Raw genomic sequence first — 144,179 nt, 5'->3', positions numbered from 1 at the left:
TCTGTGTAGACATTGTAGGGTCCCTTGGTCTATCCCTAAACCCAAGTGTTCCGATTAAGAGCGATTGATAGTGAAGTTAGAGTAGAATCCATATCTAGTTAAAGCTTGCATAATTGAGGGGATTGTAGGGGGGAGGTGATAGAAAATAGGACATCATCTGCATATAGTGATATTTTGTATTGCTCATTATCGATGGGGAAACCCTTAATTTGGGGATCATTCCAAATATGCGAGGCTAATACTTCTATTACCAAGGCAAATAGTAACAGGGAGAGGGGACACCCCTGTCTTGTGCCATTTTGGATTAAGAATTTTGGGGAAAGTGAGTTGTTAAATTTGATGGATACCGAGGGGTCTGAGTATAATCAAAAATACGAATTAATATATAATTGGCTAAAACCGAATGAGTGTAGTGTATTTCTCAGGAAATGCCAGTCTAACCTGTCAAAGGCCTTTTCTGCATCCGTGGCCATAATTATCGCTTGGCTATGGGTTTGTTTTGCGTATTCAATGAGTTGTATGACTTTGTTGGTGTTATCTCGGGCTTCCCTTCCTGGAATGAAGCCAGTTTGGTTTAAGTGTAGTATTTGCGGTACAAATTTGATTCTTGTGGCCAGGAGCTTAGCAATACATTTTTAAAAATCTAGGTTTAGAAGTGAGATTAGACAATAGCTAGCTGGTTCCTCAGGGTTCTTACCTGGTTTGGGAAGGACTAGCTTGCTACATTTTTATTAAACCTATAACTAATTGTGTTTAAAATAGAAAATAATTCCTAAACACTATATTGTTGTGATAAAGTTGAAAAATGTATTCATTCACAAACATGGTTCAAAGAACAAAAAGCAGTGAGAAAATCCTCTTCCCCACAGAAAAAAATGCAGTTGTGTTTATAGTGGTCCTAGATCATCACACCACAAGGAATCATGTATGTGAGTTTATGTATATAAAATAGTCCAAAGTGTAGAACCACAACTGTAGTTCTTTGAAATGTTTCCTTTCTTTAACTCCTTTGCGACCGAGGACGTGTCAGGCACGTCCTACAAAAAAAAATACCCTTAAGGACCAAGGACATGCCTGACACGTCCTCTGGGGTTTAAAGCGCTGGAAGTGATCATGATTGCTTCCAGCCTCTTCCAGGGTATTGTAGTGATGCCTCAATATTGAGACATCACTGAAATACCTTTTTTAAACCACCAATGCAGAAAGGGCCACTCTGTGGCCCCCCCTGCATCGGCCATTGATTGTGCCGATCATTGGTGGATGGGAGCAGGGAGGCGGGTGGGTGGCCCATCAAGTGCTGGTTCTGGTTGCTGTGCACACAAGTGTGTGTGTTCACTTGCGACGGGGTGGATGGGGGGTGTGCGCGTGCCCGCGCCACATTTACTCATGACAAATTCAAGAATGCACATGAGGGAGAGGAAGGGGATATTAAATATTGGCCAATGGATCTGGGTGGAGCGTTTTGAGGGGGGGCAGCTACACTACAGAAACAACTTTATTCTTAATATAAAATTTAAAAAAACAACACTTTTTTGGGCAAACTGGGTACTGGCAGACAGCTGCCAGTACCCAAGATCGTGGCAGGTAGGTAGAGGGGGGAGGGTTAGAAAGCTGTATGGGGGGAATCAGGGAGGTTGGGGGCTTAGGGGGGATCCAACACTGCATAATCAATAAAAAAAAAAAAAAAATGCTTTTTATATTAGTACTGGCAGACTTTCTGCCAGTACTTAAGATGTCGGGACAATTGTGGGGTTGGGGAGGGAAGAGAGCTGTTTGGGAGAGATCAGGGGGCGGGATGTGTCAGGTTTGGAGGTTGATCTCTACACTAAAGCTAAAATTAACCCTACAAGCTACCAAATTTACCCTGTCACTGCTGGGCATAATATAAGTGTGGTGCACAGCGGCATTTAGCGGCCTTCTAATTACTAAAAAGCAATGCCAAAGCCATATGTCTGCTATTTCTGAACAAAGGGGTTCCCAGAGAAGTATTTACAACCATTTGTGCCATGATTGCACTAACTGTTTGTAAATAATTTCAGTGAGAAACCTAAAATTGTGAAAAAGCGATTTTTTTTTTTGATTTTTTTTTTAAAATTGATCGCATTTGGCGGTGAAATGGTGGCATGAAATATACCAAAATGGGCCTAGATCAATACTTTGGGTTGTCTACTACACTAAAGCTAAAATTAACCCTACAAGCTCCCTAATTAACCCCTTCACTGCTGGGCATAATACACGTGTGGTGAGCAGCGGCATTTAGCGGCCTTCTAATTACCAAAAAGCAATGCCAAAGCCATATAAGTCTGCTATTTCTGAACAAATGGGATCCCAGAGAAGCATTTACAAACATTTGTGCCATAATTGCACAAGCGGTTTGTAAATAATTTCAGTGAGAAACCTAAAGGTTTTTTTTTTTTTTTTTATTTGATCGCATTTGACGAAATGGTGGCATGAAATATACCAAAATGGGGCCAATACTTTGGGTTGTCTAGTAAAAAAGAATATATATACATGTGAAGGGTTATTCAGGGATTCCTGACAGATATCAGTGTTCCAATGTAACTACTGCTAATTTTGAAAAAAAAAATGGTTTGGAAGTGCTACTTGTATTACAGAGAAAAAACATGTATTTTTATAACGGTTTGTTATGCAAAACTGGGGAATGGGTAATAAAGGGATTATCTATCTTTTTAAACTACATAAATTCTGGTGTTGACTGTCCCTTTAAAGAAACGGGAAAATCATATGGAAATCTCCCCCCCCCCCCCCCCATTTACTTTGTTCATCAAATGTACATGTTTCTCTTGCTATCATTTGTTAAACATTGACACCTTTCAATGAAAGCATACCTAGGTAGGCTCAGGAGTGTGCACATGTCTTAAAGGGGCAGTAAACACGAAGATTTTTATATAAAAATGTTTAGTTATGAAACATCTTCATTATTTACTTTTCCCCTTTTCCATGTTATTTAGCTGTTAAAATTGAACTGTTTGTAATAATTTTCAGCATTTGAAATGTACCTACTGACTTCTCAAGGCCAACTCTGCAACATATCTTTCCTTTAATTGGCTTTAGTTAACAACTGCAAAACAGCATTTTAATGCTAACTTTGTCTGTGAACTAAAGACCAGATATGCCTCTCCAAATAATGCAACTGGTAGGTGGAGTTTAGCTATTGAAAACTATTGTATTTAAAAAGGATGTTAATTGGTTTTAAAAGTGTTTTGGATTGGGTAAATAGGTTATTTTTATAGCAACACAGAAATGTTTTTTGTAACTGCAAAATCTTTACTGCCCCATTGAGATTGAGCTCAAGACAGGTACATGCTTCTGAGCCTACCTAGATATGCTGTCATGTAAGCATACAACTCCAAGAGAAAGAGGCATATTTGATAATAGTAATTGTATGCTCTGTCTGAATCATAAAAGTTTGACTTCCATGGCCCTTTTTTAATAAAATGTGTTTTCTTTTACATTTTATGTGCGTTATGTATAGATGTGTAAATGGCAGGTCATTACAGTATTTCAGTATATTCTTGTTTCATCAGTATGTCTCACAGACCTGTGGTAGGAGTTGCTCATTAAAATTGTCGCGCTAAACACATTAATTGCACAATGACACGGACAACGCTGAGCTGGCAATTTGGATTTTATTCTGTTCATCGGCTGTTCAAAATGCACCAGTCAAACTGGTTACAGCAGATAGAACCAAATGTATTTGTTTAAACTTGAGCAAACATTTGTTTTAGTCTAGTTTTACTTCAAACATTCATATGCACAAGTGTTAATAAAAAAAAATGTAGAAATGTAATTTTATGAAAGCAAATACCTGTATCTTAATGTATTTTGCACACATACCATTGTTTGTTAGATGTTTATTTACTTAAAGGGACAGTAAACACCTTGTAATTACAAGATATTTGTGTTGCTATAGAATAACATATCAGCCATGTTTTTAAAATGGCTGATATGTCATTACCTGTCAAGCATAGAGGCAAATGTTGCAGTCCCAGCTGTCAGCTTAGACAGTGGGAGACACAACCAAGGGGGAAGAAGGCATCTGCCTTCATATGCTAATGGAGCACTGATCGTGCACCCTTACCATATGTAGCCAGATCGCGTTTTTTTTACAGAATGTGGCACTGTCTGCAATGATCTTCCATTGGTGCTGGTGGGCGGCGGGAGTCACAGATTTCCCTACACTACTAAAAAGGCTTTGGAAGGGGGAGGGATGGGTCCCTACACTACGGAAAAACATTGGTTGGGGGGGAGGCAAGACCCTACAATACAGAAAAAAAGTAATCTATTGGAGGTGGAGAGTGTGAGGGGGATCTCTACACTACAGGAGAAAAACAAATATATATATATATATATATATATATATATATATATATATATATATATATATATATATATATATATATATATATATATATACACACACTTTGTTATTGGCAGACTGCATACCAGTAACAAACATGGGGGGAACCGTTGGAGGGGGAGGATAAGAGAGTTATGGGGGGGGGAGATCAGGGAGGGTGAGGAGGTATCCCTACGCTACAGAAACTAAGAAATGGATATGTTGCAAATAAAGGGACTTTCAGTATGAAGTTTTTTTTTTTTTTTATACTTCATGGCTGAAAGTCCCCTCTATTTGTAGCACTGGTAAAAACCTGGTGTTTCAAAAACTCTAGGAATTACCATCACTTTAAAGCCAATATGAGACAGATATGTAACAGAGTTATATCCTTGAAGTCAGCGGGTGCATTTCAAGTTCTGAGAGTCAGAAATTGCTCTATTTTCATCTAAATTACATGAAAATAGCATAAAATAATGAAAATATATTCTATAGTTGTTTCATGGCACATAACTAAACATATCTAAAAAAAATCTCAAGATGTTTACTATCCCTTTTTAAGACGGTTTTATGTAAGATTTGACATCTCAATTTTTCAGTCTCTATGGTAGTAATATTCATTGGAAATGTTTCTAATTCAGTTGGAATTCTAAATATAGTCTATTGGCAGTAAGTGGGATATGCATTAAAAATACCCCTTCTAATGCAGTGTTGTTAACTGTCTTTATATACACAAGAACAAGCTTATAAGTTTTATACAGGAAAACTATTCCTTTTTTTTGTTTTGTTTTTCCTTAAAGGGCCACTAAACCCAAAATCTTTCTTTCATGATTCAGATAGAGAATATAAATTTAAACAACATTACAATTTACTTCCATAATTTATTTTGCTTCATTTTTTAAATATCCTTATTTGAAGAAAAAGCAATGCACATGGTGAGCCAATCACATGATGCTTCTATGTGCAGCAACCAATCAGCAGCTAGTGAGCATATCTAGATATGCTTTTAATCAAAGAATATCAAGAGAATAAAACAAATTAGATAATATAAGTAAATTAGAAAGATGTTTAAAATTGCATTCTCTTTCGAAATCATAAAAGAAAAAATGTGGCTGGAATGTCCCTTTAAGATTTCTAACCACAATGGTTGTTTAGGGTGTGCTAACAGACGTAATATACAATTATTGAGATTACACACTGGCATCAAAAGCAAATACTAATGCATTTTTCAGTTGAAACTACCCAAATACTTCCTTTTTTTTATATAAGCATTCGGCTTTTGACTTCATGGAACTTTGGTTTATGTGATAGCATCATAGAGAATTTCAGACCAGCTTAATTATTTAAAATACCTGTTTAGTTAGTGCAAGACTTGACATGTCTCAAGAGCTAAGAAACCACCATTTCAAAAGTTTATCTCTCTTATTAAAGATTATATACATGAATATAAATACCATCCCCACTACATGAAAATGTTTAGCTGGCTTCTAAAAATGTTATTCCCTGTATTAATTTACTATCTTATCTAATATCTTTACTAATTTTATCTTCAATGTTTGTTTCCCCTGTAAAATAACTTAGGTGGGTGTATTACCATATTGTACGTTTAAAAAAGTTTGTATTAACAAATAAAGAAATGAAAATGTTCAGGTCATTTGTTTCAAAACTCTAGTATAATTGTTTTCCTAGAGAGCAAGGTATTTTTTTGTATGAAAAAAAAGGTGTTTTTTTTTATACTTCTGAACAAACAAATGCATATAAGGTTAGGCCGCTTCAGTGTATCCGTTTTTATTCATTCCTGCTTTACAGCATTGTGATCTGTGAGCCGTTGGATGATTACTAACCTGGGTTGCAAGGTGGGAGGGGAGGTTTTCAGTACAAAGGAAAATTATAAGGTTATTAACAATTTATTGCTACTGTAAATTAGCGGTGACCCTCGAATAAGCTATTCAAGTTGAATGTGGCAGTTACATCATCCCAGACAGTTGTGACCGCTATGATTGACAAGCCTTTTTCTCACATGATTGGTTGCACATGAGCTGGGGATGTGATTGCTTTTACTTATGCAATGATAAATGCCAGGTGGATATGTTCTTGGCCGTCTGCAGTGGGCATAGTAATCACCTAGTAACATTACACAGAAATGCTGCTCATATTCATGATTGTGATGAAACATTTTCTGTTTTAAGGCCATTTAAAAGCAGGCTTTTTAGATTAAAGATACTTAATAAAAATAGTTTCCGTGAAAGGGGATTTTTTTTTTTTGTTAACTATCCCCTCAAGTGCATGCACATGGGAATTATGCCTTTTAGCTCACGTGTCTTGTGTAGAGTGAATGGTAGTTGGGAAAACAGAGTGCTGTGTTATTGAATTGTTAACAACAAGCCAGGGCTTCACAAATCATGGAAGCCACGGATCCCAGGCTTCTAATATTATAAATGAGTTTTGCATATGCATACACAACATACAAAACACCTTGCTTTTAAAATAATGTGCATGTAGATTCTCCATTTCACTTGCTCCTGAACTTGATAGCAATTTGACTAATCCTGCGTTATTGCAAAGTGTTCTACTTTATTCTGGTGGATAAGAAGATTGTGTTGAACCAATTACACTAAATAAATGTGATAAAAAGGATATATGCTTGATTCACTCTAAACATCAATCGAATACCATGTGATCTGAAAAAGAAAAAAACAATAGTGTTATACAAATAGTGTATAGTGTATAATAAATAAAAACATCAAATGTGCTGTAATCACACAGACTTGAGCTATTCAGCTCAAGTAACGGGCAGTCCTTAAAACAAAGCTGTCAGACTCAGCTCCCACACAATGTCTGGAGTAACTTGTTCCTAACAATGCAGTTATAGCTAAAAAAAAGAGGACATGTATAGCGTAACACTGTATTATTTAGAGCAGCTCTAATAGAATATTTGGCAAATTGTTTATAGTATCAATGAGACAAAGAAGCAGCAGCTGATGAATAAGGAATGAGATTGTCAGATGCATTGATGATAGGGTGATGAGAGAAGCAGTTTATTGGTTGGACATCAAAAATTGTAGAGTTGTAGTTATGTGACTTGTAAGTAAATGGCAAAGTTTGTGTTATATTCAAGGCAAACAAGATTTAAATGATCAGTGAAATGATCACAGTGCAGAGTTAATCATAGGCATATGGCTATTGACATGATGATAGCATTGTCAGCCATAAGAGGAGTGAGTATAGTAGATATAAGCGAGTAAAGAAGACCTCGATTATGTTGAAACTTACAAGACTTAATTAGAGAATCTTTGGAAACGTGGATAAGTTGACCATGAAAGAGTTGCATAAACGCAAAATAAATAAAGCATTTGGAGCAGATAGTTTCATCTTTTATTGCTAGATAGGTTAATATTGGGTGTTCTTTTTTTGTTAGGCGTGGTTATACGTGTAGTACAAGAATAATTTTGTACCAGTGTCCTTAATTTAAAACAAAACCCATAGTATAGTTTTAAGTTGTAAGTAGGGCTGCACAATTAATTGCATGATGCGATTAATCTCGATTTGAAATCGCGGGAGTATGCGATTTATAACCCCATCGCCTATGACGTACAAGAGGGCTCTGCTGCCGAGTAAATCTGTTTAAAAGCCCCAAGGCAGAACATGTGCAGTGGTCAGTGTACTTACTTTGTTAAATGGAAGACTGCAGAAGACACAAGTTAGTGTCATTCTGATCCCACAGACCTAGCGGCTTGCAAGCATACCTAGCTGTGGGAGTGCTGCTCCGTGCCTCGCGCATGCGCAGTGCAACCATAACATGGTGTGCAGCGGTAACATGGGGCTAACATTCAAGCATGACGCTGTGTCCGGGCAGTGTAGGAGCTACGCATAGAGATTAGAGTACCCGGGGAGCAACATTGATACTGGGTGTTAACTGCAACATCTCGGCTTACAGGTAATATGGAGCGCAGCAGTAACATGGGACGCAGGACAATGCTAGGATGGGTATGAGGGGCTATGTTTTGTGGTTTGCTGGCATCTCTTGGATCTGCAATTTAGCTAATTTTTAGCAAGAGGGTTTCTACTCACAAATCAGTCACTGCTCCAATGAGTTAACCTGTATTGTGTCTGAGACCTTTCAGATAGCATTGCCCCCTGGTACTGTACCCCCCCCCCATTTTGCCCCTTTGCTCGGAGACACCATTTTTACTGCAGACTGAGGCACAGGTAAGTAAAATATTTTGGTCCTGATAATGTTGCTTCTACAGCAAATATGAGAATACTGGTTTCTAAACTGCTACAGATCTTTATCCAGTACTCGTCTAATCCATTTCTGGACTTCCCTAGTTTTGAAAAGTTTTAGAACAAATATATTCCTGAGTTAACCATCTCTCTGTATTAATCTTTTGTTGACTCTGCTATAAAATATTTTAAAGTTCTATATTTTCTCTCATACTGAAAATGTATATATATACACTCCATTTTTTCTGTTACATTTACCACATAGAAATACTGCACTAACCTACACCCTCTTTGAATATAAAGTACTTTTACTTAATCTGCCATGCGTACAGGTATTTGAGAGTGTTTTGGTAATGACATGTGACTAGAGTAGGTAAGACATAAAGTTTTCCATGCTTCTGTATGTACTTTGCTAGGGCCTCTGTGGGAGAGCAGACTGTCAGGGGGACAGCAAGTAACACGCAGTGTAAGAACAACGTTGGCTGATGTTGCACAACTCTAAGTAACCTCTGATCACAAATTAACTGTAACACAACTGTAAAGTTTCAGAGAGCTGTGTCATGTAACAGACAGATGAATAAAGTTATTTTAAAAAAAAAATCACGATTAAAATCGCAATCGCGATATTTTATGGCCAAAATAGCGATATTCATTTTTTGCCCATATTGCACAGCGCTAGTTGTAAGGAAGATGGGATGGGCAAGGTGCATTCAATATAAAGAGACGCCTATATTGGAGTCCCAAAAATAATTTATGTAAATCTAGAGATTCCAGGCTACTGGAGTAGCTTTTAGTTTATTAAATGTTCACACATATTTTTTTTCTGTTATTGACTTCACTACAATACGCTGCATGCAACCTATCTATATTACAGTCCCCCATTCAAGTTTATCTGCATTTAAATTGAAACAGATTTCAAGCGAAATATCTTCTAGTATTTTATCTACTGCTACTACTTGTTACACCATAGCATAACTCGTACTGCATTCACTAAAGGTATTGACAGTGGTTTCTTTATTAAGGTGGCATTAATAACCTTGTAATTTATTAGAAGGCTTGAGAAAAGTAACTAACGTATCAATTATGCATAAAAATGTTCTGAATATATTAACACATTGTTTGTGGCATTCATTTTCAATGGCCAAATTCTACCACCACTTGCCTTATTTGGAGGAGCCAATCAGTACTTGGTCCTGGTGTAGATACGGCTAGCCACTGTCATTTCATTAGCAAACTGCATTGCTTTACATTATATTATCACCTTTGCTAAGACCAATTAGGGATAGATATGGGTTAGGCTTTTGAAATCCGCAGTGTTCATTTCCAGTTCTCAGTTTTGGAATTTTAGAATTTAAATTACAGGAAAAGGGGTAAAAACAACAAAAAAAATATATTGCAAAACATTTTGCATTGCATTAAACATTTGATATTATGATCTGTTTTATATCTGCCTTTTAAAAACTACATTTATATTCTGTAATTAGTTATTGGTTCGGATGGTAAATTAATGAGATTACTGATATTTTATGAAGCATGGAATGGTCTGTAAAGTAAAAAAATAAAGTGTCAAGAAAGCTTGGCTTTGCATGTGAATATTCACACTTGTCTGATTTCTGCAGGTGATCACCGGAGGTCATTATGACGTGGATTGTAGACTAGAAGACCCTGATGGTATTGTGTTATACAAGGAGATGAAAAAGCAGTATGACAGCTTCACCTTTACTGCATCTCGCAATGGAACATACAAATTCTGCTTCAGCAATGAGTTCTCAACTTTCACACACAAAACCGTCTACTTTGATTTCCAAGTCGGAGAGGATCCTCCACTTTTTCCAAATGAGAATCGGGCTACCGCTCTTACTCAGGTACAAACCTCTATTAAAAAGGAAGCTACCACTGAATTTTGGAGTTGGGAGATTCCTCACTTTTATATATATAAATAAATAAATAATACTGTCAGAAAAGAGAGGAACTCCAAACAGTTACATTTGTTCGTATTGTTTGTAGATCTTCTTTGCTGAGGCTACTTCAGGATTAGTGTTAAAGGGACAGTAGTGCTTTTGTGCATTTAAAAGGGATATTTGAAACATATGACAGTTTGTTTGTTTGTATTTTTAAATATGTATGTTCCTGTGCTGAAAAGTGTTTTTATGGTCTTATACATGTGTAGTTGCCAATGTTCATTCAATAGAGCTGAAAGGGGATATGTGCATATGCTATCCCACCAATCAGTGTGCACTACTTTTTTAGATTCAAAATAAACGGCTTTAACTTTTCATGGAAAACATTTTTTTAATATGTGGGTTTTTTTTTTACCGGGGGGGGGGGGGGCGCTATGTCCGTTATAAAATTAGTTTTTTCTTAAGATTTTAAATTTAAGCTTGAAGTCGGTTTTACTGACTCCAACTCCACGGTCCTGATATTTTGAGTATATTCTGAGAAGAGATATGTTTGTAATAGCAGTTTGTGAGTGCCAAATTCAAATCGCAGAGGGAGGCGTACATTGTTCTATGAATAAAGATTTGTGTAAAATCTCTGGGGGGGAAAAGAGGCAAATAAAATATATGAAAGTGATGCTTTCATTGTTATGGTGTAAATTGGTTTCGAATGTAAACTAATTTCTTTTCCTTTTTTATGTTTTTATAGATGGAATCTTCATGTGTTTCTATACATGAGGCGTTAAAGTCTGTAATGGACCACCAAACACACTTCCGTTTAAGGGAGGCTCAGGGCCGCAGTCGTGCAGAAGATCTGAATACTAGAGTGGCCTATTGGTCCGTAGGGGAGGCCATAATCCTTCTCGTTGTAAGCGTTGGACAAGTGTTTCTTCTCAAAAGCTTTTTCTCAGATAAAAGAACCACTACAACCCGTGTTGGATCCTAACCAATATTTTATAGGAAGTAACATGTTCATTATTACACTGTTTGCCCACCTGCAATTTTTTTTTCTCCATTTACCTATTGGTAAATGACTGTATATATTTGGTAAAGCTAGATTTTGCCTTTTAAACCACACAATAGACCACCCCTTTAAGTGAAAAATGAGTTTGTGAAAGGGGGATACATTTTTATTTGAAAGTTTGGGATTTTTTTTTTTGTTTGAGACTTGATTTCCATGTTAAACATTTAACTTTGATGTTAATATATTTTTTTTCTCAAATATGCTGAAGTCAACTCTTAAATAGGTGTGTATATTATAACAGTAATGGGAGCTATTTCCCTTATAGGAGAGCATATGTTGGGGTATGCAAATTCCAGCCAAAGGGTTTTGTTTTTTAACTTTTTTTTCCCTTTTTTTTTTTTTTTGTAAAAAGGACGGTGTTAAGAAAATGTTTATGGGTTAATGACAAGTTAGCTGCTTGACTTCGTTGCGAAGCTGCCACTGCTGGATTATTATAGCTGGAAATCTATAAATGTAGCTCCTACTGAACACTAGGCAAATTGATTTGAATTGTAAAATAAAATAGTTACAGCACGCTTCTCTTCATTTCTACAATATTTTTTCCTATTCATTGATATTTGAAAAACCTTTATCTTTCTGGAGAGTTTGCCTAACGTCTTCTGTTTTTCTAGTAAAAATCTGAATTGAGAATGAAAACACTTGCAGCTATATCTTGAGTATTTATTATGGGAGCAAAACTTAAAGGGACATGAAACCCACAATTTTTCTTTCATAAATCAGACGGAGCATGCTATTTTAAGCATTTTTCTTGGTATCTTTTGTTGAAAAACAGGGATGTAGGCTCTGGAACAGTATAAGGCAGCAGACTTGTAAGAATGTTCTATGTTTGCAAGAACACTAGATCGCAGCCTTATTTCCTACCATGGAGTGCCCCAGACACCTACCTAGGTATCTCTTCAACAAAGAATATCATGGGAACAAAGAAAATGTGATAAAATAATTAAATTGGAAACTTTTTTTAAAATTTGTATGCTCTATCTGAACCACAATAGAAACGTTTTGAGTTTCATATCCCTGTAAAGGTACATTAAACACATTGGTTTTGTGTAAATATTGTGCTTGGTCCCTTATTCCAAAGATTGACCAAAAAGCAAATTCTGTAAAGTAGCTTTTTATAATGCTGTAAATACTGCCTTTCGTTTGCAGCATTTGCCTGGTACAGAATGTTTTGCCTGTTTTGGAAGTGTGGGACAAAGCATCCTTTTTTTTTTACCCAAAGGCAAAATGTGTTTAATAGCTTCTTAAGCCATTTAATTCAATATTTTTAATTTAAAAGTAAATAATAAATAACATATATACTAAATATGTATTCTCCTGGTTAAAAATAAATGGCCGTACAGCTTCAAATTCTACCTTTTGACTAGTTTTTTACAATGATGGAAAGTGAAAAGCATCTTTTTACATCATATTATAATGAAGCTCTTCTGAGACAACCTTATTGCAGGGTGTATGTACTCATGAGATAAGTAATAATTTTAAAGTGAATATATTGATATATGAAAAGTAAATGTTTGTTGTTTTTTTTGTTTTGTTTTTTTTTACACTTTATGACTGCACACATGAAAATATAAAACCTTACCTGTAGAGTGGTTCCAAAAGCAGACCAGGAAAATATCAATATCTAAAATATTACAACAACATGGAATAAAATAAATGGAAAGATTATACTATTTGTCTTGTTTTTTTATTATTTAAATATTTTAGTGTGTGTGTATATGTGTATATGTGTATGTGTGTGTATATCTATATAGTGCCTATATATAATCTATTATTGCGCGGCACTATATTTACATAAGTTTATGCATTATCCTTGAGGCATAAAACCCCTAATTTTTAATATTTGAACAGTCTCAGGATTTTAATAACTTTTTGGCACTTTTAATATATTTTGTTTTTACCATTTCAGGCTGCCCAGGTTAAAGCAAGTTTGTTTTTAATATTTATTATATAGTGTATACACAATTACCCCCTTTTTTCCTTTTTAAACTAATCCAGAAATAGTGAGCTAAGTAGCCGAAATCACTTGTGGATAAGTAGGATATACTGTATACAATAAATGTAATTTGCTCACTTATGTTGTCATTAACAAATATTTGTTAGCCGCGCAGAAACTAGTATCTGAATGCTAACTTACTCATAGATTCATCTCCCAATCACGCAGTTAAACATGCGCGGACAAGCCCCCACACACACCAATAGAACACGACCAGGCCCACAACTAACAGCCAATCATGTCACTTTTACGTACTGACGTGTAATGGGCTGAAGGGTTTATTAAGCGCAAGACAGTAGTCGCCGACAGAAATCCTCTGAAGAAGGAGCTTAAATCCGCATACACCTTCCCAACGCGTAAGGTTACAGTTGGAGTAATACTAAAAGCCCCCCTTTTTTCTGTCGGACTTCATACACTCTGATTTACTGTTTACCCGACATTGCTTGGATTTGTAACCGGCCGGTACATCTAATCCTTTGGGTCACACAGTTTGCTACTGGTTCATTTTTAACTAGTAGAAGCAGATACACCTATCCCTTTGTGGAAATTGCTTTGTTATATGTTTTAACGTTACCTCATTATCATTGAGGTCCTTTATTGTAAGTGTTTATTTGGCTAACACAGTTTATTTGCACTAATTAATAAACGGTATTACACTATGTTTTTCTATTTTCTCTTCCTTTTATGATACCGAGCAAATCATTGGGGCGAATAACAGCATAAAGGGTCCTTCAAGAAAGAGTCTTTGCCTTCTTTTGGGGACTCCAGCCTCCTTTTTGGGTATTCTAATCTTCCATCAAAAGGGGTGGACGGTTAGATGATCTAGAGGAGGAATCCATCACATGAAGCAGATTCATCAGATGCAGTGTTATTACCCTGGGATCATCTCCCTTTTGCGCCCTACACTTACCTCATATGATTGAGGGTGTGTCCTGTAAGTAGCTAATACAAACATTTCCTCTGGATACATACTTCTGTGATTACTACAAAGCAGTATACAGACTTGTTACAACGTATTTAAGAATTATACTGTTTTATTTATTCAGGACTCTCAGATTATACACCTCAGAAGTTATTTATATCATTGCAATTGTTACTTTTTGTCAATTATCTTTTGCCAAATCTCTTATTTCATTTGGTAAAAACCTCCTGTTATTGCGTTGCATACATTGTTATGAATTTTGATTTCTTCAATTATTTATTTATATGGTGTTTACTAACAAGCGCAGTATTCCTTCTAATACCTCTTCTCACAATAACTTTCATTTTCTAAGGGATTTCCAAGAAAGGGATCTCCCGCCCACTAGTAGATCATTTACAGCAGCCAGTTCTTTTGTGTCCTTTCATCGATACCTATTTGCAGTCATTTATATAAGTGTTCGTTTGTTTCCTCTTTTACTGAGGAGCAGTGAATTAATCCACTCCTGTATTGACATTTATATTGACACTTTGCAAGTGTATTTTATACTAAGAATATAATTTTCAAACTGAACATATCTGAAATAACAAACTTATTTTTGGAAGCACTTACTAATATATAATATATTTCTTTTGATATATTCAAAGCTATATTTGCTCCTCATACTATTATATAAGTGAGTGTGTATTCTTCACTTCAACATTCAACTCCTAATTGATTATACTTACAAACCAAATCCAATTTAACTGAGTTTGTGCTCACTCACATCCAGGGAGCTTGTACTAGTTGCATTTACATTCTAATTGTTACACCATATGTGTGTGTGTGTGTATATATATATATATATGTATGTGTGTGTATGTATATATGTATGTGTGTGTATGTATGTATGTATGTATATGTGTATATATATATATATATATATATACACACACTATATAAAAAGTCTACACACCCCTGTTTAAATGTCAGGTTTTTGTGATGTAAAAAAAATTAGACAAAGATAAATAATTAAAGAACTTTTTCCAACTTTAATATGACCTATAAACATCTGAAGTCTCCCAAAAGCATGTTGCAAAGGTGTTCTGGTCTGATGAAACCAAGATTAAACTTTTTGGTCATAATTCCAAAAGATATGTTTGGCGCAAAAACAACACTGCATATAACCAAAAGAACACCATACCCACAGTGAAGCATTTTTTGTGGCAGCATCATGCTTTGGGTCTGTTTTTGTTCAGCTGGAACTGGGCCCTTAGTCAAGGTAGAGGGAATTATGAACAGTTCTAAATACCAGACATTATTGGCACAAAACCTTCAGGCTTCTGCTAGAAAGCTGAACATGAAGAGGAACTTCATCTTTCAGCATGACAACGCCCCAAAGCATACATCCAAATCAACAAAGGAATGGCTTCACCAGAAGAAGATTAAAGTTTTGGAATGGCCCAGTCAGAGCCCAGACCTGAATCCAATCGAAAATCTGTGAGTGATCTTAAGTGGGCTGTGCACAAGAGATGCCCTCACAATCTGACAGATTTGGAGTGTTTTTGCAAAGAAGAGTGGGCAAATCTTGCCAAGTCAAGATGTGCCATGCTGAAAAACTCATACCCAAAAAGACTGAGTGCTGTAATAAAATCAAAGGGTGCTTCAACAAAGTATTAGTTTAAGGGTGTGCACACTTATGCAACCATATTATTTTAGTTTTTTTATTTCTACTTCCCTCCACCTAAAAGAGTTTAGTTTGTTTTGCAATTGAGTTGTACAGTTTATAGGTCACATTAAAGGTGGAAAAAGTTCTGAAATGATTTATCTTTGTCTCATTTTTTTTTACGTCACAAACATGACATTTTAACAGGAGTGTGTAGACGTTTTATATCCACTGTGTGTGTGTGTGTGTGTGTGTGTATATATATATATATATATATATTTTTTTTTATCATTAACAAAATGCAACGTGAGTGAACAGAAGAAAAATCAAAAAATATAATATAGGGGGCGCCCTTACTACAACGAAAGTTCTATAGTTTACAATCTTATATAATGTGTGAGAAAATGATATATAGGTATAGATCTGTACAACCTAGGTTTCACAATAGGCTGGTACAGTGCATATATAATAATATGTAAGCTAAATTCAGTTATGTACACTGAACTGGAGCTAATGTAGAATGGTAACAATGAGTGACCCAACAGTAACAGAATAAAGATACAACAAGTAGTACCTAAGATATTAAATATATAAATCTACAGTAAATATATGTATAAAAGTCTCTTGTGAAAACAATGGAGGCAGCAATCTGTAACGGATCAAGCCTGGATCTAAAAACGGCAGTCTAGAAAAACAAGAGAAGACAGATGCGCCACATCTGTCTTCTCTTGTTTTTCTAGAAGAAAATCAAATCAGTATTTGGCTTGACCACCCTTTGCTTTCAAAGCAGCATCAATACTTCACAGTTTAAGGAACTCGGCATGTAGGTTTTTCCAAACATCTTGGAGAACAGTTCTTCTGTGGATTTAAGCAGCCTCAGTTGCTTCTTTCTCTTCATATAATCCCAGACAGACTCAATGACATTGAGATCAGGGCTCTGTGGGAGCTACACCATTGCTTCTAGAATTCCTTGCTCCTTATTAATGCTTTTATACTAAAAAATAGTTCTTAATGACTTTGTATGTTTGGGGTAGTTGTCATTCTGCTAAATAAATTTGGGGCCAATCAGATGCCTCCCTGATGGCATTACATGATGGAAAAGTATCTGCCTGTACTTCTCAGCATTGAGGAGACAATTCTGACCAAATCTGCAAACTCCATTTGCAGAAATGCAGCCCCAATTTTGCAAGGAACCTCCACCATTTTTCACTGTTGCTTACAGACACTGATCCTTGTACTGCTTTCCAGCCCTTCGGCAAACAAACTGCCTTCTGCTACAGCAAAATATTTCAAAATATGACTCATCAGTCCAGAGCACCTGCTGCCATTTTCTGCACCTCAGTTCCTGCATTTTCGTGCAGAGCAAGCATGATGTGTCTTTCATCTCCTGCACTGTTACCTTGGCCGACTACTGCATCTACGGTCCTCAACGTTGCCCTTTTCTTTGTGCTTCTTCAGAAGACCTTGGACAGCATATCTGGAAACCTCTTGTCGGCCTTTAAATTTCTGCCTGCGAGAGACCTTGCTGATGCAGTATAACTACCTTGTCTTGTTGCTGCGCTAAGTCTTGCCATGGTGTATGACTTTTGACATTAAACTGTCTTCAGCAATATCACTTTGTTAGCAGAGTATGGCTTTTCCTCACCCAGTTTTATTCCTCCTACACAGCTGTTTCTGTTTCAGTTAATGATTTTGTTTCAACTTACATTTTACATTGCTGATCATTAGCACCTGACTAAATGCCTACAAAATCCCTAACTATGTGCTAAGATGTATACTAAGAAGAATTGATGCAGTTTTGAAAACGAGGGTGGTCACACCAAATATTAATTTGATTTAGATTTTTCTTTTGTGCACTCACTTTGCATGTTGGTAATTGATAAAAATAAACTATTCACGTTTCTTTTTTTTTTTTTTTATAAAGAATTCTTACTTTACAGCATTTTTTTTCTTCTTCAAACCTGCCTAAAACTTTTGTACAGTACTGTGTTTGTATATATATATACTGTACATACAGGATTTTTCTCCTTATTAAATACCACTATGTATCCCTCTTCTTTCTGTCAGCTACAGTTTACATAGGTTGGAGAATGATAATGGAAAATAAGGATATACAGTATCAGGGTGGCCCTTCTTATATCACACTTTTGAAGTCATTGTTTTATTAGTAAGCACAAATTCTCAAGGAAGAGAGCGAATCTGAAACTTATTAAAATGATACAAAATGAATATGTAGATGACCAGAGTTAAGTTATATTACACAGTCCTAACAAATTGTGATAGATGAACTACTAAAAGATTAGATAATCCCTGAAACCACCAAAAGGATATCCAAAGGCACTAATAACAAAGAATGCAAAGACAAGTGTGCCTAATCAATAGAAAGTAAAACTCATACACACAAGATACAAAACATAATAAATGTGTTACCCTCCTGACACATAGGAGAAAAATATAGTGGTAGTTAAAGTGATGGTACATTTTACCATTTTAGAACGCATATTTGATAACAGCTTGTTATTAGAAATAAAACCTTTTTTAAACGTTTTTTTTAATTTTTTTATTAACTTAGCTAGGCTTGTTAATTTCCCACCCCCATCATATCCTAGTTTAGAGACAGTGTGATGTAGAGAGCGGTCCCACCGGCTCTCTACATTGGGAGGAATGCGCACTCCCGTATCAGACTAACCAACGCATGCGCAATAGCTCTATCTGCTCCGATTTTAACAATTAATCATGAGATTCATTGTTTACTTGTAGGACTGGAGCGGATGATAGCTTGGAACACCTGAATATATATTTACATACAGAGAGCGTGATTACTCTAGACAAGCGCTGCACTAATTAGAGGACTAGCTGCTTAATATTTAATCTTGGCACTCAGTGGACTCCCATTTTGCAAATCGCATGCGCAAAAAATGCTTGAGCATATATTCCTTGATGTCCCAACAAATAATTATGCACAGTAAGTAAAAGGGGCGTATTGGAGTTAGGGATGGGCGCCCAATGGAGCAGCTTCTCATTAGATTTTCAATGACAATTTAAAAAAAAAAAAAAAAAGAGCATTGGCGGAGAAAGAGGGCAATAGATAGATGCTGCTAAGTGCTAAAACTATTATAAGGCAAGGCAAGTATTAAATAATCATGAATGAAAGTTATGCTAAATTTTGATCGTTATGATGCTTGATTGCAACTTACCAAAGTTTACCTTCACTTTAAGTTATTAATGTATTTAACTGGCCAGAAAATGGTATAACTCCCCAGCAGGTGTGACAGGTTGTCATGACTGCATAACGAATACCATAGTGCTGGGCTTGACAAATCCCAGGGGGGCACAATTTTCTAGAACTCTCCTTCCCTTTTGGATTATATTACATGTATATATGTAATTTTATTTCTCTGGCTCCTTAAATGTATGGTTGGTTCCTAAGTCTTGCTTACTCCTATGTTTAATATGATCTATCAAGCCCTGCTATAATGCATAGCCAAAACATGTTAGGGACTGACAGATTATACTCACCCATTTTAATGTAATGACAAGAATATTAACCCCTTCACGCCATTAGGACGCTCCATGTCGTCCTAACAGTGCAGGGCTTTAATGCCTAAGGACAGCATGAAACGTCCTACCTTATATTGTGTCCTGCAGCCTCCCCCTTTGACACAAGCAAGAATAGAACAGGGGGAGTGGGTGTGCCTAGCAGCGTAGGCAGTCTCCCATGATTCGATCCCATCCTTGAAATCACATGATTGCATGAACATGACATAAAACACTAGAACACCCATCCATGTCTGTTTGCTCTACATTGCTTGTCACTATACAGTCTAAATATATATTCTCTTACTATTAGTTAACGCTGTAATTACATATTATAATGAATTTATTTTTCATTCTCTTATTTTTTTATTCCACATACCTAGTTTCTCTAACAGATAAAAGGCTCTATTTAAGAAGCTGTGAATGCAACTTGGGAGCGCCTTTGGTTTATTAAACCACCATAAGTTTTGTTCTCCTTTGACATAAAACACTAGAACACCCACCAATGTCTCAAAGGAGAACAAAACTTATGGTGGTTTAATGAATTCTAAGTACAAACTTCAATTAAAGATAAAGGTGAGCAACCTGCTAATCTATATACACAGCTATCTAAACTGAAGAGAAGGGGTATTGATTAAAAGTTACATGGCTGCTACTTATCTGGATACCATTGCAGGAAATTCCTTCTTAAAAGATTTAGAATACGCAATGTGCCCACCTTTGGGATAAATAATGTTGCTTTTTGACCTAATGGTGTGGAATCCTGAATAAATGCTCCCTAGATTTAATGTTGCTGGTAATTGAAGAGGTGAGCCCTTTGTTGCAACAATGTGAAATAGAAATACAACATTTTGAACACAAACATCTGAGCAAGCTTGAAAATGACAAGGATGTGGATTGGTTGGGTAAATTACAAACACAATTGGCTGAATATGAGTATGAGCTTGTAAGTGTTAAAGAAAAAAAGTGGGAAGCAGTATTAGCTGATTATGGTGACAAAATAATGTACCGCTGGACATTGGGGCCCAATGAGAGAAGTTTTTTTTTACCAAGAACCAGGCGACAAAAAGTTACTAAACCAAGATCTTTGGTAGCTGTTTACAGCTCAGACAATAGTTCTGAGAATTAAGTTATACCTGGGGCTGAATCAGATGGTACCACTGGTATAATAACAAGGTCACAAAATGAAAGGAGGCACCCTAGATGAGGGGGGCACAAACACTAGAGTCAGAGGCAGACCTCCACGGCCAGGGAGGAGGTTTTAAAGCGCGACAATATTATTAATCTTAGTGAGTACCAACTAATCGAAATGGAAACTAAGGTACTACAGAGGGGGTTAACCTTTGTGCCTACAATTTTGTACGATGAGTTTGACTTTCAAGTTGATTTATGCAAGTTTCAGAGAAATTTGCGCTTAAAGGAATATTTTGTATGTATAGACAGCTGGGTGTTAGGAAAAATGTATCTGGTCCTCAATAGAAAGCTTTGGAGAGCCTTAAAAATAACCATGAATTTGTGATCAGAGAGGCCGATAAAGGCGGAGCATTGTTGAGTCAGGACTACACGGATTACAAGGATGAAATTCTTCAGCAATTGTCTGATGATACTGTTTATAAATTATTAATGGCTGATCCAGTTAACAGTTTCATAAAGCAGATAGATGACTATCTGGGTATTCTGGAACAACAACAGTGAATCACCAATCCTTTATACACTGCCTAAGATCTATAAACACCCCATGAAGCCATCGGGCCGCCCTATTTCCTCTAGAGGGTCCCGCTTACAAAATATTGCAACATATGTGGATTCATTGTTGCAACCATTGGCACAGAGATCTGCTTCCTTTTTATTGGAGAAATTAAAAAAAATGCCTTGTCCTTAAAGGGACACTGAACCCATTTTTTTTTTCTTTTGTGATTCAGATAGAGCAGGCAATTTTAAGAAAATTTCTAATTTACTCCTATTATCACATTTTCTTCATTCTCTTGGTGTCTTTATTTGAAAAGCAAGAATGTAATGCCCATTTTTGGTGAACTACCTAGGTTGTTCTTGCTGATGGGTGGATAAATTCCAATAAAGAAGTGCTGTCCACGGTTCTGAACCAAAAATTGTCTGACTCCTTCGCTTAGTTGCCTTCTTTTTCAAATAAAGATAGCAAGAGAACGAAGAAAAATTGATAATAGCAGTAAATTAGAAAGTTGCTTAAAATTGCACGCTCTATCTGAATCATGAAAGAAACAATTTGGGTTCAGTGTCCCTTTAAATCATTGAAAGCAATAGACATCTCTTGATGTTGACACTTGATGTTACCAGTCTATATACAGTTAATCCCCATGATGAAGGTATACGTACCGTACAACGACAAGTAGCCCTGTATCCTTGTGTAGGTCCTCCTATTGATGTAATCACAGAATTATTGGAATACTGTTTAAAGATTAACTACTTTCAATTTGAGAGACCGTTTTATCTGCAGGTAGCAGGCACAGCAATTGGGCCTAATATGGCCGCAGCCTATTCAAATCTCTATATGACAGGCATATCTCTATATGACAGAGAACACATTTGAAGCTTCTAGAATATGATTTATAAGAGGGTGGTCATTACGAGATATACTTATGAGGCCTGATGATAAATTGAGTTATACACCTAAAAATTGGTTACATTAACCTAGGAATGGTTGTTACTGTTGTAGTGGATGCACTACTTGTAATGTGCTAACGCAGGGCAAATACTATGTCCATCCCCACACTAACAAGAGATTCTATATCAGGAACACGGTCATAAGTACTACTAAATTTATAGTGTATTTATTGCACTATAATTATGGAAAATATTATGTTTGAAAAATGAATTATGACCTATGAGTCACAATGGAAAAATCATAGAGCTGCTATTAGGGCAGCTATAGCTAGTGGGAATTCTGAACAGCCTGTAGCTAGACACTTTGTACAGAATGGGCACACTGTGGCTGATGTACGGTATATGATTATAGATCATGTGCCAAAATTACAAAGGGGTGGTGATAGAGCTAGATTGCTCCTACAGCAAGAGTTCAAATGGATATACATGCTAAATACCATAATCCCTCATGGTCTAAATACTAATTATGATCTACAATGCTTCTTGTGAGACTGAGGAGTTAATAGTCAGAATAGCCATATGATGGGGGATCAATAACAAGTAGTTTTACATATATTACAAGTAGGCAGGTGATCCAGTATAAAGATTGAAGTAGGTATGGTATGGTTAATAGGAGGTATGTAAGGATTTGATAATTCAGTTGGATGCCTGTATATAGATATTAGGTATGAAGTGTAAACAAATGGTTAATTAGTAAATTGTAGTGTAACACTAGTACTGGTCAGCAGATGGCATCTTTAATATCCAAGGTAGGAAGACAGCACTCTAGATGTGGGGGCACGGCAAGAGACTTGCCAGGTCTCAACTGCAATTCAAAATACACCAGCCTCCAAACTTAAAAACTTCCTTTATTTTTCAAACTGGGTCCATGGGTTAAACAAACAAACATATCAAGCTTGCAATAGGCCCTTAGACATGACTTAAAAGTGTTGGCATTTATCATTGCATAAACATTTCTTGTGAAATGCTTGTGCAATGCTACCCCTGCACATTCAGCTGCTAGCAATGGGTGTCAATCATCCTGATCGTATCTGATCGGGATGATTGCAGTCCGCCACGTCAGAGGTGGCAGATGAGTTAAGGAGCAGCGGTTTTACGACCGATGCTTCTTAACTTCTGATTCCGACGAGCTAATAGTTATATTGTAGCTAGCTTATGTTTTATTTCACAGGTAAGTTTGTATTTATTTTAACTATGTATACTAGTTAGTAAATAGTTATTAACTATTTAATAACTACCTAGTTAAAATAAATACAAAATTACCTGTGAAATAAAACCTAAGCTACCTTACACTAAAACCTAAAATTACAAAAAATAAAAAAAAACTACCATTACAAAAAAAATTATTCCTATTCTAATACCCTTTAAAAAAAACACCCCAAAATAAAAAAGCCTAATCTAGAATAAACTACCAAGGGTCCTTAAAAGGGCCTATTGGGGGGCCCTTAAAAGGGCCTTTTGTAGGGCATTGCCCTAATTTAAACAGCTCTTTTAATACAAAAAAACAAACACCCCCTAAAAAAATACATTACACATAATAAAAAACAAATTATCAAAAATAATAAAAATTATTCCTATTCTAATACCCATTAAAAAAAAACACCCCAATATAATAAACCTAATCTAGAATAAACTACCAATGGCCCTTAAAAGGGCCTTTTGTAGGGCATTGCCCTAAAGATATCAGTTCTTTCTGTGAAAAAAAATACAAATACTCACTAACATTACAAACCCCCATCCCCCAAACCCACAAAATGAAAAAAACTATCTAAAAAACTAAGCTACCCATTGCTCTGAAAAGGGCATTCGTATGGACATTGCCCTTAAAAGGGCATTTAGCTATTTTGCTGCCCAAACCCTAATCTAAAAATAAAACCCACCCAAAAAACCCCACCGACGATCTGCTTACAGTTTTTGAAGTCTCGCTTGAATGATCTTCATCCTGGCGGAGAAGTCCACCTCTAGGCAGCGAGAAGTCTTCATCCAGGTGGCCTCTTCAATCTTCATCCCGGCAGCGAAGTCCTCATCCAAGCGACGAGAAGTCTTCATCCAGACAGCCTCTTCAATCTTCATCCAGGCAGCATCTTCTATCTTGATCCCAGCGGAGCGGGTCCATCCTGAAGACATCCGGCGCGGAGCATCCTCTTCATATGGTCGCCGCCGTACATGGAATCTTCAATTCAAGGTACGCAATTCAAGATGACGTCCCTTGCATTCCTATTGACTGAAAATTTTGAATCAGCCAATAGAATGAGAGCTGCTAAAATCATATTTGCTGTTCAAATCAGCCAATAGGATTTAAGCAGCTCTCATTCTATTGGCTGATTCAAAATTTGGAGGGTCTATGTATTTTTTTACAGGTAAAAGAGCTAATATCTTTGGGGCAATGCCCCACAAAAGGCCCTTTTAAGGGCCATTGGTAGTTTATTGTAGGCTATGTTTTTTTTTATTTTGGGTGGGCTTTTTTATTTTCATAGGGCTATTAGATTAGGTGTAATTCTTTTTTATTTTTGATAATTTAGTTTGTTATTTTTCGTAATTTAGTGTTTGTTATTTTTTGTAATTTAGTCTTTTTTTGTAATTAGATACTTTGTAATTTTTAGAGTAGTGTTAGGATTTTTTTAATGTGTAGTTTAGTTTTTTTTTAATTGGTAGTTTAATTTTAGTTTAATAGTTATATTAGTTTTATTGTTAGTTTAAACTTAGTTTTTAAATTTGACAGGTAAGTTTTAATTTAATTTAAGATAGGGAAATTGTAATTTTAATATAACGTTAGGGGGCGTTAAGTTTAGGTGTTACTAGTTTAAATTAGTTTATTGCGATGTGAGGGCTTTCGGTTTAGGGGTTAATAGTTTAATTTATTATATTTTGTTGTGGGGGGCTTTTCGGTTTAGGTGTTAATAGGTTTATTATAGTGGCGGTGGTGTAGGGCTTAATGACTTTAGTATAGTGGGGGCGATGTGGGCGGATGGCAGATTAGGGGTTAATAATATTTAAATAGTGTTTGTGATGCGGGATGGAGGCAGTTTAGGGGTTAAAAAGTTTATTTGACTCAACGCTCAATTTGTAATCTAGCTGTTTGTGAATTGTTTGCATTAATGGTTTTGAAATATGTTTTAGTATTGATTGTTTTATTTTCTATTTTAATTTCTATGTTTAAATAGTGTATGGTTTTGGTACTATATTCGTGTGTAAAACTCAAACCTAGTCTATTATTGTTCATGTCTTCCATGAACAATACAAGGAGTTCTACCTCCTCTTTCCAAATTATAAATATGTCGTCTATGTAGCGATGGTAGCGCACAAGGTTCGCACCCCAGTAACCATCTTCTATAAATATCTTTTCAAAATAACCCATAAAAAGGTTTGCGTAACTGGGTGCGAACCTTGTGCCCATCGCTGTACCTTTAAGTTGTAGGAAGACATCTCCATTGAAAAGAAAAGAGTTGTTTTTAAATATAAATTCAATACAGTTAAGCAAAAACTTTTTGTGTTTCAGGTAGGTTTAGAGCTTTATCTAGGAAATATTTGGTAGCTTCAAAGCCTAAAGTGTGGTCAATGTTTGTGTATAGCCAATTAACGTCACATGTTACTAGCAGGTAGTTCTCTTCCCAAGTTATATTTTTTAAAATGTTCAAAAGTTGTGTAGAGTCTTTTAAATATGTGGGTAATAGGGTGATGTAGCTTTGTAGAAAAAATCTACGTACTGTGAAAGTTTAGATGTTAAAGACCCTATTCCAGATATTATCAGACGGCCGAGGGGTTTTGTTAAGCTTTTATGGATTTTTGGGAGAAAATAACATTTTGGAGTGATGGGATTATTTATATTTAGAAAATCATATTCTGAGTCTGTTAAAGGGACACTGAACCCAAATTGTTTTCTTTTGCAATTCAGAAAGAGCATGCAATTTTAAGCAACTTTCTAATTTACTCCTATTATCAATTTTTCTTCGTTCTCTTGCTATCATTATTTGAAAAAGAAGGCATCTAAGCTTTTGTTGGTTTCAGTACTCTGGACAGCACTTTTTTTATTGGTGGATGAATTTATCCACCAATCAGCAAGGACAACCCAGGTTGTTCACCAAAAATGGGCCGGCATCTAAACTTACATTTTTGCATTTCAAATATAGATACCAAGAGAATGAAGAAAATTTGATAATAGGAGTAAATTAGAAAGTTGCTTAAAATTTCATGCTCAATCTGATTCACGAAAGAAAATTTTTGGGTACATTGTCCCTTTAACAGCCCTATGTTATTGGCTTCCTTAAGTAGTATTCCCAATTCAGTCTCTTGTTTCTTGATGGAATTGTTTTGGAGCTTTTTGTATGTTTTATCATTTAGTAATCTACCAGTTTATTCCAAATAATAGCTTGTGTCCATAAGGACGATCCCCCTCCCTTATCCGCTGGTTTTATTGTTATGTCTTTATTATTTTTGAGTTCCTTTAGAATTCCCAATTCTTTTTGTGTCATGCTCTAATTGAAGTTCTTGGACTGATCTATTTTTTCGAAAAAAATTTTTACCATTTCTTTGAATAGTCTTTTATGTTCACTTTTTTCGTGGGTGGGGAAAACGGAAGATTGGGGTTTGAATTCGGTATGATTGTAATTACATTCATTCCCTGTTGGTATTCTCTTTTCTATAGGATTTTTGATAAAATATCTTTTTAGGGTAAGTTTGCAAACAAACTGGTTGATATTAATAAGTGTCTCAAATTTGTTCAGTTTGCAGGATGGTGCAAATGATAGACCTTTATTAAGAACTCTTTCTTGGGACTTGTTTATGGTGTGTTTGCTCAGATTGAAATTCCTTGTATTTGTTATTTCTGTCTTTTTGGTGTTTTTGTATGATCCTCTACCTCTCCTACCTCTAGCCCTCCTTTGCTTGCTAGGTTTCTGTGTGACATTCCCTGGTGTATAAGGTTTTTTGATGTACACTCTCTTGGAGAGGAGTTTCCTAAAAAAACGTCTTGTGTGGTATTGTAAGAGACAATGTTAGAGTTTCCATGTTGTTCTGATTTTAATGGTTGAAATCTATTTTTAATTGGTACCCTCCAATTCTGTTCATATTTTCTTTTTTGTGCTTTTGGTTTAATGTAGTTTCTATTGTAATGGTTTGGCTCTGTCAATTGTTGATTGTGAGGATTATAATTATGATTATTTGTATTCTCTTCATAGTTATAATTTCTCTGTCCTTGAAAGAAATAATTTCTAGTGTGGGAATGATCCCCTCTAAAATTTGATCTAGGGTTAGAGTATTCTCTTCTGTGATATGTGTGTTCTCTGGACTTCCAGTTTCTATTAGCTGTGTACTGTTCAATGGAATATGTGTTCCATTGGAGATTTCTTGGGCTCTCAAAATATCCAATATTTTGGCCAAACAAGCTGAATGCTCAAAGACAGAATAAGAGAGCATTTACACCAAATAGAACATAAAGCCACTAATACAGTACTTTATAAACATTTTACAGAAACACATCATGGCAATACCAATCATATGACATTTTGGGGAGTTAAAAAAATCCACCTCGGCAAAAGAGGAGGAAACACAGAATATATTCTTTTAAAACAAGAGGCTGAATACATATACAATTTTAAAAACTTACATCCCTATAGGCTAAATATGGAGTTCTATCTGAACTTTCTAATATAAATAAGACCTCACATTTTTTATATTTTTATATTGTGTATTTCTTCTTATTATTATTTTTTTCAATTATTATTATTCTTTTCAATTATATTTTTTTTAATTTTTTTCATCCCTATGGGCTAAATATGAAGTTTGAGCTAAACTTTCTAATATAAATAAGACCTCACATTTTTTATATTTTTATATTATGTATTACTTATTATTAGTCTTATTATTATTCTTTTCAATTATATTTTTTTCAAAATTATTATATGTATACTTTTAACTAAAAATATATTTTAAACAAAAAAAAATCTATTATATATATATATATCCTTACCCTCTCTTTCTCAAAATAAAGTATATATTTTTAAAAAACAAAATATTTTATCTTTTAATATGAGAAAAGCATTTAAAAAATTATTTTTCCTAGTCTGTCATAATTAACAAAAAAGGCACCACAATCACTTATCCATCACATCTCAAAAACACATATATACATTCTTATGTTTCACCAATTTTATTTGTTTTTTGAAAAATCTTTTCACAAGTTACATCTAAATAGATCACCTTTCTTTTTAAAAAAAAATTAAAAAAAAACTCATAAAAAAATTTCTTGACCCAAATCCCCTAAAAATTATCCCACGTAATTCTCAAACTCTAGACTAAGGGGCCTGTTAGGGGTAATATGAACCTGACGGCAGCCATCTTGTTCCCCGCAGCCATCTTGTGATGATTAGCATCCATTTTGTAATGATTAGACTTTTATTATAGTGGTTTATTATGTAGTAAGAAATATGCTGATGTTAGGGAGACTTGCATAGATATAATAGCCCTGAGAATGACCCTGAAGATGTGCATTGTTATCTCTACAAAATGTCAAACGGCTGTGATTTGTGCTGGGCTAGGAGGCCCAGTTACTGTTTATCTGTAGTTAGATATTCCTGTAGAAATGACTCCCTAACACTCCTTTTATTCCAATTATATTTTCTATGAGTTTCTTTGTTCTTATAGAAATACCATGTGAAATGATGTAATTATGAATATGTCACTTGTTAAACCTATATGCTGTAACTCTTGTCTGCAAGGATATCTGACAAATGTGATGTACAACTTACAGGATGCCAGATGTTTTTCCTCATCTTAGAAATGAGCTAATGACTACAGATTTCAATGTATTCTGAAAGGTATATAAGCTCGCTATCCTGAACAATAAAATTAGAGCTGTTCGGCAAACATATCCTTGTGTGTTCTCTGAATGGCCCTCCAAGTACTTGAAAACACTTTGCAGGGTAGATACCAGAGTCCTGAAGCAGAGGAGAACAAGAGGGTCCTGGTCCTAGAGGAGTCTCCTTACAAATGGTGTCTAGAAGTGATAGCTTGTCAAGGGGTGAGTAAAACACTTGTTTTGCACTGTTTTTTGCTTACCCATTGTCAAACTAGAACCCTATAGGACCAGACACTCAGGTTATCTATAAAAAAAAATATAGTGGGGAATGTGTATGTATGTTATGCATATCTGTGTATGTTGTGTATATATGTATTTCTTTCATGTAATTAACAAGAGTCCATGAGCTAGTGACGTATGGGATATACATTCCTACCAGGAGGGGCAAAGTTTCCCAAACCTTAAAATGCCTATAAATACACCCCTCACCACACCCACAAATCAGTTTTTACAAACTTTGCCTCCAAGGGAGGTGGTGAAGTAAGTTTGTGCTAGATTCTACGTTGATATGCGCTCCGCAGCAAGTTGGAGCCCGGTTTTCCTCTCAGCGTGCAGTGAATGTCAGAGGGATGTGAGGAGAGTATTGCCTATTGAATGCAGTGATCTCCTTCTACGGGATCTATTTCATAAGGTTCTCTGTTATCGGTCGTAGAGATTCATCTCTTACCTCCCTTTTCAGATCGACGATATACTCTTATATTTACCATTTCCTCTACTGATTCTCGTTTCAGTACTGGTTTGGCTTTCTACAAACATGTAGATGAGTGTCCTGGGGTAAGTAAGTCTTATTTTCTGTGACACTCTAAGCTATGGTTGGGCACTTTATTTATAAAGTTCTAAATATATGTATTCAAACATTTATTTGCCTTGACTCAGAATGTTTAACTTTCCTTATTTCCAGACAGTCAGTTTCATATTTGGGATTATGCTTTAAATTATCATAAATTTGACTTTTTTCCCTGTGGGCTGTTAGGCTCGCGGGGGCTGAAAATGCTTCATTTTATTGCGTCATTTTTGGCGCGGATTTTTTTGGCGCAAAAATTCATTTCCGTTTCCGGCGTCATACGTGTCGCCGGAAGTTGCGTCATTTTTTGACGTTATTTTGCGCCAAAAATGTCGGCGTTCCGGATGTGGCGTCATTTTTGGCGCCAAAAGCATTTAGGCGCCAAATAATGTGGGCGTCTTATTTGGCGCCAAAAAATATGGGCGTCGCTTTTGTCTCCACATTATTTCAGTCTCATTTTCATTTGCTTCTGGTTGCTAGAAGTTTGATGTTTGGCATTTTTTTCCCATTCCTGAAACTGTCTTATAAGGAATTTGATTTATTTTGCTTTATATGTTGTTTTTTCTCTTACATATTGCAAGATGTCTCACGTTGCATCTGAGCCAGAAGATACTACAGGAAAACCACTGCCTGCTGGATCTACCAAAGCTAAGTGTATCTGCTGTAAACTTTTGGTAGCTATTTCTCCAGCTGTTGTTTGTAATAATTGTCATGACAAACTTGTTAAAGCAGATAATATTTCCTTTAGTGATGTACCTTTGCCTGTTGCAGTTCCCTCAACATCTAAGGTGCAGAATGTTCCTGATAACATAAGAGATTTTGTTTCTGAATCCATAAAGAAGGCTTTGTCTGTTATTTCTCCTTCTAGTAAACGTAAAAAGTCTTTTAAATCTTCTCTCTCTACAGATGAATTTTTAAATGAACACCATCATTCTGATTCTTTGGACTCTTCTAGTTCAGAGGATTCTGTCTCAGAGATTGATGCTGATAAATCTTCATATTTATTTAAGATGGAATTTATTCGCTCTTTACTTAAAGAAGTACTAATTGCTTTAGAAATAGAGGATTCTAGTCCTCTTGATACTAATTCTATACGTTTGGATAAGGTTTTTAAAGCTCCTGCGGTTATTCCAGAAGTCTTTCCTGTTCCTAATGCTATTTCTGCAGTAATTGCTAAAGAATGGGATAAATTGGGTAATTCATTTACTCCCTCTAAACGTTTTAAGCAATTATATCCTGTTCCGCCTGACAGGTTAGAATTTTGGGACAAAATCCCTAAAGTTGATGGGGCTATTTCTACCCTTGCTAAACGTACTACCATTCCTACGTCAGATGGTACCTCGTTTAAGGATCCTTTAGATAGAAAAATTGAATCTTTTCTAAGAAAAGCTTATCTATGTTCAGGTAATCTTCTTAGACCTGCTATATCATTGGCTGATGTTGCTGCAGCTTCAACTTTTTGGTTGGAAACTCTAGCGCAACAAGTAACAAATCGTGATTCTCATGATATTATTATTCTTCTCCAGCATGCTAATAATTTCATCTGTGATGCCATTTTTGATATTATTAGAGTTGATGTTAGATCTATGTCTCTGGCTATCTTAGCCAGAAGAGCTTTATGGCTTAAGACTTGGAATGCTGATATGGCTTCTAAATCAACTCTACTTTCCATTTCTTTCCAGGGAAACAAATTATTTGGTTCTCAGTTGGATTCTATTATTTCAACTGTTACTGGTGGGAAAGGAACTTTTTTACCACAGGATAAAAAGTCTAAAGGTAAAACAGGGCTAACAATCGTTTTCGTTCCTTTCGTTTCAACAAAGAACAAAAGCCTGATCCTTCGTCCTCAGGAGCAGTTTCAGTTTGGAAACCATCTCCAGTCTGGAATAAATCCAAGCCTGCTAGAAAGGCAAAGCCTGCTTCTAAGTTCACATGAAGGTACGGCCCTCATTCCAGTTCAGCTGGTAGGGGGCAGGTTACGTTTTTTCAAAGAAATTTGGATCAAATCTGTTCACAATCTTTGGATTCAGAACATTGTTTCAGAAGGGTACAGAATTGGTTTCAAGATGAGACCTCCTGCAAAGAGATTTTTTCTTTCCCATGTCCCAGTAAATCCAGTGAAAGCTCAAGCATTTCTGAATTGTGTTTCAGATCTAGAGTTGGCTGGAGTAATTATGTCAGTTCCAGTTCCGGAACAGGGGATGGGGTTTTATTCAAATCTCTTCATTGTACCAAAGAAGGAGAATTCCTTCAGACCAGTTCTGGATCTAAAATTATTGAATCGTTATGTAAGGATACCAACGTTCAAGATGGTAACTGTAAGGACTATATTGCCTTTTGTTCAGCAAGGGAATTATATGTCCACAATAGATTTACAGGATGCATATCTGCATATTCCGATTCATCCAGATTATTATCAGTTCCTGAGATTCTCTTTTCTAGACAAGCATTACCAATTTGTGGCTCTACCGTTTGGCCTTGCTACAGCTCCAAGAATTTTCACAAAGATTCTCGGTGCCCTTCTGTCTGTAATCAGAGAACAGGGTATTGTGGTATTTCCTTATTTGGACGATATCTTGGTACTTGCTCCGTCTTTACATTTAGCAGAGTCTCATACGAATCGACTTGTGTTGTTTCTTCAAGATCATGGTTGGAGGATCAATTTACCAAAAAGTTCTTTGATTCCTCAAACAAGGGTAACCTTTCTGGGTTTCCAGATAGATTCAGTGTCCATGACTCTGTCTTTAACAGACAAGAGACGTCTAAAATTGATTACAGCTTGTCGAAACCTTCTGTCACAATCATTCCCTTCGGTAGCCTTATGCATGGAAATTCTAGGTCTTATGACTGCTGCATCGGACGCGATCCCCTTTGCTCGTTTTCACATGCGACCTCTTCAGCTCTGTATGCTGAACCAATGGTGCAGGGATTACACGAAGATATCTCAATTAATATCTTTAAAACCGATTGTTCGACACTCTCTAACGTGGTGGACAAATCACCATCGTTTAATTCAGGGGGCTTCTTTTGTTCTTCCGACCTGGACTGTAATTTCAACAGATGCAAGTCTCACAGGTTGGGGAGCTGTGTGGGGATCTCTGACGGCACAAGGAGTTTGGGAATCTCAGGAGGTGAGATTACCGATCAATATTTTGGAACTCCGTGCAATTTTCAGAGCTCTTCAGTTTTGGCCTCTTCTGAAGAGAGAATCGTTCATTTGTTTTCAGACAGACAATGTCACAACTGTGGCATACATCAATCATCAAGGAGGGACTCACAGTCCTCTGGCTATGAAAGAAGTATCTCGAATTTTGGTTTGGGCGGAATCCAGCTCCTGTCTAATCTCTGCGGTTCATATCCCAGGTGTAGACAATTGGGAAGCGGATTATCTCAGTCGCCAAACGTTGCATCCGGGCGAATGGTCTCTTCACCCAGAGGTATTTCTTCAGATTGTTCAATTGTGGGGGCTCCCAGAGATAGATCTGATGGCCTCTCATCTAAACAAGAAACTTCCCAGGTATCTGTCCAGATCCCGGGATCCTCAGGCGGAGGCAGTGGATGCATTATCACTTCCTTGGAAGTATCATCCTGCCTATATCTTTCCGCCTCTAGTTCTTCTTCCAAGAGTAATCTCCAAGATTCTGAGGGAATGCTCGTTTGTTCTGCTAATAGCTCCGGCATGGCCTCACAGGTTTTGGTATGCGGATCTTGTCCGGATGGCATCTTGCCAGCCATGGACTCTTCCGTTAAGACCAGACCTTCTGTCACAAGGTCCTTTTTTCCATCCGGATCTGAAATCCTTAAATTTAAAGGTATGGAGATTGAACGCTTGATTCTTGGTCATAGAGGTTTCTCTGACTCCGTGATTAATACTATGTTACAGGCTCGTAAATCTGTATCTCGAGAGATATATTATAGAGTCTGGAAGACTTATATTTCATGGTGTCTTTCTCATCATTTTTCTTGGCATTCTTTTAGAATACCGAGAATTTTACAATTTCTTCAGGATGGTTTGGATAAGGGTTTGTCCGCAAGTTCTTTGAAAGGACAAATCTCTGCTCTTTCTGTTCTTTTTCACAGAAAGATTGCTATTCTTCCTGATATTCATTGTTTTGTACAAGCTTTGGTTCGTATAAAACCTGTCATTAAGTCAATTTCTCCTCCTTGGAGTTTGAATTTGGTTCTGGGAGCTCTTCAAGCTCCTCCGTTTGAACCTATGCATTCATTGGACATTAAATTACTTTCTTGGAAAGTTTTGTTCCTTTTGGCCATCTCTTCTGCTAGAAGAGTTTCTGAATTATCTGCTCTTTCATGTGAGTCTCCTTTTCTGATTTTTCATCAGGATAAGGCGGTGTTGCGAACTTCTTTTGAATTTTTACCTAAAGTTGTGAATTCCAACAACATTAGTAGAGAAATTGTGGTTCCTTCATTATGTCCTAATCCTAAGAATTCTAAGGAGAAATCATTGCATTCTTTGGATGTTGTTAGAGCTTTGAAATATTATGTTGAAGCTACGAAATCTTTCCGTAAGACTTCTAGTCTATTTGTTATCTTTTCCGGTTCTAGGAAAGGCCAGAAAGCTTCTGCCATTTCTTTGGCATCTTGGTTGAAATCTTTAATTCATCTTGCCTATGTTGAGTCGGGTAAAACTCCGCCTCAAAGAATTACAGCTCATTCTACTAGGTCAGTATCTACTTCCTGGGCGTTTAGGAATGAAGCTTCGGTTGACCAGATCTGCAAAGCAGCAACTTGGTCTTCTTTGCATACTTTTACTAAATTCTACCATTTTGATGTATTTTCTTCTTCTGAAGCAGTTTTTGGTAGAAAAGTTCTTCAGGCAGCGGTTTCAGTTTGAATCTTCTGCTTATGTTTTCATTTAAACTTTATTTTGGGTGTGGATTATTTTCAGCAGGAATTGGCTGTCTTTATTTTATCCCTCCCTCTCTAGTGACTCTTGTGTGGAAAGATCCACATCTTGGGTAGTCATTATCCCATACGTCACTAGCTCATGGACTCTTGTTAATTACATGAAAGAAAACATAATTTATGTAAGAACTTACCTGATAAATTCATTTCTTTCATATTAACAAGAGTCCATGAGGCCCACCCTTTTTTGTGGTGGTTATGATTTTTTTGTATAAAGCACAATTATTCCAATTCCTTATTTTGTATGCTTCGCACTTTTTTATCACCCCACTTCTTGGCTATTCGTTAAACTGATTTGTGGGTGTGGTGAGGGGTGTATTTATAGGCATTTTAAGGTTTGGGAAACTTTGCCCCTCCTGGTAGGAATGTATATCCCATACGTCACTAGCTCATGGACTCTTGTTAATATGAAAGAAATGAATTTATCAGGTAAGTTCTTACATAAATTATGTTATTTAAGGTGTTTTTTTTTATGGAAATTTTTTGGTAACAATTGTTTTTGGTTATAAAGTAGTATCTGAGGTTAGAGGCCTCCAAGAGATACATGATTACATGGTATCTGAGGTTAGAGTCCTCTGAATGATACATATTTATTGGTTTCGGAGGTTAGAGGCCTCCAGTGACATATGATGAGGTTAGAGGCCTCTGAATGATACATATTTATTGGTTTCGGAGGTTAGAGGCCTCCAGTGACATATGATGAGGTTAGAGGCCTCCAGTGACATATGATGAGGTTAGAGGCCTCCAGTGACATATGATGAGGTTAGAGGCCTCCAGTGACATATGATGAGGTTAGAGGCCTCCAGTGACATATGATGAGGTTAGAGTCCTCTAGAGACATATGTTTTTTATTGGTTGAAATATAGTATTTTTAAGGTTAAAACGGAGTTCGAGTCTCTGTTGGCATATAAGGATTTAATGTGGTATATAGTGTTGTATGCGGTATATATGTTGTAAAATAAAGGGGTATAATTCGTAAAATTTATTGCATATTATCCATAAACTCTGGTATCAGCCTGGAAATTGTTTTGCTATCTTTGTCTATGCGCAATCTGTTGCTGTATTGCATTTGTTTTTCTGCTTGCACACTTCAAATTGCTGTATTGCCTTTGCATTTTCTAATTGCTTTTAAAGTTTGCTTTTTTTATTGCTATATACTTACTGTGCTGTTTTGTGCTTAAACTATATATTAAGTGACTGTGCATTTTATTACTGCTGCTCTTTTTGTGTTGTTAAAGAAAAAGTTTATTTCAGGCAGAAAAGCACCCACTCTAGAGAGGGAGGGGGGATCATAAAAAGATCTGTCAGTGAGCAGCTGTGTAGAGTCAGTGAAGAGAAATTTAAAAAAACTGTTCCGTTGTATGTGTGTGCAGTAATGAAAGGGAGATTTAAGTGTAACAGATTTAATTATTTGAAATGTATTTATCTGAATTTGTGAGGAAATGGCCAATCTTTTCAGACTCAGATATATACAAATACATTTTAAATTTGGAGGAAAATTAATAAATATATGTTTTCCTGAAAAAAAAAAAAAAAAAAGAGGGGGAGTGAATCTCTGGTATGCGAGATGAAATGAGCTTGTCTGTATAGCTGTACAAGAAAATATGTTGTAATGTTATTTTATATACCTGTATTTTAAAGTCACCAGCATGTTTTAAGTATGTGGTATTCATGTGCAGTTTTAGTTTTAAATGATAATTGTGTGGCAAGTAACGGCTTTGAGAGTGGCTTTGAAAGTGCGATGGTGTGTGATTTTTTTGTCACGCTCTGGTAAAAATGAAACTGTTTCTGGAATGATTAATAGGTTGACGTATGTTGTATTTGTAAGGTCTGTGCACAGAGTTGGTGCACCCAATGACATATAGTTATAAGCTGTAATTGAAAGTTTATTTAAAAGTGCGTCCGTTTTTGTTGCAAGTAAATTAATCTGCAGGGCATGCTACAAATACAGAGGTGAAATTTGTGTGGTAAATCATACAAGCAGCCTAAATTATGGTTAGAATATACATATGTAATTTACGTAATGAATGGTTAGTCCTTAAAGGGACAGTGTACTGTAAAATTGTTTTATATTAATGTATTTGTAATGACTTGTGATACAAGCTGAATAGTTTCAAATGTAGGAGAAGTTGCATTTGCAAGTTTGTGTATATATAAAGTAAATTGTAATGGGTTGAATTGTTTGTCTGTAAAATCAGAACTCAGTGTGTAGGCAGAGCACTAGAAAATTGTCATTTTATTAGCAGCAATAACACTGTATTAGTAGTTTGCAAAATATATATTTTTTGGGACCTTTCTTTGTATTCTTTTTAAATCTGCCATTTAGTTAGTAGATATTTCTTTTGCAGTGTAACTGAATTCTCTCTGTAATGCAAACTAATTGATAAGTTGTCTACAATCTTAGTGTTACGATCTGTGAGACTAAAAAAAAAAAAAAAAAAAAAAAAAGACAGAGGAGTGAAAATATTTAAAGGGATATAAAATCTGAGATTTTAAGGAAATATTTACAGAGAAGACAATGAGGTTTACTGTAAGCCCAACACTAGTATATTTAACTGTGTCAGCAGTTTCAATTAAAGATAATTTTTAATTTGAGTAAAACGTCCCTTTAACTAGCCTGCATCCCACTGTGTGTTTTTATGCTGGTTATGCTTGCTTAGGCTATTTAATGAATGTCAGTATACATGTTTATTATAAGTAAGGCCAATGACTCATTGGAAATAATTTAAAGGGGAAATTTTTATTATTATTTTTTGTAGAAAGCTTATTTTATTTTTTTTGTTATATACATTTGTTACATTTGGCTAGAGAGCTGCAGAAAGGTGAATATCAAATTGTAAACAGAGTTAAATCAAGTAATTGTGTTGTTATTAAAATTTTGGTTATGTAAAAGTAGAGACTGGATTCTAGCAGCTTTTCACAAATTATTTGTGCCACATCTGATTTACTTAAAGGGACAGTCTACCATATAATTGTTATTGTTTTAAAGATAGATAATCCCTTTATTGCCCATTCCCCAGTGTTGCATGGCCAACACAGTTGTATTGGTATGCTTTTTGCCTCTGTAGTTGTCTTGTGTCTAGGGGCATTCTTCCAGCTCCCTGGTCACATGACTGTGACTGTTTATGGTCTGTTGTCTTAAATTTAGCATTGTTTTGTGCTGAATTTTAAATGACCCCCTGTGCCTGAATACAGTGTTATCTATATGACCCACGTGTATTTTGTCTCTCTGTGTTGGAAAGAGATTTAAAAAGCCTGTGATAAGAGGCAGCCCTCAAAGGCTTAGAAATTAGCATATGAGCCTACCTATGTTTAGTTTAAACTAAGAATACCAAGAAAAAATTTGATGATAAAAGTAAATTGGAAAGTTGATTAAAATTAAAAGTCATATCTGAATAATGAAAGTTTAATTTATACTAAAATGTCCCTTTAACAGTGGATTTGCATGGTGCATGCGAGCAGGAGCTATATAGAACAGTGGCTGTATCATTATTATCTAATTATTCCCAAAATTGGATACTTAGGTGTTTGTGTGTTCTTTTGTAAATTTATGGTTAGGGATTTTATTTGTAAATATGCAACTGGAGTTTATTGATCTTCTGAGGTGATTGCATTATTAGTATGATATCATAGAATTGTACATGGTAGAATTTGCAGAACCACGGTATAGATGGTTGTTTGGGAATGGCAGAATTGGTTTTGAATTTCAGGTTAATTTTGGTTGTTAAAAGTTTGTGTCGGCTGTTCATGTTTTGTTTTGTAAAATGGACAATTGGTTTAAATGTTTTCTAAGAGAATGTTGTGTTTTTATTTTGGTAAGGTGCTGTATGAATGGAATATTGCATGTGGAGGTGTATTTGATTTTGCTGGCTTGTATTCTGCATGCATGAGCGGAGTGGATAATTTGTCTTTTTGTTTTTTGTTGTGTTTGCATGCCACATGGGATGTTTCACGCAAACAAGGGGGAAGTATTGATGAGTATTGATGAGTATCTTTATGTGATAGGGGTGATTGTTTTTAGGTAAGAAGGTGAACCTAAAACGTTTTGAATCTTCTCTTACAATGTTATTGCCTAACCACCAGCTGTGCCCTATATTTTTCTATATTTGGTTCTTAACACTATATTTGTATTTGCAGGATGAGATCATGCAGCTGTATCCAGAAATTAAATAACACTAACGGAATTATTTTTGAGTTTTTTCCATATTTAGGTAAAATCTGTACAGATAAAATTCCATAAGTGCACTCTTCAAAAGATTAAAGATTGAAAGCAAGTAAACCTTTAAAGAAAGAAAAGAAGAAAATGAAAGATCTTTTGTCAAGCTTGTTTTAACCACCATACTGCAGTAAAAAAGTTACTGAACTATCTTTGGATCCATTCTTTGCTTTGCATGCTGGTACCAGCCCCAGAACTGGACTCTGGGTAATCCATGACTGTCTCCTCTGATGTGTGTCTTCAGGACATAAAGACTATCCTTCTCTGGACTGTGCCTTATCGCTCGATATGGAGGTCCTGTTATGCTGTTACAGGGTCAACCAATTAAATTAGGGGAGTATTGTTTTAACTTGATTCCTTATACTGTTTGTTTTTGTAGTTGTTTTATTTTTATTGAACATATTAGGTATAAGAGGTCATATGCTTCATTGGTATTAGTGCACATTGTAGTTTATGTGCTTAACATAGTAATTTTTAGATAAAGGTAACTGTGAACTGTGCAGTATTGTACCCTATTGAATGGCCCACTGAGTATAAAAATATGTTTCAGAAAAATGCTGCAATATATCATAATATCTTAGACCCTTCACCCTTTAGAACATAAGGAGGACACGTCTAAGCTAGAAGTTTATAGTAAATATACAGAGAAATGTTTGTTTCAGGGAATAGCCTAATTATAGTTTATGAAAGCAAATGTATTTTTCCCTTTATTAATTAGTATGGTATCTTTTCACTTGCATAGTATTCATGAAGTATCATTTAAAAGTGTATAGAGAAGTTGTAAATTATTCTCTGAGAAATGTCAATGTATTTAGTTTGTATTGTATATCAACAATGTTTTGTTTGATTTTTAATGACATAGGATGAAAGTGACGTTTTATTTGGACATAATTGTGATTGTATTGCGGTGTGTACTCATCCTGTACTGTTTCTGTTTGCTTCCTAGACTCCCTGTGACTCGAGTGTCTGCTTGCCATGGGTATCCACTGGTTGCCTTGTCTACCCCATGAACAAACCATCAGATTTCCAGTATCTCCCTGCGGAAGAACCGTGGATAAGCACCCCTACTGCAAACGAACTGTTGGAGAACTGTATTATAGCAAATTGTCAAGGTGCAGCGCTCTCAAATGGACAAAGACTGTTCTTAAAGTGATCAGAGGCCACCTAGAGACAGTTGTGCTGTTGCTATGTCATGCTTTAAAAGGAACTTTTGGACATATTGGGGGGTGCTAGCAATGCAGGTGGAGAGATAGACGATGCAGCGTTGTTTGGGGGTAGATGGGGCGCTGGTTGGGTCTCTGTGCCGGTGGACCGGTAGTTTTGGGAAGGCTGGAAGATAGATGGAAGGTATTGGAGGGACTGTACCGATATGCAGTGACAATTAGCCTATAAAAGTATATCATAATATAAGGTTTTACTACTTTTCTATGTCAGTCTATTTTTATGTTATTCTGTTAGAATAAAAGGATGGTATGTTAGGGGTAATATGAACCTGACGGCAGCCATCTTGTTCCCCGCAGCCATCTTGTGATGATTAGCATCCATTTTGTAATGATTAGACTTTTATTATAGTGGTTTATTATGTAGTAAGAAATATGCTGATGTTAGGGAGACTTGCATAGATATAATAGCCCTGAGAATGACCCTGAAGATGTGCATTGTTATCTCTACAAAATGTCAAACGGCTGTGATTTGTGCTGGGCTAGGAGGCCCAGTTACTGTTTATCTGTAGTTAGATATTCCTGTAGAAATGACTCCCTAACACTCCTTTTATTCCAATTATATTTTCTATGAGTTTCTTTGTTCTTATAGAAATACCATGTGAAATGATGTAATTATGAATATGTCACTTGTTAAACCTATATGCTGTAACTCTTGTCTGCAAGGATATCTGACAAATGTGATGTACAACTTACAGGATGCCAGATGTTTTTCCTCATCTTAGAAATGAGCTAATGACTACAGATTTCAATGTATTCTGAAAGGTATATAAGCTCGCTATCCTGAACAATAAAATTAGAGCTGTTCGGCAAACATATCCTTGTGTGTTCTCTGAATGGCCCTCCAAGTACTTGAAAACACTTTGCAGGGTAGATACCAGAGTCCTGAAGCAGAGGAGAACAAGAGGGTCCTGGTCCTAGAGGAGTCTCCTTACAGGGCCAATTTATCAAGCTCTATATGGAACTTGATGCCCCTGTTTCTGCACGAGTCTTCAGGCTCGCCGGAAACAGAAGTTATGAAGCAGCGGTCTAAAGACTGCTGCTCCATAACTTGTCCACCTGCTCTGAGGCCGCGGACAGAAATAAACCCAATCGAATATGATTGGGTTAATTGCAAGGGTGGCATTGCACAAGCAGTTCACAAGAACTGCTGGTGCAATGATAAATGCTGACAGCGTATGCTGTAGGCATTTATCGATGTGCGGCGGACATAATACGCTACATCGTATGTCCGCTCACACAATGATAAATCTACCCCTATATTTTTCATTACACACAATCATATTACGATACATTCAGACTAAAAACTACTATACCGATATCTGTACTGGATCACATAATTGTATATCTGTATATACTTGCATACATTATTTCACCCTATTTGTATAGTTTTGAAATGTTATTATCTGAACGATACCAGTATATTTATTGATTCTATATCTATAGTGTACAAACTATCATTTTTTTTTTGTTACCACCATTATATTTTTTACACTGTCACTTTACAAATGAGAACCTTGTTATTAGAATTACACATAAGTAATGATAACCCTTTTGCTATTCATTGGCTGCAAGAAAATTCAAATCGACCAATAGGAATCTCACCTGCCCTATATAAGGTTAACTTGAACAGATAGTGGACCTCTTGATAAAGGCTGGAGGCCGAAACTGGTAGATTAGTCCACTGCATGCTATCTGATAGCAACAACACCCAAAATCTCAGACCTGTGGGTGCTCGGTTATAAACCGTTCTTTTGGAGTTCAACTTTTTCCTGTGAAACAGGTGACTATACTACTAGTCTTTTAGAGAATACGGACCACCTTTTACCATGATTTGGAGATTTGCCTACTGCATGCTACTTGGTAGCTATAATGGAGTAAATATCTCTCAGAAAATCCTTAATTTGAGGGTGATCGTTTACGAACCGTTCCCTTAGAGACAATCCTTTTCCTGCCAAACAGGCAATTTCACTACAAGTCCGTTTAGGAACACGGATCACCTTCTGACAGTATTTGGTAATACTACTTCTTCATTGTAAAACGGATCTATAAGGGCTTGTCGCTCTTATCCAATCACACATCTCCATTCCACATAACCTGGAAGAAAATACTGCAGATTCTGCATAACCGGCTCCCAAACTTTTCTCTACAGAAACATTGTTTGGGCAGCTGAGTGTTTCTATAAACTGCCTTCCGCCGGCTGGTCGGCATAACTCAACATCTCCCAAAGGTTTGATTGTATTCTTTTTACAAAGTTGCCATTTGGCAGACATAGTACTTAAAAAAAAAACTACTGCCGCTTCGTCGACCATACAAGGTTTGAACACATACCACTGCAGTGCGTATCTTTTTTTAAGTTACATTTTAACATTGGTACCAGTCATTTCTTTTGAGCTCAATGTGTTTTTTACTTGTCGCAACAAATTAATTGTGTTTTTAAATGAATTGTGTATATGAATTTCTTAATTGTGTTTATTTTCAGTAAAAATGTATTCCCATTTTATTCACAATCGTTTTATTTTCAACTCCATCGTGTGTTATGCTATTAATATTCATAATTTTTAAATATTTTCATTCATAGTATCATAGCTTTTAGCTTGCCAATAAGTATTTAATCTCATCCAGCTATTGCTTTAGCGCTCCCCTTTTTTTTCTGATTTTCTTACTGGAAAAGATGAGAGCATAACTTTTAAGAAAACTATTTATGCAAATAATCTTCAGGGGTTTTTTTTAAACACAATTTTATTTTAATTAGGGTTAGGTGTACAATAACAGGCAATATAGTTTTGTAGACAGTTTAATAAAATGTTATGACTCTTTAATGAAACAATTTACACTAATAATATCAGTATACTTTTTATTAAATTTCTTAGCATTTAATTGGAAGCAATAAATATTTAACGAGTGTTACATATACCAAAGGCTGTTTTATATTTTACAGTATATATTTACTCTTTTTCTTCCAATGAAAGTGTTTCTGTTTCTCAGAAGCAAGCCACAAAATGTTTCATCAGAAATGGTTGAGTTCTGCATTATATAGAATCTTGTTTCCGTTTGAGACAACTGATAGCAGAAGACCAAAAATTGTAGTGGTGAAATAGTATGGTTTTGGATTTGCAAGTGCCAAGGTTTTTTAGGCAGATAATAATGTGGTGTCAAGTGGAGTGTTTAATGCACTCGGTAAGGTATGTAATCTTTATTGAAAGCTTGTATGTTCCTTCATGCTCAATATAGGGCACAAATTAATGATATTGTGCTAATGCACTGACTCTTGCACTGATAATACCTGAGCCTTGGGGGAATATTTATCAAATGTCAGGCGGACATGATCAGGGTGTGTCAATCATCCCGATCATCTTATGACTGCTGCTTCTTAATTTATGTTTCCGGCGAGCCAAGGCAACCTCACGAGCATCTAATTAATGAGAATGGTCTTGTCGCGTAGGTGTATATTTTTCACTATAAACAGTATAGCCGTCTATGGTCCCTTTGCAATCCCCTTAAGGTGAACTGTGACTGCTTATGACACCATAAAGGCAATTGCAAAAGAATATTATATTTTCTAGTTTTTTTTAGCCATATATGCCTCTATTTATCATAGTCTGGTGGTCCTGATCCGAAAGTGCGGATCAGGTCCGCCAGACCTCGCTGAATACGGCGAGCAATACGCTCGCCATATTCAGCATTGCACCAGCAGCTCACAAGAGCTGCTGGTGCAACGCCGCCCCCTGCAGACTCGCGGCCAATGGGCCGCCAGCAGGGGGGTGTCAATCAACCTGATCGTACTCGATCGGGTTGATTTCCGGCGATGTCTGTCCGCCTGCTCAGAGCAGGCAGACAGGTTATGGAGCAGCGGTCTTTGTGACCGCTGCTTCATAACTGCTGTTTCTGGCGAGTCTGAAGACTCGCCAGAAACAGGAGCCATCAAGCTCCTTACGGAGCTTGTTAAATAGAGGCCACAGTATATAGAGTGGCTCATGATTTCTTAGGGGAACTTTTTAGGATTTATCCTTCCTAATTATAGAAAATTAAATATACATATTTTGCTTGTTTAATTCAGAACTAACACATTTAGTTACATATATTTTTTGTTATTGTGAAATATTGTTTTTATTATTTTGATTAAACTTCAGAAGAGCAGAAATAACTTACATAAAGAGAAAACTCCAAGCTATCTAATACCACATAAGGATCCTTAGGGAAACAAATGTACCATTTATTTATTTTATCATTTTGAGAAAGCAAATTCATATGATATGATCCATGGCACTGTGTCCTCTGTAGTTAGGGGAAAAAAAGGCTAGTCAGAATTGAAATGTGCTGCATTTCAGTTTTGAATAGATTCATTTTTTGCAATATACTGTACTTATATTAGCCAAAAGACTAGTAAACGCTTTCACTGTTTTAGGGCATATGTACATATGCAATGTGTGTATTCAAACAGTGTGCCTGCTTAGTGACCTTTTAGCTTTGTAAGATGCAAACTTAGTCATCAATGATAATATACATGTCTTACAGTTTATAGCAACTAGACCATTGTAGAAGCACAATAATATACTATACTGACAATGCAAAGCAATGAGCTCACTCTCAGATCCCCCCAAGCTAGGGTTGCCAGGTGTCCGTTATTAGTATTTCAGGCTACTGCCCGGTAATTTTAGTTCCAAAAAACCGGACATAGCCTTAGGTAGTTTGTTTTTAAATTATTTATTTATTTACTTTTTTTTACTTTTTTAAATGTATTTAAAATGTTTAAGACTTAGTTTAGCCCCCCCTGGCAGCCAGTGACAGGCAGCCGCCCACAGCCCGTGTCCACTCCGCCCACAGCCCGTGTCCGGCTCCGCTCAGCTGATCAGATATCCTGGACCATGTGCAGTCCGGACCGGTGCCCCTGCGCTGTGCGTGCTGCTGCCTTTCACTGTAGTGACTGTCAGACTGTCGGACGTCACGTGATCACGCACGTGACGTCACAACAGCAAGAAGATCTGTGGGCTGCGCTGACACTGTCCAGTCAATCAGTCTATGCTGCAGTGGAGACTCAGTCTAACTCTAAATACAAAAAAAAAAAAAAGACCAAAGAAATTTGAGACAATATAGGGCAGATTGGCGTGTTAAAAGTCAATAATGCAACAAAGCTGAAATATAACAGTCCAATGTGTTAATGACTGCACAAAGAGAGTGATGTGTTTGTGCATCAATATGCAGAAAATGATAAAAGTTCACTCTGAAGATGTATAAACAAGATGGCACATAGTGAATAAAGAACGGGCTTGCACCAAATATATGTAAGTATGCAAGCAATACCTATTATATAGGCATGCACCAGTCTCATAATATGCAGTCAGTCAACGGGCTCCGTAACAGGAGATATGGGACATAAAGTGTGAACGATACCTGACAGGTAGTAGTTTCCGTGAGTTAGTTCTGCTCACTGTTGTGCGGCCCAAACATAACCAGCAAACTCCATCGGCAACACTGCTGCGGGATTAGGAAGCTGTCGTCCTCACCAGTCTGGCGCCCGTGTAGAAATCTCCCTTTGATTTGGTCGTCCCGGTGGAATCACGGTATCCGTGCGCTAGATCCGGCACTTCCGCTCCTCCGCACTCAGCGGGTACTCTTCCGGAAGCGTCTCTAGCAACCAACACAGCGACCAGGTAGGAAGGATGATCGGACCCAGATAGCCACAAATACACACTGAACGGATGCTCAGGACTGTTCCATATAACCCCCACAGAGGGGAACACGGGAAGGAGGGTAGTTTGCTTTCCAGTAGGCAAAATCCAGCACGAACCAAAAGTAGATGGAAGCAAACACCTTGGGTTAAAACTTCAAACTTTTATTGGGAAAAGTTAAAATCCAGGAGGGAAGGCACACAAGGAATTCAGCATACGCGTTTCGGCTACACGCCGTAATAACTACTGATAAAAACATTACACACATGTGCATTTAAAAAGGGTGTACTGAACACCCATTGGTAAAACAAAGAACACACCCACTGTGATGATCTTGTATTGAATTGTGTGCAGACCTTACAAGTCTAGAACAATTAACTCCTAAAGTACCGGCATAGCAATGAACAAATAACAGATGATAATTCAAACATATTAATTAAAACATCTAAACACAGTCATGCTGTCAGTGAGGATTCTTCATTGAACAAATTTACAGCCTGAAAGATTTAGGAGCCAGCCAGGTACATATTGTGAAGTGGCAAGTGACAGCAAATAATTGACTATATATATATATATATATATATATATATATATATATATATATAGCAGGGCTCAAAATTTCCACTCTTTACTAGCCATTGGCGAGTGGAAATTTAATGGTGGCGAGTGAAAGTTAGTGAGTGAATGTTGAGAGATAAGGGAGAGGGTAAAAAGAGATTGAAGAGAGGAGGGATGGGAGAAAGATAGTAAAGAGAGAGAAGGGAGAGACGATAATTATTAAAGGAAAATCTCCAGGACTACAAAGACCTTCCATGAATGCCAGTACTCTTTCCCAACTCTCTCACTTTAACAACTTCCTATTTCTATCCAGCTATTGTCTTACCCAGAACCACCAAGCTGATGTTGCTAACTGCTATGCACTTTTTGTTGTTGTTAATCTATTACTGTATGTAGCATTATTTAATTTCTTCAGGTATAAAATAAAGAATATTAAAAATGTCTGTACAATAATGTGTTTCACCTTGGCTAAACATATACAAAAGAGGGCGTGCAGTAGTGGGTGTGGTGTGAGCAGTAGTGGATTGGCTCAGAAGTGGCGAGTAACATTTTGGCCTGGCTAGAAGTTAATAACCTGAAATTTTGAGCCCTGTATATAGTATATATATATATTATATATATATATATATATACTGTGTATATATATATATATATATATATATATATATATACTGTATATATACATATATATATGTATATATACAGTATATATATATCTAATATATATTATTATATATACAGTATATATATATATATGTATCTAATCTAAATATTTGTGTATATATATATATATTAAAAAAAAGAATAAATCTCAAATAAATGTGTGCGCCTGCCCGCCCGCACCGCCCCCCCCCCCCCCCCGTTATCTGCTGGCTGTCCAGTATTTTTTTGAAGGACAGCTGGCAACCCTACCCCAAGCTACTAAAATGATGTGGTATCTGCACGAATCCTCTGGTTTCACTTTCTCCATGCTTTTGTGTACGCCTGAACTTCCTTTATTATTACTGGTGAAAGAACTGCTTGTACTTCCTGTTGAGGCTGCATTACACTAAAACTGTGTGCCCACTGCCAGCATTAGAAACGGCACTAAATGCACAGGACTGGTACAGCGGATCAGAAAGGTAAGCACAGGTCTCTTCCACTCACAAATTATCATACAGTAAACACTTATTCTTTTTACAAAAGGCTAAAGCGTTAGCATAATAATGTAACCAGGAAACAGTTACCACAGATTTAGTCAGTATTTTTTTACAATTAAATATTCAATCATAGAAAAACATTTAATTATGCATATTCTACATCACTAGTTCTTATTACAAACTGACAGCCATGCCTGTAAATAACTTCACTATAGCAAAAGCAGAGCGTTTGAGCTGCAAGTGATTTCTGCAGGCTAATTACACTTCCCTTTGCTAGTGAGAAGAACTGGTAACCACAGCAATACAGTCTTTGTCGTCTTAAAATATATATTTTTTTCATGGAATTAATATAGAAAGAAAAATTGTAAAGCCTGTGTATGAAGAGCAGATGGAATCTGCTCAGTGTGACATATGACATTGTGCTTTAAATTCTCTTATGTGGTAGAGGTATCACAGAATATTAAATACTTTGCTGCCATAGAGGGCTATAACCAAGTATTTCCAGGAGGTCAATGCATTTGCAAGGCTTTAGTGGTTACTCATATACAATATGATTTATATTATGGGAACCCAAACCTTTTTTACATGGATTCCCTGTTACTAATGGCAGAATATGCCTCCCGCAACATTAGATTATATTAAAACTTATGCTAGAGGTAATGCCTCTAAATAAAAGTAGATTATAACACAATTTTAGTTACTAATAATGAATTTAACTACATATACTCACATTCACAAAATTTGGTACAAATTTAATAACAAATTATTAATGTCTGCAGCAGATGGAAAGCAGCATTAAAAGTATAATGATACCAGCCACAAGACACAGGCCGTCTTGTGAATTATAGGCCAATATAACAGTGGGACACCATGGTTCAAAGGCCCAATTTTCAGGTCACCCGATGGCTATATAATAAAAACTGGTTAAAACCTGTAGCAATTGTCTTACCATTTGTGACATTGCAATAAAAAAGGTAATGATTACATATTTAATTTGAATGTTTTTAGTCAAAGCTACATATTTTAAAATTACTTAATTATTTTTTGCAAAATGTAAAGTTACAGACACAAACCCAATGTCTTGGGGTCACACTTAACTCAAATTTTTATTTTACTCCTCACATTCAGTCTTTAGTCAGTTCCTGCTGTTTCCACCTTAAACACATCTCCAAAATTTGCCACTTCCTCCCACAAGACACAACTAAGATTTGAATTCACTCTCTATCATTTTCAGCCTTGACTATTGCAACTCCACCCTCTCCGGTCTCCCTAGCTGTCGTTTATCTCCTTTACAATCCATAATAAATGCCTCTGCCAGACTGATCTTCCTTACGCATCGCTCCTCATCTGCTGCACCTCTCCCCTAGTCCCTTCAACTGCTTCATTTAGCCTCCAGAATAAAACACAAAGGGGCCGATTTATCAATGTCTGGTGGACATGATCTGCTGTAGCGGATCATGTCTGCGAGACATCACTTAATGCAGACAGCATTCACTGTTGGCATTTAACATTGCACAAGCAGTTCTGTTGAACCGCTTGTGCAATGCTGCCCTTGCAGATTCGCAGGCAATTGGCCGCTAGTAGGGGGTGTCAATCAACTCGATCGTACACGATCGGGCTTATTGCTGTCCTACACTTCAGAGGAGGCGTATGAGTTAAGGACCGCTGCTTCTTAACCCCTGTTTCCGGCGAGCATGAAGGCTTGCGCGGGAACAGGGGTATTTGGCCCCTTTCGGGCCATGAAAAATCGGCTCCATAGGGTCCGATTAAAAGTGGAGCGGTATTTAACACTCCGCTCGAGCGCTAACTCCGCTAGAAGTAAGTTTTTTGCACACATTGGGTAGCACTCATATTACAAGTTAATGCACCTAAAAAGTCGAACGTTGAACATCACACACGCAGTAACATATTCCACCATAGAAGTCAATGGACAAAAAAGTACCATGAAGACCCGGTTGTAATTATCTAAATACAGTTTTTACCTTGGAGAACAGTGTGTCATTCAAAGGGCTGTTTCATGATTTTGAGTATATGAAGGCGAAGCATACATTATAAAATGAAAAAATAAACACAAAAGGCTCCTCCTAGTGCAATATGGCTAATAGACTAAGCTTCCCAAATATATCAAATAAAGCTGTTGTACTCACAATCGTGGCAGCATTCCCAAGTGCTGATAGAAGCAGGCTAGGAGATCTGAGTGTCACAGCTCACTGACCACCGGCATAGAAGCATCAACACCCTGTTTTGCTGGACTGTAAGGTCTCACTCATGCACCATCAGGTGAAAAACATTCAGAGGGACTATAGTATAATCCTCAATCAGTGCAGCATAATCGCCACGCATTTCTCGGCTATTATAGCTGTTTTCTCAGGCGAATGCTGCTTATTACAATCATTAGTGTTATATTGTCTGTAATCAAAACGCTTAATACTAGACAAGCACATTTATTTTTTTTACGAATACAAATTCATTAAGGAAACCAGGATATTAATTTTGTTTTCACAAACAAATATCCGAATGACTGCACCATGAAATTTAAAGAAAATAATAAATACAGAAATAAATCACCAGTATTCATTTGTTTACTTTAAATTGCCTTAGGGGTTAAAATACCTACCTCTAGTGCGTTGGAGAGCCGTGCTAATCCCACTACTTCGTCACAGAGCCCTGGGCCATGTTAATAGGAGATTTGCGCTAAACCTAATTTTCGTACAACCCTGGACTCTGTTAAGAAGGATAGTGATTAGTGCAGCTCCACAGTATGCTATACTTAACTATAGCTTGATGAGTAGCCACCCTAATCCTTTCCCTTCACAGAGCCCAAGGCCACCCTAATAGAAGATGTAATGTGCACTAAGCCTCCTATTAGCGCGGCCCAGGGCTCTGTGAAGAAGTGTTGGGATTAGCACGGCCGTCCAGTGCACTATAGGTAAGTATATAATGCAATAGGTTAACTTTTCCACCTGTAGCATAGAAACATTTACATTAATTTAACAAAAACAAATTTAATTGTTCCGTGAATATTCAGTATTTGTTTAGTTTAAAACTAAACAAATATGAAATAACACGGCAGTCTATTTTTCCGAAAAATAAACTTTTTAGATTATTAAAATAGTAAGGGATAATGTAAGAGACAATGTGAGGACAGATACAAAGTATACAGAAATTGTAAGATGGTAAAAAACAATAATCTGATACAGAAATGAACTAAGAACTGATTCTCTCCTTAATTTAAAACTGCTGCCTTCTTTCAGTCTCTCCCCGGGGACTGTAATAGATACAAAATTTCAAAGATAGATGGCGCTGGTCTTGGTATTATGTTGTGGATATGTAGATATCTTCTAATATTCTGGTGGCAAAAGGAAACAGACTTGTTGTGTATATAAACACCAATTAATAAGGGTGCAATATACTCACTCCATAAGATGTATGATGTCTGCTCATCTATAGATGACCTCACAGTTAGCTTCAAACCAAGGATGGACTCCAATAATATCAATCCAGATTGCTAAAAGCAAGGAAGAGCTCCAATCAGGTGTGTATAAGATTACTTAAAATTACAAATAGCAACTTACTCCATCAAATCTGGAATTCCGGCGATGTCACAGCAAAGAAGCAATTCATTACTCCATAGGTGGTAAAAAGGTATTTTTAATTGCTCAACGCGTTTCGACGTATGCAAACGTCTTTTTCAAGAGCAAATTTAAAACAAGTGAAAACAGTTGAAAACGTTTGTATGCTATGACACAAATTGCCGGTTTAAATACAGATGGTACAGGTTCCAATTTCCTGCGGAAAAACAGGAAATTGGATTCACATGAAGATATTTAGAACAACTTAAAAAAACATAAAAACATCATGTCTGTGTTTGTCTATAATAGCTTCATAGTATAGAAGGTGAAATATAATAATTTTGACTATGTCGATTTTAATTTTCTAATTTAAATTTAATTCATTAGTGGATTGCCAAACACAAATATTTAGACCAATCACAGACATTCAAATTACATGGTATTGCATTATAACCAATGAGAGAATCTGAGGGATTTGAGTTCTCAAACGAGTAGTATTTTGTGTGAAGTTCCATTTCAGGTCAGCCGGAATCACATGCGGCTAGATTTAGAGTTTTGTCGGTAACGACCCGCGTAGCTAACGCTGGCTTTTTTCTGGCCGCACCTTTTAAATAACTCTGGTATTGAGAGTCCACAGAATGGCTGCGTTAGGCTCCAAAAAAGGAGCGTAGAGCATATTTAACGCAACTTCAACTCTCGATACCAGAGTTGCTTACGGACGCGGCCAGCTTCAAAAACGTGCTCGTGCACGATATCCCCATAGGAAACAATGAGGCTGTTTGAGCTGAAAAAAAACCTAACACCTGCAAAAAAGCTGCGTTCAGCTCCTAACGCAGCCCCATTGTTTGCTATGGGGAAACACTTCCTACATCTACACCTAACACTCTAACATGTACCCCGAGTCTAAACACCCCTAACCTTACACTTATTAACCCCTAATCTGCCGCCCCCGCTATCGCTGACCCCTGCATATTATTAACCCCTAATCTGCCGCTCCGTAAACCGCCGCTACTTACATTATCCCTATGTACCCCTAATCTGCTGCCCCTAACACCGCCGACCCCTATATTATATTTATTAACCCCTAATCTGCACCCCACAACGTCGCCTCCACCTCCCTACACTTATTAACCCCTAATCTGCCGACCGGACCGCACCGCTATTATAATAAAGTTATTAACCCCTAATCCGCCTCACTAACCCTATAATAAATAGTATTAACCCCTAATCTGCCCTCCCTAACATCGCCGACACCTAACTTCAAACATTAACCCCTAATCTGCCGACTGGAGCTCACCGCTATTCTAATAAATTTATTAACCCCTAAAGCTAAGTCTAACCCTAACACTAACACCCCCCCTAAGTTAAATATAATTTAAATCTAACGAAATTAATTAACTCTTATTAAATAAATTATTCCTATTTAAAGCTAAATACTTACCTGTAAAATAAATCCTAATATAGCTACAATATAAATTATATTTATATTATAGCTATTTTAGGATTTATATTTATTTTACAGGTAACTTTGTATTTATTTTAACCAGGTACAATAGCTAAAATAGTTAAAATAATTACAAAATTACCTGTAAAATAAATCCTAACCTAAGTTACAATTAAACCTAACACTACACTATCAATAAATTAATTAAATAAAATACCTACAATTACCTACAATTAAACCTAACACTACACTATCAATACATTAATTAAATACACTATCTACAAATAAATACAATGAAATAAACTAACTAAAGTACAAAAAATAAAAAAGAACTAAGTTACAAAAAATAAAAAAATATTTAGAAACATCAGAAAAATATTACAACAATTTTAAACTAATTACACCTACTCTAAGCCCCCTAATAAAATAACAAAGACACCCAAAATAAAAAAATGCCCTACCGTATTCTAAATTACTAAAGTTCAAAGCTCTTTTACCTTACCAGCCCTGAACAGGGCCCTTTGCGGGGCATGCCCCAAAGAATTCAGCTCTTTTGCCTGTAAAAAAACACATACAATACCCCCCCCAACATTACAACCCACCACCCACATACCCCTAATCTAACCCAAACCCCCCTTAAATAAACCTAACACTAAGCCCCTGAAGATCTTCCTACCTTATCTTCACCATACCAGGTTCACCGATCGATCCAGAAGAGCTCCTCCGATGTCCTGATCCAAGCCCAAGCAGGGGGCTGAAGATGTCCTTGATCTGGCTGAAGTCATCATCCAAGCGGGAGCTGAAGTGGTCCATGATCCGGCTGAAGTCATCATCCAAGCGGGAGTTGAAGAGATCCATGATCCGGCTGAAGTCATCATCCAAGCGGGAGCTGAAGAGGTCCATGATCCGGCTGAAGTCTTCTATCAACGGCATCTTCAATCTTCTTTCTTCCGGATCCATCTTGCAGACCTCCGACGCGGAACATCCTGCTGGCCCGACGGACTACCGACGAATGAAGGCTCCTTTAAGGGACGTCATCCAAGATGGCGTCCCTCGAATTCCGATTGGATGACGTCCCTTAAAGGAGCCTTCATTCGTCGGTAGTCCGTCGGGCCAGCAGGATGTTCCGCGTCGGAGGTCTGCAAGATGGATCCAGAAGAAAGAAGATTGAAGATGCCGTTAATAGAAGACTTCAGCCGGATCATGGACCTCTTCAGCTCCGGCTTGGATGATGACTTCAGCCGGATCATGGACCTCTTCAACTCCCGCTTGGATGATGACTTCAGCCGGATCATGGACCTCTTCAGCTCCCGCTTGGATGATGACTTCAGCCGGATCATGGACATATTCAGCCCCCTGCTTGGGCTTGGATCAGGACATCGGAGGAGCTCTTCTGGATCGATCGGTGAACCTGGTATGGTGAAGATAAGGTAGGAAGATCTTCAGGGGCTTAGTGTTAGGTTTATTTAAGGGGGGTTTGGGTTAGATTAGGGGTATGTGGGTGGTGGGTTGTAATGTTGGGGGGGGTATTGTATGTGTTTTTTTTACAGGCAAAAGAGCTGAATTCTTTGGGGCATGCCCCGCAAAGGGCCCTGTTCAGGGCTGGTAAGGTAAAAGAGCTTTGAACTTTAGTAACTTAGAATAGGGTAGGGCATTTTTTTATTTTGGGTGTCTTTGTTATTTTATTAGGGGGCTTAGAGTAGGTGTAATTAGTTTAAAATTGTTGTAATATTTTTCTGATGTTTGTAAATATTTTTTTATTTTTTGTAACTTAGTTCTTTTTTATTTTTTGTACTTTAGTTAGTTTATTTCATTGTATTTATTTGTAGATATTGTATTTAATTAATGTATTGATAGTGTAGTGTTAGGTTTAATTGTAGGTAATTGTAGGTATTTTATTTAATTAATTTATTGATAGTGTAGTGTTAGGTTTAATTGTAACTTAGGTTAGGATTTATTTTACAGGTAATTTTGTAATTATTTTAACTATTTTAGCTATTGTACCTGGTTAAAATAAATACAAAGTTACCTGTAAAATAAATATAAATCCTAAAATAGCTATAATATAAATATAATTTATATTGTAGCTATATTAGGATTTATTTTACAGGTAAGTATTTAGCTTTAAATAGGAATAATTTATTTAATAATAGTTAATTTATTTTGTTAGATTTAAATTATATTTAATTTAGGGGGGTGTTAGTGTTAGGGTTAGACTTAGCTTTAGGGGTTAATAAATGTATTAGAATAGCGGTGAGCTCCAGTCGGCAGATTAGGGGTTAATGTTTGAAGTTAGGTGTCGGCGATGTTAGGGAGGGCAGATTAGGGGTTAATACTATTTATTATAGGGTTAGTGAGGCAGATTAGGGGTTAATAACTTTATTATAGTAGCGGTGCGGTCCGCTCGGCAGATTAAGGGTTAATAAGTGTAGGCAGGTGGAGGCGATGTTGAGGGGGGCAGATTAGGGGTTAATAAATATAATATAGGGGTCGGCGGTGTTAGGGGCAGCAGATTAGGGGTACATAAGTATAACGTAGGTGGCGGTCGGCAGATAAGGGGTTAATTATTGTAGGTAGCTGGCCGGCGACGTTGTGGGGGGCAGGTTAGGGGTTAATAAATATAATATAGGGGTCGGCGGTGTTAGGGGCAGCAGACAAGGGGTACATAAGTATAACGTAGGTGGCGGTCGGCAGATAGGGGTTAAAAAAATGTAATCGAGTGGCGGCGATGTGGGGGGACCTCGGTTTAGGGGTACATAGGTAGTTTATGGGTGTTAGTGTACTTTAGAGCACAGTAGTTAAGAGCTTTATAAACCGGCGTTAGCCCAGAAAGCTCTTAACTACTGACTTTTTTCTGCGGCTGGAGTTTTGTCGTTAGATTTCTAACGCTCACTTCAGACACGACTCTAAATACCGGAGTTAGAAAGATCCCATTGAAAAGATATGATACGCAATTGACGTAAGGGGATCTGCGGTATGGAAAAGTTGCGGCTGAAAAGTGAGCGTTAGACCCTTTCCTGACTGACTCCAAATACTGGCGGTAGCCTAAAACCAGTGTTAGGAGCCTCTAACGCTGGTTTTCACGGCTACCGCCAAACTCCAAATCTAGGCCATGATGTTCAGTGTTCTATGGTTACAGAGTATCAGACGTGCCATATGTTGTATTGCTAGTAACTCCTTTTTTTCTTTAGACCAATAGCGTTAGTCTCATGTAAATAGTATACCGTTATTTATCTACAAAGTAAATAACAAGCGAACAGTAAATGTCCTTAAACAAGGTTTATTAGTGGATTACATCTATATGAGAAAAAACAATAAAAATTATATAGTAGATATTTAAAGGGACATGAAACCCAAAAAAATTATTTCATGATTCAGATGGAGAATGCAATTTTAAACAACTTTCCAATTTACTTCCATTATTTATTTTGCTTTCTTCTCTTGTTATCCTTTGCTGAAAGGGTTATCTAGGTAAGATCAGGAGCAGCAAAGAACCTAGATTCTAGCTGCTAATTGGTTGCTGCATATATATACCTATTTTCATTGGCTCACCCATGTGTTCAGTTAGAAACCAGTAGTACATTTATGCTCCTTCAACAAATGATACCAAGAGAATAAAACAAATTAGATAATAGAAGTAAATTAGAAAGTTGTTTAAAATTGTATTCTATATCTGAAACATTAAATAAAAATTTTGGGTTTCATGTCCCTTTAAGAACCTGACTAATCTTTGTTTACATAACTTTTTTGACATTAGTAATAACAAAGCATAGTGGCCTTGGAAACCTTTTTCATAACATTAAGTGTTGAAAACGTGATATTCAGACATCATTTGAATACATTTGTAAGATACGAAATGGTGAAATATATAAAACAAAAAAGTGAAAAAAAGACAATATTTTGATGTGCCGTAACATTTAAAGAGACAGTGTCTCAAATATTTATATGGAAAAATTTGAACGCTATTCCTATTTTGAAGTACTAATTTGTGATCTTATAGTTATAAGATATGAAATGTTGAAATATATGTAACAAAAAAGTGAAAAAAAAACAACATAAAAAACAAAAAAATTTTTTAATATACCGTAACATTTAAAGAGACAGTGTCTCAAATATGAAAAAATTAAAACTTAAATTAGTTCTTTTTAGTTCTTTATAATTATAAGATCACAAATTAGTACTTTAAAATATGATTTTTTTTTCATATTTGAGACACTGTCTCTTTAAATGTTACGGTATATTAAAATATTGGGTTTTTTTATTTTTTATTCTTTTTTCACTTTTTTGTTACATATATTTCAACATTTCATATCTTATAACTATAAGATCACAAATTAGTACTTCAAAATAGGAATAGCATTCAAATTTTTCCATATAAATATTTGAGACACTGGCCTCTAGATATCAACGTGTCTACTTTACCTGCCTTCACCGGCCCAATGCGCCCGCCTAAGCTCGCCTACCATCGCCGGCGCGGACCTGAAAAATCTTGCCAAAGTTATCAATAAATCTGTCAAAAAGCCGCGCACCAAGTACGGGGCGATGAGCAGCGGACTGTGATAGTTATCACTCATCCGATCTCGCTGCTCTTCGGCTTTTTGACAGCTTTATTGACAAGCTGTCACTAAGCACCTACACTAACTACACTATTCTACCCCCTATACTGGCACCCCCGGAGCCCCCCGCAATTAAATAAAGTTAGTAACGCTTAAACCACCGCTCCCGGACACCGCCGCAACTATAATAAATGTATTAACCCCTAAACCGCCGCTCCCGGAGCCCACCACCACCTACATTATACCTAGTAACCCCTATCCTGCCCCCCCATACCGCCGCCACCTATAATAAATTTATTAACCCCTATCCTGCCGATCCCGGACCCCATCGCAACTAAATAAATTATTTAACCCCAAACAGATTGAGCTTGCATTCTATTGGCTGTCCCGATCAGCCAATAGAATGCAAGCTCAATCTGATTGGCTGATTTGATCAGCCAATCAGATTTTTCCTACCTTAATTCCGATTGGCTGATTGAATCCTATCAGCCAATCGGAATTCGAGGGACACCATCTTGGATGACGTCACTTAAAGGAACCGTCATTCGTCGTTCAGTTGTCGGTGGAAGAAGATGGCTCTGTGTAGGCTCGTCTGAAGATGTCTCCGCTCCGCTCCGGATGGATGAAGATTTAAGACGCCGCCTGGATGATAACTTCAATCGGATGGAAGACTTCTTCAGCGCCCCTTGGATGATGACTTCTGCCGCTCCGGATCTCCTCTTCGGTTTCATTGGTGATCGGCTGGCTGAAGACGGCTAAAGGTAGGATGATCTTCAGGGGGGTATTGTTAGGTTTATTTAAGGGGGGTTTGGGTTAGAGTAGGGGTATGTGGGTGGTGGGTTTTAATGTTGGGGGGGTTGTATTTTTATTTTACAGGCAAAAGAGCTGTTTTCTTTGGGGCATGCCCCGCAAAAGGCCCTTTTAAGGGCTGGTAAGGTAATTGAGCTGTTAACTTTTTAATGTAGAATAGGGTAGGGCATTTTTTTTATTTTGGGGGGCTTTGTTATTTTATTAGGGGGCTTAGATTAGGTGTAAGTAGCTTAAAATTGTTGTAATATTTTTGAAATGTTTGTAACTTATTTTTTTTATTTTTGTAACAGTTTTTTTTTTGTACTTTAGATAGTTTATTTAATTGTATTTAATTGTAGTTATTTGTAGGTAATTCATTTAATTAATTTAATGATAGTGTAGTGTTAGGTTTAATTGTAACTTAGGTTAGGATTTATTTTACAGGTAATTTTGTATTTCTTTTAGCTAGGTAGTTATTAAATAGTTAATAACTATTTAATAACTATTGTAACTAGCTAAAATAAATACAAAGTTACCTGTAAAATAAATATAAATCCTAAAATAGCTACAATGTAATTATTAATTACATTGTAGCTATATTAGGGTTTATTTTACAGGTAAGTATTTAGTTTTAAATAGGAATAATTTATTTAAGTATAGTGTAGTGTTAGGTGTAATTGTAACTTAGGTTAGTTTTTATTTTACAGGTTAATTTCTCTTTATTTTAACTAGGTAGCTATTAAATAGTTAATAACTATTTAATAGCTATTGTACCTAGTTAAAATAAATTGAAATTTGCCTGTAAAATAAAAATAAATCCTAAAATAGATACAATATAATTATTATTTATATTGTAGCTATATTAGGGTTTATTTTAAAGGTAAGTATTTAGTTTTAAATAGGATTAATTTAGTTAATAAGAGTTATAATATTTAGATTTATTTAATTAATATTTAAGTTGGGGGGGTGTTAGGGTTAGACTTAGGTTTAGGGGTTAATAATTTTATTATAGTTGCGGCGGTGTATGGGGGGCAGGATAGGGGTTAATAAATTTATTATAGGTTGCAGCGGTGTAGGGGGGCAGGATAGGGGTTAATAAATGTATTATATGTGGCGACGGTGTAGGGGGGGCAGATTAGGGGTTAATAAGTTTAATATAGGTGGCGTCGGGGTCCGGGTGCGGCGGTTTAGGGGTTAATACATTTATTTTAGTTGCGGCGGTGTAGGGGGGGACAGATTAGGGGTTAATATGTATAATGTAGCTTGCGGTGGGCTCCGGGAGCGGCGGTTTAGGGGGTAATACATTTATTTAGTTGCGGCGGTGTAGGGGGGAGACAGATTAGGGGTGTTTAGACTCGGGGTACATGTTAGGGTGTTAGGTGCAGATGTTTCTTATAGGAATCAATGGGATGTTGGGCAGCAGCGAACATGAACTTTCGCTATGGTCAGACTCCCATTGATTCCTATGGGAACCGCCGCCTCCAGGGCGGCGGTTTGAAAACCAGGTACGCTGGGCCGGAAAAGTGCCGAGCGTACCTGCTAGTTTTTTGATAACTAGCAAAAGTAGTCAGATTGTGCCGAACTTGTGTGCGGAACATCTGGAGTGACGTAAGTGTTTGTCCACATTGATGTTCCTGTTAAAGTGACTTACAGAGCATGTCTGTCATTGGATATTATATTTGTGTCTGTTATTTTGTGGATTCCTGTCAGTATGGATTAAAGGGACACTGAACCCAAATTTTTTTCTTTCGTGATTCAGATAGAGCATGCACTTTTAAGCAACTTTCTAATTTACCCTATTATCAATTTTTCTTCATTCTCTTGCTATCTTTATTTGAAAAAGAAGAAATCTAAGCTAAGGAGCCAGCAATTTTTTGGTTCAGAACCATGGACAGCACTTGTTTATTGGTGCTGTCCAATCAGCAAGGACAACCTAGTTTGTTCAACAAAAATGGGACGGCATCTAAACTTACATTTTTGCTTTTCAAATAAACTTACCAAGAGAATGAAGAAAATTTGATAATAGGAGTAAATTAGAAAGTTGCTTAAAATTTCATGCTCTATCTGAATCACAAAAGAAAAAATTGGGTTCAGTGTCCCTTTAAGGACAAGGCATTTTTTTTTAATTTCTTACCTTTAAGGACCAGGGCTATTTTTACATTTCTGCAGTGTTTGTGTTTAGCTGTAATTTTCCTCTTACTCATTTAGTGTACCCACACATATTATATACCGTTTTTCTCGCCATTAAATTGACTCTTTTTAAATATACCATTATTTTCATCATATCTTATAATTTACTAAAAAAAAAAATCTAAAATATGATGAAAAAATGGGGAAAAAAACACTTTTTCTAACTTTGACCCCCAAAATCTGTTACACATCTACAACCACCAAAAAACAACCATGCTAAATAGTTTCTAAATTTTGTCCTGAGTTTAGAAATACCCAATGTTTACATGTTCTTTGCTTTTTTTTTTTTAAAGTTATAGGGCAATAAATACAAGTAGCACTTTGCTATTTCCAAACCATTTTTTTGTTCTTCAAAATTAGCGATAGTTACGTTGTAACACTGATATCTGTCAGGAATCCCTAAATTTCCCTTTACATGTATTTATTTTTTTATAGTAGACAACCCAAAGTATTCATCTAGGCCTATTTTGGTATATTTCATGACACTATTTCACAAACTTTAGGTTTCTCACTGAAATTATTTACAAACAGCTTGTGCAATTATGGCACACGTGGTTGTAAATGCTTCTCTGGGATCCCCTTTCTACAGAAATAGCAGACATATATGGCTTTGGCATTGCTTTTTGGTAATTAGAAGGCTGCTAAATTCCACTGCGCACCACACTTGTATTATGTCCAGCAGTCAAGGGGTTAATTAGGTAGTTTGTAGGGTTAATTTTAACTTTAGTGTAGTAGACAACCCAAAGTATTGATCTAGGTCCATTTTGGTATATTTCATGCCACCATTTCACCGCCAAATGTGATCAAATACAAAAAATCGTTCACTTTTTCACAAATTTTTTCACAAACTTTCAGTTTCTCACTTTTTCACTAACTTTAGGTTTTTCACTGAAATTATTTACAAACAGCTTGTGCAATTATGGCACAGATGGTTGTAAATGCTTCTTTGGCTTTGGCATTGCTTTTTGGTAATAAAAAAGGCAGCTAAATGCAGCTGCGCACCACACTTGTATTATGCCCAGCAGTGACGGTGTTAATTAGGTAGCTTGTAGGGAACTTGAAGGGTTAATTTTAGCTTTAGTGTAGAGATCAGCCTCCCACCTGACACATCCCACCCCTTGATCCCTCCTTGACCACACTCAAACAGCTCTCTTCCCTCCCCCACCTCACTATTGTCACTGCCATCTTTAGTACTGGCAGAAAATTTTATAAAAATTATATATTTTCTGCAGTGTAGGATCCCCCCTTACCACCCAACTGCCCTGAGCCCCCCCAAAGAGCTCTCCAACCCTCTTCCCACTAACGTTTTGCCACCATTTTGGGTACTGGCAGCTGTTTGCCAGTACCCACTTTGCAAACAAATTTGGGGTTTTTAAACATAGACCCCACTTTTTCTGTAGTGTAGCTGCCCCCCTCAATACCCACCCCCACCCCCTCCCCCTCCCAGATCCCTTTCCCAGACCCCCACCCACTAACGATCAGCACCATCGCTGGCCGATGCAGAGAGGGCCACAGAGTGGCTCTCTCTGCATCGGTGTACCAAAAAAGGTATTGCAGTGATGCCTCAATATCGAGGCATCACAGCAATACCTTGAAAGTGGCTGGAAACGCCGCTTCCAGCCGCTTTAAACCCCTTACGACGTACAGGGTACGTCGTTGGTCTTTAACGACCAGTTTGGGCATGACGTACCCTGCACGACGTGTGTCGTTAAGGGGTTAAATATTTAAGTTATGTGCTTCGTGCTAACAGTCACAATAGTAATTATATAATGCAAGACAAGAGCTATTTATTTATATATATATATATATATATATATATATATATATATATATATAGTATATATCTCAATAGCTCCTTTCTTGTTTTGGTGCATTATACAACATAAAACAGACTTCCTGTAGTTTTTATTATTTTTTTTTGTTAGTCTATCTATGCTGATCATGCAGATCAGTTGATTACAGCTCCTTATGATCAATTAAAGGGTCAGTCTAAACCAGGATTTTTAATGTTTATATATTATATATAGATAATCCCTTTATTACCCATTCCCCAGTTTTGCATAACCAACACAGTTATATTAATAAACTTTTTACCTCTGTTAACTTCTTTTGACAGACTTAGGTAACTCCACGGGTGTGAGCACAATGTTATCTATATGGTACACATGAACTAACGTCCTCTAGTTGTGAAAAAATGTCAAAATGCATTCAATGCATATGAGCCTACCCAGGTTTAGCTTTCAACTAAGAATACTAAGAGAATAAAGTAAAATTGATGATAAAAGTAAATTGGAAAGTTGTTTAAAATCCCATGCCCTATCTGAATCATGGAAGTTTATTTTAGACTAGACTGTCCCTTTAAGTTTTCCTGGGGGTAGTTAGAAGCATGCTCAGAATTGTCTAAAAAGCGCAGCACAAAAAGACAATGCAGTAGCTTTAAAAGAAGAATGTGTTTCTCCACCTACAATATTACTTTAGAAGCTCAATCCTCTGTCAGGCAGTCCTTCATCTCAGACCCCCCGTGGTGTGTTATACTTATGGCTCCATGTACAAAGCCCTTGCAGGGCAGGTTTGCATATGCGAGCCTGCTTCCCGCAATGTAAGAAGCAGCGTTCATTAGACCGCTGCTTCTTACACCCTACGTCACCTCTGAGGTGGTGAGGGAAAATCACAGAGAGCTCGCTTGCTCTCAGTGATTAACAGCCTCTTCAGTCGCGCGAATGAAGGGGCGGGCATTACACACTCCGATGAGTGTGTAATGATACATACAGGCAAGCAGATCAACAGATCCGCTGTTTGTGTGTAGCGAAGGCGGGCGGACAGCTTCGTGAGTTGAGAAGCTGTCCGCCCGATGCTTAGTACATGGAGCCCTTAGTCATGTGACCGATGCAGACCAAAGCCAGGGATAAGAGAGGGTTGATACGCAGTGCAATTTCCCACCTTCTAAATATAAAAAAATGTATATAGCACGTTGCTTATCTAGATTGTTCTATACTTCATCAAGCCAGGTTCAATTTCTGCTTCCATGTTACTGCCTTGCTTGTTCCAGATTATGATCTTGTCAAATCTTGTCCAGACAGGGATTTGAGAAGATCTCCTCTCTGATTTCAGATCCTGCTCTCCCACCTATTCTGTAGAGCGGCAGGTTTGCCATCCTGGGGATTCCTTTTAGTTTATCTATATACTTTTTGTACAATCACAGCTATTTGTAACTGTAAGCTCAATCACTAGCATCTGTGGTGAAAAGGGCAGAAGGTTTGCGTACATATTTCTTGCTCTCCCAGTTTATCTCAGCAGTTCCTCCATCTGTGAACTCTGTGTGACAGCTTGAGAGAAGGTGTTGCCAACTGCACTGGAGCTTCATAGGCAGACCTGAGCCTTTGTTGAGATCAGGGAGGCTGGGACATATTGAATTAACTTAATAGCAGTTCCTCCAGTCAGTGAATATGCTTCTTAGGGAACCCACATTAGTGAGACAAATGTATACCCCACATGCATGCAAACACAAATTAAAAAGGCAGTACTACATTCTTTCACTTTATTACCAACAAACAATATTAAAAGCACATTGCTTTAAATGCAAATAAAGCAATTAAAGGAATTATGTGCAGAGAGAAAAACCTTTTTTTTTTTTTTTTTTTTTAAATATTGGAGGAAATTGATTTCTTTGAATAGTTGTTTCCTGGTACTTTGACATTACGCAAGGGCAATGGAAACTGGACTGAGGAAGTTAAAAGGACAGTAAACTGTAAAATAGTTTTTCCCTTAATGTGTTTAAAATTGCTTTCTTTTACCAACTGCAGCGTAAAAAATGTTTGAAAATTTGCATTTTAAAGTTTATTTGTGTATATTAAAGCTCTTATTTTGTGTTTTGAAGCCACAACCTAATAAAATGGGTTGAGCTTGTAGGTATAATCAGATCTCATTACTGTATCACATTGTGTACATATACATGTTTCTTTATCTTATATCTGTCCATAAAACAATCACTAGTACTTGGAGAGAACCATGGAAAATCAACATTTTATTACTTTATCTCTGCTATATCCCACTGGGAGTGTAATTTATTCTGCTGGTTGTGTTTACAAAACTTATCTATAGCTTGGACCTGCGGCCACAAACTTTCAGAATAGGTGGGGATACCACATGCTAAATCAACTATTTCAAATGCCAATATAAGGGTAAAGGAGCTACCTGTAAACAATTTAATACACTCCAGCAGGTAAAGTGGATCATTGGGAACAAATTAAAGGGGAGAAATATTTTGAGTAAACTGTCCCTTTAAATACGAAGTGATGACATCATCATTCTGGGACTGCAACCTGTCTCTCTCTGATGATGTTCTCCAGTTTGACCATAAGAGTGAGCCTGGGAGTAGTGAGCAGAGTTACACACTCTGCTACAGACAAGGAGAAAACACAGGTGAGTCTGAAATGGCAGCCAAGTTAAAAAGCTACAAATAACTAGCAAAGTCAGGGTGAAACCCTGACAGCAGGTACTGGGTTCCGAGCATGCTAAGCCTCACCAGAGCATTTTAAGATAAGTATAATGACTTAAAGGGACACTGTACCCAAAAAAATTCTTTTGTGATTCAGATAGAGCATGACATTTAAAGCAACTTTCTAATTTATGCCTATTATCAAATGTTCTTTATTCTCTTGGTATCTTTATTTGAAATGCAAGAATGTAAGTTTAGATGCCGGCCCATTTTTGGTGAACAACCTAGGTTGTCCTTGCTGATTGGTGGATAAATTCATCCACCAATCAAAAACTGCTGTCCAGAGTTCTGAACCAAGAAAAAAGCTTAGATGCCTTCTTTTTCATATAAAGATAGCAAGAGAAAGAAGAAACATTGATAATAGGAGTAAATTAGAAAGTTGCTTAAAATTGCATGCTCTATCTGAATCACGAAATAAAAATTTTGGGTTCAGTGTCCCTTTAAAAATCACCTTAAAGGAAACAAATAAATACGCTGTTGCCATAGAGTCTGTGAAGCTGGAACAGCACTAACTGGTGTCGGTGCTCGTGAAGACTGGAGAACTGCCTATTCTCCCAAAGTAGATCCAATAGTACACAAATGGAACAAAGGCTCAAGTCGGCTTCACACCCTGGTGGCTTGACAAACCAGCTTCTAGCTCAAGGACAAGTCCAACTAAATCAACTATACCTAGGATTCCCAACTGTTCTGCCCCAAAATACTGGACAACCTGTAAGTAACTTGGCACAGGTGGTAGCTAGGCTAATAGTTAGCTAATTCCCAAAACTTTACCTTAGGCCCCACCTTAAACCCCCATACATCTTTTTCACAATTGAACACTACAGTAATTTTATCCCAATGGCTTCTATTAACATACACACATCAGTGATTTGACCTTTCCTTTACTACCAGTAGCAAAACTTTTACCCCAGTGACTACATGTAGCACTCCCACTGCCGGTAACACATAAAACAGTGTCTGCGTGCATGTATGTGTGTGTGTATATGTATTTGTGTGTGTATATATGTGTGTATATATGTATGTATTTATGTGTGGGTGTATATGTATGTGCATGTGTGTGTATATGTGTGTGTATATATATATATATATATATGTGTGTGTGTGTGTGTGTGTATGTATGTATGTATATATATGTGTATATGTATGTGTGTGGGTATGTATATATATATGTGTGTGTGTATATATGTGTGTATATATGTATGTATTTATGTGTGGGTGTATATGTATGTGCATGTGTGCGTATATGTGTGTGTATATATATATATATATATATATATATATATATTTCTCCAACATTGGTGTGTCCGGTCCACGGTGTCATCCTTACTTGTGGGATATTCTCTTCCCCAACAGGAAATGGCAAAGAGTCCCAGCAAAGCTGGTCACATGATCCCTCCTAGGCTCCGCCCACCCCAGTCATTCGACCGACGGACAGGAGGAAATATATATAGGAGAAACCATATGATACCGTGGTGACTGTAGTTAGAGAAAATAATTCATCAGACCTGATTAAAAAACCAGGGCGGGCCGTGGACCGGACACACCGTTGGAGATAGTAATTTATCAGGTATGCATAAATTCTGTTTTCTCCAACATTGGTGTGTCCGGTCCACGGCGTCATCCTTACTTGTGGGAACCAATACCAAAGCTTTAGGACACGGATGAAGGGAGGGAGCAAATCAGGTCACCTAAATGGAAGGCACCACGGCTTGCAAAACCTTTCTCCCAAAAATAGCCTCCGAAGAAGCAAAAGTATCAAATTTGTAAAATTTGGCAAAAGTGTGCAGTGAAGACCAAGTCGCTGCCTTACATATCTGGTCAACAGAAGCCTCGTTCTTGAAGGCCCATGTGGAAGCCACAGCCCTAGTGGAGTGAGCTGTGATTCTTTCAGGAGGCTGCCGTCCGGCAGTCTCATAAGCCAATCGGATAATGCTTTTAAGCCAAAAGGAAAGAGAGGTAGAAGTCGCTTTTTGACCTCTCCTTTTACCAGAATAAACAAAAAACAAGGAAGATGTTTGTCTGAAATCTTTAGTAGCCTCTAAATAGAATTTTAGAGCACGGACTACGTCCAAATTGTGTAACAAACGTTCCTTCTTTGAAACTGGATTCGGACACAAAGAAGGTACAACTATCTCCTGGTTAATATTTTTGTTGGAAACAACTTTCGGAAGAAAACCAGGCTTAGTACGCAAAACCACCTTATCTGCATGGAACACCAGATAGGGCGGAGAACACTGCAGAGCAGATAACTCTGAAACTCTTCTAGCAGAAGAAATTGCAACCAAAAACAAAACTTTCCAAGATAATAACTTAATATCTACGGAATGTAAGGGTTCAAACGGAACCCCTTGAAGAACTGAAAGAACTAGATTTAGACTCCAGGGAGGAGTCAAAGGTCTGTAAACAGGCTTGATCCTAACCAGAGCCTGAACAAATGCTTGAACATCTGGCACAGCTGCCAGTCTTTTGTGAAGTAAAACAGATAAAGCAGAGATCTGTCCCTTCAGAGAACTTGCAGATAATCCTTTCTCCAAACCTTCTTGTAGAAATGATAGAATCTTAGGAATTTTTATCTTGTTCCATGGGAATCCTTTAGATTCACACCAACAGATATATTTTTTCCATATTTTATGGTAAATTTTTCTAGTTACAGGCTTTCTAGCCTGAATCAGAGTATCTATTACAGAATCTGAAAACCCACGCTTTGATAAAATCAAGCGTTCAATCTCCAAGCCGTCAGTTGGAGGGAAACCAGATTCGGATGTTCGAATGGACCCTGAACAAGAAGGTCCTGTCTCAAAGGTAGCTTCCATGGTGGAGCCGATGACATATTCACCAGGTCTGCATACCAAGTCCTGCGTGGCCACGCAGGAGCTATCAAGATCACCAAGGCCCTCTCCTGATTGATCCTGGCTACCAGCCTGGGGATGAGAGGAAACGGTGGGAATACATAAGCTAGGTTGAAGGTCCAAGGTCGCCTTGGAATCCCTGGATCTGGACCCGTAGCAAGGAACCTTGAAGTTCTGACGAGACGCCATCAGATCCATGTCTGGAATGCCCCATAATTGAGTTATTTGGGCAAAGATTTCCGGATGGAGTTCCCACTCCCCCGGATGGAATGTCTGACGACTCAGAAAATCCGCTTCCCAATTTTCCACTCCTGGGATGTGGATCGCAGACAAGTGGCAGGAGTGATCCTCCGCCCATTGAATTATCTTGGTCACTTCTTTCATCGCCAGGGAAGTCCTTGTTCCCCCCTGATGATTGATATATGCAACGGTCGTCATTTTGTCTGACTGAAACCTTATGAATTTGGCCTTTGCTAGTTGAGGCCAAGCTCTGAGAGCATTGGATATCGCTCTCAGTTCCAGAATGTTTATCGGGAGAAGAGACTCTTGCCGAGACCATAGACCCTGAGCTTTCAGGGATTCCCAGACCGCGCCCCAGCCCACTAGGCTGGCGTCGGTCGTGACAATGACCCACTCTGGTCTGCGGAAGCTCATTCCCTGTGACAGATTGTCCAGGGTCAGCCACCAACGGAGTGAATCTCTGGTCTTTTGATCTACTTGAATCGTCGAAGACAAGTCTGTATAATCCCCATTCCACTGTCTGAGCATGCAAAGTTGTAATGGTCTTAGATGAATTCGTGCAAAAGGAACTATGTCCATTGTTGCAACCATCAATCCTATTACTTCCATGCACTGCGCTATGGAAGGACGAGGAACAGAATGAAGTACTTGACAAGAGCTTAGAAGTTTTGATTTTCTGACCTCTGTCAGAAACATCCTCATTTCTAAGGAATCTATTATTGTTCCCAAGAAGGGAACTCTTGTTGACGGGGACAGAGAACTTTTTTCTTTGTTCACCTTCCATCCGTGAGATCTGAGAAAGGCTAGGACGATGTCCGTATGAGCCTTTGCTTTTGACAGGGACGACGCTTGAATCAGGATGTCGTTCAAGTAAGGTACTACTGCAATGCCCCTTGGTCTTAGAACCGCTAGAAGGGACCCTAGTACCTTTGTGAAAATCCTTGGAGCAGTGGCTAATCCAAATGGAAGTGCCATAAACTGGTAATGCTTGTCCAGAAAAGCGAACCTTAGGAACTGATGATGTTCCTTGTGGATAGGAATATGTAGGTACGCATCCTTTAAATCCATGGTAGTCATAAATTGATTTTCCTGGATAGTAGGTAGGATCGTTCGAATAGTTTCCATTTTGAACGATGGTACCCTGAGAAATTTGTTTAGGATCTTTAGATCCAAAATTGGTCTGAATGTTCCCTCTTTTTTGGGAACTATGAACAGATTGGAATAAAATCCCATTCCTTGTTCTCTTATTGGAACTGGATGTATCACTCCCATCTTTAACAGGTCTTCTACACAATGTAAGAATGCCTGTCTCTTTATTTGGTTTGAAGATAATTGAGACCTGTGGAACCTTCCCCTTGGGGGTAGTTCCTTGAATTCCAGGAGATAACCTTGAGAAACTATTTCTAGCGCCCAAGGATCCTGAACATCTCTTGCCCAAGCCTGAGCAAAGAGAGAAAGTCTGCCCCCCACTAGATCCGGTCCCGGATCGGGGGCTATCCCTTCATGCTGTTTTGGTAGCAGTGGTAGGCTTCTTGGCCTGCTTACCCTTGTTCCAGCCTTGCATTGGTTTCCAGGCTGGTTTGGGTTGTGAAGTATTACCCTCTTGCTTAGAGGATACAGAATTAGAGACTGGTCCGTTTCTGCGAAAGGGACGAAAATTAGGCTTATTATTAGCCTTAAAAGACCTATCCTGTGGGAGGGCGTGGCCCTTTCCCCCAGTGATGTCTGAAATAATCTCTTTCAAATCAGGTCCAAATAATGTTTTACCTTTGAAAGGAATGTTAAGCAATTTTGTCTTGGAAGACACATCCGCTGACCAAGACTTTAGCCAAAGCACTCTGCGCGCCACGACAGCAAACCCTGAATTTTTCGCCGCTAATCTAGCTAATTGCAAAGCGGCATCTAAAACAAAAGAGTCGGCATCTAAAAACAACATCGTCCTAGCCTTTCTCAGATCTCACGGATGGAAGGTGAACAAAGAAAAAAGTTCTCTGTCCCCGTCAACAAGAGTTCCCTTCTTGGGAACAATAATAGATTCCTTAGAAATGAGGATTTTTCTGACAGAGGTCAGAAAATCAAAACTTCTAAGCTCTTGTCAAGTACTTCATTCTGTTCCTCGTCCTTCCATTGCGCAGTGCATGGAAGTAATAGGATTGATGGTTGCAACAATGGACATAGTTCCTTTTGCACGAATTCATCTAAGACCATTACAACTGTGCATGCTCAGACAGTGGAATGGGGATTATACAGACTTGTCTCCGACGATTCAAGTAGATCAAAAGACCAGAGATTCACTCCGTTGGTGGCTGACCCTGGACAATCTGTCACAGGGAATGAGCTTCCGCAGACCAGAGTGGGTCATTGTCACGACTGACGCCAGCCTAGTGGGCTGGGGCGCGGCCTGGGAATCCCTTAAAGCTCAGGGTCTATGGTCTCGGGAAGAGTCTCTTCTCCCGATAAACATTCTGGAACTGAGAGCGATATTCAATGCTCTCAGAGCTTGGCCTCAACTAGCAAAGGCCAAATTCATAAGGTTTCAGTCAGACAACATGACGACCGTTGCATATATCAATCATCAGGGGGAACAAGGACTTCCCTGGCGATGAAAGAAGTGACCAAGATAATTCAATGGGCGGAGTATCACTCCTGCCACTTGTCTGCGATCCACATCCCAGGAGTGGAAAATTGGGAAGCGGATTTTCTGAGTCGTCAGACATTCCATCCGGAGGAGTGGGAACTCCATCCGGAAATCTTTGCCCAAATAACTCAATTATGGGGCATTCCAGACATGGATCTGATGGCGTCTCGTCAGAACTTCAAGGTTCCTTGCTACGGGTCCAGATCCAGGGATCCCAAGGCGACCCTAGTAGATGCACTAGTAGCTCCTTGGACCTTCAACCTAGCTTATGTATTCCCACAGTTTCCTCTCATCCCCAGGCTGGTAGCCAGGATCAATCAGGAGAGGGCCTCGGTGATCTTGATAGCTCCTGCGTGGCCACGCAGGACTTGGTATGCAGACCTGGTGAATATGTCATCGGCTCCACCATGGAAGCTACCTTTGAGACAGGACCTTCTTGTTCAGGGTCCATTCGAACATCCGAATCTGGTTTCCCTCCAACTGACGGCTTGGAGATTGAACGCTTGATTTTATCAAAGCGTGGGTTTTCAGATTCTGTAATAGATACTCTGATTCAGGCTAGAAAGCCTGTAACTAGAAAAATTTACCATAAAATATGGAAAAAATATATCTGTTGGTGTGAATCTAAAGGATTCCCATGGAACAAGATAAAAATTCCTAAGATTCTATCCTTTCTACAAGAAGGTTTGGAGAAAGGATTATCTGCAAGTTCTCTTAAGGGACAGATCTCTGCTTTATCTGTTTTACTTCACAAAAGACTGGCAGCTGTGCCAGATGTTCAAGCATTTGTTCAGGCTCTGGTTAGGATCAAGCCTGTTTACAGACCTTTGACTCCTCCCTGGAGTCTAAATCTAGTTCTTTCAGTTCTTCAAGGGGTTCCGTTTGAACCCTTACATTCCGTAGATATTAAGTTATTATCTTGGAAAGTTTTGTTTTTGGTTGCAATTTCTTCTGCTAGAAGAGTTTCAGAGTTATCTGCTCTGCAGTGTTCTCCGCCCTATCTGGTGTTCCATGCAGATAAGGTGGTTTTGCGTACTAAGCCTGGTTTTCTTCCGAAAGTTGTTTCCAACAAAAATATTAACCAGGAGATAGTTGTACCTTCTTTGTGTCCGAATCCAGTTTCAAAGAAGGAACGTTTGTTACACAATTTGGACGTAGTCCGTGCTCTAAAATTCTATTTAGAGGCTACTAAAGATTTCAGACAAACATCTTCCTTGTTTGTTGTTTATTCTGGTAAAAGGAGAGGTCAAAAAGCGACTTCTACCTCTCTTTCCTTTTGGCTTAAAAGCATTATCCGATTGGCTTATGAGACTGCCGGACGGCAGCCTCCTGAAAGAATCACAGCTCACTCCACTAGGGCTGTGGCTTCCACATGGGCCTTCAAGAACGAGGCTTCTGTTGACCAGATATGTATGGCAGCGACTTGGTCTTCACTGCACACTTTTGCCAAATATTACAAATTTGATACTTTTGCTTCTTCGGAGGCTATTTTTGGGAGAAAGGTTTTGCAAGCCGTGATGCCTTCCATTTAGGTGACCTGATTTGCTCCCTCCCTTCATCCGTGTCCTAAAGCTTTGGTATTGGTTCCCACAAGTAAGGATGACGCCGTGGACCGGACACACCAATGTTGGAGAAAACAGAATTTATGCTTACCTGATAAATTACTTTCTCCAACGGTGTGTCCGGTCCACGGCCCGCCCTGGTTTTTTAATCAGGTCTGATGAATTATTTTCTCTAACTACAGTCACCACGGTATCATATGGTTTCTCCTATATATATTTCCTCCTGGAAATAAAAAAGTATCAAATTTTTGCCATTTCCTGTTGGGGAAGAGGATATTCTCTTCCCCAACAGGAAATGGCAAAGAGTCCCAGCAAAGCTGGTCACATGATCCCTCCTAGGCTCCGCCCACCCCAGTCATTCGACCGACGGACAGGAGGAAATATATATAGGAGAAACCATATGATACCGTGGTGACTGTAGTTAGAGAAAATAATTCATCAGACCTGATTAAAAAACCAGGGCGGGCCGTGGACCGGACACACCGTTGGAGAAAGTAATTTATCAGGTAAGCATAAATTCTGTTTTCTCCAACATTGGTGTGTCCGGTCCACGGCGTCATCCTTACTTGTGGGAACCAATACCAAAGCTTTAGGACACGGATGAAGGGAGGGAGCAAATCAGGTCACCTAAATGGAAGGCACCACGGCTTGCAAAACCTTTCTCCCAAAAATAGCCTCCGAAGAAGCAAAAGTATCAAATTTGTAAAATTTGGCAAAAGTGTGCAGTGAAGACCAAGTCGCTGCCTTACATATCTGGTCAACAGAAGCCTCGTTCTTGAAGGCCCATGTGGAAGCCACAGCCCTAGTGGAGTGAGCTGTGATTCTTTCAGGAGGCTGCCGTCCGGCAGTCTCATAAGCCAATCGGATAATGCTTTTAAGCCAAAAGGAAAGAGAGGTAGAAGTCGCTTTTTGACCTCTCCTTTTACCAGAATAAACAACAAACAAGAAGATGTTTGTCTGAAATCTTTAGTAGCCTCTAAATAGAATTTTAGAGCACGGACTACGTCCAAATTGTGTAACAAACGTTCCTTCTTTGAAACTGGATTCGGACACAAAGAAGGTACAACTATCTCCTGGTTAATATTTTTGTTGGAAACAACTTTCGGAAGAAAACCAGGCTTAGTACGCAAAACCACCTTATCTGCATAGAACACCAGATAGGGCAGAGAACACTGCAGAGCAGATAACTCTGAAACTCTTCTAGCAGAAGAAATTGCAACCAAAAACAAAACTTTCCAAGATAATAACTTAATATCTACGGAATGTAAGGGTTCAAACGGAACCCCTTGAAGAACTGAAAGAACTAGATTTAGACTCCAGGGAGGAGTCAAAGGTCTGTAAACAGGCTTGATCCTAACCAGAGCCTGAACAAATGCTTGAACATCTGGCACAGCTGCCAGTCTTTTGTGAAGTAAAACAGATAAAGCAGAGATCTGTCCCTTCAGAGAACTTGCAGATAATCCTTTCTCCAAACCTTCTTGTAGAAAGGATAGAATCTTAGGAATTTTTATCTTGTTCCATGGGAATCCTTTAGATTCACACCAACAGATATATTTTTTCCATATTTTATGGTAAATTTTTCTAGTTACAGGCTTTCTAGCCTGAATCAGAGTATCTATTACAGAATCTGAAAACCCACGCTTTGATAAAATCAAGCGTTCAATCTCCAAGCCATCAGTTGGAGGGAAACCAGATTCGGATGTTCGAATGGACCCTGAACAAGAAGGTCCTGTCTCAAAGGTAGCTTCCATGGTGGAGCCGATGACATATTCACCAGGTCTGCATACCAAGTCCTGCGTGGCCACGCAGGAGCTATCAAGATCACCAAGGCCCTCTCCTGATTGATCCTGGCTACCAGCCTGGGGATGAGAGGAAACGGTGGGAATACATAAGCTAGGTTGAAGGTCCAAGGTGCTACTAGTGCATCTACTAGGGTCGCCTTGGGATCCCTGGATCTGGACCCGTAGCAAGGAACCTTGAAGTTCTGACGAGACGCCATCAGATCCATGTCTGGAATGCCCCATAATTGAGTTATTTGGGCAAAGATTTCGGGATGGAGTTCCCACTCCCCCGGATGGAATGTCTGACGACTCAGAAAATCCGCTTCCCAATTTTCCACTCCTGGGATGTGGATCGCAGACAAGTGGCAGGAGTGATCCTCCGCCCATTGAATTATCTTGGTCACTTCTTTCATCGCCAGGGAAGTCCTTGTTCCCCCCTGATGATTGATATATGCAACGGTCGTCATGTTGTCTGACTGAAACCTTATGAATTTGGCCTTTGCTAGTTGAGGCCAAGCTCTGAGAGCATTGAATATCGCTCTCAGTTCCAGAATGTTTATCGGGAGAAGAGACTCTTCCCGAGACCATAGACCCTGAGCTTTCAGGGATTCCCAGACCGCGCCCCAGCCCACTAGGCTGGCGTCGGTCGTGACAATGACCCACTCTGGTCTGCGGAAGCTCATTCCCTGTGACAGATTGTCCAGGGTCAGCCACCAACGGAGTGAATCTCTGGTCTTTTGATCTACTTGAATCGTCGGAGACAAGTCTGTATAATCCCCATTCCACTGTCTGAGCATGCACAGTTGTAATGGTCTTAGATGAATTCGTGCAAAAGGAACTATGTCCATTGTTGCAACCATCAATCCTATTACTTCCATGCACTGCGCTATGGAAGGACGAGGAACAGAATGAAGTACTTGACAAGAGCTTAGAAGTTTTGATCTTCTGACCTCTGTCAGAAAAATCCTCATTTCTAAGGAATCTATTATTGTTCCCAAGAAGGAAAAGAGTGGGAAAGGCCCGGCATACCTTTTGTCCCCCCCCCCTATATTTAAGAAATTATTTCCTATAGTCGACCCCAGAAAGGACTTATGGCAGACAGTCCCCAAGGTCGAGGGGGCGGTTTCTACTCTAAACAAACGCACTACTATTCCTATCGAAGATAGTTGTGCTTTCAAAGATCCTATGGATAAGAAATTAGAGGGTTTGCTTAAAAAGATTTTTGTACAGCAAGGTTACCTTCTACAACCAATTTCATGCATTGTTCCTGTCACTACGGCAGCGTGTTTCTGGTTCGAGGAACTAGAAAAGTCGCTCAGTAAAGAATCTTCGTATGAGGAGGTTATGGACAGAGTTCAAGCACTTAAATTGGCTAACTCTTTTTTTTTAGATGCCGCTTTGCAATTAGCTAGATTAGCGGCGAAAAATTCAGGGTTTGCTATCGTGGCGCACAGAGCGCTTTGGCTAAAGTCTTGGTCAGCGGATTTGTCTTCCAAGACAAAATTGCTTAACGTTCCTTTCAAAGGTAAAACATTATTTGGACCTGATTTGAAAGAGATTATTTCAGACATCACTGGGGGAAAGGGCCACGCCCTCCCACAGGATAGGTCTTTTAAGGCTAAAAATAAGCCTAATTTTCGTCCCTTTCGCAGAAACGGACCAGCCTCTAATTCTGTATCCTCTAAGCAAGAGGGTAATACTTCACAACCCAAACCAGCCTGGAAACCAATGCAAGGCTGGAACAAGGGTAAGCAGGCCAAGAAGCCTACCACTGCTACCAAAACAGCATGAAGGGATAGCCCCCGATCCGGGACCGGATCTAGTGGGGGGCAGACTTTCTCTCTTTGCTCAGGCTTGGGCAAGAGATGTTCAGGATCCTTGGGCGCTAGAAATAGTTTCTCAAGGTTATCTCCTGGAATTCAAGGAACTACCCCCAAGGGGAAGGTTCCACAGGTCTCAATTATCTTCAAACCAAATAAAGAGACAGGCATTCTTACATTGTGTAGAAGACCTGTTAAAGATGGGAGTGATACATCCAGTTCCAATAAGAGAACAAGGAATGGGATTTTATTCCAATCTGTTCATAGTTCCCAAAAAAGAGGGAACATTCAGACCAATTTTGGATCTAAAGATCCTAAACAAATTTCTCAGGGTACTATCGTTCAAAATGGAAACTATTCGAACGATCCTACCTACTATCCAGGAAAATCAATTTATGACTACCGTGGATTTAAAGGATGCGTACCTACATATTCCTATCCACAAGGAACATCATCAGTTCCTAAGGTTCGCTTTTCTGGACAAGCATTACCAGTTTGTGGCACTTCCATTCAGATTAGCCACTGCTCCAAGGATTTTCACAAAGGTACTAGGGTCCCTTCTAGCGGTTCTAAGACCAAGGGGCATTGCAGTAGTACCTTACTTGGACGACATCCTGATTCAAGCGTCGTCCCTGTCAAAAGCAAAGGCTCATACGGACATCGTCCTAGCCTTTCTCAGATCTCACGGATGGAAGGTGAACAAAGAAAAAAGTTCTCTGTCCCCGTCAACAAGAGTTCCCTTCTTGGGAACAATAATAGATTCCTTAGAAATGAGGATTTTTCTGACAGAGGTCAGAAAATCAAAACTTCTAAGCTCTTGTCAAGTACTTCATTCTGTTCCTCGTCCTTCCATAGCACAGTGCATGGAAGTAATAGGATTGATGGTTGCAACAATGGACATAGTTCCTTTTGCACGAATTCATCTAAGACCATTACAACTGTGCATGCTCAGACAGTGGAATGGGGATTATACAGACTTGTCTCCGACGATTCAAGTAGATCAAAAGACCAGAGATTCACTCCGTTGGTGGCTGATCCTGGACAATCTGTCACAGGGAATGAGCTTCCGCAGACCAGAGTGGGTCATTGTCACGACCGACGCCAGCCTAGTGGGCTGGGGCGCGGTCTGGGAATCCCTGAAAGCTCAGGGTCTATGGTCTCGGGAAGAGTCTCGTCTCCCGATAAACATTCTGGAACTGAGAGCGATATTCAATGCTCTCAGAGCTTGGCCTCAACTAGCAAAGGCCAAATTCATAAGGTTTCAGTCAGACAACATGACGACCGTTGCATATATCAATCATCAGGGGGGAACAAGGAGTTCCCTGGCGATGAAAGAAGGGACGAAGATAATTCAATGGGCGGAGGATCACTCCTGCCACTTGTCTGCGATCCACATCCCAGGAGTGGAAAATTGGGAAGCGGATTTTCTGAGTCGTCAGACATTCCATCCGGGGGAGTGGGAACTCCATCCGGAAATCTTTGCCCAAATAACTCAATTATGGGGCATTCCAGACATGGATCTGATGGCGTCTCGTCAGAACTTCAAGGTTCCTTGCTACGGGTCCAGATCCAGGGATCCCAAGGCGACTCTAGTAGATGCACTAGTAGCACCTTGGACCTTCAACCTAGCTTATGTATTCCCACCATTTCCTCTCATCCCCAGGCTGGTAGCCAGGATCAATCAGGAGAGGGCCTCAGTGATCTTGATAGCTCCTGCGTGGCCACGCAGGACTTGGTATGCAGACCTGGTGAATATGTCATCGGCTCCACCATGGAAGCTACCTTTGAGACAGGACCTTCTTGTTCAGGGTCCATTCGAACATCCAAATCTGGTTTCCCTCCAACTGACGGCTTGGAGATTGAACGCTTGATTTTATCAAAGCGTGGGTTTTCAGATTCTGTGATAGATACTCTGATTCAGGCTATAAAGCCTGTAACTAGAAAAATTTACCATAAAATATGGAAAAAATATATCTGTTGGTGTGAATCTAAAGGATTCTCATGGAACAAGATAAGAATTCCTAAGATTCTATCCTTTCTACAAGAAGGTTTGGAGAAAGGATTATCTGCAAGTTCTCTAAAGGGACAGATCTCTGCTTTATCTGTTTTACTTCACAAAAGACTGGCAGCCGTGCCAGATGTTCAAGCATTTGTTCAGGCTCTGGTTAGGATCAAGCCTGTTTACAGACCTTTGACTCCTCCCTGGAGTCTAAATCTAGTTCTTTCAGTTCTTCAAGGGGTTCCGTTTGAACCCTTACATTCCGTAGATATTAAGTTACTATCTTGGAAAGTTTTGTTTTTGGTTGCAATTTCTTCTGCCAGAAGAGTTTCAGAGTTATCTGCTCTGCAGTGTTCTCCGCCCTATCTGGTGTTCCATGCAGATAAGGTGGTTTTGCGTACTAAGCCTGGTTTTCTTCCGAAAGTTGTTTCCAACAAAAATATTAACCAGGAGATAGTTGTACCTTCTTTGTGTCCGAATCCAGTTTCAAAGAAGGAACGTTTGTTACACAATTTGGACGTAGTCCGTGCTCTAAAATTCTATTTAGAGGCTACTAAAGATTTCAGACAAACATCTTCCTTGTTTGTTGTTTATTCTGGTAAAAGGAGAGGTCAAAAAGCGACTTCTACCTCTCTTTCCTTTTGGCTTAAAAGCATTATCCGATTGGCTTATGAGACTGCCGGACGGCAGCCTCCTGAAAGAATCACAGCTCACTCCACTAGGGCTGTGGCTTCCACATGGGCCTTCAAGAACGAGGCTTCTGTTGACCAGATATGTAAGGCAGCGACTTGGTCTTCACTGCACACTTTTGCCAAATTTTACAAATTTGATACTTTTGCTTCTTCGGAGGCTATTTTTGGGAGAAAGGTTTTGCACGCCGTGGTGCCTTCCATTTAGGTGACCTGATTTGCTCCCTCCCTTCATCCGTGTCCTAAAGCTTTGGTATTGGTTCCCACAAGTAAGGATGACGCCGTGGACCGGACACACCAATGTTGGAGAAAACAGAATTTATGCTTACCTGATAAATTACTTTCTCCAACGGTGTGTCCGGTCCACGGCCCGCCCTGGTTTTTTAATCAGGTCTGATGAATTATTTTCTCTAACTACAGTCACCACGGTATCATATGGTTTCTCCTATATATATTTCCTCCTGTCCGTCGGTCGAATGACTGGGGTGGGCGGAGCCTAGGAGGGATCATGTGACCAGCTTTGCTGGGACTCTTTGCCATTTCCTGTTGGGGAAGAGGATATTCTGTGTGTGTGTGTATATATGTATGTATATATATATATATATATATATATATATATATATATATATATATATATATATATGTGTATATGTATGTGTGTGGGTATGTATATATATGTGTGTGTGTATATGTATGTGTGTGTACAGTATATGTATGTGCATGTGTGTGTATATGTGTGTGTGTATATATATATATATGTGTGAATGTATATGTATATATGTGTGTATATGTATGTGTGTATGTGTGTGTATATGTATGTGTGTATGTTGTATGTGTGTGTGTATATATATGTCTGTATGTATATATGTGTGTGTATATGTATGTGTGTGTGTATATATATGTGTGTGTGTATATGTGTGTATATGTATGTGTGTGTATATGTATGTGTGTATGTGTGTGTATATGTATATGCGTATGTTGTATGTGTGTGTGGTTGGGGGTGTTAACCTCCTTGGTTGTAAGTAACATAGAGTAGTACATGTGCAGTGTCACTTCTTTCTAAGACATGTTTGTAATGTATAGAGGCATACTAGCCCTTTCAAATTTAGCTGCCACTCAGTGGACGGAATACTGTTATTTTATAAGTATTTTTTTTTTTTAATATTTACTATAGTTTCCTTGTCTAATATTTCACAACCCTTGCAGGGTGATACAGTAAAATTGAAAATATATGGCTCTGTCAGTGGAATTTTAATCGATCCTCTAAATCTATTCGAAAAATAGCAGGAGCCACTGAGGGTCTTATGAAAGATTCTTTAATATTGTCACAAGGTGGTGCTCTGCCTCTACACAAGCTGTACAAGTGCATCATCTTTAAAAAAACAAACAGTTTCTGTATAGAATATTTGCTGGTTATTTTACGTTACTTGTAGCTTCATGGGCATTTAAAAATATGTCAAGAGTGTTGCATGAATATTAGATAAAGTCACGTGCTCCACAGATAACCATTGACCTACAATAACTAATTTAGTTAAATGGATGCAATAATATATACATATAAATATTATTTAAAGGGCCATAATACCTAAATGTTTAAACACTTGAAAGTGATGCAGCATAGCTGTAAAAAGCTGTCTAGAAAATATCACCTGAACATCTCTATGTAAAAAAGAAAGATATTTTACCTCAAAAGTTCCTCAGTAGCCACCTCCCATTGTAAAGGATTTCTAAGCAGCATTTTAGTGTGTCTGTCCTAGGACAGCAGAAGGGATGAGCATTGTGCACTCTCATATTATTTCACCAATCAGGTAAAGGAAGCTTACTATGAAATCTCATGAGAGTTAAGTCAAATCTCATGAGATCACAGTAAAAGAGTTCATGACCTCAGCATTGCTGATGCGGATTGGCTGCTGTTCATTTCTTAATTTTTTTATTTTTTTTTACCTGCAGCTGGGAGCAGCTGAGTATAACTTTTTTACACAGAACTTACTCTGCTGAGCTGAGGAGATTGTGAGGTAAAATATCTTCCTTTTTTACATAGAGATGCTCAGGTGATATTTTCCTGTCAGCTTTTTACAGTTATACTGCATCAGTTTCAAGTGATTTAGCATATGAGTATTATGTCCCTTTAAATAGATGCAATCATATATAAATTCATTATACTTTAGCTTTAAAAACGAGGGGCCCATTTTTTTTTTATTTTTTTTTTTACTTGGAGAACAGGTCAACAGAAATTATTTTAAAGGGACAGTAAACCTTAGTACTGTATAATGTGTGTGCCGTACCCCAGTATTGAGTTTTAACCAATATCCCACTGCAGAATTTAGTTCGCCATAGCCAGTGTTGCCTTTGGCTCTTTCAAATTCAGCACGGAAATTTGCACACCTATTATTACACTTTAATACTACTCAGCTAATGGTCTAAAGGCCTAATGATTAAAAATTCAATGGCATAAAGAGAATTAATGCAAAATATCTTTTTTTTAGCAATATATTGCAACGTATGTGTCTGTCCTGTACATGCAGAACTCTGTCATAATTTGCCTTTCTAAAATTCTTTGAGGGACCTCAAATATATATACTGTGTATATATATATATATATATACAGGTGGCCCTCGTTTTACAACGGTTCAATTTACACCGTTTCAGAATAACAACCTTTTTTTCCAGTCATGTGACTGCTATTGAAAAGCATTGAGAAGCAGTGCTATTATTAAAATAGCCAGTAGGTGGAGCTGTCCGCTTGTGTTGCATCAAAGCCAAGCAAGCTGAAATTAATCATTTTAACCAGACCTGAGCTATCGAGCAGATTTCAAAGGAACAAGATCTTCCTGTCTATGAATCAGTCCAGATTGGAATGCATAGAAAGAACTGTTTGCAGAAAAATGCAAGTGAAGTCTGTGTTGTGTGATTATTTTATTAGGTTTATAATGCTGCATAGCAAATGTTTTTGTTCATTTAACTTAGTTTAATTATATATTCTGTGTTGTGCGATTATTTTATTAGGCTTATAATGCTGTTTAGCATTTAAAGTCTTCATTTCAAAGCTTTAAAAATAATGTATTAGGTGTTACTTATGACAATTTTGAGAGGGACCTGGAACCTATCTCCCTCACTTCCCATTGACTTACATTATAAACTGGGTTTCAATTTACAACGGTTTTGATTTACAACCATTCCTTCTGGAACCTAACCCCGGTGTAAACTGAGGGCTACCTGTATATATATATATATATATATATATATATATATATATATATATATATATATATAAATAAAGCAACAAAAGCAAACACTGCTCAGATGATCCAAGTGCTGGTAAATTAGTAACGTTTATTCATCCAGAGTATAGGACATAGTCACACAAAAGAAACACCTGACATGTTTTGCGCAGGTGTACCTGCGCTTCATCAGAGGTCACACAGTATATATATATATACACTATTATTGTATATATATATATATATATATATATATATATATATATATATATTATCCTTTATCTATAGAGCACCAACAGATTCCACAGAGCTATAGACATGACGTAATATACAAGGTAGCATTTAAGAGGCAAATTATGCACCAAATTAGAGGGCCCTGCCAAGAATTGCCAACCATTGTAGATCACCTTTCAAGAAGGTGATCTACAGAACAGTCGGGCTCTTATGTGTGTGTGTATATATTTATATATATCTATAGATTGATAGAGATATATATAGAAATATATATGTATGATGCAGACATCCCAACTCTCCCGGAAGTTCTGGGAGTCTCCCGCATTGAAATAGCAGCTCCCTGACACCCGCAAAGTAAACATAAGATCCCGAAAAGAGCAGAGCCAGAGAAAATCAAATTTGTGCCTGCACTTTTCATTTCTACCTGTAGTTGTCACTGTTCTGTTGTAGCTCAATGTAAATAGTTACTGCATTCCTCTCTGGACTTTTCTTCCCCTTCCTGATCCTGAACTCTAGTGCAGTGCGAGACAGCAGCAGACCTGTTATATATAGAGGTGAGATGTGCACCCCCCATACTCTCTATATTGTGCAGACTCCCTCCCATACACTCTATATTGTGCAGATTTCCATACTCTCTATATTGTGCAGATTCCCTTCTCTCTATATTGTGCAGACTCCCATACTCTCTATATGGTGCAGATTCCCATACTCTCTATGTTGTGCAGACTCCCAAACTTTATATTGTGCAGATTCCCATACTCTCTATATTGTGCAGATTCCAAAACTCTCTATATTGTGCAGATTCCCATACTCTTTATATTGTGCAGATTCCAAAAGTATCTATATTGTGCAGATTCCCATACTCTCTATATTGTGCATACTCCCATAATCTCTATATTGTACAGACTCCCATAATCTCTATAGTCAATATATAGATTATGGGAGTCTGTACAATATATTTATACATGCAAGGTTCATCTTGTCTTTTTTTTTTACTTCTCACTTTTTGTGATAACATTTTTAACTATTTCATAATCAGAGCACTGAGGAATTCTGAATTGGGGCAGGGGGGCATGGGGGGGGGTGCACGGGGGGGGGGGGCACCTCCCTGAAATTAGTTTTTGCAGGTTGGGATGTCTGTATGATATATTTATGTATAGATAGATAGATAGATAGATAGATATGCATACTTCACTTCTTAACATTTTTTCCTATGAGACATGGAAGCGTCTTAGGGCTGTACAGTGTACAGAGCATACCTCCCTGCCTGCATACCGTACAGTTAGTAACAAAGAACGTGATGCAGATCTCAGCATTTAAAAAAAAGAATAAGAAAGGCCAAAACAGCTGGCTAAATACTAAGCAAGTAATTTGTAGCATCTGTTGCACAGTAGCATGCTGGGGCTGAATAACCTTTACAACCTTTGTACAACTTATGTCCCTTTAACATATTCATTAATACATTTAAATACTCTGTAGAAGCAGAGCTTGACAAATTTGTATTAAATAGGTGTTAGCCAGAAAATCCCATGAACCAAGCTCCACACTTTTTTTTTATGAACCAAACTAAAGCATTTAGATAAATACAATTTAACCAATAAAGTTAGGAGCAAGATGCAAATTCATAGGAGCTGTGTCTTACTGGCTCCATTGTTCTATTGTAACAATCTACCAGTATATTGTAACCTAATTTAAAACAAATTTTGATTATAACATCTATTAGAGAAAACAATAAAACAAAGAGAACAATTCTCTCCCTGACACATATTTATTTTTACATTATTGTTAAATAACCATATACCATTCCTCCCAACATTCCAGGTGGTTTTCCAGGAAAGATGTGTGGGGGACATGTTTTGTGGGCGGGGTTGTGACAAGGGTGGCGGCGCATGATGCATCATGGGCATTGTTGGGTGGAGTCTGGGTGTGCTGTGGGTGGAGATGGGAAGTCACTGGAAACCAGGAGATCTACTAGGACTGGAGAAACTGCAGGAGGGATAGTGCACATGCCTCCTAACCTGTGACAGCCCCACAATATCTGGAATGGTTGGGAGGTAAAATGTACTGTTTTGTGTATTTTTAACCACTCTACAGTAATAACTGTGTTCCAGCTGTTCTCATTTAAAACTTCTTAAAGGGACATTGTAAAACTTTCATTATCTAAATTGTCAGAACATTTGTTTGCATTACAGACCCTAGCTAGCGAGCAGAACACAGCTGGTGAATCAATAAGGAGTATTGTATAGTTTTAAAATGTGTGGTTAGATATTAGATTCTAATTTGAAAATATATCCTTTTTATTGAAAAAATAGATATATAATCCTACATTTTTGGTGTTTTAAGAAGATGAACACAAAGTATTTGGCATTTTCATTTTGTGTGGTGGCTTTTCCAAGATTTGGGAATATCTGCAAAATAAAGTTCATTTTTAAATGTTAAAAAATTAAAAACCCAACAACTTATAATTTGTCTGCATAACTCACAGAAAAGAAGTGAAATTGCTGTTTAAATCCATCAAACTTTAAAGACTACAAATATCTTCTGCACAAAGGTGTGAGATGACTCAGACGTAAAAGTTTTAATAATGCTGTTGTTTGTTTTTATTTCCTTTCTAATTCCTTTTCTGTATTAGCTTGGCTAAAATATACGTTATGTGGGTTTTATATACCTATATCATTGCAACTAAAAGGTGCACCATACATTGACAAAACAAAACCTAAATGGAAAATGAGTTGAGATGAGGTTAAACTGTAGAGAAACAGGAGACAGCTGCAGATGATTCTGGTACGGCTCCAGGGCCCCTCCGGCTCAGCATTTTAACACCTCGCTTACAAGGAATGGGCTTTCTAGTTTCCAATAAATTGGTGGATAAACCAGCAGTGTTTACTAAGGTTTCATTTCTGAGTCTGTCTGATGCTGCAGCGTATTTTATAACCGGAATCATAAGGAAATATGTTAACATGAGAAAATATATGTCTAAAAATGTATTATGCATTTCCTTTAATAATAACTAAAATAAATGAACCTACACTACTTAGTTTTCTAACAAACTCAGCTGCCAAAACAGACCAGCAAAATGTTCCCATGCAATTTCTAAATATTGTGTGGCTGACCCAGGACGTAATTTACCATTTTAAGTTTATACAGCTCACATAGGGCCCAATAATCAAAGGATCACTGTGTCTGACCATAAATGTTAATTTCTGACTTACCAGTGTCGCAAAGCGCTCACCAGGTGAAATCTTATAAAAAAAAAAAAGTGGGCTTAGCCTTATCATACAGACAATATGTGATGTGGCTTCCAGAGAAATATAGGGCTCACTACCTTAGAAGATTATGAGTACTTTGCTAATGAATATGAATCTCAGCAGCATGAAAGGGGAATATTTTCAAAAGACATTTACATAACATATAATGTGTGTCTTGTAAATCTGAAAATTAATTGTTTTGTAACATGTCTATATGCAAACTTATTTTCACAGTTAATGATGTATATTTCTTAAAAATGTTCATCTTGCAAAGGAAAGAGTGGGCGACACATGTATGTGTGAAAATATTTACCTAAGCTTGCATGTATTATTTAGAACATATACCCGAGAGGTTTCCTCATTGTTATACAAATTATGCCCATGGAATGCCACAAACATATATATCATAACTCTGAAACCGTGTTTTTAGAAAATGCTGAGCTTTCTTATACTGAAATTATTGAGCCGCTGCAGTCATGACTAAAGATGGGCGAATATTTTGCAACATTCGAAAAAAAAAATAATTAATTTTAACACATAAATTTGTTTAGAATTTCGAATGTTTGTACAACATTCTAACATTTGTTTAATATAATGGTATTTCTAATGCTATCTTTAAATGTAATATTTGATTCAAATTTTTCTATTTCAAATATTGCATAATTCAAATTATGCAATATTTGAACTAGAAAAATTTAAACTCATATATTTGCAATAGTATTTATAATGCTCTCTTTAATTGCAATATTTAAATTATGCAATATTTGAAGTAGAAAAATTAAAATTGATATATTTGTATCAATTTACTAAATTCCCTACTGCAGCCTTTGACACTGTTGACCACCCTCTTTTGCTCCAAACCCTCCAATCCTTCGGCATCTGTGACACAGCCCTTTTGTGGCTCTCTTCCTACCTGTCAACCCGTACCTTTAGTGTAGCCTTCTCTGGGGCCTCCTCTGCCCCGTCACCACTTTCTGTCGGAGTACCGCAAGGCTCTGTCCTTGGTCCCCTTCTCTTCTCAATCTACACGTCATCACTAGGTTCCCTAATAAAGTCCCACGGTTTCCAATATCATTTGTATGCCGACAACACCCAGACCTATCTCCTTCCTTGCTAACCCGTGTCACTAACTGTCTTTCTCACATCTCTTCCTGGATGTCCTCTCACTACCTCAAGCAAAATCTCTCCAAAACTGAGCTCCTCATTTTCCCCCCTTCTTCAAAATTCTCCACCCCCAATCTCTCTATAACTGTCGACAACTCCATCATTACCCCTACCCCGCATGCCCGATGTCTTGGGGTCACATTTGACTCAGATCTTTCTTTCACTCCTCACATTCAGTCCTTGGCTAAAGCCTGCCACTTCCACCTTAAAAACATCTCTAAAATTAGACACTTCCTTACACAAGACACAACTAAGATTTTAATCCACTCTCTCATTCTTTCCCACCTCGATTACTGCAACTCTGTCCTCTCTGGTCTCCCCACCTGCCGCCTAGCTCCTTTACAATCCATAATGAATGCCTCTGCCAGACTCATCTTCCTTACACATCACTCTTCATCTGCTGCACCTCTCTGCCAATCCCTTCACTGGCTTCCTCTTGCCTCTAGGATCAAACACAAAATTCTCACTCTGATAAACAAAGCCCCCAACTGCACTGCTCCCCCCTATATCTCAGACCTTGTCTCCAGATACTTTCCCTCCCGTCCCCTTCGCTCTGCTCATGACCTCCTACTCTCCTCCTCTCTGGTTACCTCATTGTGCTCCCATTTACAGGACTTCTCCAGACTGACTCCCATCTTGTGGAACTCTCTGCCTCGCTCCACAAGACTCTCTCCTAGTTTTAAAAGCTTCAAGGGCTGCCTAAAGACTCTACATTTCAGGGATGCATACAACCTATGCTAACCTTACTTTATACCAGTTTCACTCCTTCATTGCCATCCCCTGAACGCGCTTAGCATGTAAGCTGTTTGTAGATCACCTTCTTAAGAGCTGACTACAACAGTGCAACTCTTGGAAGGGCCCTCTACCCTATAATTGTTTTGTTGTACTCCCCTTTGTTTATAGTGCTGCGGAATCTGTTGGCGCTCTACAAATAACCGATAATAATAATAATAAATGTTGTTAGAATTCACAACCTTAGGAAGAAATGTAAACGAAGTCTGCAAAACAGCCTTATCCTGATGGAAAATCAAAAAAGGAGACTCACAAGAGAGAGCAGACAATTCAGAAACTCTTCTAGCTGAAGAGATAGCCAAAAGAAACAACACTTTCCAAGAAAGTAGTTTAATATCCAAAGCATGCATAGGCTCAAAAGAATGAGCCTGCAAAGTCTTCAAAACCAAATTAAGACTCAAAGGAGGAGAGATTGATTTAATAACAGGCTTGATATGAACCAAAGCCTGAACAAAACAGTGAATATCAGGAAGCTTAGCAATATTTCTATGAAATAAAACAGAAAGAGCAGAGATTTGTCCCTTCAAAGTACTTGCAGACAAACCTTTATCCAAACCATCCTGAAGAAACTGTAAAATTCTAGGAATTATAAAAGAATGCCAGGAGAATTTATGAGAAGAACACCATGAAATATAGGACTTCCAGACTTGATAATAAATCTTTCTTGAAACAGACTTACAAGCCTGTAGCATAGTATTAATCACTGAGTCAGAGAAACCTCTATGACTAAGCGCTAAGCGCTCAATTTCCATACCTTCAAATTTAACGATTTGAGGTCCTGATAGAAAAAGAGGAAGTGGCCAAGGCTGGCAACTGGACATCCGAACAAGATCCGCAAACCAAAACTTGTTAGACCATGCTGGTTCTATCAGAAACACATATGATTGTTCCATAATGATCTTGGAGATCACTTTTGGAAGAAGAACTAGAGGCGGAAAGATATAAGCAGGTTGGTAAACCAAGGAACTGCTAAAGCATCCACCATCTCTGCCTGAGTATCCCTGGACCTGGACAGGTACCTGGGAAGTTTCTTGTTTAGATGAGAAGCCATCAGATCTATTTCTGGAAGACCCCACATCTGTACAATCTGACAAAATACATCTGGATGGAGAGACCACTCCCCTGGATGTAAGGTCTGACGGCTGAGATAATCCTCTTCCCAATTGTCTACACCTGGGATATGCACCGCAGAAATTAGACAAGAGCTGGATTCTGCCCAAGAAAGTATCTGAGATACTTCTTTCATAGCTAGAGGACTGCGAGTCCCACCCTGATGATTGACATATGCCACAGTTGTGATATTGTCGGAAAACAAATGAATGGTTCTCTCTTTAACAGAGGCCAAACCTGAAGAGCCCTGAAAATAGCACAGAGTTCTAAAATATTGATTGGTAACCTCGCCTCTTGAAGTTTCCAAACCTCTTGTGCTGTCAGAGATCCCCAGACAGCTCCCCAACCTGAAAGACTTGCATCTGTTGTGATCACAGTCCAGGTACAAACAAAAGAGGCCCCCTGAATTAAACGATGATGGAACGTGAGAAAGAAAGAATCTTCTCACAGGAGGTCTTACTCTGAATTATATTCAATACCCTTGAGAGACAATACTCTGAATCCACTGATTTTGAACAGAATCTGCCCAAATGTCTTGGAATAATTTCAATCTGCCCCCCACCAGCTGAACTGGATCAAGGACTGCACCTTCATGCAGACTTGGGGGGCTGGAACGTGAGAAAGAAAGAATCTTCTCACAGGAGGTCTTACTCTGAATTATATTCAATACCCTTGAGAGACAATACTCTGAATCCACTGATTTTGAACAGAATCTGCCCAAATGTCTTGGAATAATTTCAATCTGCCCCCCACCAGCTGAACTGGATCGAGGACCGCACCTTCATGCAGACTTGGGGGGCTGGCTTTGGTTTCTAAAAAGGCTTGGATTTATTCCAACTTGAAGAAGGTTTCCAATTGGAACCAGAGTCTTTAGGGAAAGGATTGGTTTTCTGTTCCTTGTTCTGTCGAAAAGAACGAAAATGATTAGAAGCTTTAGATTTACCCTTAGATCTTTTATCCTGAGGCAAAAAACTCAGATAGATCATATTATTCTAAGTGAAGAACATTGGGCTGTGAAATATTCATATTTTCATGTCGGATTAGTGCACTTGAGTATATGCGATCATGTTTGCACGTGAGTAGGGTGTTTTTTGCTCCTATGACTTCTATGGGGGAATCCTTTTTTGAGTGCAATATTCTAAGTTCGGCTTTTTACACACGACGGGGAAGCGCACAAGCGAAAACAGTTTTCTTTCAACTTGTAATACAAGTACAACCCATACGCGCAAAAGGCTTACTTCTAGTGCAGTTAATGCTCGAGCGGGAGCATTAAATAATGCTTGTAATCTGGCCCTTAATGTCTTTTCTCCCACTGTGCCTTAAATGAGAAATAGAATTCAAAGATTTGCAGAGTTTTGTATATTTTAAGATAGAATGTGTGAATGAAAATGATTTCTATGAAGAATTTTGCTATACCAAACTGTATCAAAATGTAAAATAAAGTGAGTTTTTTTTCAGTAAATACTGTGTAATTGGTCAATTTCCTATGGGGAATTTGTCAAAATTACACTTAGTCTCCCTTATTTACTTCTCCTTAAAAAAAAAAAAAAAAAAAGATTAAGCAATAAGTTATCAGTCTTTCCATAAACTCAGGTTGAAGAATAAAAAACAGGTAAGGGCGTATATATGGGATCCTCAAAAAAAATAATATGTAGCATTTTGATAGAACTCGAGCAAGCTGTTTAACAAATTCAGCTGTTAGATGGATAGATAGTGTAGATAGACAAATTGATGGAGCAGAAGATTAGCATCCATCATAATATCACAAACACATATACTGTATTTAAATAGTGCAGATGATTTTTGCAGACACTATAAAGGTGCTGCAGCATTTCTCTGCAAACATTATATAACTTGAGAACATGGGAGCAGAATAAAAAGCACTTGATAAGGTTGTCAATGGTTTTGGTTTAGTGTTTTTTAGTTGTAATGTAAAAACTTCTGACTAAACAGCGCCTGATTTCTAGTCACATTTTAGTCTTTATAATATTGTATAGTTTTGACAAAAACAGCCTTAGTTGTAATTAAATGTAAATAATTAAAGTACTTGTTAAAGTTCTAAAATATATGCATTATTCAGTGCAATAAACATGGAAACCAGGGAGCTTCTTAAGAAAAACACTCCTTTTATTCAGTCAAAAAAGTAAAAAATTACCGGATAATGCATGAAAAACTTCATAGAAGTGACAGACATTATCACAATTTGTCTTACGCGTTTCGGCTAGTAGTACCTTAGTCATAGACATGATTAATCAATCCATACCCCTTTATTAAATAGCTGAAAATGCATGATTGGTTACTGCTAACAACTCCTCAAGTAAGATATGAAATGGATACAGTTTGGCACACGGGTCACATAGCTAATTCAAAGCATTGTGTATGCATAGCTGTGTATATGATACCATAAACTAATATAATGATGGTATGTGAGAATCATAAGCCTTAATAAAATAGCTATATTGGTTTCATCTCACCAAATGTGAGGAACACATTTAATTAAACAAATTCTTAATAATGGAAACATGATAACACATGCTATAATGATAAAATCTCAAAGTAACATCGTAAGCATATATAACACTCATGTTAAGTAAATAAGAGAGAGAAGAAACAGCAAATGCATTGTATAACACGTATTTATCGTATATATCATTATAATTAACTTAGGAAAATCTATTTCCCAAAATTAATAATATCCCCATCAATATTAAAACCCTGGGGGGCTCTTGTTTTTAATAAGCATATCCTATCCCCACCCCTGGGTGAGCTTCGAACCCATTCTATTATTTGCCACTTAAATGTGGATACATCCTGATTGTGCTCAAAGTAAAGTGCCTCGCTAAATCTGAACAATCATCACCAGAGTGGATATTATTTAAAGGGACATTCAACTACAAAAATGTTATTGTTTAAAAAGATAGATAATCCCTTTATTATCCATTTCCCAGTCTTGCATAAGCAACACAGTTATAATTATACACTTTTTACCTCTGTGATTGCCTTATATCTATGCCTCTGCAGACTGCCCCCTTATTTCAGTTCTTTTGACAGACTTGCATTTTAGCCAATCAGTGCTGACTCCTAGGTAGCTCCATGGGCGTGAGCACAATAGCATCTATATAGCACACATAAACTAACACCCTCTAGTTGTGAAAAAAAGGACTAAGAAATTTGAATATGAGTCTCCTAGGTTTATACCAAGAGAACAAAGCAAAATTGAGGATAAAAGTAAATTGGAAAATTGTTTAAAATTACATGCCCTATCTGAATCATGAAAGTTTATTTTTGACTTGACTGTCCCTTTAAGTGCTTCCTAATTCTCACATGAGCCTCTCTTGTATTCAGTGCAATACCCTGTTGTCAATCCTCATATCTAATTGCCCAGTTATCAGTTTGCGGCATTTTTGTTTCATCTACATTATTTAACGAAAATACAATCTCTTTACATTATAGTTTTTATTATTAACAGAGGTTTTTATTTATTTAGTTTTTCTTTATTTATTTTTTTGGTCATTTTCATTACAGAAAAAAATTCTAATATTTTTTAGTCATGGTTTACACAACAAAACGACCTAATTTTAGGGTTACGGCCTTAGGCTTAAAAACTATGTAAAAACATGTTTTTAATTTTCATGTATGTGGCTCTATATCAATGTATTGTGTCCTCCTCTTTTCCATATTCACGGGCATAGGCCTACTTTTGTCATGATTTCATATTTAAATGTAATTCGCTACTGTCTATTACTAAACTTGTTTTTGATGTTTTTATTACAATGGTAGTCCTTTTTTAAATAGACACATTGTTAAATGAAAGAGTGTCAGTGGTTTCCAGCTTTTATCTCATATCAGGGACGAAACTACAGGGGGTGCAGAGGTCGCAACTGCGACAGGGCCCCTGAGGGTGGGGGCCCAGCTTAAAAAAATAAATTAAAATAAATTTTAAAAAACTAAACGTTGACCTGCCACTGCCTGCACTGATATCATGTGAGTCTGACATGATGCTTCACTTGTGTCTCTGACTACAGGGGATAGTGTTTCTGTTTTACCCATTGGTGTTTATGTGTGTGTGTGTGTGTATGTATGTGACTGTGTGTGTATTTATGCATGTGTGTGTGTATGTTTGTGGAACCAGCAAATTACAGACCTTGTTACTACAGCATGGGGGGGCAGGGGGTAAACAGTGTCACTATATAGTACCACTATATACAGTTAGGGTTGCCACCTCAGCCATGTGTTCCTGGATTCTTATGAGTTACACATGCTGCAGGGTGTGCAGGGAGGAACATGTATTGTGTTTCTGAACAGCACTATTCATATTCCTCCCTGCACACCCTGCAGCATGTGTAACTTATAAGTGTTCTGTATTTTAAGGGATGGGAGGCAACCCTAATATACAGTATGGGGGGCTGGACCATATCACAGACTGCGGTCACTTTATAAAGTACTTGGGCGGGTAGGGTCAGGCCAGCCATCTCACCGGCGGATTACAGACTGTGTCACTAACTCACTTTATACAGTACTGGTGGGTTAAAAAGTATTACTATATACAGTAATAGGGGGTCAGACCATCTCACACACTGTAGGCACAGGGTACCTCATTTTGCAGATATGTAATCTGATTAACATTTTTTTTCTGTGCTAAATGTAATTTTTTTTTTTATCAAATTCACCTTTTTTTTCGGTGGGGTAGGGGGGTCTTAGATTCTTGCACCTGGGCCCTGTGGTTTCTAGTTACGCCTCTGCCTCATATCAAGAAGGTACGGCTTTTAGCTGCATACAATGTTAAAAAAAATGTGCAAGTGTTACTAAAATCAGATGACACCTAGCTAAAATGAATTTCTTGTGCTTTCATTGAAAACAATGTTATTTACAGTTATTAAATATATCATTTTAGTTTGAATACAGTATTATGGGACAAATTAAATTACAACAAGATAATAGCTACAATTAGCAGCATAGTATGAATATTCCATCTGCGAAATGAGTGTGGTTATTCATTCATAAACTTAAGAACATCTTGATATGGCTTTGCATTTGGATTTATATAAAACATCCTTAATTTGTATTATTCAAAATGTCCACCACAATCAATTAATTTCCTATGACCACGTTTAATTCAATGTCTTTAAAGAAAGTTTATTTTAAATCAGGGCTTGACAAACCCATTTAGTGGGTGAACCATGGCTCCTCTCTTTTAAGATGCTTCCTTATACATAACTATATAAAATACGTACCACTGACTTTCATACATGCTGCACAGTGATTGCTTGTTCAGTGCCTGAAGTTTATATAAATTAAAGTTTAAAGTTATTTTATAAAAAAGTCCCCTCAAGTATGAATCCAATTTTGTTTTAAATTGCTTTTTATGCATATTAATATGTGACAGTGGCTACTAAATACTAAATATTAATTACCTGATGTAAAATATGTATTTTTACAGGTGTCTCCTAAAAACACAATTAGCTTTACACTATGATGGGAATATGTCATTCACGTAAAGATTGCAGAAATCCTCCCTGTCCGGAAAAGCAAACAGGAAAATCACAGCAATACCATTCATCCATCCCTGGTAATAAAGCAGAAGAAAAGGAATCTGAGATCCATATGGAGCCGAACTATGGTGCATCAGAGACAGATGTATTCTACAAATTTGTTATTCTACATGCTAATACTGATATACTGGAAGCACTGAGATTTAAGGACATGTTGCAAGATACGTTTCACATCCAACCTGGCATCATATTTGCCGAGTTGCCTGCAGGACAGAGCATTATGAAAACTCTGGAGGATGCTGTGAATAGTTCTGCATGGACGATAATATTACTAACTGAAAATTTTGTGAGAGAGAGATGGTGTGAGTTTCAGTTTCATGCCACCCTAATCAATTCTATCAATAAACTTCATAAATATAACTCTGTTATACCCTTGAGACCAGGAAAGAACTATCTCCCAAGGGAAAAGACACCTTTTATTCTGAAGCTTATCAATGCCCTAGAAGAAACAAATCCAACATTTGCACAGCACGTGGAAAAAACATTTCAGGAGTCTCAGTACCAGAAACAGTTTGCAATATGGAAGGATGAAAAAGCAGCATTGAATCTGAATGGGCAAAATTAAAGGGACTCTACTCAAACAATTTCTGTCATCCCCATAAGATTGCAGCATTTAATACAGATTTTGCCTAAATAAAAGCTGTTTCAATTTAGAATGAAACTAAAATATCAATATTGGTTTACTTCCTACTATTTGCCATTGGTACTGCCTACTAATGCTCATTCAAAACTAGCAACTATTGAGCATCAAAACAAAATATCAGCCAATGCTACTGCTGTGTTTCCATTTAAATTTAAAAAGGAAAACAAATCACTGGGCTGCTTTTTCATATGTAGTTCAGAAAAAATGCCTCTTGAAAAAAATCTTGAAAAATGCCTGTTGAAAAAAACGACTTGTGGCTCTAATCAAAATTAAAACTAAAAAGATTTTTTTTTTTTTTTCTGTTGTTAAGATCCAGCTATTTTTAGCACTGACCTTCACAAATCTTAATATTTAGCTACTCTTGCATTTGCATGTTATGTTCCACTTAAAGGACAAAAAATGTTTTTCTGTCATTGGCCATAAACATTTGTCTTAGTAAAGGGACAAAATATTTCATGATAAATGAATCATTGTTTTGTATTCTAGTGACACACCCCTTGTTATTTTTTTGCTGTGGATAGGGGTAAATATATATAAATGAGTTCCTGCAGAAATCAAACTCTTTGCAGCACGTAGGATGGGCATGGTTGCAAAATCCATGAAATACACGCCAGCTTGTGTGGACTACAAATTTACATATATTTATAGCTATATAATTTATACCTATTCATTTGCAACATAAAATGTGGCAAAAAAAAAGATTGTCATTTTCAATTTACTATCGGCTAGATTACGAGTTGTGCGTTAAGGTAAAAAAGCAGCGTTAAGAGGTCCTAACTCTGCTTTTTTACATCCGCTGGTTTTACGAGTCTTGAAGGTTTAGGGTCACCGCACACTTCTTTGACCTTACCGCAAAACGACTTACGTAAACTTCGTAAAGTCTTTTTTCTATGGGACTTCCATAGCGCCGATATTACGAGTCTGTCCAGGGAGGCCAAAAAGTGAGCGGTACACCCTACCCTGTCAAGATCCCTAACGCACTGAAAAGTCAGTAGTTAAGAGTTTTATGGTACAACGCCGTAACATAAAACTCAGAACTAAAGTGCTAAAAAGTACACTAACACCCATAAACTACCTATTAACCCCTAAACTGAGACCCTTCCGCATCACAAACACCAAAATTAAATTTTTAACCCCTATTTTTCCTGCTCTGGACATCGCCGCCACCTACATTATATTTATTAACCCCTAATCTGCTGCCCCCAACATCACTTACACCTACATTATATTTATGAATCCCTAATCTGCTGCCCCCAACATCGCGACACCTACATTATATTTATTAAACCCTAATCTGCCGCCCCCAATGTCGCCGCAACCTACCTACACTTATTAACCCCTAATCTGCCGCCCCCAACGTCGCCGCCACTATAATAAACATATTAACCCCTATCCCTATCCTAACACCCCCTAACTTAAATATAATTTAAATAAAATTACTATCATTAACTACATTATTCCTATTTAAAACTAAATACTTACCTATAAAATAAACCCTAAGCTAGCTACAATATAACTAATAGTTACATTGTAGCTAGCTTAGGGTTTATTTTTATCTTACAGGCAAGTTTATATTTATTTTAACTAGGTACAATAGTTATTAAATAGTTATTAACTATTTAATAACTACCTAGCTAAAATAAATACAAAAGTACCTGTAAAATAACACCTAACCTAATTTACAATAACACCTAACACTACACTATAATTAAATAAATTTACTAAATTAAATACAATTACCTAAACTAAATTAAATTAGCTAAAGTACAAAAAAAACAAACACTAAATTACAGAAAATAATAAACAAATTACAAATATTTAAACTAATAACACCTAATCTAATAGCCCTATCAAAATAAAAAAGCCCCCCCCCCCCCAAAAAAAAAAACCTAGCCTAAACTAAACTACCAATAGCCCTTAAAAGGGCCTTTTGCTTGGCATTGCCCCAAAGTAATCAGCTCTTTTACCTGTAAAAATAAATAAAAACAACCCCCCAACAGTAAAACCCACCACCCACACAACCCCCCAAATAAAATATTATCTAAAAAAACCTAAGCTCCCCATTGCCCTGAAAAGGGCATTTGGATGGGCATTGCCCTTAAAAGGGCAGTTAGCTCTTTTGCAGGCCCAAACCCTAACCTTAAAAATAAAACCCACACAATACACCCTTAAAAAAACCTAACACTAACCCCCTGAAGATCGTCTTACAGTTCTGAAGACCGGACATCCATCCTCAAGGAATAGGCAGAAGTCTTCATCCCACCGGGCAGAAGTCCTCAACGAAGCCGGGAGAAGTCTTCATCCAAGCCGGGCGAAGTGGTCCCCCAGAAGGGCAGAAGTCTTCATCCAGACGGTGTAGGGGTTAATATGTTTATTATAGTGGCGGCAACGTTGGGGCGGCAGATTAGGGGTTAATAAATGTAGGTAGGTGGCGGCGACATTGGGGCGGCAGATTAGGGGTTAATAAATATAATGAAGGTGTCGGCAATGTTGGGGCGGAAGATTAGGGGTTAATAAGTGTAAGATTAGGGATGTTTAGACTCGGGGTTCATGTTAGGGTGTTAGGTGTAGACATACATTTTATTTCCCCATAGGAATCAATGGGGCTGCGTTACTGAGTTTTACGCTTCTTTTTTGCAGGTGTTAGACTTTTTCTCAGCCGGCTCTCCTCGTTGATTCCTATGGGGAAATTGTGCACGAGCACGTACACCAGCTCACCGCTGACTTAAGCAGCGCTGGTATTGTAGTGCGGTAAGGAGCAAAATTTTTCTCAACGCTCACTTCTTGTCTTTTAATGCCGGGTTTATTAAAACCCGTAATACCAGCGCTGCAGGTATGTGAGCTGTGAGAGAAAACTGCTCGTTAGCACCGCATAGCCTCTAACGCAAAACTCGTAATCTAGCCATTTATATTTTTTCATTTTATATGATATTAAAGATTTGAGTTATGGGAAGGAAAACTGATATTACCCTTTCATGACAGGGTAATTTTTTCTAATGTTGTGTAGCATTGTTCCGATGTAGACAAATTGAAATCATGCGATTGCGAGATTTCAATTATGGGATTGGGTCAGGGTGGCGTTCCTATGACGCTAGGCATGCCCTCCAGACCACGATCACATCCAGGAAGCGCCGTTGGCTTCAGGACAGCCAAACGGCTATGACGTTCTATTCTGTCCTGGATGGAATAGAACACCATAATGGCATTAAAAGGTTAAATGTAGAACAATAAAGTTTTTAATATAAATATTTAGGAAATGTGTGATTATTTATCACAAAGGAAATGACCATCTCAAATAAAAAACAAATAAAAAACTCTCTTTTGCTCTCTATATGGTGGTTTTTTTCTCTGTGTGGGTATTATGCAAACAAAAGTTGTGCTTGTCTGTTACAAATGGACTTGTTTGGATAAAACATTGAAATGCAGTGAGTGTAAAATGCGAAATACAGCTTCAGTGGAAAGCAATGACTCTGTAATGAGGGATAGGTTTGTTATTTGTCCTCCACAAAAATACTGGTTATTCAGAAGAAAGAGGTAGGTGCAGGGTCGGCTCCAGAATGAATGAAATGGGGGGGCATTTATTTTTCACGAGGGGGCACGCATTTACAAAGCATGTATGAGAGTCAAAATAAGAGCAGACCTACATATTTTGCATTAAAACCATTAAACTTGAGACCCCCAGTGCAATAGCTCCTTAAAAACAATTCACCCCTTAATCACCATTATCCAAATCCCTTAAACTCATTCTCAAATCTCAATAATGTCCCCTAAACAGCCATGCACCCCAAACCCCCAAATATAATTAACCCCTTTGTATGCAATAGCAGTGAGGATACTAGGTTTTCAGGTACTGGTCATTTTGTAGATTAGATTTAGCTATACCTGTTTCGCAATAACTAACGGATATAAGGCTACTTAATACAACCTATGTACTGTGAACCTATAAGAATATGATTGTATCTTATATATATAAGTCTGTAAATGGCTACCGCTTCTATCAATGCCTCAAAAGTGCACTGTGATCTTAGGCCCGGCCTAAGATCACAGTGCACTTTTGAGGCGTCGATAGAAACCGGTAGCAATTTATAGACTTATATTTATATGATACAATAATTTTCTTGTTATGGTCTATTGTTTAAGAAAATGAGTAACTCACGATAGTTAGGTAAAATGAATAGGGTTAAAGACAAGACCAAAAAGTCTCTAACTTCCAATTCCAAATAAGAGGTTAAGACACGGAGCTCTTGCAGATGCGTGATGCGACCTTACAGTTTGGCAGCTTACTCCGCTCCCAGCATGCAGCATTACATAACAATTCATTATTTTATTTATTATTTTTAAAGCATATGATTATATCAATATTTTTTGAGGGGGCACAGCATTCTATTTGGGTGGGCATTGCCCCCCAAAGCCCCCCCTTGGAGCCGACCCTGGGTAGGTGGGACTTTGAAGCCATAACTTGTATTCAGTTTTTTTACATTTTACTGGACAGCCAGTTGAAATATCAAACTGTTTGGCTAAAGGTTCAGCGTGCTGTAAAAGTGTTTTTCCCTTAATTTGTTTCCAATAACTTGTTATACCAGCTGCAGAGTTTAAAATGTATGATAAATTGCTTCTTTGGGGTTATTCTTGTATATGAATTAGCTGTTTTTGTTCTTTTACACCACAACTCATTTAAATGGGTTCAGCTTGCAGGGAAATCCTATCTCCTTATCTTATAATTTTCTGTATATACGCATGCTTCTTTATATTATATTATCTTTGTCTGCATACCAAGCCCAATACTTAGAGAGAACAATTGAAAAATAATATTTTATTATGCATCTCTCCTACCTCCAACAGAGAGTGTAATTTCTTCTGCTGGCTATGTTTACAAAGCTTTTCTATAGCCTATACTTAAGTATAGAAACTTTCAGTATAGGTAAGGATACCACAGGAAAAATCAGCTATTTTAAATGCTGAAATAAAAGTAAATTCACGATTTGTAAACAATTTACAAATCCAGCGCGTAAACTGGATGATTGGGAACAAATTAATGGGGAGAACAATTTAGAATACACTGTCCCTTTAAATAATGGAAACCTACTGAAGCTTAATATTATATTCATGAAAATTGTGAGACTTTTTTCTTTTCTTTAAAATTATCTGTCAAAATATATGGAGGTTTTGGTAAAATAATTATGTGATATGTTTTACAACTCAAATTAAATGTAACTCTATATTACCATAATCCTAAAAATATTTGTACGTTATAAAACATTACAAAATGTGACAATTGGCAAAGGGACGGTTCTAGACCATAAGGGGCGCTAAAAGCTGGTGCAAAACTGCAGGTGATTTTGTACTAAACATTCCAATGTTTTCAGTACAAAACTATTTCTAAACTTTGTCCAGTATTGTCTGTGCTTTTCCTTTGACCACAATTCTAAAATCCTGCTGTTAATACTCCTGGATCTCTAAACCTGTGCACCCCTAAAACACAAAAAAGTTACCTGCATCATTAAAGGGACAGTCAACACCAGAATGTTTGTTGTTTAAAAAGATAGATAATCCCTTTCTTACCCATTCCCCAGTTTTGCAAAACCAACACTGTTATATTAATACACTTTTTACTTCTGTGACTAACTTGTATCTAAGCATCTTCTGACCGCCCCTAATCACATGACTTTTAGTTATTATCTATTGACTTGCATTTTAGCCAATTAGTGCAGTGTCTGCCACTAGCCACGAGAGTGATCACAATGCTATCTATATGGCCTACATGAGCTTGCTCTCCCCTGCTGTGAAAAGTAAATAAAATAGAGGCGGCCTTCAAGGGCTTATAAATTATCATATGTGCCTTCCTAGAATCGCTTTTAACTAGAATACCAAGAGAACAAAGCAAAATTGTTTATAAACGTAAATTGGAAAGTTGTTTAAAATTACATGCACTATTTGAAAAATGAAAGGTTTTTTTTAACTTGACTGTCCCTTTAACCCCTTAACGACCAAGGACGTACGCCGCACGTCCTCAAAAAAAATACAGTTAATGACTGAGGACGTGTGGCGTACGTCCTTGGTCTGGAAAGCAGCTGGAAGCTATCCTGCACGCTTCCAGTTGCTTTCCGGTTATTGCAGTGATGCCTCGATATCGAGGCATCCTGCAATAACCTTTTTTAGCAATCCGGTGCAGAGAGAGCCACTCTGTGGCCCTCTCTGCACCGGACATCACCGGCTAAATCCGTTGGTGGGTGGGAGCCGGTTCGGGAGGCGGGTGGCGGCCATCGATGGCCCTGATGATGTGGAGGGGGGCGGGATCGTGGGCGGGGGTGATCGGAGGGCGCGTGCACGGGGAGGGAGCGGGTGGGAACCGCTCCACTACAGAAAAATGAAATATTAAAAGTTTTAAAAAAGTAGATAATATTTATATAAAACTACATCAGTCAGGGGGTGGGGGATTGGTCTGTGTGGGGGGGGGGGGGGAAGCTACAATACAGAAAAAGAACATAAAAATAAAAAAAAACAACTGCCAGTACCCAAGATGGCCCCCAATAAGGCAGAGGGGGAGGGTTAGAGAGCTGTTTTGGGGGGGGATCAGGGAGGTTGGGGGCTTTTATTTTAGTACTGGCAGACTTTCAGGCAACACTTTAGTATATAGAGATAGCTGAAACCTACACCTAGCTCTACATACAAACTCTCTAGTTGCCCACCCACTGGCTACTGCACATTATGTGATGCGGCTCATGACAGCTGTTTGAGCCCTGGAACAGTTAGTTGACACCTATCCAACTAAGTATCTATGACTTACAGGGTATTTTTCAGTCACATTGTATGTTAATATTGTAGCAACTGATGTTCAATTAAGTATTTCAGCCACTGCAGTCTTATCATATTTAATCCCTGAGCCTTCGTTTTTCCAAGAGCACCCTAAGCAGAACATGACTGACTCACTGTGCAGTGTACAACTAGGTGAGGCCTTCAGGACCCTTACAGGGAAGCCTTATGCCATCCTTTTTTTTTTTTTCTTCCCATTTTGACTTGTACCCGTGATACTACTGGGCTTACTTTTATATAGTAACTGCAGCACAAAACACATGGGCAGCTGAGACCATCTCAGAAGGTAATAAGTAACCTCTCACATGCTGCAGCTCTGTACCCGGCAAACAGGAGCTAAATATTGCAGATGAAGGCCGATCTATATACCGACCATATACATGGAACTTATGCAGATGTGTCATTACAACTAGAAAGTGACTCGCATATGTAAATACAGGAATGTAATTGGTAATGTAATTTATAGCAAAGAAGGGTTTCACACACACACAAAGATCTGCACTCTCTGGGGTTGCAAAATATATACAATATTAATTTAATGGTGACATTTCGAGGCATAATTGGGTCTGAGCAAGGGATGATTATGCCCCAAAACGTCACCATGAAATACAGTGTGTTTATTTGTAATCCCATTGACTCCCGTACAACCACACAGTAGCTGGGAACAGCCAAACCAATACCAGCCCCGGACTGCGCCCAGCTGCGCCCTCATTTACCCAAAAAGACCTCTGATTGGTCACCGTGCATCCCATATGCAAATATTACTGTAAAACCAAATTAATTTCCAGTTAAAGGGACAGTCCACCCAGACGTCAGACGTCTAGGAACTTGAGAAAGGATTTTGAGTTCCTTCTCCCTACAGTGTTAGCGGCGCAATGCGCATGCGCAAAAACACAGGAGCGTGAAATAACAAGAATTAGCCGAGTTAGAGCTGGACACTGAACAACCTGACGATTATGATGACAAAATATGGGAGGGGCAGGCAGGCATTTTAAACAGCAAGTAAGAAACAAGTAAGTAATAATGCTTATAAACGATTTTGGCTAATAAATTAGGCTACAGTGCAAACTAAAATTCGTTAGCAACTTTATAGGAAATACCTATTTGAAAATTTGGGTTGACTATCCCTTTAAATATATAAAAAATAGTATGCAAATATGCAAACATAATTGCAACCTCTATACAGAGTGAATGATCACAGTTGTAGTAGCAATTTAAGCACTTGAAAATGTATTGAAAGTAAATTGTATCTTAATACATCAATGCCTGCTGTCAGTATAGTGATATCTACTATCAATGCAGTGCAAAGGAACTGTACATAATGTTACACAATAATAAAAACAAATGCATACAAAATAAAAAATATATTGATAAAAATTAGTAAATGTTAACAGCAAGTAGCAACCTACTGGTCTGGCCAGACAACTCAAACAATGTACTCACTACACGTTTCTGGGTCACGCCCCTTCATCAGGTGTAGAGTGAGTAGGGTGCAACTAGCTGTTAACCCCTTAATGACCACAATGTACCCTGTATGTCACTGGTCGTTAAGGGTTTTTTCAGGACATAATAGCACAAGTCTAGCAAGAACACGCTATTAATGCCCTCCCTCCAGAAGGCTTTGTGGAATAGAGCAGTCTTAACGCTGGTGGCAAGACCGCCCTATAAAACAATCAAGTCCCAAAAAAAGGCCAGCGACATACAGGGTACGTAATACTCAAAAAACAACCCATTTCCTGTTTGTTCAACCAATAGATTGTCTCTGGATATTTAACTGACAAGTTACTCTAAAATCGCCATCTTGAAAAAGGGCATCAAAGGAATAATTCAGGCAAAAATACTAAGATCTCTATATAGAAGTTCCAAGAAAAATAGTATTTTTAATTTAACTAAACAAATATACTACCTAGTGGTATGTACAAAGATGAATCTGTCATTAAAACATTGTATAACTATAATAAAAACAAAATATATAAAAAATATATAAAGAAAATCACTGCAAATAATTCAGTATATTTGCGGCTGTATATTAAATCTAAAAAGATATATATACAGCAAAGAGTGGTGCAATTACTAACAAATGATGACTCAAAGAAACAATTCATTACACACATCTATTGTTACATTCTGTCAAGTACATAATATAATCCAAACCTAACTTTATAAATAATGAGTCAACGTAACTGCTACAGTGTCACAAGTACACTGCGGCATACACCCTTAACAAAAATTATTGTACATAAGTAGATGTTAACCTGGACTAGGGGAAGAGGGAAAGAAGGGGAATGAGGGACGGCAATCTCATAGTCCGGCCAGCTTGGGCTACCAGATGACCATCAGTAGGGTGAGAGAAAGGAAAAGAAAGTCCAGATTAACATCTACTAAAATATATGTAAATATGTTCTATAAAAATAAAAATACTTTTATGTATATTTTATGTTTTAAGGCAATTATTTGTAATGTATTTAATTTAAGTATCCAGTAAGTTTCACGTTGGTTACTTTGATGTACCTGTTTGAAATGCAGAGAAACAAAATGCTTAAGAAAACCAGTTTCAATGTTATAAAGATGTTCATAAATTCTTTAACGAAGAGGGCGTGTCGTAGGTCCTACATAAAATAAATTACAGCTACATTTCAAAATATATATTACAAAAGTGGAATCACAATTGATGACGTTTCTAACTTGCAATTGTATTTTCTCAAATTGATATGTCAATATCTTCTTAGGGGAATATTTACAGTAATCACACCTACCACATCTATGCCAACCTTTTGGTGGAACTGAAGTTAGTGTCTGTACTATTGCATTTTCATTTATTCCAGTCTCTGGCTCATATCAGAGGGGGAAAGAATTGATTTTAATTCCGCCCTCTTTTACAGATCATACGGTTTCTATCAGGCAAACTTGGTCCTAAAAAAGGATCTTTTTTAATTAAATGCCAATGTTTATTTACTGTATATTCTATCTTTTTTTATCTTGGCTATAAGTGGTTAACATTCTATTACAAAACTTACTATCCCGATCACTATTCATGATGGTGTTGCCATCCATTGTCTTTATATAGTATTTCTTCTTTCTACTTACCTCTGATTTACCTTCTAGCAACTTATCCCGATCCAGTTTGGTTATTTCATCTATATTATTTTCCAGTAATGAAGATTCAAAACCTTTATCAATGAATCTCTCTTTTAACATTTTGGCCTGAGAATGAAAATCAGGTATATTGGTACAGTTTTTCCTTATGCGGGCAAATTGGCCCTTAGGTATATTTTGGAGCCATTTGTTATCATGACAACTATTAGAATTAAGGTAAGTATTCTGATCTACTGTTTTAAAATAGGTCTTAGTTGTTATTTTGCTATCTTCACTAATAATTTCCAAATCTAGAAATTCACATTGATTACTATCGATTTTATAGTAAAAAATTAGACCCTTATTTCTACTAGATTTCAGGTTGATATTTATTGCATGTTGTGCATTACTTTGTGCTTGGTCTTCAGTATCAGGATAGTGGTCAGTTTAGGTTGGGGGATTTGCTCTGGTAGGGTCTGCGGTGCAAGGGTCTTAGGTTGGGGTCAATTAGGTCTTAATTTAGTTATTTAGGTTAATTTACCATGGGGTTTCATGGTGGTGAGGATCATAAAGCAAAGGTCAGATTTGGATACGTTTTTATGCTGGGATCTTAAGGTAGGGTTTCAGTAATGTGGCAAACTCTTAGGTTAGGGTGAATTGTAAGGTTGGGAGTCTAGTGGTAGGGTAAAAGGGGGCTTATTGTTGGGTGTTGTGGCAGTTAGGTGGTTAATAGCTAAGGGGGATTTAGTACCATTGAAAGTCAGGATTTTAAATGGGTAAATAGCTGAGGAGATATACTATATTGTTTATCCCATGATGTACCTGTGTGCCTTAAGTGAAGAATAAAAAACTTTTTATATTATACTGCTATGTGCTGCCGGACCTCTTTTGTTTACTTGGATATACTCTTTGGGGTTGTGGCATTTAGAGGCATTATAATGTAGTCTTTTTTGTAACCGTTTGGGTTGTGAAAGTAAGGGGTTTATCATTGATAATTGTGGCAGTTAGGTGCTAGTAGTGGGGGGGATTTACAATTGGCAGTTGTGGCAGTAAGGTGATTAATATTGATTTTTACAGCTGAGAGTTGTGGCATTTAAGGGGTTAATAGTGAAGGGAGGTTTTTTGTTTTTTTACCATTGAGGGTTTTGGCAGTTAGGGGTTTAATAGCAGTGGTGGGTTGGGGTTGCAGTGGTTAGGAAGTTAATAACAGGGATTTTGTAGCAGTGGAATTATTGCCATGGGGCTGTGGTAGTTTAAGAGTTAATAGTGGTGTGGGGTTATTGCTATGTGTGGTTGTGGCAGATTAGGAATTTATAGTGTTTAGGGATTTAAGCTGTGGAGGGTTATTATAAATGGAGGTTGTGATGGTTTAGGAATTAAATTTGATTGGGCCAGGTGGTTAAGCGGTTGATAGTATTTAAGCAAAACATGCCCATTGCTGTATTTTTTATACCTTTGCTAGACATTGTGTTAGTGCAGTGAATACCACTCACAAAACTATTGTCAAGGGCAAAAAAAATAACCACAACCTGTAATTTGAGTGCAAAAATGTAGGCAGTATGTTTTTTTATAATCTAGCCCTTAATGTGTAGACAACAGAATAGATAACCTCTGTCTGCTGTCATGAATAATATTTCTTTCTAGAGATGATACATGGTGTAGTTGCATGTCTAATAAAACAAGAAACATTCAACACCAAACTATAAATTGGTTTCTCTCTGCAGGGTTTTTTTCAGCTGCAAACCAGATGATAAGTAGAAACCTGCTGGACAAATAATATCCAGACAAATAATTGTATCAAATTCTAAAATGTAAAATCATATTATTTTGGTTACTATAGCAATAATTCTATAACAATACAAACTGTACATGTACAAATCAGGTTTATCCGGAATTGCTGGCTATATTTTACTTGAAACACAGCTATAACAACCAGTGGCATAAGTCAAATGTTAGTGTGCATTATCATTGCCTACATAATCACTGATTTTTCTAAAACCTTCTTCTGCTTTGCTTGAGGATGTCTCACGAAGGAGAACTAAACCAAGCAGAACTATTTACTTCTACATTTAAAGGGACATAAAACCCACTTTTTTTTTCCTTTCATGATTCAGACAGAGCATGTGAGTTAAAACAAATGAGTTAATAGAAGTAAACTGGAAATTTGTTTAGTTTTCTTTGATATCATTGACCCCACATTCTCAATTCATTCTTCTCCTTAACAATAAACACACCAGACTCCAACTTGGGTATGAAAAGGCCGCAGCTTTGTTTATTAAATAACAACATCTTTATGAATATAACACTTTAACTTTTTACCAACCAACGTGCTTGCCCCAAATCCTCAATATAAATCCCAACCCCCACATTGGGGGAGGGCCTTCCTCAAGAAATCCTCCCCTGCTATCCTAGTAGGGGGTACCTGTCAATTCCTCTTAGGCGTAAGCCTCCAGAGACTAGTGCAAGCACCCCACTACAGCTTGGCCCGTAGTCCGAGCACTGCCCAAACCCGCCAAGGCCTTTTCAATACCCTCCTTTAAAGTAAAATTTACACACAAACACCCTCAAAAGCCACACAACCGGGAGGGACAAGGCAGACAACCTGTTAATCGCAGACACCACCCCTAAGTTATCAGAATGAAAGCAGACTCTCTTGTTCCGCAATACGTCAGCCCATACACACAAAGCCACCACCAAGGTGAAAAACTCAAGAAACGTCAAGTTCTTTGTCAACCCCAACCCGGCCCAATCATCTGGCCAAGCCTCCGCACACCACTTACCATCCAAAAAGGCCCCGAATCCGTTGGCCCCTGACGCATCTGTAAATAAGTAAAACTTCTCATCCAACCACCCTACCTCCTGGAACAGCAATCTTCTGTTAAACTCCTCCAAAAATATACCCCACACTCGTAGGTTCTCCTTTAGCTCCAAAGTGAGGCGAATGTGGTGGTGGGGCCCCGGGACCCCCGCCATCGCGGACGACAGCTTCTGTCAGAAAGCCCTCCCCACCGGTATAATCCTACAGGCAAAGTTGAGCTTGCCGATAAGCGACTGCAACCTCCGCAGCGTGATCTTCTCCCCCCCCCATGGCATCCTGTATGGCCACTTTCAAATCCACCAGTTTGTCATCAGGCAGCATATACTCCATCCTCTCCGTGTCCAACTGGATCCCCAAAAATCTCAGAGACGTTACTGGCCCTTCTGACTTCTCTTCCGCAACCAGGATCCCGAATTCCTCCGCCACCTCACCGAAAGCCCTCACAAGCCTCTCACTCTCCCCCGACCCGGTCCGGCCCACAAACAGAAAATCATCCAAGTAGTGCACCAGAGACGAAAGCCCTGACTTCTGCCTAACCACCCACTCCACGAATGAGCTAAACTTCTCAAAATACGAACAGGAGATTGAGCAGCCCATTGACAAGCATAAGTCCACAAATTAAGAACCCACAAAGAAACAACCAAGTAAGTGGTGGCACGTGGGGTGCACCGGTAACTGCCTGAATGCCGACTCAACATCTACCTTAGCCAACAATGCTCCACAGCCAGCCACCCTGACCACTGCCACCGCCCTGTCGAAAGAAGCATACTTCAATGACACTAGCTCCGGGTCAATCCCGTCATTAACTGAAGCGCCCTTAGGATAGGACAGGTGGTGGATCATCCGGTACTGACCCGCCACCTTCTTGGGCACCATGCCCAAAGGCAACACCCTCAAGTTGGAGAAGGTAATGGGCCTGCCATTCTCCCCAGGGCAACTTCCTTTGCCCCCAGCACCCCCGAGTGCTCCTTGGCCGAATTTAAATTTCCCCCGAACCTCCCCATCTCCTGCTCCCTGAACGGGATTCGGAACCCCAAGCTGAAGCTGATTAGCAACAACTCTGCATCCTCCCTATGGCCTCTCCTACGACTGTACACCTCTAGCCATGAGACCATCCTTACGACCCTCACCGGCATCCGCGCCCGCAACAGCACTCTCCCCTGGCTTGGCCCCCGGCTTCCCTTTCCTGAAGCATCACGTCCCAGAGTGGACTCCCCCGCAGTGAGAACACTCATGCTTATACATACAGGAGGATCGGAAACGGCACTGGCCCTCATTAAACTGGAAGCACAGTCCCTATTGCAACCCCGTCGCAGCCCCTCCCCAGATCCTTTGCTTCCTGCCCCAAAACCCGCCGTCTGAAAGAACTGGCCCCCCCCACAGCGGCGTCATGATTTCGAGCCAGTTCCCCATGTCCCTGTCGTCCCACTGCATCTCTTGGTGAGCCACCATCAGCTGCCTGAACCTCTCATCATACCGTCACCACGCTATACCCCCGTAGGTCCGGTACGCCCCTGAAATTTCATCCAAATAACAGAATAACACTGAACAATGGTCAGGGAACTTTTCCCCTTTTACACTAGTCAAAATACAAAAGGCCTTTTATCAGTTACCAAAAGTTTTTAGTAACTTTCAGTACTGCTTCTTCCTCTCGTCCTCCTTCTTATTCTTGTCCTTTTCTTCCTCTCTGACCTCCACCACCTGGTCCATCGGGAGCAATGCAAAGATCTCCAAGAACTCCCTTTTCCACACTTTCTCCTTTATATCTGTTGGTAAATGGATCCCCAACGGCCCCACCCAGCACAAGCATGGTCAGTGCAACGCGTCCTCCAGGACCTTCAAGCTATCTCCGATCCCAGCCGCTACCACCGTCCCTGCCACCGACCCCCCGCACCTCGGGAACCTCCGCCGCTACCACCTAGCCTGCCGCTGGCCCCCACACTGCCGCCACCGAAGCCCCTATTCCTCTCTTTTCCATCTCAGCAATCAAACCCCTTAGAACCGTCAGCAACGTCCCCCTCTCTCCACTCTGCATGACACTCACTCCTGATATGTCCCAAGAGACTGTCTTACCTGCAGGTTGCACCGCCGTTACTGGTCCTTCCATCGGCCCTGCCTGAACTCCCGCTGGGCCCCCTGACTCCTCCATGCTCCCTTCTGTCAACCTCCAGCTCTCTTGTGGCCCTGCCTCTTCTGACGGGTGAGCGACCCCCTGGCACGCCTTCTCCTGGCCGGTGACCGCTCGACCCTGGCCCATGTGGGTGAAAGTGCCTCCACTGTCTGTGCTGGTCTCCTCAACGGGGACCGTGATCTCCTGCCATCCCATGAAGGCCCACAGCCTGTTGCCGGGCCCGGCCATGCTCCTGCCCTGCTCCTGCCCTGCTCCTGCTGCTGCCCACCTGATGATACCTAAACCAAAAGCCTCGTTAGGCATGTCCAAGCCACTGACCACTCCAAACCCCCCTCTGCCCCCCCATTGGTCTACCTGAGCCACGTCCGCCCCCCACAAGGCTCCCCCCACTCCCCTCCCTATGAATTGACAGCTCATGATATCCTCACTATTCCCTTTTCTCATCAGCCCATTTGATATTCTTTCTACTTTTTTTTTTTTTTATATATTGAGGCCTCCCTCCCTACTGACCCCCTACACCCTCCCCTCCATCTTTGTACCCGCTCCTGGGACCTCGCCCTACCCTCCCAGGCACCCTCTCTCACCCCCCCTTGCCATGGCCTGCTCACATCCCCCACTCCCACTCCTGCGCAGCACCTACCTAAACCTAATTTGTGTGTGAGAGAGAGAGAGAGAGTTTGTGTGTGTTTGGGAGAGAGAGTGTGTGTGTGTGGGAGAGAGAGAGTGTGTGTGAGTGTGTGTGTATGTATGTGTGGGAGAAAGTGTGTGTGTGTGGGAGAGAGTTTGTGTGTGTGTGTGTGTGTGTGTGTGTGTGGGGGGGAGAGAGAGAGAGTGTGTGTGTGTAGGAGAGACTGTGTGTGTGTGTGTGTGTGGGAGAGAGTGTGTGGGGGGAGATGGTTTTTGTGTGTAGGAGAGACAGTGTGTGTGGGAGAGAGTGTGTGGGGGGAGATTGTGTGTGTGGGAGAGTGTGTGTGTGGGAGAGAATGTGTGTGTGTGTGTGTGTGGGAGAGAGTCTGTGGGACAGTGTGTGTGGGAGAGGGCTTGTGTGTGTGTGGGAGAGAGTTTGTGTGTGTATGTGGGAGAGAGTTTGTGTGTGTGTGGGAGAGAGTTTGTGTGTGTGAGAGAGAGTTTGTGTGTGGGGGAGAGAGTTTGTGTGTGGGGGAGAGTGTGTCTGTGTGGGAGAGTGTGTGTGGGAGAGAGTGTGTGTGTGTGTGTGTGTGTGTGAGAGAGAGAGAGTGAGAGAGAGAGAGAGTGAGTGTGTGTGAGAGAGAGAGAGTGTGTGTGTGAGTGTGTGAGTGAGTGAGAGAGTGAGAGTGAGAGAGTGATAGAGAGTGTGTGTGTGTGTGTGTGTGTGAGAGAGAGAGAGAGAGAGAGAGAGAGAGTGTATGTGGGAGTGTTGGAGAGTTTGAGTGTGTGTGTGGGAGAGTGAGAGTGTGTGGGGGAGAGAGTGTGTGTGGGAGAGAGAGAGTTTGTGTGTGTGAGAGTGTGTGTGTGTGTGGGGGGGAGAGTGAGAGTGTGTGTGTGAGAGAGTGTGTGTGTATGTGTGGGAGAGAGAGTGTATGTGGGAGTGTTGGAGAGTGTGAGTGTATGTGAGAGAGAGAGAGTGTGTGTGGGAGAGTGAGAGTGTGTGTGTGGGGGAGAGAGTGTATGTGTTTGTGTGGGAGTGTGAGAATGTGTGTGTGGAAGAGAGTGAGAGTGTGTGTGGGGGAGAGAGTGAGAATGTGTGTGTGTGGGAGAGAGTGAGTGTGTGTGGGAGAGAGTGAGTGTATGTGGGAGAGGGTGAGTGTGTGTGGGAAAGAGTGAGAGTATGTGTGTGTTTACATTTAAATAGACAGCAACATGCTAGACCATCAACACTCATGTGACACTCATGACAGAGTTGTGTATAAAACAATATTAACTATGAGTGGGTGGAAATCCTGGTGAGTTCCCACAATTATTTTTGTATGACGACCCCTGGTTACAACTCAGTTGTCAGTTTAATAAATAACTTATAAATATGCTAATAAAATAGTTTTTTACCATTTGCAAATTAAAAAAATAAAAATGTCCCCGGATTTCATTTTAAAAATCTGGTCACCTTATAGTAAAGGTGTTGTCTATCTTTTTAAACAATAACAATGTTGGTGTTGAATGTCCCTTTAAATTATGGGTTTCCAATTTTAAGAATAAATGCTTTACAAGTCTAGCCCTGACACCTGTCTGGCTCTAATTGGCCCCTGCAGAGGATTAGATACTGCACAACAATTAAAGCTTTGTTAACAAACTGAAAGTGACTCGCGTTATCTGCTGCTGTCTGGAGCCATTCATACAATAAAGGCAAGTGGAGGAAGGAGTCTGGATTATTAAAAACACAATTCCAGCAAAGAAGATGTTAATGTATTTAGGAAGATTTCTGCATTTAACCCTTTAAGGACACAGCTTTCAGTTTGCTCAATTGTTTTATGACGGAAAAATTCCGTCATATGTCCTTAAGAGGTTAAATATAATGCAAGACTACAGAAAGCTACAAGGTGTTTTATGTCCCTTTAACTGATTGAGAACACTATAAGTATATGCATCCAGTTGTACTGGTACCTGGCTTAGCTTCCGAAAAACTATTTTTCTATCTAAATTTTTTTAAACTTGTTATAATTAGCGACACTAGCAAAACCAAGTTCTACTGATCAATATCATGTCCTAGAAAGGTGGAAGAGTAACTTTTTACGTATTACCAGAATATCAGACAGGAAACAATTTATGTAATTAGATTACGTCAAACAAAATAACTCCTTACTACTTGCTTGTTAACTCATTTTTAAGGTGAGGTTAATCAAGTGTCATACGTAATACCTTACATGCCTAAACATTATATCATATCAAGAAAAAAGAGCTGTCGTGTAAACACGCAATTATCATCTTATTAAAGGCAAACAAAAACAAACATAAAGAACATCAGATATGCAATAGAAGTTTTACATGCATTCTGTGTGAGATTTTAATAGCGTCGCTTAGCAACTAGTAATTGTTAGTGAATGTGTTGACCTTCTTCATACTCACAGCCATTCGCAAGAAGGGGACATATTAAAAATGGCATTTACGTAGGTTTTTATCATTTCACTTTTATATTGTAAAAATGTATATATGTGGTACTGGTAATGTGTACACCCATAACATGTATTTTTGTGTGTGTATGTTTAGTGTGTGTGTGTAGAATTTGTGCGTGCACTGTGTGTAGTATATGTGGGGTGTATTTGTGTGCATGTTTATTTTTTTTAGTGTGTATGTTTTCTAGTGTGTGTGTGTGTAATTTGTAGTTTGTATAGTGTGTGTAGTATATGAGTGGTGTATTTGTGTGTGTGTGTGTGTAGTTTTTTTCATTTGTATGTTTGTAGTGTGTAATCTGTAGTTTGTATAGTGTGTAATGTTTTTACACGGTGTGTGTAGTATATGTGTGGTGTATTTGTGTGCATGTATAGTTTTGTTAAGTGTGTATGTCTCTGTGTGTGTAATCTATAGTTTGTATAGTGTGTGATGTGTGTACACTGTGTGTAGTATATGTGTGGCGTATTTGTGTGCATGTGCAGTTTTGTTTAGTGTGTATGTTTGTAGTGTATGTGTAATCTGTAGTTTGTATAGTGTGTGTGTACACTGTTTGTAGTATATGTGTGGTCAGTAGCAGCGGACCTACGCAACAGAGGGTCCAGGTGCAAGATTTTTGTTGGGTCCCCCAAAGATAATTCAATAAAATGAAAAAGTAATAAAATATGTTCTGCTCATTATAATGATTTTGAGTATAGATACATGGACCTTCAACTTGCACTAATAAAAGGCTTCCCTGCATTAGGATTGTACATATTCTGCATACGCCTATGTATAGGCTGGCTTTTATGGGGCCCCCTACAGCTCTTGGGCCCTGGTGCCGTTGCACCAATGGTAGTTCTGCCCCTGTGTGAGATGTATTTGTGTGCATGTGTAGTTTTGTTTAGTGTGTATGTTTGTAGTTTGTGTGTAATCTGTAGTGTGTATGTGGGGTGTGAGTAGTGCGTGGTGCCTGTGTGTAGTCTGTGTATGTGTATATATATACATGCTACAGAAAACTGATGCAGGTACTCACTGTTTTCCACGGTACTGCACCATACATAGTTGCCAACATTTAAAAAAAAAAATTCAGGGACACTTTGCAGCAGAGCAAGCAAACGGTTTACTGGAGTATTGACGACCTACTGTTCAACTGCTCCGCCCACTCAGTTCTGCAATCAAAACACACCCATTTGATAGTAATAGTATAATTTAGACTTATCCATAGTTTATTATACAGATTACAGCATCAAGCTCTTACACCTACCCAGTCCCTGGAACACATTCTGGGCATATGGTTATTTTTACAACACAGCATCAAAATTAGGCTTACAAATAATATGTGAACCCATTCAATAATAATTACAATATTCCATTAGGAATTAATTATTTTTAAAGAATACACTATATCTATTTATCGTCTATCTATCTATCTGTATATATGTATGTGTGTGCGTATATATATATATATATATATATATATATATGCACACCACCAAATGTTGGGCAAAAAGGAATTTCCAAGGACATTTCCAGGGACAAAAAAAATCCAGGGACTGTCCCTGGAAATCAGGGACTGTTGGCAACTATGCACCATATAGAGTAATATATGCAGACATCCCAACTCTCCCTGAAGTTCAGGGAGTCTCCCTAACACCGCAAATGAATGCAATCTCCCTGAAACTACAAATGCCATGATCCAATGTTGCTCAAATCCAGAAACGGTGGAAAGCCTCTAGTTGCGGTGACATCATTGAGCAGCAAGGCGTTTTCACAGCAAGTCTGTCTTTACTTTCAGCGTATTGCGTGTCTGCCACCCTCCCTCCTGCTGTTTGGAGGAAGCGATAAGGCTCTTGGGGGAGGAGGAGAATCAACAGCAGGCAACATTGGCTGCAGCATAGGCTGAGTGAGAACTGAGAAAGAGGGCAAAGAGAGTGTGTCCCTGTGAGGGAGGAGATAGACACACCTGCTGTCAGGTCCTTATCAAACTGACTCTACTGTGAGTACAAAACATAATTACAAATAGCCTCTCAAAATCACACGCTCCAGACACAAAATCCGAAAGTCGTACAGGGACAACTATACTGAGTACTTCACAAGCTGGGACGCTATGGAACCCTCAAAGCATGCATTAGTAACCAAAAAGCTTATTTACTGAACGTAATTAAACTTCATTATTTTAAAATATTTAAGCATTCAACAAGCATACGGTCACTGGAAAATAGGTTTGTTGTATGTGGTTGTGCAATAAAAATGTTTTTTAATGTGAGTTTAGTGGGAAGCTACTCTATCTATAAGTCTCTATCTTATTTAGCATTTCCAGGAGTCCAGTATATAACTGGGGTTGGGGGGGGCAGCACGCAGCGCAGTCGCTGGTGAAGACACCTCCCTGATATGAGATTTTGCATGTTGGGATGTCTGTATATGGGACTACAATGCTCATAATCCCCTGCTGCCAAAAGCTGTTAGTGAGTTTGTCTTCACTTATTTTTCAGGTTATTGCTTCTGCTGAGCATGCTTGAAATAGATCTAAATATGTGTATTTACAAAAGTCAACCTCTCCTTTTATCCTATACATCATTCATTCCCTCTTTGTAGCTCAGAAAGAGTAATACTGGAGGACTATTAATATTCTTGTGGAGTTTTACTACAGCTTTTACCTAATCTTTACCTCTTTATTTGTATCTATATGTTTTTTATTTTATATTATCCTGATATCCCATTGGTATAATGTAAATCCTTACATATGAACAGTGCTAAATTATGACAATGTAGATTATTAATTCTATGTTTCAAAATCAATAAAAAAATATATATTACACTCGAAAATAAGGGTTTTTAAATCTGTATATCTCAGCAACCACTGGACAATAAAATATTTCAATGTGCAATTTCATAAAGCTTTGTAAGGCATTTTTTTATTCTGTAGGTTTGGTTAATTATTTATAGATTAGGAAAGGTGCCCTTTTTCCTAAACACTAATTCACTTCAAACTCTTACTTTTTCCAGTCACTCAGTTTAAAGTTTTGTAGAAATTTGTTTACCTTACACAAAGTTACAAGCACCTAAAAATGGGTTAGCATTGGGCAATCCATTAAAGGGACATTATACACTTATTTTTTCTTTGCATAAATGTTTTTTAGATGATCTATTTATATAGCCCATAAAGTTTTTTTTTTTGTTTTTTTTTAAATGTATAGTTTTGCTTATTTTTAAATAACATTGATCTGATTTTCAGACTCCTTACCAAGCCCCTAAGTTTTATGTGAATACCGTCAGCTACCTACTCCAGCTTGTTCCTGTTTGTGTAAAGGGTCTTTTCATATGCAAAAGAAGGGGGAGGGTCTTATTTCCCACTTGCAGTGGGCTTTCCAGCTGCCTTTTCAACAGAGCTAAACTGACAGCTTCTAAGTAAGTTTTTAAACAGTTTTATACTGGATTTTTTATATCAGTATCTGTGCATCTTATTCTTATAGTAGTGTCTTTTACATGCAGTTATATGAAAATGAGTGTATACTGTCCCTTTAAATACCTATTTTTTTGTTTTGTTTTGTTTTAAATTGTGCTTTGAGCCATATTCATTAGAGAAAGCAAAATATGTAACCTTAGTTTTATAAATCTTTGAACTTGCCTAAACCTGCTGCTTGCTTTGCAGGCTACACAATCTGCTTTTAGTCCACTTAAAGGGACAGTTTACAAAAAAAAAAATGCTCCCCTTTAATTTGTTCCCAATGATCCACTTTACCTGCTGGAGTGTATTAAATTGTTTACAAGTATTTCCATTACTCTTATATTGGCATTTGAATTAGTTTATTTAGCCTGTGGTATCCCTACCTATCCTGAAAGTTTTTGGTCTCAAGGCCAAGTTGTGTAAACACAGCCAGTAGAAGAGATTACACTCCCACTGGGTAATAGAAGAGATAAGGTAATAAAATGTTAATTTTCCACTGTTCTCTCCAAGTATTGGTGATTGGCTTATGGACAGATATAAGATAAAGAAGCAGGTATATAGACACAATGCGATAAAGTAATGAGATCTGATTATACCTACAAGCTCAACCCATTTTATTAGGTTGTGGCTTCAAAACACAACATCAGCTAATTCATATACACAAATAATCCTTAAAAAAGCAAATCGCATACATTTTATACTCTGCAGCTCAAAAAATGTAATTGGAAACACATTAAGGGAAAATAATTTTATAGTATAATGTCCATTTAAGAAGTGTCCGGCACACACTTCTTTAAAGGGACAGTAAACACCTTAAGATTTTATATAAAATGTTTAGTAATCTATAATGAAACAACTTTGCAAAATATTTTCATGATTTATTTTGTCCCCTTCTCATCCAATTTAGCTCTGAAAATAGGGCAATTTGTAACACCCAGCTGACATCTCAACTGCAAAAGAAATCACTTTATTCTAACTTTACAACAATAGCTAGCTTTGTTGTCTGCTGACTAAAGCCCAGATTCGTTCCTCCAAATAAGGGAAATGGTGGGTGGAATTTGGCTTTTAAATAATAACTACAGTAAAAAGGATGTTAATTAGTTTTAAAAACATCAAGACTTGGCTGATATGTTATTCTATAGCAACACAACAGAAATGTCTTGTAATTTCAAGGTGTTTACAGTCCATTTAAGAGGGACATTTCTATTTTATTTGCAGAGTGTGACATTTATGGGAAATAGCACCTATAGGTTTATTTTTGTTCATGCAATAGCTGCATCTGCTTGTTGAAAACACAACCCATTGAAATGGGCTGAGCTTGCTGAGAGAGCAGACATTGTTAACTTATCTATTATCTATAAACAAATATGCTTCCCCTTAACACAAAGCCGGGCATATAGTTTTGCAGGAGCGAACCTTGTCCACCCAGCTTTTAATAAATGGAACCCATAGAGTATAATAACATTACTTTCCCTGTAATGACAAGCAGTAATACTTTCCCTGTAATGACAAGCATTTCAACACACTTCCCTGGCTAAAAAATATTTGGTGGACCAAAGTCCCCATTTCTCCCTCACCTTCCTGCCTTAGAGGGCCTCTGGGAAATGTTGGTGATATTACATCATGACTGCATTTAAAAAACAGTACATATCCAACTATGGGCTAGATTACAAGTGGAGCAGAATTAATTGCTCCCACTCCAGTGTAAACATTGCAAGAAGTAATCTTTTTGATTGCGCGGATTACAAGTTGAAAATAAAAGTTTTGTGCAAGAGTTAAATCCGACGAACGCTAACTTTAGAACTTTGGATATCACGACCAAGCAAACTTTTTATCCCTGTAGACTTCAATAGAAAGTGTAGAAGAAAAAAACCTGTGTTTTTTTGTTTGTTTTTTTATTTCTTTTGTTTTTTTTTATTCATATACTGGAAAACACATGTTGTGGACCCAAGAGAAGAGTAGAATATTGTATCTCGGGTTCAATAATAAGATGAGGCGGGAATTCTAACCCAGTGTATATTATTGTATAACCCTGTGGTATATTGTATGTTTGAACCAAGAAGCCGGTGGAAATTTAAAGGGACACTGAACCCAAATTTTTTCTTTCGTGATTCAGATAGAGCATGAAATTTTAAGCAACTTTCTAATTTGCTCCTATTATCAAATTTTCTTCATTCTCTTGGTATCTTTATTTGAAATGCAAGAATGTAAGTTTAGATGCCGGCCCATTTTTGGTGAACAACCTGGGTTGTCCTTGCTGATTGGTGGATAAATTCATCCACCAATAAAAAGGTGCTATCCAGAGCCTGAACCAAAAAAAGCTTTGATGCCTTCTTTTTCAAATAAAGATAGCAAGAGAAAGAAGAAAAATTGATAATAGGAGTAAATTAAAAAAATTGCTTAGAATTGCCTGCTCTATCTGAATCACAAAAGGGTTCAGTGTCCCTTTAACTTAAAAAGATAGGATGGTACAACTTTCAGATACATTTCATACGTAGATGAGATGGTGGTGGCGAATTCAATTCTAGTGTACATCATAAAATATTTGTATTGGGAATGGAATAAGATGTGTATCCTTTTCTGTTTTTGGACAAATGTTGTACCTTATATCTTTTCAACATTGATGCTGTATTTTTTATGTCTTTTCTTTGTGCCACAAATGTCCAATAAAAAAGAAAGATTTAAAAAAAAAAGCAAAAAACCTAGCTCTTATCCTAAAAAATATTCACTTTATTTGTGCAAAACATTTAAAAATCTCACATGAATTAGAAAAAGGAACATACATGAAATAACACATATTTGCTAAGGTAGGGGATAGAAAATTAGGTCTAGATTATGAGTGGAGCGCTAACTATTGTGCGCGAGCAATAAGGGGTATTTTGCGGCTCTTTGCACGTGTCAGTAGTATTGTGCATGTAAATTTGAGGCACGTCAGGTTAGCGTGACTTCAGCACTCTGGTTAACTGTTATGCGAGATAAAAAAATTGCACACGAAACATTAAAAATACATTTAAAAGTACAGTTACACTCTACTGATAATTTTTTTTTAAAAAATTGCATTAAAAATGTATAAGGGCTCAAAAATATGAGGGCATGCAAAGGGCATTAGCATAGAGATACATACGATCACATGTCTAAATATGTATACGTATGTTTATATGTATTTATGTATTTGACTGTATATTAACTGTACATAGTTGATATTCCAATGTTCTTTACTTACAGGATGTCCTTTTTATTGTAAATACATACATACTGTATGTATATATATATATATATATACAGGTGTTAAAAAATCCAGTCGTCCAGTGGTCCTGGACGACTTAGGAATATTGGCTAAAGATGTTTGCATTTTTCTTTTATTTTTCCCATTTATTAATTTTTATTTTTTTTTGTATTTCCAGCGCAAGCTGTTTTAAACACTGTCACCTAGATTACGAGTTTTGCGTTGGAGGCTATGCGGTGCTAACGAGCAGTTTTCTCTCACTGCTCACTTACCTGCATCGCTGGGCATTATGAGTTTCAGAAACCCGTCGTTAAAAGACAAGAAGTGAGCGTTTAGAAAAATTTTGCTCATTACCGCACTCCAATACCAGCGCTGCTTAAGTCAGCGGTGAGCTGGTGTAACGTGCTCGTGCACGATTTCCCCATAGGAATCAACGGGGAGAGCCGGCTGAAAAAAAGTCTAACACCTGCAAAAAAGCAGCGTAAAGCTCCCTAACACAGCCCCATGGATTCCTATAGGGAAATAAAAGTTATGTCTACACCTAACACCTTAACATGAACCCTGAGTCTAAACACCCCTAATCTTACACTTATTAACCCTAATCTGCCGCCCCCGACATCGCCGACACCTGCATTATATTATTAACCCCTAATCTGCCAATCCGGACACCACCGCCACCTACATTATACTTATGAACCCCTAATCTGCTGCCTCCAACATCGCTGACACCAATATTTTATTTATTAACCCCTATTCTGCCGCCCCCAATGTTGCCGCCACCTACCTACGCTTATTAACCCCTAATCTGCCTCTCCCAACGTCGCTGCCACTATAATAAACATATTAACCCCTAAACCGCCACACTCCCGCCTCGCAAACATTAGTTAAATATTAACCCCTAATCTGTCGGGCCTAACATCGACGCCACCTACCTACATTTATTAACCCCTAATCTGCCGCCCCCAACGTCACCGCCACTATATTAAAGTTATTAACCCATAAACCTAAGTCTAACCCTAAACCTAACACCCCCTAACTTAAATATAATTTAAATAAATCTAAATAAATATTCCTATCATTAACTAAATTATTCCTTTTTAAAACGAAATACTTACCTGTAAAATAAACCCTAAGCTAGCTACAATATAACTAATAGTTTCATTGTAGCCAGTTTAGGATTTATTTTTATTTTACAGGCAAGTTTGTATTTATTTTAACTAGGTAGAAGAGTTATTAAATAGTTATTAACTATTTACTAACTACCTAGTTAAAATAAATACAAATTTACCTGTAAAATAAAACCTAACCTAAGTTACACTAACACCTAACACTACACTACAATTAAATAAATTCCCTACATTAAATACAATTAAATAAATTAAATTAAATTAGCTAAAGTACAAACCCCCCCACTAAATTACAGAAAATAGTAAACAAATTACAGAAATGTAAACTAATTACACCTAATAGCCCTATTAAAATAAAAAAAAGCCCCCCAAAATAAAACAAAAAACCCCAGCCTAAACTAAACTACCAATAGCCCTTAAAAGGGCCTTTTGCGGGGCATTGCACCAAAGTAATCTGCTCTTTTACCTGTAAAAAAAAAAATACAAACAACCCCCCAACAGTAAAATCCACCACCCACACAACCAACCCCCCAAATAAAAACCTATCTAAAAAAACCTAAGCTCCCCCATTGCCCTGAAAAGGGCATTTGGATGGGCATTGCCCTTAAAAGGGCAGTTAGCTCTTTTGCCGCCCAAACCCCTAATCTAAAAAATAAAACCTACCCAATACACCCTTTAAAAAACCTAACACTAACCCCCTGAAGATCGACTTACCGGAGACGTCTTCATCCAAGCCGGGTGAAGTGGTCCTCCAGACGGGCAGAAGTCTTCATCCAAGCCGGGCAGAAGTGGTCCTCCAGGCGGGCAGAAGTCTTCATCCAGACGGCATCTTCTATCTTCATTCATCCGGCGTGGAGCGGGTCCATCTTCAAGACATCCGACGCGGAGCATCCTTTTCATCCGATGACTAAAACAGAATGAAGGTACCTTTAAGTGACGTCATCCAAGATGGCGTCCCTTAAATTCCGATTGGCTCATAGAATTCTATCAGCCAATCGGAATTAAGGTAGAAAAAATCATATTGGCTGATGCAATCAGCCTATAGGATTGAAGTTCAATTCTATTGGCTGATCCAATCAGCCAATAGGATTGAGCTTGCATTCTATTGGCTGTTCCAATCAGCCAATAGAATGCAAAACTCAATCCTATTGGCTGATTGCATCAGCCAATAGGATTTTTTCTACCTTAATTCCGATTGGCTGATAGAATTCAATTAGCCAATCAGAATCTAAGGGACGCCATCTTGGATGACGTCACTTAAAGTTACCTTCATTCTGTTTTAGTCGTCGGATGAAGAGGATGCTCAGCGTCGGATGTCTTGAAGATAGACCCGCTCCACACCGGAAGGATGAAGATAGAAGATGCCGTCTGGATGAAGACTTCTGCCCGTCTGGAGCACCACTTCTGCCGGGCTTGGATGAAGACTTCTTCCCGGTCTGGAGGACCACTTTGCCCGTCTTGGATGAAGACTTCTGCCCGTCTGGAGGACCACTTCGCCCGGCTTGGATGAAGACGTCTCCCGGTAAGTCCGATCTTCAGGGGGTTAGTGTTAGGTTTTTTTAAGGGTATTGGGTGGGTTTTTAATTTTTAGATTAGGGTTTGGGAGGCAAAAGAGCTAACTGCCCTTTAAGGGCAATGCCCATCCAAATGCCCTTTTCAGGGCAATGGGGAGCTTAGGTTTTTTTTAGATAGTATTTTATTTGGGGGGTTGTTTGTGTGGGTGGTGGATTTTACTGTTGGGGGGGTTGTTTGTATTTTTTTTTTCAGGTAAAAGAGATGATTACTTTGGGGCAATGCCCCACAAAAGGCCCTTTCAAGGGCTATTGGTAGTTTAGTTTAGGCTAGGGTTTTTTTTTATTTTGGGGGGCTTTTTTTATTTTAATAGGGCTATTAGATTAGGTGTAATTAGTTTAAATTTCTGTAATTTGTTTAATTATTTTCTGTAATTTAGTGTTTGTTGTTTTTTTTTTTGTACTTTATTTAATTTAGGTAATTGTATTTAATTTAGTTAATTTATTTAATTATAGTGTAGTGTTAGGTGTTAGGGTAACTTAGGTTAGGTTTTATTTTACAGGTAAATTTGTCTTTATTTTAGCTAGGTAGTTATTAAATAGTTAATAACTATTTAATAACTATTCTACCTAGTTTAATTAAATACAGACTTGCCTGTAAAATAAAAATAAATCCTAAACTGGCTACAATGTAACTATTAGTTTATATTGTAGCTATCTTAAGGTTTATTTTACAGGTAAGTATTTAGTTTTAAATAGGAATAATTTAGTTAATGATAGGAATATTATTTAGATTTATTTAGATTTATTTAAGCTTAGGGTTAGACTTAGGTTTAGGGGTTAATAACTTTAATATAGTGGCGGCAACGTTGGGGCGGCAGATTAGGGGTTAATAAATGTAGGTAGGGTGGCGTCGATTTTAGGGACGGCAGATTAGGGGTTAATAAAATGTAACTGTTTGCGAGGTGGGAGTGCGGCGGTTTAGAGGTTATTATGTTTATTTAGGTAGGTGGCGGCGACATTGGGGGGCGGCAGATTAGGGGTTAATAAATATAATGTAGGTGTCCCTGCGATGTTGGGGTCAGCAGATTAGGGGTTCATACATATAATGTAGGTGGGGGCGGTGTCCCGGAGCGGCAGATTAGGGGTTAATAATTTTATTTTAGTGTTTGCAATGCGGGAGGGCCTCGGTTTAGGGGTTAATAGGTAGTTTATGGGTGTTAGTGTACTTTTTAGCACTTTAGTTTATGAGTTTTATGTTACGGCGTTTGTACCATAAAACTCATAACTACTGACTTTTAAATGTGTTAGGACTCTTGACAGGGTAGGGTGTACCGCTCACTTTTTGGCCTCCCAGGACAGACTCGTAATATCAGCGCTATGGAAGTCCCTAGTAAAAAGACTTTACTAAGCTTACGTAAGTCGCTTTGCGGTAAGGCCAAAGAAGTGGTGCGGTGCCCCTAACCCTGCAAGACTTGTAATAGCAGCAGGCGTAAAAGCGCAGCGTTAGACCCTCTTAACGCTGCTTTTTTACCCTATCGCACAACTCTTAATCTAGCCGTGTTGTGAGCACCACTGCTGGCCTGAACATTTGTGCAGGTGTGGGGGGGTCTGGAGCAAGTCCTCGGCTGCAATATATGGGCGTTCGACTCGCAAGGTAAGGGCTAGTGCCTGCCTCTCCCCCTCCACTCCATGCCTCCTCTCCTTTCTGCGGATCTCTTCCCCTTTGCGGCTCGTTTCCCCCCCCTTTGCAGATCTTTTCCCTTTTGCGGCTCCTCTCCCTTCTGCAGCTCCTTTCCCATTTAGGGTGCATATTTTCACTATAAATGATCATTTGGTAATGGAATGGTCTGTATTACATATGGTAGAGGTGTGCATCTATTCAGTATGAACGCTCTATATCCTCAGTATGGGTGTAAATGGTCTATTCTTTTACAGTACAAGTTTTTGAACAGTGTGAAGTGAAGTACCTGCGTTACCACTTCTGTATATTGCTGTTATTAATGCTCAGTGTCTTTTGGCTTGCTGTCATTTTAATGCCAATCTTTTTTGCAATCTGTGAATTATCTTTATGGTGCTTTGGCAACTACATCTTGCTTGCATATAATAATTGTGCATTGTTTGCTGGGTTTTTTTTCTACTGATCAGTTTCCTTTTGAGTGCATAGAAAGTGTATTTTGTTCATAACAAATGTGTAATATAAGCGTGTATAATAAAATTTTAATTTTACACATTCTAGACGCAAAAATATGTAATTTTTTTTTTATTTTAAATATAAGTTTTAAAAAATGGGACCACTAACAAATTTCATGGGACCACTAGCAGTTAGGGCAACTTGTTCAACCCTGAATATACATATATATATATATATATATATATATACACCTAAACCTGTATATTTATTCCTATAGATATATAGGTAATAGATATGTATTTGACATGAACAGTATCGGATAGAATATAGAAATATATATTTAATAATAAAAAAGTACATTGTTTTTGTATGTGAAGAACACAGGAATGTAAAAAAAATACATTTTGCACATCATCAGTTTTACGATTTAGATTTTAACCCGGTCAGGTTAGCACAGATGAAAATTTAGTAATCTTAAAGCACGTTATTGAAAATATTACAGATAAAATATTTTAAAAAATTAAAATTATTACAAAATTATTAAACTTATTGTAAAAAAATCTAGATATATTCTATGGATTATTTTGAATATTTTACAAGCATGTTTAATAAAAAAAATTTAAAAAATGTTTCTTTTCATGTGTGTTATCCTGACTGCGTTTAAAATCGAAATCGCGGGGGGGTGGAGCCGGCTGCCAGAAGAACATTGGCCGCAAGATCTTAGAGCTCTGCAGCAAGCATTCTCAGATGGCTGTTAATTAGCAGAAAATATGCAAACAAGCATAGCTTGGACCTCCAGAAACCGCTAATAACACTGTGAGTACTCATGCTGAAATAGAAGCCTCAAGACTATTAACGCAGTGGTCAAATCATAAGAGACCTGATTAATCAACACAGGCCGCTAAAAACAGACCGCGTGGAGTCGAGGACTCTGGTAATTACCTAGGACTGGTGGGAGAGAGAGTGATGAGAATCAGTTGGCTATTCAGCAGTTTTGGTACTAGTCTAACACTCGGACAGTGGAGAGTGTACAAGGGAGAACCGTCACCTTGTTGTAGAGGGTCGCTTTGCTGCGGTCAGGGGTAAGAGGAACATAACGACCACCACCCAAATGCACATAAGGGGTTATAATTTCACAGCCTAAAATAAAACAACGGAGAGCAACCATATAACCTCCAGGTAAACATTGGGACATATCAGTTTACACCGAGTGGCGCAGCCATCATCAACACAGGAAAATATAAGAAAGGCCTTATAAATTTAAAATCTCCCTATAGAGATAAAATATATTACCCCTGATATATTAAGTCCATTGCCAAGGAAAATAAAATAAATTTGCTTTCTCACTAATAAGGTTCTATAATGGCAAATAAATGATCCCCCCCGCCCTGAGAAAAATACTAAAGGGCCGAGAGTTCCAGTGGAGGGAAACTGAACAGTTTTTTTTTAAACCATGCGACAACACATTCACTGGGGACCCTGACACGGCCTCGCAAGACATTGTCAGAAGACATAGAAGGCCTAACACCGGCTACTGGAGACAACAATAGTCCTATCACTAGGGGAGGATTTGAAAGCATTACCCACAAAAGAGGATTTTTCCTCCTTTATTCTACAGGTCGGCAAAATATTTAAAGATGGCCTCATGGAATTAAAAGAGATGTCACAGACCTGGGAAATAGAGTAGTACAAATAGAAGAACAGGTTGAAGAAAATAACCAAACATCTATGTCAATGATTCTTGCTCTACAACAAAATTCAACATTAGTCCAATTACAAGAACAGGTCGAGGGCCTGGACAATAGGGGGTCGCCGCCCAAAATTTGGGAGTTTGCTGTGTGCCTGAAAGCATATTGTCTGCACAGATCCCTTCCTATCTTCAGAATTTCTTCAAGTTTCTCTTGGGGGCCGAGGGTGAGAAGAATATCAGTCTAGACAGAGCGCATAGAGCACTGAGACCTAGGCCCTCGGCCTCAGCACCTCCCAGGGATATTATACTCCGTTGTCACAGATATATGGACAAAGAGGAAGATCATACAGGCGGCTAGGAACCCTTAATATTTGGTGAGGACTCACTCCAAATCTATGTGGATCTTAGTCCTACCACATTAGCGAAACGAAAAAGAGGCTCGCTACCTCACACTGCACCTGGGAGACCTTGGAATACCTTATAGATGGGGATTCCCATTTTTAATAAGGGTTGTTAAAGAAGAAAATACATACATATATAAATACCCTGAGGATTTGGATTAGTTCTGCGCACAACTAGACATATAGCCTCCATCACTACCCAAGCTTACAGAAGAATCCAAAAATAATCATCCACAAAAGAAATCAGCACCCAAGCCCAACATCAAGATTGGACAACAGTGGCAAAGAAAAAGAAAGGTCCCACTGCATCCTCAGTGGCAGCACCTGGATCCTCATTAGAACCACCATGAAGCAACAGAACTTTACAAATATGAAGACAATAAGTAATTAATAATTGCTCTTACATGGATGTATGAATACACATACTATTCCTGCTTAACTTGACACTATATTTTATCTTTTTAAGTTTGCCCAATTTGAGAATTGCCCATTACCCCCTCTTCCTATATTTGAGCATGACTATAGTTAATAATTCTGTCCATCTACTGGAATACTTGGTTAGTCATGTCACAGTACTTTTGGTTATTGCAATGTTTTGTTTTATGTGTTATTGTAAATATTTAATTGTTAAGTTTCATTTTAAATATTGTACTCACTTTCACCAGTGTACTACTAGAGGAAATATGCTGCTACATTGATTCCTTCTTCTTTACCAGCTCCAGCTCTGCCTTCCAAACTACTTGGGGAGGGATCCTTGGGACAATCAGATGAGACACCATCACATACATATCATCCATGTTAGATAACACAAAGAGGACTAATCCCACAATTACCATAGTATCAGAAAACGTAAAGGGGATCAATTCACCCACTAATGCGCTCCATAGCCTTAAGGACTCTAGCGAAATACAAAGACAACATATTTTTCATTCAAGAGACTCACTTTTTGGCTGAGAAAGAACCCAAATTCAGATCTAGAGATTTCCCCACTCGGGGTATTTTAATTCCCACAACATTAAAAATAACGCGGTGGGCATGTTGCTACATAAACACCTACATTTTCAACTATTAAACAAAATTACAGATTCTGAGGCAAGAATCCTAATTATCATAGGTCTGCTATTCAACAGACCGATTACTCTGGTGAATGTTCATGTGCCCACATAGCAGACAACACAGATTTAAACCAACGCCTTCTTGCACTAATAACAGAACAAAAAGAGAGGGCTCCTGGTAATGGGTGAGAACAGGAACGTAACAATAGACCCAAATCTGAATACCTCCACAGGGTTCCTTCATTCCCAAAACTAGACCTCCCAATGCAGTGCTTAAATGTATAGAACACCTAGGGCTAGTAGACACATATCATTTATAACACCCAATGCAGCAGAACTTTACTTTCTATTCACAACCCGTGGTCGGTGTGTATAAACACGCATTGATCACTTATACCTGGATCAGGCATACCTCTCACAACCTTAAAGACACAGATATCCAACCTACGGTCTGGTCAGATCACTCAGAAAGTCTCGTTAGAGTTAGAATGGCCCAAATAGACCCCACACACCATTCATTTAGAGAATGGACAACTCCCTACTTCATTTTCCAGCCCCGGTAGAATCACTTCAGAAATCCTTAATAGAATTCTTCCAGGTTAACTCTACACAGAAATCACCCCGGGTTGCTATGGGAGACCCACAAAGCAGTAAATCAGGGGGGGGGGTGTATTAAACACTGGCTCACAGGAGGAAAACATACAATGCCTAGCATAAACATTCTCCACTACCCGTATACACCTTTTAGAGTTACAACATAAAAATGTGCCTACAGATCAGACTTTCTTTGCACATCTTTCAAAAACCAGACAAGCACTAACTTCCATATTAACAAAAGAAGCGCAAAGAAAAGCACTCTCACTTAGGATAAACATATTTTACGAGAAACAATAGATCTGGGCATTTCTAGCAAAATAATGAAAACACAAAACCCTCAAATCCCAAATTCCTAAACTCCTCACCCCTGATAACCAAACAATATATGACAGTAAAAAAATAGCCCAATCATTTTGGTAAATCTCTATTCCAAACTATATAATCTTGACTCAGACACCATTCAAGGAACATGTAGACCAGATGAGGGAATACATCACAGAAGCAAATCTGCCTAAAATAGAATCAAACTCAAAAAGAGAAATTAGAAAGCCCTATATCTAGACAAGAGATATTAAAGGTGATAAGCTGAACTACCCTCTGGGAAAAGCCCAGGGCCAGACGGCTTCACGATATGCTTATTATAAGCAATTTAAACACATACTGGTACCCCACCTCCTATCTCTTTTTTCACACAATAGATGAGGCAAAAGAATTACCCAAATATATGCTATTAGCACATGTTGCGGTTATACCCAAACCGGGTAGACCTTCTACTGACCCAGGCAATTATCGTCCAATTTCCCTCTGAATACAGATCTCAAAATTGTAGGAAAATAATATCAAAAGGCTCAATGAAGTAATACAAGACGTAGTGTATACTGACCAGGTGGGATTTGTCCCGAAGAGAGAGGCAAGGGACAATACCATCAGAGTCTTAACCCTGATGAGCTATGCCAAACAAAACAAGATCCAAGCTATACTACTCGCGATCGATGTCGAAAAGGCTTTTGATCGCATAGATTGGAGATTCCTGAAAAAAAACTCTCATAGCAATAGGAGTAGGACCCACAATGATTACGCATATATTTAGTGTTTATAAGCACCCATCTGCTAAAATTAAAACGAATGGAATGTTATTCAACTCGTTTAATATTTGTAATGGCATGAGGCAGCGTTGCCCCACTCTCACCTACTTTATTTATACTGACTATGGAGGGTACTGGCAGCTGAGTTAGAGCAAATCAAAATATACAGGGAATAGAGATAGGACCACATAATTTTAAATTGCTCTATACGCAGACAACTTTTTGTTCACGGTGACCTCTCCTTTCCAATCGATCCCAGCTATAATGACAGAGATTACAACGTTTGGCCAGTTTGCAAATTTCCTGATAAATGCACAGAAGTCAGAAATCCTCAATATATCACTGCCACGGCAAACATACAGAAGGCAAACTGATATTTGTCCACTTAAGTTACAAACAAAAATATTAAAATACTTGGGCATCAACCTCTCGCCGGAAAAAAAAAAAAACTTTACTTGATAGCAATTACATCTCCCTTCTAAATTCTATACAGAAAGTTTTACGCACTTCGGCAACTAAAACCATATCATGGTGAGGAAGAATTCAATGTATTAAAATGACCACCCTCCCAAGAGTATTATATATCCTACAAACACTCCCCCTGACTCTTCCAAAATTGTACATAGTTAGACTACAAAAACATATTAACACATTTATATGGGGGCAAAGTAAACTCAGGATCAACAAAGACACTATGTACAGGGCACTGACAGCTTGCGGTTTGGGGGAAACTCGTGTATCGGTTTATGTGGAAGCAGTTACATTACAGAGGGTATTGGATTGGCACGGTGCACAAGACTCTAAGGTGTGGGTGGCATTGGATTCCCATATCCTACAGATCCCTAGAGTAAGAGCATTTTGCTGGACCCCTAAAAATGTGAGACCCCCACAATGCCAGAATTTAGAAATACACAAAAATGTTTTTGACTCGTGGGACGGGATAATCTCCCTCCACATATAACGGGTATTAGATCCCCCCTTTTTCCTATCCCCACTAACGCAGAACTGATAGGTGGCTTAGACAGAGGACATCAATGCCTGATGGAATGAGGATATACAACACACCTTATAGACTTTAGTACCAATGGGAAACTTAAAACAGGGAGAATATTAAAGATATAGCAAATGGTTATATATGCAGGATGGCTTAAAGGGACAGTATACGGTATAGTCTCAAAGCGGTAGACTATAGTTAAAGGGACAGTCTAGTCCAAAAAAAACTTTCATGATTCAGATAGGGCATGTAATTTTAAACAATTTTCCAATTTACTTTTATCACCAATTTTTCTTTGTTCTCTTGGTATTCTTAGTTGAAAGCTTAACCTAGGAGGTTCATATGCTAATTTCTTAGACCTTAAAGGCCGCCTCTTAAGAATGCATTTTAACAGGTTTTTCACCACTAGAGGGTGTTAGTTCATGTTTTTCATATAGATAACACTGTGCTCGTGCACGTGAAGTTACCTGGGAGCCATCACTGATTGGCTAAACTGCAAGTCTGTCAAAAGAACTGAAATAAAGGGGCAGTCTGCAGAGGCTTAGATACAAGATAATCACAGAGGTAAAAAATATATATAAATATAACTGTGTTGGTTATGCAAAACTAGGGAATGGGTAAACAAGGGATTATCTATCTTTTAAAACAATAACAATTCTGGTGTAACTGTCCCCTTTAAGCACCACCAGTTAGCCCATTTCATTGATTCTCACTTCACCACATAAAATGGAATACCTAAGGGGACTGACAGCGTTCGAACAATTATGCAACTGAAACGATGCAATATCACACTCTCTAGGAAATTAATTCAAATGAATAAAAACTTGCAGCTCCCTACATACACTATCAGATGGCAAGAAGACTTACGATCACCCATAGAATTAGAGGACTGGGAACTTTTTTATTTAAGTACCAAACAATCCTCCACTTCATCACAAATGTTAGAGCTTAACTGCAAGGTAATCTTACTCCCTCTAGATTGCACTCTATACCCAGGGGCTAGTGACAGATGTTGGAGAGGTTGCGAGATTAGGGGTAGTTATATACACATGTGTTGGGAATACAGCCAACTTAAAACATTATGGGAAGGAATAGAAACACATTTCAAGAGGATAATGACAGTTTCTTGCTGACCCCTAGACTTGCCTTACTCAATGACCTACCTAATTTCCCTTAGACTGAGACTAACATTACTACAGATAGGGATAAATGGAGCTAAATCATTAATTGCACATAAATGAAAGACACCAACTGTCCTAACACCACAGGCTTGGAAAACAAAAGTCACAGAGTTAGTATCTCTGGAGGAATATGGATACCTTTAAAAGGCAGAAACTAAACACCATAGCAGATATAATATTTATCTGGGAAGAGTCCATCCAGGCAACATAATAGTAGGGGGATCCTGGGAGTCCTAATCTAGTGGTCTCTTATACCTCTAAACTATCTGCCCTTGCCCTTCCATTGTTGAACTTTCCTCTACAGCAATACTCCACAATGGAGTATAAGCTTAATAAAACCTAGAATCTTAGAGAAAGAGGGTAGAGGGGAATAGATTCCTCCAAAGTATACATAGTGATGTCCCGAACTGTTCGCCCTGCGAACGGTTCACAGCGAACATAGCTTGTTCGCGTTTGTGGGCGAACACATGGCGATGTTCGATCCGCCCCTATGTGTCATCATTGTGGAAACTTTGACCCTTTATGTCACAGCCGCGTGACACATTAGAGCCAATCAACATCAGACACTCCCTCACAGACACTCCCAGCTACTCGGAATCCACCATTTTAGACTCATAACGACCTTGCTTTTTTAATGAGAGGACGTGTTGTGTTTTTGCTCCTGACATTAATAGGAAAAACATAGCTAGGCTAGTGTATTTACAGTCCAGAAGGACTCCACTCATCTCTGCTGCAAGCACAGCACCCCAAAAAGCCCTTTTTAGGGCTATATTTCGTGCCGTTTTTTTTTTTCCGTTTTTTTTTTTTATTAGCATTTGCCTGGCTTTCAGCCTGTGTGTTTAAGGCTCACAGCATATGCTGTGACTACTGCCACCACTGATATCTCCCTAACAACATTAGTTTAAATTTAACTAACCCAAAAATATAATTATTTTTTCTAGTGTAATTTTTTTTTCATTTTCTATCAGGCCAGTGTCACACAGCATATACTCTGGTTCATTGCTCTGTGCCAGCCAGCAGCCACCAGTGTTAATATCCATTTATAACATTATTTTAAATGAAAAAAAAATATATATATATTTTGCTAGTGCATAGTTGCCAACAGTCCCTGATTTCCAGGGACAGTCCCTGGATTTTGTTGTATGTCCCTGGATTTTTTTTTGTCCCTGGAAATGTCCCTGAAAATTTATTTTGCACAACATTTGTTGTTTGTATGTATGTATGTATGTATGTATGTATGTATGTATGTATGTATATATATATATATATATATATATATATATATATATATATATATATATATATATATACACACACACATACATACATATATACAGATAGATAGATAGATAGATAGATAGATAGATAGACGATAAATAGATATAGTGTATTATTTAAATATAATTAATTCCTAATGGAATATTAGTATTATTGAATGGGTTCACGTATTATTTGACTTTCTAATTTTGATGCTGTGTTGTAAAAATAACCATATGCCCAGAATGTGTTCCAGAGACTGGGTAGGTGTGAGAGTTTGGTGCTGTAATCTGTATAATAAACTATGGATAAGTCTAAATTATACTATTACTTTCAAATGGGTGTGTTTTGATTGCAGAACTGAGTGGGCGGAGCAGTTGAACAGTAGGTCGTCAATACTCCAGTAACCCGCTTGCTTGCTCTGCAGCAAAGTGTCCCTGGAACTTTTTTTGAAATGTTGGCAACTATGCTAGTGTAATCTAATTACATTTACTATCATGCCTGTGTCTGTCAGGCTCACTCAGCATTAATATACCTCTTTTTTTTTCAGTCTTTTGGTTAATTGGTCTGTGCCAGGCAGCCACCCAGCACTCATATCTATTCTCCTTCACCTTAATTTTAATATAAAAAAAAAAAAAGTTTAAATTTGTTTGCTAGTGTAATCTAATATAATTTTCTATCCGGCCTGTGTGTTTTGCTGACATAGAGAGCCTACTGTGTTTACTTGCTGCCCTCCCTAGTCTATGAGCCACGACTCATATGTGTTTAACCTTTTTTTAATTTCCCCCCCAAAAAAATAATTTCAATCATTTTTCTAGTGTAATCTAACAGTAATTTCTATCAGGCGTGTGTGTATCCGACTTACAGAGCCTACTGTTTTTAATAGCTGCCCTTCCAAGGCTATCAGCCACGACTCATATGTATGTGCTTAACCTTTTTCTTAAAATTTCCAAAAAAAGTCTTTAAATCATTATGCTAGTGTAATCTAATTGTATTTTCTATCAGGCCTGTGTCTAACTGTCTATCTGACTTACACAGCATACTGTTGTTATAATTGCTGCCCTACATAGCAGCCAGCCAGTGCGACCACTCATAGAGTCATATGTGCATTGCACTTCTTAACATAATTTTAATATTAAAATCTAAAATTTTCAAATATTTTGCTAGTGTAATGTAACTTAATTTTCTATCAGTCCTGTGTTTTTGTCACTTACACAGCATACTGTGTTAAATTGCTGCCCTACCTACCATCCACGACTCATATCTGCCAGCCTGTCTGCCAGGCCCAAGTAGCCAATTAGTGACACCAATCACAATTCTTGTAACAGTAATTAAAAAAAAAAAATCATAATTTTTTGGACTGCAAATATTCAGTCTCCTAGTGCCATTGAATTTCATTTACCTCCTGCCTGCCACTGCCAGTCTTTTGTGCCAGGCCGTCTAGCCAACTATTTACACCAATCATAATTGTTGTCACAGACAGTATAGTTAGTAATTTAAATAAAAAAAATTTTTAGTGTTGATCTTAATCCTCAGTTTGCTCGTGCCCTAGAATTGCACTTTTCTACTGCCTTCCAAGCCTGTGTGCCAGGCCTACTTGAAAAATATTTACACCAATCATAGTTGTTCTGACAGTATTCTTAATAATTAAAAATTAAAATTGTTGGTAATAGTTGTTGTGAATCCTCAGTTTGCTGGTGCCAGTGAATAGCACTTTCTTCCTGCGTTGCAGCCTGCTGTGTGCCCGGCCCACCTAGCCAATTATTGCCAGCAATCCTATTTCTTTTAACAGTATTGCAAAAATTGTCAATCATCACTGATTGATGATTGACATTGAACTGTACTATCAAAATACAGACAATGAAGGGCTTATGAAGACTGAGCAAAGGTTGGATTGTAGTATTTTGTTCGGCTAATCATGATGGCCATGTAGACCACCCGTAACAGGGATGAAAGTGCTAAGAATAGTACTAATTGAAACAACCGAGTTAGCTATGGGTGTTAGTCTAAGACAACTTGGCTTTTTTTTGGGTTTGGGTGCAGCTAATAATGAAGGCCATATAGACCTGCCACCATTTGGTGTTGTAACAGGTATTAAACTGCAAAGAACAGTACTACTTAACACAACCTACTTACCATGGGTCCCAGAGCATATGTTTGGTTGTTATATTTTGTAAGGGTAATCATGCAGGCCATATAGACCTCTACCGATAGGGTGAGAATGAGTAATAGCTATTAAAATGCGAAGGACATTACTAATTAACACAACATAGTTACCATGGGTCGCAGACCAAGAGCAGATGTCTTATTATTATATTTTGTATGGGTAATCATCCAGGCCGTATAGACCTCACCAAATAGGGGGAGTTACAGAGATTAAAGTGCTAAGAATGGTAGTACTTAAAACACAACCTAGTTAAAATAGGTAGCAGACCACATGTCTTATTATTATAATTTTTCAGGGTAATCTGGCAGGCCATATAGAACTCCCCCGATAGGGGGGGGGAACAGGGATTAAAGTGCTAAGAAAAGTACTAATTAACACAAGCTAGTTGGGTCCAAGAACGCACGTTTGATTATTAGAATTTATTAGGGTAATTATATATCTAACAAATCTATCTATTTCTCTTCTATCGATTCTATCTAACTATCAATCTATGTATATCTATCTATCCTATCTATCAATCTATCTTCTGTCCGGGATGTTTTGAGACAGCCACTTTGGGAATGTTAGTTGATTTAGACCCATTATGGCTTAAAAGCAGACTCTGCATCAACTATGTAATGGGAGTTTTGCCAGGGATCCCCCTCCAGCATGCAACAGTCCAGGTGTTAGTACCCTTGAAACAACTTTTCCATCACTATTGTGGCCAGAAAGAGTCCTTGTAGGTTTTAAAGTTCGCCTGCCTATTGAATTCAATTAGGTTTGCGACATCACTAAGTATACACTGATAGCACTCCAGAGTCTGAAAAGCATAAGTTGGATATAGATGTGAACTCAAAAGGAAACTGTCTCCCACTCTGGGATCAGGTACACAGGTATAAATTCAAATTTAACTTTTATTAAAATAAGACTAAAAACAGGGTTCAACTTAAAATTACGACCTGAGGTGGAGATAACGTGACAAAAGTCATATATGCTACAGATTTATCTATATGCTGATTCTAAGTAGAAATGCTATTGCTGTTACCCTCTGTAGTGTGGTTAACAGGATGTCAAAAAATACCCTTAGTAGTAAATGTCCAGAGGTATCTGGATACCACTAGGGTTAAGAAAGCGAGTAATATCTAATATATGCACAGTGGTTTCAATTGGTCACTTATCTGATGGCTCTGATTGATTCTAAATAGAATGTCTCAGATTTATATATGAGTAAGGGGATTCTCTTCCACTTACTGTATGATACAGTATAGCATTATTATAACAGTAACCAGTATCGTTATCTGTGACTCTGCCATTGACTAATGTTGGGTTATCTAATATAAACGTTAGCCAGAGCTCTATGTGGTTATTCAAGCTTGGATATAAGTAGTTGGCATGTCATAGTGTGCTACTGGTAATTGTATATTCTGTGTGTTGGTGTGCCTCAATTGTGGGCAATTCAAGTGAACTAGTACTGTACCTTAAAGTATCAGGGTAACTCATATTATCTTATAGAACTCAATATGGTGCTTAGATTTTGTTCAGATCTCAGCATTTAGAACACAGTGTATGTGTGTAATTCAATTGGTAGATAATAAAGCACAAGTTGTGATACAACTTAAAAAGTAGGAAGTGCTTGAGTACACAATTTTAACCCTAAGGTTGTCGGATCGTATGCTCAATGAATTAGTAACTAATGGTGTAGCCTCATTGCTTCATATTATATAAGCATACCTCAATATACAAGGTTACAATAATAATCATGTATAACCGTAATAGTAAAGGTATACAATGTGCGCATACACTGGGAATATTATCAATAGTGATGTGATCCTGTATTCCTGCGTATCTTATTGTATAACAGATCAGCTGGATGAGTACGGTATAGTCTCAAAGGGGTAGACTATAGTTAACAGTGTGACTTCACTACGTAACAGCATTCACTTAAAGGTACTGCAATAGCGGTATTTAGGCATCGCATTCTATTTTATGGTTGAGCAAAGTATCCCAAATTTTCTTGCAGTACTCATTAAACCACTTGAATAATGTGTAGGTATCAGCAGTTTGAACACAGTATGTACTATATAGTTGTATTAATAAGTATAAACCACAAGTTGTAAAACGAGATATAGTATAAAGATACTTAAGTACAGGGATATACCCACAGATTTGTCAGATCTTGGATTCAATGCATAGGCAACCCCTGGTGTAGTGTAATTGTATCATACTATTAGAGATACCTCGTTATATGAGTTTACATAGATACCTATATATGACAGCTTGCGGAGATATATAGTGTATATAAATAGTATGCATATACATCCAGAGGTAAAGCCAATACCTCTTTGATAAAGCCGATAAGTGGTGAAGTAGTATAAAGATACTTGAGTACAGGGATATATCTACAGATTTGTCAGATCTTGGATTCAATGCATAGGCAACCCCTGGTGTAGTGTAATTGTATCCTACTATTAGAGATTCCTCGTTATATGAGTTTACATAAATACCTATATATGACAGCTTGCGGAGATATATAGTGTATATAAATAGTATGCATATACATCCAGAGGTAATGCCAATACCTCTTTGATAAAGCCGATAAGTGGTGAAACATGTTAGGGTCTTGGTGAGGAGTCTGGGAAACTCCTGTGTTTTAGGGCATTTTGAGGGCACGAGTAGCGTGACTCTTTACATTGCCTATGCTTAATAAATGATAGAATGCTTCACCTTGTTACCGCTATTGCAGAACTTATAAATTCAATGTTGTTAATATGAGAGCCTGCACTGTGGGAGAAACCCTTACCCTTTTGAGACTATACTGCACTCAATCAGAAATATCGATGTTGAAGTTACTCTGATATGCAGTTAGACACTGAGTAATATATGGTTGCATTACTATTGGCATTACCTCTGGATGTAAATGCATACTATTTATATACACTATATATATCTCCGCAAGCTGTCATATATACAGTGGGGCAAAAAAGTATTTAGTCAGCCACCAATTGTGCAAGTTCTCACACTTAAGAAGATGAGAGAGGCCTGTAATTTTCATCATAGGTATACCTCAACTATGAGAGACAAAATGTGGAAATAAATCGAGACAATCACATTGTCTGATTTGTGAAACATTTATTTGCATATTATGGTGGAAAATAAGTATTTGGTCACCTACAAACAAGCAAGATTTCTGGCTCTCACAGACCTGTATCTTCTTCTTTAAGAGGCTCCTCTGTCCTCCACCCATTACCTGTATTAATGGCACCTGTTTGAACTAGTTATCAGTATAAAAGACACCTGTCCACAACCTCAAACAGTCACACTCCAAACTCCACTATGGTGAAAACCAAAGAGCTGTTGAAGGACACCAGAAACAAAATTGTAGACCTGCACCAGGCTGGGAAGACTGAATCTGCAATAGGCAAGCAGCTTGGTGTGAAGAAATCAACTGTGGGAGCAATAATTAGAAAATTGAAGAAATACAAGACCACTGATAATCTCCCTTGATCTGGGGCTCCACGCAAGATCTCACCCCGTGGGGTCAAAATGATCACAAGAACGCTGAGCAAACATCCCAGAACCACACGGGGGGACCTAGTGAATGACCTGCAGAGAGCTGGGACCAAAGTAACAAAGGCTACCATCAGTAGCACACTACGCCGCCAGGGACTCAGATCCTGCAGTGCCAGACGTGTCACCCCTGCTTAAGCCAGTACATGTCCGGGCCCATCTTAAGTATGCTAGAGAGCATTTGGATGATCCAGAAGTGGAATGGGAGAATGTCATATGGTCAGATGAAACCAAAGTAGAACTGTTTGGTAGAAACACAACTCGTCGTGTTTGGAGGAGAGAGAATGCTGAGTTGCAACCAAAGAAAACCATACCTACTGTGAAGCATGGGGGTGGCAACATCATGCTTTGGGGCTGTTTCTCTGCAAAGGGAACAGGACGACTGATCCGTGTACATGAAAGAATGAATGGGGCCATGTATCGTGAGATTTTGAGTGCAAACCTCCTTCCATCAGCAAGGGCATTGAAGATGAAACGTGGCTGGGTCTTTCAACATGACAATGATTGCAAACACACCGCCCAGGCAACGAAGGAGTGGCTTCGTAAGAAGCATTTCAAGGTTCTGGAGTGGCCTAGCCAGTCTCCAGATCTCAACCCCATAGAAAACCTTTGGAGGGAGTTGAAAGTCTGTGTTGCCCAGCGACAGCCCCAAAACATCACTGCTCTAGAGGAGATCTGCATGCAGGAATGGGCCAACATACCAGCAACAGTGTGTGACAACCTTGTGAAGACTTACAGAAAACGTTTGACCTCTGTCATTGCCAACAAAGAATATATATAACAAAGTATTGAGATGAACTTTTGATACTGACCAAATACTTATTTTCCACCATAATTTGCAAATAAATTCTTTCCAAATCAGACAATGTGATTGTCTGGATTTGTTTCCACATTTTGTCTCTCATAGTTGAGGTATACCTATGATGAAAATTACAGGCCTCTCTCATCTTCTTAAGTGGGAGAACTTGCACAATTGGTGACTGACTAAATACTTTTTTGCCCCACTGTAGGTATCTATGTAAACTCATATAACGAGGTATCTCTAATAGTATGATACAATTACGCTACACCAGGGGTTGCCTATGTATTGAATCCAAGATCTGACAACTCTATGGGTATATCCCTGTACTCAAGTATCTTTATTCTATATCTCGTTTTACAACTTGTGGTTTATACTTATTAATGCAACTATATAGTACATACTGTGTTCAAACTGCTGATACCTACACATTTATTCATTTATTGAGTACTGCAAGAAAATTTGGGATACTTTGCTCAAACATAAAATAGAATGCGATACCTAAATACCGCTATTGCAGTACTTTTAAGTAAATGCTGTTACATAGTGAAGTCACACTGTCTACACCAGAATTTTTATTGTTTTAAAAGATAGATAATCCCTTTATTACCCATTCCCCATTTTTGCATAACCAACACAGTTATAATAATATACTTTTAACCTCTGTGATTATCTTGTATCTAAGCCTCTGTAAACTGCCTCTTTTTTCAGCTCTTTTGACAGACTTGCAGTCTAGCCAATCAGTGCTTGCTCCCAGATAACTTCACGTGCACGAGCACAGTGTTATCTATATGAAATAAGTGAACTAACACCCTCTAGTGGTGAAAAACTGTTAAAATGCAATCTGAAAAGAGGTGGGCTTCAAGGTCTAAGAAATTAGCATATGAACCTCCTAGGTTAAGCTTTCAACTAAGAATACCAAAAGAACAAAGCAAAATTGGTGATAAAAGTAAATTGGAAAATTGTTTAAAATTACATGCTCTATCTGAATCATGAAAGTTTATTTTGGCCTAGACTGTCCCTTTAACTATAGTCTACCGCTTTGAGACTATACCGTACTTATCCAGCTGATCTGTTATACAATAAAATAACCAGGAATACAGGATCGCATCACTATTGATAATACTCCCAGTGTATGCGCACATTGTATACCTTTACTATTACGGTTATACATGATTATTATTATTGTAACCTAGTATATTGAGGTATGCCTATTTAATATGAAGCAATGAGGCTACACCAGTAGTTACTAATTCATTAAGCATACGATCCGACAACCTTAGGGTTAAAATTGTGTACTCAAGCACAACTTGTGCTTTATTATCTACCAATTGAATTACACACATACACTGTGTTCTAAATGCTGAGATCTGAAAAAATCTAAGTGCCATATTAAGTTCTATAAGATAATGTGAGTTACCCTTATACTTTAAGGTACAGTACTAGTTCACTTGAATTGCCCACAATTGGGGCACACCAACACACAGAATATTCAATTACCAGTAGCACACTATGGCATGCCAACTACTTATATCCAAGCTTGAATAACCACATAGAGCTCTGGCTAACATTTATATTAGATAGCCCAGCATTAGTCAATGGCAGAGCCACCGATAACAATACTGGTTACTGTTATAATTATGCTATACTGTATCACAGTGGAAACGAATCCCCTTATTCATGCATAAATCTGAGACATTCTATTTAAAATCAATCTGAGCCATCAGATAAGTGACCAATTGACACCACTGTGGATATATTAGATATTACTCGCTCTCTTAACCCTAGTGGTATCCAGATACCTCTGGACATTTACTACTAAGGGTATTTTTTGACATCCTGTTAACCACACTACAGAGGGTAACAGCAATAGCATTTCTACTTAGAATCAGCATATAGCTGAATCTGTAGCATATATGACTTTTGTCACGTTATCTCCACCTCAGGTCGTAATTTTAAGTTGAACCCTGTTTTTAGTCTTATTTTAATGAAAGTTAAATTTTAATTTATACCTGTGTGCCTGATCCCAGAGTGGGAGACAGTTTCCTTTTGAGTTCACATCTATATCCAATTTATCCTTTTCAGACTCTGGAGTGCTATCAGTGTATACTTTGAAGTAATCTATTCCTCTCTACCCTCTTTTTCTAGTTGTTAATATACACAGCACCATCCCATGAACCCACCGTTATTAAACTGGGGTATTCATTGAATTGGCAGAAGTCCTGATACTAATGCAGTAGTGCCATTGGCCTTTTTTTCTTTTTCTTTTTCTTTTTTAACCTAGAATCTTAGTTGGAGTGATCAAATGGTGAGTAATATGGATTGGACTATGGTTACGCTGAAAGCATTTTAGGCTAACAGGAACAGGGCATCCCAACTGGCGGGAGCACGAAGAAAGGATACAGAAAGGATATGCAGTATGTGTAGCAGTTTATGGACAAAATATACTGCAGACTAGTGGGTACAAACCATTTATTGTTATTGTTTTGTTAATTTAAAGTTATCCATCTGTTAAATATATTGGAAGCAGGCAGGAAAGGAATATTATTTGCAGGGATAGGCAAGGTGTCCGTGACTGGCCCTTGCAGTGTCCGCCACCCATTTTGCGGTGGGGAGGGAAGAGTAGGACAGATAAATGCTGGTCCTCACGCCTCCTTGACGCAGGCGGCACCATGTTTTGCAGGGTTGGAGCCGCACCCACGGGATGCTGCGTAGTAGGGGGAAAGTGAGTGAGAGGGAAGAAGTAAGCTGCCTGCAGTGCAGCCTGTGTCAACCACCCATGAGCCGTGACCCATCCCAATTCCTTGATCTGTGCAGCAGCGTGGTGCTGGTGTCTGTGTGTAGAAGACCGCCACCTACTCTGATAAACCTTACCTAACCAAATAGGTAACCAACCATGATGATCATGCGATTAACATCAAGGTGGGTGAGTTTGGTTAGGAGTTGCAGACTCTCAATACAACAAAAACAAAAGAAAGGTTAGAATTTTGAAAACATTGTATACTAGTATAACACAAGCAGCCTTTATATAAATGTTATTTTAAACTTGTTTGATTAGATTACTAATGTGGAACTAGACCAGGGGCAACCAACAAGCAGCCCATTTGACAGCAAAGTGCCACTCTCCTGACTTATAGAAACTTACGCCTAGATTTAGAGTTCTGCGTTAGCCGTCCTAACGCTGTTTTTTACCGCCCGCTGGTATTTAGAGTCAGTCAGGAAAGGGTCTAACGCTCACTTTCCAGCCGTGACTTTTCCATACCGCAGATCCCCTTACGTCAATTACGTATCCTATCTTTTTAATGGGATCTTTCTAACGCCGGTCGATCGGAACAGCCAATAGAATGCAAGCTCAATCTGATTGGCTGATTGGATCAGCCAATTGGATTGAACTTGAATCTGATTGGCTGATTCAATCAGCCAATCAGATTTTTCCTACCTTAATTCCGATTGGCTGATAGAACCCTATCATCCAATCGGAATTCGAGGGACGCCATCTTGGATGACGTCCCTTAAAGGAACCTTCAATCGTCGGGAGTCGCCGGAAGAAGAGGATGGATCCGCGTTGGCTGCTTCAAGATGGTCCCGCTCCGCGCTGGAAGGATGAAGATAGAAGATGCCGCCTGGATGAAGATGTCTACCGGTCCGGATGTCCTCTTCTTGCCGGATAGGAGGAAGACTTTGGAGCCTCTTCTGGACCTCTTCTTGCCGGATAGGATGAAGACTTCGGAGCCTCTTCTGGACGGATCAGTGATACCCGGCATGGTGAAGATAAGGTAGGGAGATCTTCAGGGGCTTAGTGTTAGATTTTTTAAGGGGGGTTTGGGTTAGATTAGGGGTATGTGGGTGATGGGTTGTAATGTTGGGGGGGGGGTATTGTATGTTTTTTTACAGGCAAAAGAGCTGAATTCTTTGGGGCATGCCCCGCAAAAGGCCCTTTTAAGGGCTGGTAAAGTAAAAGAGCTGCAAACTTTTTATTTTAGAATAGGGTAGGGCATTTTTTTATTTTGGGGGGCTTTGTTTTTTTTTTTAGGGGGCTTAGAGTAGGTGTAATTAGTTTAAAATTCTTGTAATCTTTTTTTATTTTTTGTAATTTAGTGGGTTTTTTTTTTAATTTAGTTTAGTTGATTTAATTGTAGATAATTGTAGGTAGTTTATTTAATTAATTTATTGATAGTGTAGTGTTAGGTTTATTTGTAACTTAGGTTAGGATTTATTTTACAGGTAATTTTGTAATAATTTTAACTAGGTAGCTATTAAATAGTTATTAACTATTTAATAGCTATTGTACCTAGTTAAAATAAATACAAAGTTGCCTGTAAAATAAATATAAATCCTAAAATAGCTACAATGTAATTATTATTTATATTGTAGCTATATTAGGGTTTATTTTACAGGTAAGTATTTAGCTTTAAATAGGAATAATTTATTTAATAAAATTTATTTTATTTCGTTAGATTTAAATTATATTTAACTTCGGGGGGTGTTAGGGTTAGACTTAGCTTTAGGGGTTAATACATTTATTAGAGCAGCGGCAATGTCCGGTCGGAAGATTAGGGGTTAATACTTGAAGTTAGGTGTCAGCGATGTTAGGGAGGGCAGATTAGGGGTTAATACTATTTATTATAGTGTTTGCGAGGCGGGAGTGCGGCGGTTTAAGGGTTAATACATTTATTATAGTGGCAGCGAGGTCCGGTTGGCAGATTAGGGGTTAATAAGTGTAGGTAAGGTAGCAGCGACGTTTGGGGCGGCAGATTAGGGGTTAATAAATATAATATAGGTGTCAGCGATGTTAGGGGCAGCAGATTAGGGGTACATAGCTATAATGTAGGTTGCGGCGGTGTCCGGAGCGGCAGATTAGGGGTTAAAAGTGTAATGCAGGGGTCAGCGATAGCGGGGTCGGCAGATTAGGGGTTAATAAGTGTAAGGTTAGGGGTGTTTAGACTCGGGGTTCATGTTAGGGTGTTAGGTGCAGGCTTAGGAACTGTTTCCCCATAGGAAACAATGGGTCTGCGTTAGGAGCTGAACGCTGCTTTTTGCAGGTGTTAGGTTTTTTCAGCCCAAACTGCCCCATTGTTTCCTATGGGGGAATCGTGCACGAGCACGTTTTTTAAGCTGGCCGAGTCCGTAAGCAATGCTTGTATTGAGAGTTGAAGTGGCGGTAAATATGCCTGTACGCTCCCTTTTTGGAGCCTAACGCAGCCCTTCAGAGAACTCTAAATACATGCGTTGTTTAAAAGGTGCGGGTGAAAAAAACCACGCGTAGCTAACGCACCCCTTCTAACGCAAAACTCTAAATCTAGGTGTTAGAATGTGTTGGCAGATAGGAACCATTCGGCCCATCTGGTCTGTCCAATTTTCTGAATACTTTTATTAGTTCCTGGCTGTATTTTATACCTAGCATTGCCTTATGCCTATCCCATGCATTTTTAAACTTCTTCATTGTCTCTACCACTAATTTGAAATGTACCTTGGTGTCCTTCACTAAGGTCTGTACTTTGAAAAATGTCCGCCACAGCCTTGGTCCGTGCCTATCCCTGATTATTTGTCTAATGTAAAATCTGCTAAAACATGTCTGTAATCTTTTATGATTTTTAATAAACAGATGAAATATAAAAATCTAAAATCGCAAAACCCAAGTCGCATGTTCTTCACACAGAAAATAATGTACTTTTTATTATTAAATATATATTTCTATATACTGTATATCTGATACTGTTCGTGTAAAATACAAATCTATACGTATATATATATATCTATAAGAATAGATATACAGGTATAGGTAAATACAGGTATATATATATATATATATATATATATATA

The 144,179-nt window shown here is 38.2% G+C and overlaps 2 protein-coding genes across 4 annotated transcripts in view; both read left to right on the top strand.

Annotated features, from left to right (window-relative positions):
- The window catches only part of TMED7 (transmembrane p24 trafficking protein 7), a 19,363-nt gene extending 6,156 nt beyond the window's left edge, over window positions 1–13,207 (top strand). The window contains exons 3-4 of the mRNA XM_053701567.1: window positions 10,201–10,446; window positions 11,228–13,207. Of these exons, the coding sequence (XP_053557542.1) occupies window positions 10,201–10,446; window positions 11,228–11,464 (483 nt within the window). The 3' untranslated portion in view covers window positions 11,465–13,207. The remainder of the gene's footprint in view (window positions 1–10,200; window positions 10,447–11,227) is intronic.
- A 34,339-nt stretch (window positions 13,208–47,546) lies between these two features.
- Window positions 47,547–94,268, top strand: TICAM2 (TIR domain containing adaptor molecule 2). Of its 3 annotated transcripts, none has more exons than XM_053701571.1 (2): window positions 47,547–47,629; window positions 93,484–94,268. In XM_053701571.1, the coding sequence occupies exon 2, from the start codon at window positions 93,516–93,518 to the stop codon at window positions 94,158–94,160; it is 645 nt and encodes a 214-aa protein (XP_053557546.1). In that variant the 5' UTR covers window positions 47,547–47,629; window positions 93,484–93,515; the 3' UTR covers window positions 94,161–94,268. The 3 variants fall into 3 exon arrangements, with proteins under 3 accessions (XP_053557546.1, XP_053557544.1, XP_053557543.1); XM_053701569.1 differs by lacking the exon at window positions 47,547–47,629 and adding an exon at window positions 82,234–82,283; XM_053701568.1 differs by lacking the exon at window positions 47,547–47,629 and adding an exon at window positions 83,711–83,783.
- The last annotated feature ends 49,911 nt before the right edge of the window (window positions 94,269–144,179 follow it).

The sequence above is a fragment of the Bombina bombina genome, chromosome 2 (assembly GCF_027579735.1).
Source record: "Bombina bombina isolate aBomBom1 chromosome 2, aBomBom1.pri, whole genome shotgun sequence".
In the NCBI taxonomy this organism is placed as follows: domain Eukaryota; kingdom Metazoa; phylum Chordata; class Amphibia; order Anura; family Bombinatoridae; genus Bombina; species Bombina bombina.
The sequence above is the reverse complement of the archived record's forward strand: the minus strand, read 5'-3'. Positions and strand labels throughout refer to the sequence as shown.

Coding starts and splice junctions, on each gene's coding strand:
- TICAM2 (XM_053701571.1), top strand. CDS start 93,516: ATGATGGGAATATGTCATTCACGTAAAGATTGCAGAAATCCTCCCTGT.